This window comes from Nicotiana tabacum, chromosome 4 (genome assembly GCF_000715075.1).
Source record: "Nicotiana tabacum cultivar K326 chromosome 4, ASM71507v2, whole genome shotgun sequence".
Taxonomy (NCBI): domain Eukaryota; kingdom Viridiplantae; phylum Streptophyta; class Magnoliopsida; order Solanales; family Solanaceae; genus Nicotiana; species Nicotiana tabacum.
Window position 1 is genome coordinate 75,448,951 of NC_134083.1, and position 144,179 is coordinate 75,593,129.

At 37.9% G+C, this 144,179-nt stretch overlaps 4 protein-coding genes and 1 long non-coding RNA gene across 6 annotated transcripts; 2 read left to right on the plus strand and 3 right to left on the minus strand.

The window, feature by feature from the left end:
* Positions 1-14,036: 14,036 nt before the first annotated feature.
* On the plus strand, positions 14,037-16,416 carry LOC107770128 (putative pectinesterase/pectinesterase inhibitor 17). Its single transcript, XM_016589397.2, has 2 exons — positions 14,037-14,930; positions 15,464-16,416. The coding sequence occupies exons 1-2, from the start codon at positions 14,057-14,059 to the stop codon at positions 16,153-16,155; spliced, it is 1,566 nt and encodes a 521-aa protein (XP_016444883.1). The 5' UTR covers positions 14,037-14,056; the 3' UTR covers positions 16,156-16,416.
* Positions 16,417-58,517: 42,101 nt separating this feature from the next.
* LOC107770129 (NAC domain-containing protein 7-like) lies at positions 58,518-63,078 on the plus strand. The gene is made up of 4 exons (XM_016589398.2): positions 58,518-58,888; positions 61,031-61,216; positions 61,306-61,577; positions 62,102-63,078. The coding sequence occupies exons 2-4, from the start codon at positions 61,057-61,059 to the stop codon at positions 62,717-62,719; spliced, it is 1,050 nt and encodes a 349-aa protein (XP_016444884.1). The 5' UTR covers positions 58,518-58,888; positions 61,031-61,056; the 3' UTR covers positions 62,720-63,078.
* On the minus strand, positions 61,440-65,168 carry LOC142180328 (uncharacterized). Its single transcript, XR_012708805.1, has 3 exons — positions 64,874-65,168; positions 62,097-62,731; positions 61,440-61,572 (listed from the first exon to the last, which is right to left on the minus strand). It is a non-coding gene; the product is annotated as an uncharacterized LOC142180328 (long non-coding RNA).
* A 15,268-nt stretch (positions 65,169-80,436) lies between these two features.
* On the minus strand, positions 80,437-85,338 carry LOC107770130 (monocopper oxidase-like protein SKS1). Its single transcript, XM_016589400.2, has 9 exons — positions 85,059-85,338; positions 84,104-84,213; positions 83,037-83,307; positions 82,807-82,945; positions 81,985-82,351; positions 81,474-81,839; positions 81,303-81,381; positions 80,966-81,168; positions 80,437-80,876 (listed from the first exon to the last, which is right to left on the minus strand). Exons 1-9 carry the CDS (start codon positions 85,191-85,193, stop codon positions 80,777-80,779), a joined length of 1,770 nt encoding a protein of 589 aa, XP_016444886.1. The 5' UTR covers positions 85,194-85,338; the 3' UTR covers positions 80,437-80,776.
* A 50,239-nt stretch (positions 85,339-135,577) lies between these two features.
* Positions 135,578-139,815, minus strand: LOC107770131 (acid beta-fructofuranosidase AIV-18-like). 2 transcript variants are annotated; one of them, NM_001325054.1, is given in 7 exon segments: positions 135,597-136,084; positions 136,304-136,391; positions 136,483-136,718; positions 136,807-136,968; positions 137,153-138,012; positions 139,239-139,247; positions 139,392-139,791. In NM_001325054.1, coding segments are annotated over 7 exon segments (1,932 nt in total). In that variant the 5' UTR covers positions 139,768-139,791; the 3' UTR covers positions 135,597-135,883.
* Positions 139,816-144,179: the final 4,364 nt, after the last annotated feature.

Consider the following 144,179-nt stretch of genomic DNA (forward strand, 5'->3'; position numbering starts at 1 on the left):
TTTCATTAGGCTTTTCTAAGCGCTAAACTGACACTAAGCGCTAAACTGACACTTACTTTAAATTAGTAACTTGTTAACTTTATAATTTGTTTATTCATTGTATTTGCATCTAGAATAATGTTTAATTTTTTAAATTTTATCTAATTCAGTTTGTTGTCAGATTTTCATGTTTTTAATTATAATCATAATCAACTTTTTTTTTTATACCTGTGTACTCATTTAATTTACCAGTTCTTTTAAGTTTCTGTTGGAGAAAATACAATTACAGTTAGATAAAATAAAACGAAGAAAATAAAATCTTCAGGTTGAGGTGCGGATATCTCGCTTTGTTTAAGGAGATTCAAGCCTACTACAATAAAATCTTTACTGGTCCAACAGTAATTTTCTTGACTTGTCTCCCTCAGGATACAACAACCCGATCACGTTGTATGAGTCGAGCAAACTCTAGACAAATTATTGAGTCCAAAGGTCCACCAATATGAACACCTTCCTTCAACAAAAGTATAACTATGTTCTTCTTTTTTCACAACTTTAACCTCGTTTTTTAAGCACTTTATAATTTTTTCACACACCACCACATTATGAAAGAAAGATCTTATTTACGAGTGTTGGAATTCTTCCTTAGGATTAAATTGGAAAGTCTGATAATAAGTTTGTATATGGGCGAAACCGAACCCATGGGACGCCTTGGTTTCCGATGAAGTAAACGGAAGGAGAGACGAGACGGTAAGGAACCGGAGTCGAAGCAAAGATCCCCTCGGTCCAAAAAATTAATCAATAATCATTTGACCAAATCCGAAGCCGTAACCGAAGCCGAGCCAGGCAACGACGATGACGGCACGAGGCTTGCCTTTTTCTTAACTCTTTAATAGCTAGAAGAAGAACAATTGTATATATACCCATCAAAAGTCTTTTCCTCCTCTAATATGGGACAATGTCCCTTTGTCAATGAGGGAAAATCAAATTTTTATTTTTCCCCCAATTTCCTATTCACCCTCTTTTAAGCTCTAAGAAGCTTAAACCCAACACACATTCCAAACAAATGATCTTGGAAGCAAATAATACCTAATCCAATTTGCCTGCAGAAATATATTACTTTCAAATGAAAACCTTATAGATTAATATAAATGAGTAAAGAAGGGGACTTTTAACTTTGCAAAAGTTCATTCAAATAGACTTATTTCAATGCTATCACATACTATGCATTACTTTCAAATGAAAACCTTATAGATCAATGTAAATGAGTAAAGAAGGGCACTCTTCACTTTGCAAAAGTTCATTCAAATAGATTTATTTCAATGCTATCACATACTATCCTGCAAAATTTATTTAATAGAAGTTTCAGTTCCTACAATCTAGTCAAGTTACCCTAAAAGAACAACTAAATGGTGAATATCAAGTACCAAAAAACTTTAAAAAATGAACATGTTTAACTCTATGAAGAAAATTTCAACTATGCTGAGATATTAATAATATATTAAATATTTTGAATAAACAATTAAAAAAATAACTAGCTGAGAAATCTTACCTTATGCCATGATAGTTTGCTATATCTCCAGGATTACCTTGAGGTAGGGGTGGCGCAAGGGGAGTCCAGTAAAGCTTTTACTTTAGGCTCCTACAATTACGAGGCCCAAAACGTATTAATAGTAGAATATATAATATTGAAGTTTGTAAAAAAAAAATTAAAAAAGATTATCCATTTCTTAACAATACAAAATATTTTAGAACTTCGAATAAAATTACTTAGATTTTCATATTAATAAATAAAAAATTTTACAATAAAATCCAAGGTAATATATTGCAAATACATGATTAATATCTTATTAGCTTGAAATAACCTTTACTAATATAAATCAGACTATTCCTATATGAAGTTAAAAACTTTATGTCTTATAAGAATACTACACTATCTACAACTGAGGAAGAAAACAAATGATAGACAACACTAAATTATTTGCATATGTGTGCGTATAAAATTTCTTTTAAACCACTAATTTTGTTGAGGCTCCCTTGCCTTGAGGATTATCTTAATGAGTACCTTGTCTTTAAGTGCATAAAGTCCAAAATATGCATTGGCTATTGCACATGGGAACACGTCCTCAACATAGATCAGTGCATCAAACATATTCCTTGATTAGTTGTGATGATGAGCGGAATTCTTCATATGTCACTGGTCATTTCGACCCCGTTAAGCACTTGAACATGATAAGAGGAGAAACCAATAAAGAGGGGCTAATTTACAGGTGCAGCAAGAAGAAGAGGTTTATGTGGAAGCTAAAGAAGAGTTGGTTGAAGAAGATCATGCTATTTTTTCCTTATGTGTAGCCACGAGACTCACTCATTCTCCCTTTGTTTTAAAGATGATTTGTTATTAAAAAAAATTCCCATGACTGTCTTGGTGGATAGTGGATCCAGCCACAGTTTTCTCAATCCTCAGATTATGAAGCTGCTTAGGATACAACCTACCCCTATAACTATCCCAATGAAAATAGTAGTGGCAAATGAGGAAGTACTTTACTGTGATAGTTATTATCCTGAATTTCTATGGAGCATGCAAGAAGAAATATTTAGTTTTAACATGAGGATAGTACATGTTGGGGGTTGTGATTTAGTTTTGGGATGGATTAGATAGATCTCTTTACACTAGTTATTCTCAATACAAAGGAATGAAGGTTTATACTTCAAAATGGCAACAAGAAGGGTCTGAGTTAGCAACTATAGATGGGGAAGAAATGATCAGGTTGCTGGCTAAGAAGGCATGTAGTTGTGTTGTTGAAGTTATCCTTGTAAATACACTCAACAATTTTCAAGAGAAAGGTTCTAAACCACCTGAAATTGTAGCACTACTAGAACAATACTCTGATGTATTTGAAGAGCCTAATGAGTTGTCACCTACTAGGGAATGCGACCATGCTATTTTCTTGATTGGTATCCTCTGATTAAAAAAATACCATAGAACAGATGATGGGTGATATGCTTCAATCTCAACCATTGGTTTCTAGTTAATCCACTTTTGTATCTCTTGCTTTATTGGTGAAGAAGAAGGATTCTATATGGAAATTATGTGTAGATTATAAAAGATTGAACTTCATCACTGTCAAAAACAAATATCCAATTCCTATGGTTGAAGATCTATAGGATGAACTCAAGGAATCTATGGTGTTTTAAAAGGTGAATCTTAGGTCGGACTATCACCAAGTGAGGATGAAACCAGATGATGAACACAAGACTACCTTTAAGACTCACCACGGGCTGTGGAAGTTTAAGGTGATGCTGTCACGACCCAATTCTCACTATAGGCCGTGATGGAGCCCAACGTCGTTGCTAGGTAAGACAATTGTGAACTATCCATTTAATTATTCATTTTAATATTTTTAAAGTCATTGATTTTATTTAATAAAGAACCAAGAGTAAATGACCATAGTAATATGAAGCATAAAATAAACATAAGGGTGATGTAGTGAAATTAATAGACAAAATCAAGAATATCTACTACAAATTTCCAAAACTCGGTGTCACAAGTGCACGAGCAAACTAGTAGAGTATACAAAACCTACTATAACTACTCTCTGAAGTAAGATAGATATAAAAGTAAATACAACAACGGGAAGACTCCGGGTGCTGCAAAATGGAGCATAGAAAGCAGCTCACCACTAAGTCTCCAGGTAGCGGGGGCACACGCATGATTGGCCATCTGATGCACCTGCCTCAGATCCTGCACGATTAGTGCAGAAGTGTAGCATGAGTACATAACAATGTGCACCCAGTAAATATCTAGTCTAATCTTGAAGAAGTAGTGATGAAGGATCGACATCGACACTTACTAGAGGTCAATAAATAAAGTATGGAATGCACAAATAGGCATGAAATACAACAATAACAATGGAATAAGAAACAGTAAATAATGATTCTTAAACATAATATCAATTTGAAATCTCCAACTATCACATGCTAAGTCTTTAACACATAAGAGCCACCAAGTAATTTTCAAGTCTCAGATCAAGAAAGAAATATCAAGTATAATCGAACTCCTAGCAATATCACGAACGATTTATGTCGAGGTCGTAAGGTCCAATGCAGAATAGTGTGTACACTACCGAGGGTCGACCGGCATGAACCATATATAATATACTGTTGAGGTGTTCGGCCCGATCCACAGGAATAGAGAAACTCTACAAACTCCGATCCACAACTACTACATAGGAATAATACTCAAAGAAGGCATGATTTTAGCTAATAATCAAGTATTCCGCCAAAACTCAAAGTAATGAAGCTCGGTCTCATAAAATCCTTTATCCAATTTCAATTATAAATTCAAGTAGTTAAACTAACAAGTTGGGCGCAAATAATACAAGTAATGCATGGTAAAGTCCTAAGTCTATCCAGACACAAGTATGATTTTAGTTATGTACGGACTCTCATCACATCGTGCATGCGTAGCACCCACAATTATTAGCAAATAACTATTTAAAATACCTATGGGGATAATTCTCTCTTACAAGATTAGGCAAGAGACTTACCTCGTTATCAAGTCTTCTTCCCGGTCCAAAAATCACACTAATAGCTTCAAATCGATGTCGCACTATCCGAAACTAGCCAAAGACTGTAGAAACTAATCAATATATGCTCAAAAGCTCATAATTTAACTAATAGAGTAATACTCAAACCAATTTGGAAGGTTTCTAAAATTTACCCCCGGGCTCAAGTGCCTGAATTCCAGAAATGTTCCTAAATAAATGTTACCCACAACCTTACGAACACAAATATATAATTTTACTCAATTCCATAATTATTTTTGTGGTCTAATCCCATTTTTACCAAAACCTAAATTTTTCAACAAAATCCTAAAATTCTCACAATTTATATATTAAAATCTACCCATAATCTATGTATTAAACTCACACTGGGTAGGAATTACTTACTTTATGATGTTAGATAAAAAAAACCCTCCTCCACGAGCTCCAAAATCGGCCAAGGAAAATGAAAATGAGAGAAAATGGCCTAAGTCTTGTTTTTAAAACAAGTCTCTGCCTAGGCATTCCTTCTTTGCGATCGCAAAAAGGGCCTCGTAATCGTGTAGGCAAAATTCTGCCACGCCCATAAAATGTGCTTCACGAACGCGATAAGAGCCTCACGATCGCGAAGGATGTCCTGCCCTACCCTTCGCGAACGCGAGCTCCTCTTCGCAAACGCGAAGAGTACCAGTCTGACCCCTCCCCAGCTGGCTTTCCACTACGCGATCGTGACCCATTGTACGCGAACGCAAAAGCCAGTGTGCCCAAAACATCGCGATCGCGACCTCCCTCTCGCGTTGAATCAACTTCAAACTTGTACGCAAAATTAACTTATGAACTTCAAACTTCTTCAACTAGCTCCGAACACATCAAATCATACTTAGACAACTAGGAATGATGCCAAATTTTGCGTACAAGTCATAATTATTATAGGGGCCTATTCCTAGTCTCAAAATTCCGAACGGACCTCAATAACACTAAAGTCTACTTCAAACCAAATTTAAAGAACTTGAAAACCTTCAATGTGCCAACTTTCAACATTAAGCGCTGAAACGCTCTCGGATCAACCGAAACTCGATTCGAATACATGTCTAAGTACAAAATCATCATAGAACCTATTGGAACCATTAAATCCCGGTTTCGAGGTCGTTTACTCAAAATATTAACTCAAGTCAAACTCGGTCATCTTACGCCGCTATTAAGGAATTAAGTGTTTCGATTTCAACCCGAACCCTTTTGAACTAGTACCAACCATCCCCGCAAGTCATAAAAAAGTAAAAGTACATATAGGATCTAGAAAATTAAATGACCGATCGGGTCGTTACAGATGCCATTTGGGCTCACTAATGCCCATGTCACCTTTCAAGATCTAATGCATCAAGTTTTTGGATCATTTCTAAGAAGATTCATATTAGTCTACTTTGATGACATATTAATTTACAGTCATTCATCAGAAGACTGTGTGGAATATGTACAAGTGGTATTGAAGTTACTGAGAGAAAAGTTTTATCCTAAAATGTCTAAGTGTGATTATGCACAATCTCTGGTAGAGTACTTAGCAATTTCTGGTGATGGAGTTAATACGGATATGTAACGACCTGGCCGGTCGTTTTGAGCGTATTATCCTTGATCCCCTATTTACTGCATTCCCCGTATCTATTTCTACTTATGTGACTTGCCGGGAGGTCTTATTTTGGTTTCGTAGTGTTTTGGGACACTTAGTCTCTAAAACGGAAGTTTAAGTCTCAAGATTTTGACCGTAGTCGGAAGTGTGTGAAGCCGACTCAAGGATGGAGTTCTGTCAGTTCCATTAGCTTCATTGGGTGATTTTGTACTTGGGAGCATGTCCGGACTGTGAATTTGAGGTCTGTAGCTGATTTAGGCTTGAAATGGCAAAAGTCAAATTTTTGGAAGTTTGATCGGGGGGGCCGACTTTTTGATGTCAGGGTCGGATTCCGATTCTGGAAGTTGGAGTAGGTCCATAATGTTGAATATGACTCGTGTGCAAAATATGAGGTCAATCGGACGTAGTTTGATATGATTCAGCATCGTTTGTAGAATTCAGAGGCTTAGAAGTTTTTTAGGCTTGAATCCGGGTGTAATTAGTGTTTTGGTGTTATTTTGAGTGATTTGAAGGTTCGACTAAGTTCGTATTGGGTTATATGACTTTTTGGCATGTTTGGTTGAGGTCTGGGGGGCCTCGGATAGATTTCGGGTGGTTAACGGACTTGATTTTCGAATTGATGAAGCAGCTGAAGAGCTGCTGCTACTGGTGTAACCGCACCTGCGGAGTGGGCACCGCAGGTACGAGCACGCAGAAGCATGGCATGAATCGCAGATGCGGTCAAGGACATGAAGGACAGGGGTCACAGGTGCAAAGAAGTTCCCGCACCTGCTGTAGCGCAGATGCGGACAAGTGGGCGTAGGTGCGAGGGAAGCTGGGAGAGAGTGACTACGCAGAAGCGAGGCCAGGGCTGCAAATGCGCGTTCGCAGGTGCGGAACCTGGAGCGCAGGTGCGGGCCCGGGAGGTGCAAATGACTTTCCCCGAAGCGGCAGTTTTACTGCAGATGCGGCGTCACAAGTGCAACGATAGGCCCGCAGATGCGAAAAGTCTGGGCAGAAGGTTTAAAAGCAAGGGTTCGCAATTTTAGTCTTATTTCAATATTTTGGACTAGGACTTAGGCGATTTTGGAGAAGATTTTCGACGTGATTATTGAGGTAAGCTTCTTGTACTCGTTTTGGATCATAAAACTTGTTTCCCCACCTAATTAGTGAGATTTTGAAGTGAAATTTGGGGGTTTAGGGCTTGAGAATTGGGGATTTGGATGACCAAATAGTGTCGGATTTTGATAAATTTGGTATGGTTAGACTCGTGAGTGAATGAGATTTCGGGTTTGGTGACTTTTGTCAGATTTCGAGGTGTGAGCCCGGGGGACGGGTCGAGCCTATTTCGTATTTTGGCTTATAATTTTGTGTTTTTCTTGTGGAGTTGATTCCTTTAGCCTATATTAATTATATCGTACTGCTTGTGGCTAGATTCGGGTCGTTTGGAGACTGATTCGAGGGGCAAAGGCATTTCAGAGTAGGATTTGCTCAGTTTGAAGTAAGTAACGATTTCAAACTTAGTTCTGAGGGTTCGAAACCCACCGAACTATGTGCTATACGATTGGTATTGAGGTGACGCACATGCCAAGTGACGGGCATGCAAGCGTGCACCGTGAGAATTGTAGCCTGGTTGATTCCATGGCACTGTATATTGACTCTATTTTGTTGATATCCGTCTTTTCATCTTGTGATAAAGTAATTGAACTGTCAATCATGCTAGATATCATATTTAGGCTTTATGCCAGTACTGTTGGGAACCCTAGTGGTTATTTCTTGCTGTCATCTTACTGATTTCATTGATATTATGTACTCAGTCATGTTCATGCATTTCATATCATATCTCAGTCTCAGTTATTATTTATTGATACATCATATCATTATTTCGGGCTAGTTTTTATGATATTGTGAGCCCGTAAGTGAGACTGAAGAGATTGATGACTGAGTGAGGCTGAGAGCGTGATTATGAGTGACAGTTATGGGGTCGGGCTGCACGCCACAACGGTTATACTAATTTTATGATAGCGCTTGGGCTGTAGAAGCCCCTCCGGAGTCTGTAACATACCCCTAGTGAGTGCGGTTGATATTATTGAGGGATGGATCTTTCCTGGACATGGATCTTGTCTGAAGTACTTGATACCTGGAGATGGATCTTCTCCACAGGGCTGGATTGGCCTTCCTCGGTACTGGGTGACTTATAGTCAGCGATGTATATATTCCGGAATGGATCTTCCCTGGGCCGTATGGGCCATATACAGTATCGAGTGGTTGAGCATTCGAGAGTGTGAGCACATGAGGCTGACAGCATGGTGCATCACACACAGCATGTGCATTGGCATGTAGAGATAGCAGAGTTATATTCTTTACATTGTTCGGATCTGCTTCACTTTATTGTTTTGAGTTGCCTATTTAAGTTGAAAGCATGCCTATGTTTCTATACAGTTATTTCTATTTTATATGTACCGGTTGAGTTCGCCACTACCTTTCAGCCCAAAGTTTGGACTTGTTACTTACTGAGTTGGATGTACTCACGTTACTTCCTGCACCTCGTGTGTAGATCCAGGCGTTAATGGTCATAGCGAAAGTTACTGATTGAGACTTCAGAGTTCGGAGACTACCAAGGTAGCTGTACGGTGTTCGCAGGCCTTTACTCTCCTTCTATATCACTAGTTGTATTTTCAGTTTATTTCTCTCGACAATGTAGTGGACTGTATTCTGATTTAGACGCTCATGTACTCAGTGACACCCCGGTTTTGGGATGGATTGTATCGTATTTTGGATATTTATATTTTCAAAAAGGCTTTTCCTAGATTATTAAATTGCTTTCGTCTTTATGTTCAAAGATTTTTCTGTGTTGAGATGTTGAGTTGTGGCTTGCCTAGTTCCACGATAGGCGCCATCACGACAGTTAGATTTTTGGGTCGTGACAGGATCCTAGCAAGATTGAAGCTACGGTTAATTGGTCCCAACCCGCTAACCTGAAGGAGTTGAGAGGGTTCCTTGGACTCACTGGGTACTACAGAAGATTCATAAAAAATTATACATTACCAGCAAACCATTGACTTCTCTGTTAAAGTAATGGGACTTTCTGTGGAGTAAAGAGGCTACTTTAGCCTTACAAAATCTTAAAAAGGCCATGACAATAACCCCTTTTTGGCCCTTCCAGATATTAGTAAACCCTTAATTGTGGAGGTAGATGCATCTTCTACTGGTGTTGGGGTTGTACTGATGCAAAAGGGGAGACCTATTGCATGTTTTAGCCAGGCCTTGACCCTAAGTAGGGGTGTTAATGATTCGTTTTGACAAGTTATTTTGTAAAATTTATACCATATCAATTTTTTGGTTACTCTATTTTGTTTAACAAAAATTATACTTTTTGAAACCGTCTCAACCATCTCGATATTTTTCGGTATCGGTATGGCTCAGTTAATTTTCGGTATGTTTCTTACAATTTCCTGTAAGAATCGCTAATAGAATTTAGAATGTGATAAGATACATACTTACTTAGGATTTCGGCAAAACTCTCTAACCATTTTTATAGTTTAAAGGACAATGAACCAAGGAAATATAAAAGATAGCCAGAATACATATTTACCTCCCTATTCCACTAGAGCGTACAAGAAATTAAGCAAAGACAGACAAAATCTAGATCACACGAACTAAAATATATTAATCAAGATTAGACTCAAGAATATAGTCTATTAGAAGCTTACGTATCCAATAAGAAAAATCTAAATTAAGTACCTTATGGTTTGCTACTCAAGATCGCTAGAATACCTATAGTTGCTACTCTCAAGATACTAGCTAGAACTAATTTAGTTTCAGCAGAAATAGCATAATAGGTTTCAGAGTTGCGACTTATCGTTTAATTACTTGTTGGCTTGTAAACATTTTCATAATCATAAGGCCAAAGAAAAAAATAATATATCTTATTATTTTTAAACTTAATATATAAAATATATTTTTCTTATATAAATATTCGGTACGGTTCGATATTATTTTGAATTATTTTGGCAAAATTAAAGACCTATCCTAATTATCGGTACATTTATAGATTTATATAAAAATCCGCAGTTTAATTTTAAAAAACCTAATAATCGGTCCGGTACGGTTCGATGAGATCGGTTTTAATCGATTTTTCAAGATCCATTGACACTCCTAGCCCTAAGCACCAGGGGTTGTCCACCTAGAGGCGGATCTAGAATTTAAATTTTATGGGTTCAACTTGTAAAATTTTTAGCATTGAACCCATTATATTTTCAAATTTATGGATTAATATTTTTATATATTACAATATTATTAAATTTTTATACATAAATTTATGGTCCGCGCCAAAAATACTAGGTTCAGTTGAACCTGGTACCGATGCCTTTCATCCGCCTCTGTGTCCACCTATGAAAAAGAATTGATTACTCTTCTCAAAGTTGTGGAAAAATGGAGGCATTTCATCATCTTAAGTGATCACTTTAGTCTTAAATTTTTACAAGAGCAGAGGATCACCATTGCCTTACAATATAAAGGCATCACTAAACTGATGAGACTAAGTTCCGAGATTCATTACAAAAAGCGAATTAACAACTTTGTAGTTGATGCCTTATCCAGAAGGCAACAACATGCCACTGCTTCTTGTAAACTAACTATTCAGCTGCAATCCAAATGGATAGATGAAATCATTGCTAGCTATGATGGAGATGAAGAAGTGATGAGGGTCATTAGTGTTGTTAGTATTGATCCTGAAGCAACAATAAAGATTACAGTAATGAATGGGGTCTTGAGATACAAAGGGAATATGTGGATTGACAGTCAAGGAAATTTGAGAGCACAGTTAATTAACCAGATACATGGCTCTAATCTTGAGGAATATTCAGGTATCACTACTATTTTTCACAGAGTAAGACTGTCTTTTATTGACCTTCTATGTTTGAAGATATAAAGAAAGAGGTGCAGAATTGTGATATTTGTAAAATATGTAAGGATGAGCAGGTAGAATACCCTGACCTTTTGCAGCTTTTGTCCATTCCTTCTAGGCCATGGGAATACATATCGATGGATTTTATTGAAGGATTGCCCAAGTATAAGGGCAAGGATACTATTTTGGTAGTTGTTGACAGGTATAATAAGTATGCTCATTTTTTGATATTGGCACATCCTTGTAAAGTTGCTCAAGTAGCTGCTTTGTATCTGGATAACATATATAAGTTGCATGGTACGCCCGGTAGTATAGTTTCTGACAAGGATAAGGTGTTCCTAAGCTTATTTTGGAAGGAACTCTTCAGCTTACTTCAAACAAAGTTGTTGTTCAGTTCAACATATCACCCTCAAACGAATAGACTAACAGAAAGGGTAAACAAGTGTTTAGAAAATTACACGAGACATATGACTAGCCAAAAACCATCGGACTGGAGCAAATGGGTATCATTAGCTGAATTCTTGAATTGATATTTCAATCAAGAGTAGTTGTTGTTGATCGATGACTGTTGTTGATCAAGTCATGGCCAAGGTTCTGAAGAATAACTTAGCAAAAGCTCAATAAATGATGAAACACTATGCAGTTAAGAGGAGGACTGAAAGGGAGTTTGAAGTAGGTGATTAGGTGTTCCTGAAACTTCAACCTTACAGGTAAATTTCTATTATTGTTAGGAAGTCTTTGAAATTAGCATCCAAATTCTTTGGACATTATCAAGTGGTTAGGAAGATCAACCCAGTGGCCTATGAGTTGTTGTTACCTCCAACCTTTAGAATATACCCAGTTTTTAACATATCCCAGCTGAAAAAAAGATTGGGGCATGGTCAGGTTCCCTCCATTGATCCACGAGTATGTTCCTCATATGGCATTCCCCTACTGGAACCAGTGTCCATCTTAGCTAGAAAAATGGTCAAAAAAAGGTAATGTTGCTGCTACACAAGTCCTAGTTCAATGGGCCAATTTGCTACTAGAGGAGGCCACATGGGAGGATTACAACTTCATCAAGTCGCAGTTCCCATTGTTTTAACCTTAAGAATAAGGTTCATAAGGGGGATGGTTTATAACGAAGGTTATATGGAGGTGGTTATATTAGTTGGAATAGATGTTTAGTCTATGTTAATTTAAATCCTTTAAGATGTAAGTGATAATTTCGGCCCTAGATGTACTGGTTTTTACCTATGTTGAATCAAAATTATATCTTTTTCTCCTCCTCCTTTTCTCTTTCTCCATTCTCTATTTCTTTTATGTCTAGTTATCCACCATTAAAAAGCTCCACTGAGCTTTGATTTTGTTACAGGGTGATACGTCCACCTTGCGATTTCACCGGAGCTCCTGAAAATAAATAAAAAAACACATCAAAATTAGGCAATGACTAAAAAATTATTTTCCCAAAAAGCATTCCGACCTCATATCTCAAATATCACTTCTCTCAATCTCGTACAAACCATAGAATAGGTCTTCTTCAAGTGGAATAAGCCTTATAGTTCCATTCGTGACTATCTTTTGAGTAAGCAAACTGAAATTCCTGAAGTCTTGAACCGGATAATCTTTTTTTTGGTTCGTCTACGAATTCCCCAGAAGAATATATATTGTAAGTATAAAATGATAATATAGTTTTAAAAAATGGGGTAACTAACACACTTGCACCATTATTATGTCACAAAATTATAGGGTTTTTACCTTATACTTTAGAGTGCACCTAGACAGTAGAGGGGAAGGTGAATTGTGTCTTGCTCGATTGTCGTCTTATTGAATCACTTGGTTTTTCAATTGGTATCTTCTGAAACCAAATAAAAAGTAAAGTGCAGAAATTAAAGTACACAAGCAATTTTACGTAAAAAAAACTCCTTGCTCAGGGGAGTAAAAATTACAATTCGCCTCTGGAAATTCTCTGAAAACTTCACTAAATAACAAAAGCGATTTCAGTTTACAACTCAATAACCAAATGGACTAACTCTAGTACCTTAACTTCTACAATCAACTCAATTATAGCTAAACCTTCCAAGACGAAATTAACTCTAGTCTAGAAAACAACTCAAAATCTCTAGATTTGTTTACCTACTAAAATATTTCTCTAAAATAAAATAGATTATCATTTAAGACCAATGAATCAAGACTCAACAACTAAAGAACTAGACAGCTTCATTCTCGGGACCAAGTACTTTACTTGTGTAGTTTGAATTCTTGAAAGCACCTAAGATTGCTATTTGCCGTGAGTGATTTCCAGTAATTGTGCAAATTAGCATAAGCCTCAATACGTTTTTCAATTTTTGCTCCAAAAATTAAAGAAATTGATTATGGTACGTAAACAATCCTAGTAGGACTTGATTTACTTAAATAACTCCTACTTCACACACCTTTCCTTCTATCCAAGTGTTTCCATATATTGAATCCTTATTAAGCACGAATGCTTGTTGCCTACGAAGTAAATCCTCCAAAACATTCTACTTAATTATATTTCAATAGAAACAAATAATATTCGAACAGAAACAAAAAGGACTTATTAGAAATGCTTCATGCCATCTTCAAACCGATATCGCGTGGACTTCTTGCAACTGCCTTTAACCTTTTATTGTATTATTATCTTGTTTGAATTTGAGAAGCTTGATAACTGTAACACGTAATAATTCGTTGATATAGAATATAGACGTGCGGTACAGCTATTTGACAAGCACGCAGTTCTTTCATTTGATTGAATTAGACTGGCATGACTTCATTTTAATATAGGTTCCTAAAGTTATAAGTTATGATTAAATTATCTTCAGAAAATTTGTTTAGACAATATTCGTCAAGGGAAACTTTGCAGTCTATACTTATAATGAAAATATGGCATTTGACTTTGCTATTATTCCTGAATTCTGTCCTTCTCAATCATGCTCAAAAACCATCTCAACACAACCTGTCACCTCACTTGTGCAACTATATAACCTAGCCATTGTCAAAGTTATGGCTATCAAAAGAAATTAACCAATGGAGACAAAGCTTGGTTTCTTCGTACTATTCATTTCCTTTTCTGCATTCCTTTTTCCTGCTTTTTCCATTACCCTTTTTGACAATGACATCAATAATTGGTGCAACAAAGCCCCTTATCCCAATCAATGCAAGTATTTCATGAACCATGGTCCGTATCATTTTGCACCCAAGTACAAGACGGATTTCAAGAAAATGGCAATGCAAATAGCCATGGAAAGAGCACTCCAAGCTGAGACTTACACCAAACAACTAGGTACAAAGTGTAGGAATGAACGCGAGAAGGCAGCTTGGTCCGATTGCGTTAACCTCTACGAGAGCACAATTCTCCAACTCAATAAAACACTCGACCCAAATACCAAGTGTACCGATTTTGATACACAAACATGGTTAAGTACAGCCTTAACAAATCTTGAAACTTGTCGAACCGGGTTCGTTGAGCTAGGCGTTAATTCAGACTACATTTTACCTAGTATCATGTCAAACAATGTGTCTGAATTAATTTGTAACACTTTGGCACTCAACAATAATGGCTCCACTTTGAAGCAAACTTATAAATATGGTTTCCCAACTTGGTTTTCTCCAGGTGACAGAAAATTGTTGCAATCATCTACCGTAAGGCCAAATATAGTGGTGGTTCAAGATGGTACGGGGAATTTCCGGACAATTAAAGCAGCGTTAGATGCTGCTGCTAAAAGAAGTGGAAATGGAAGGTTTATTATACATGTGAAGCGTGGAGTTTACAGAGAGAATTTGGAGATTGGAAACAAAATGAAGAATATTATGTTGGTTGGTGATGGTTTGAGGTACACCATTATCACGGGTAGCCGCAGTGTAGTTGGAGGTTCTACCACGTTTAAATCTGCTACTGTTGGTAAGCATACCGCTATCCTATCTTTTTCTTTTTTGCTAATGAAATGTGAATTTTAAATTAAAAACAAAAAATTAAGGAGGTTCATTACATAAGGGAGTTAATCTTAATGATTCATCAATCTCATGAAAGTTTTTGCGGAATTTAAATAAAGCATGTAAAGAGAGAGAGAGCTCCAAAAACGACATGTTATCTCTTAATGTCACAACTAATCGTAAAGGATTTACTAATTTAGTTACTACTAATTTCTTTACATGTAAGAAATTGTAAACCAAATTTCGTACTATCTGTTTTGGGTTCTCCAAAAAAATTCCGACTTAATTTCCTAGAGGTATTTGATTGTTACGAAATTAGTTATTTCAGTCTCACCCTACTTATAAAAAATCTCTAATACAACGAGTTAAAATCATGAAATAATTTACTTTGATATTCATGTTCAAACTAAATATAACTACTCCTAATTTGGAGATCACTTCTTATATCATATTGTTAGTTGTTACTAATATTATATATTGCAAAAATTTACAAACTTGCAGCTGTTACTGGGGAAGGATTTATTGCTCGAGGCATCACATTCCGCAACACAGCTGGTCCACAAAATCATCAAGCAGTTGCACTGCGTTCTGGATCTGACCAATCAGTTTTCTATCGTTGTGGATTTGAAGGATATCAAGACACACTTTACGTCCATTCACAAAGACAATTCTATAAAGAATGTTATATCTACGGGACAGTTGACTTCATTTTTGGTAACGCTGCAGTAGTTTTGCAAAACTGCATGATATTTGCTAGGCAACCTATGGATAAACAAAAGATTACTATAACAGCACAAGGCCGCACTGATCCTAACCAAAATACTGGAATTTCAATACATAATTCGCGAGTTATGGCAGCTTCTGACCTTAGGCCTGTGTTAAATACATTCAAGACATATTTGGGACGACCATGGAAACAATATTCACGTACTGTTTTTATGAAAACGTACCTTGATTCGTTGGTGGATCCTGCTGGTTGGCTAGAATGGGATGGTAATTTTGCTTTAAATACTTTGTACTATGGAGAATATAGGAACAGTGGAGCTGGAGCATCGACTAGTAGGAGAGTCAGGTGGCGCGGGTATCGAGTGATCACAAATTCAAATGAAGCAGCAAAGTTCAGTGTGGAAAATTTTATTGCTGGTCGATCATGGTTGCCTGCAACCAACGTGCCATTTCGTGCAGGTCTCTAATAACATGATTCTTTTATAATTGGTGTCGATGTTGTTTTGTTTTGCAATTCTTAATCGATAAGTCATGTGTTCTTGTAAAAATTATGTATTAATTGTAATAGGTGAATAAGTATCAAAGCATTGGATACTATGATCAACTCTTATAATGATCATATTGTTTTGAGGATGATGAGGGGGTTTTTAATGTGTAATTGGGAACAATTTGCTGGAAACTTAAGCATTTATATTATTGAAAAGTAGAAATAAGATTACATAGTGGAAATTGAACGCAAGGTGTCTTCAGAGAAATGAAAAAGCCCAATTTCAAAGAGGCGCTATTTAAACCTAACGGAATTTGGTCATGCTCCTAAAGTGAAATTGTAATCTTGAAGTTTAGTTTCTAAGATCCAAACGACTTAAAAAAAAATTGACTATTTTCTTGAAAGTATTTATAAGCAGTGTAGCTTAATTTAAGAGCTCTCCTTCACGTTTTCACATAAATACGGTTGATATATGTACCTAGGAATTTTTATCATTAAAAGGAAAATAGATGCAGTCTTTTAAGTCTTCCTTTGCTTGCGTCTGCAATATGGCATTTTACGCACATGAACTGAAAAACTATATACGATTCCCCAAATTTACTGAATTGAAGGAGAAATTATAATCATTTGATAGTCCACTATTTTAACCCTGAACTGTTATTGCTTCTTATTCATATTATTACAGCCATAATTGTGAGCATAATTTTGAATGAGACTTGTAAACCAAAATGCAATCATAGTAAATCCTATAGTATAATCATATAGGTTATTAGGTGAGGGCTTCCTTTCTTCCAAAAAGTTACTAATCTCGTTAAGAATATATATATATATATATATATATATATATATATATATATATATATATATATAAAAGATCACAGTAGCGATTGATATTTAGCCATTGTCCGTCTAGCAACTTTTCTTTTAACACCTACGTGTGCGTGCCAAAAGAGATTAATTATACACTTTGTTGACAAAGCTAAAAATGCATTCAAATTCAATTCTGCCTTGATATTTGATCCAACTTCTATCAAAATTAAGTATAGGGAAAACTTCATTTATGTTTTTGTTTTTCTTTTTTATTTTTCTCCACTGGAGACTGGTATGAAAGTGAATGTTCCCCATCTAGACAGATAAGATACTAAGAATTTTAAATTAATGAGAGAGAGAGAGGGAGAGAATTACATGTGAAGAAGGCCCTTCACCTCAACTAAAGACAAAAAGTTAGCATGAATCAATAATGGCTTCTCAAAAAATGTCAAACAAAGCACTTGATTAAAGCTAAAAGAGCAGTTTTTTTCTAGAACAAAAATTGAGAAAATGCAGCAGACAGCTTTTAATCCAAATTGACATGCTTGTTGGGGGCTATGCTATCTTGCCCAGCATAATCTTCATATGCCCGATTTGCGCAATCAAGTGACTCTCACGGTAGTTTACGTACAGGGGTACACCAAACATTTGTTGACAATTAATGAGGATAAAAAACAAATTAAAGGGAAAATGCCAAAATTTAAAAGAAGAAGAAGGTAGTATTAGATAAAGCAAGTATGGATACATGGGTAGTTAGTGTCGGTGTTTTAAAAGGTGTGGCATAAGGCGAGGCGTTTTATATATGTCTCAGCGAGGCGTAAGCCCAGAGGCACGGGGCGTAAGCCCCATAGGTATTTAATTTTTAATATTTTATAAAATAATATTCCGAGGCACGGGACGTAAGCCTCATGAGTATTTTATAAAATAATATAATTACAGTAAATATTTATAAACAGGTAAAATTGTATAAAAATTGAAGAAACTATAAATATGTGGAATATATATATATATATATATGTGCTCCATCTCCACTAAAAACTAGTCAAAACAATCTATTATTCAAAACAATCTATTATACACTACTTAGAAGCACAAGTAACTTGAGTCGTAAAGAATAAAGTTTTCTACTTGGAGTAACAAAAAGGATGACTAACCTGCAATTTAAAATTTGAACTTGCTGCTATGAAGGAGAATGTCGTTCTATTTGTATTTGTAAAAAAAATTGAATATTCGTTGATTTTATGAGATATTAGCAGACCAGCGAACAAGATAAAAAATTGGGAAAGACCATGAATTAGGGCTTCAACGAATAAAAAAGGTCTTGACTTTTAAATTTAATATATTTCAGTTCCCTTTTTAATACTTTTGAGTAATTACCAAGCTAACTTTTGATAATTTGGGTATTATATGAAGGACTTATTAACCAATTTTGTTTTAATTTGAAAAAATCTCCGGGGCTTACGCCTTACTAAAAAAATATGTCCGAACGCCTGGGTCTACGCCCCGAATTGCTTAGTGTATGCCTCTTGAGACTTTCGCCCCACACCATCGCCTCAGGACGTTTTTGATGCGCTTCGTCCCAGAGCTCGTCCCGGTGCTCGCCCGAAAACGCCTTTTAAAACACTGGTTAGTGTTTAATAATCTAAGTTATATACAATAATAGTACAAAGTTTTCTACACCGCTAGTAATTACTGTAATAGTAGTTAATTATAGTTTATATCGGGTTACCAGTTAATGTTTATCATAAAATTTTATTCTACATATAAATTACCTTATAAATAAGATGATTATTTAATACATATAATACATCACACATCTTGAGTGCGACCATTTTTCGAATCTTGTGCGAACGTGAAATACCTTATATACCGGCATGCCTCTTTATGTTAGTTTCATAGAATGTATCCCTATATCTAGTGAGTATTGATTGAAAATTTGATAACACAATATCCCGTGTCCTATGAGGAAAATAAAAAGGAAACTTTTCTGTGCGTTAAAGTTTTAGAACCTCTTTCTCATCATTCTTCTCTTCCTTTTTGGTTTCTTTTTTGGTTTTGGGTACTGAAATTTGAATTTTACCTGGCATACGTATACTACTACTCCCTCCGTTTCGAATTAGGTGAATTTATTTCTTTTTTAATCCGTGTCAAAAAAGAATGATTTATTTTTCTTATTAGGAAACAACTTACCTTTATGTAATGATTTATAGCCACACAAAATATATATACCTCATTTTACACCACAAATTTAAAAGTCTTATTTCTTTTCTTAAACTTTGTGCCCAGTTGAATAAGTTCACGTAAATTAAAACGAATGGAGCAGTAAACAACGCGTTTTTATCGAGTGATGTCCTCTACCCAAAATGATGAGGCATAAGAAAAGTCTCTATCCATTAAGTCCTACTTGTATTCATACGCTTTCCTTAACATGAGTACTCTATACTCATTACAGGCAGGGGCGGAGCTACTGAGCCGGTTACGGGTTCGGTCGAACTCAATAACTTTGGTTCTAACGTTGTATTTATCTTTTAAAAATTTATTAATTATGTACAAAAATTAATTTAAAACTCAGTAAGTTAAAAGGATTAGAATCACGAACCCATAAACTTAAAATTATAACTCCACCTCTGATTATTTACAGGTACACCATACTTGTTCCACATTTCTGGAGAATTCACTACCTTAATTTTGCCAAGCATTGTATACCATATTTTTATACTTTTTTTGGCCTTATGACCAGCACCGTATCTCCCTCAGTAAGAGATAGCTTGTAATTTAATTGCATCACTTCATTCACTACGAAAAACATACCATACTATGGGAATCCATTGCAGTAATGAATTCCGCATAAATTTTACCAAATTTATAAATGTAATACATGGAAAATGGTCGCGGTCAACGCATCAAGGACATCGAATACAAGAACAAATTCAGGAGGGAATGATATTGTGTAAGAATATAAAATAAAAGAAAATTCATTGTTCTGTATTATTTCTGTCCACTGTAATTGTTGCAAATTGGCTGTAAATGTTACATGAAAAAATCAAGGGTGTGACCTATAAATTAGAACAAGTCATGAATAAAATCATATGTAGGGGAGTAGAATAGCCCTGCTATGATGGAGCCTCAAGTAGGGCCCAAAGAAGTATTATAGCTGCCGCAATAAGATTGGTTGCGGTTAATTTAAACCATCCAAACGGGGCCATGTCAGCAGTTACGTTGTTCGCATTAAACGAAACGGAAGCAATATGTTATATGCACGTCATCTGGTCCTCCCCCGTTCCGGCCTGCCCGTATAAAAGCAGGAGTATTTTTTATCACTTTTCTTTTAATTTTATTTGTTTCAATTTTTGGGCAGGAATTAGTCCTTTTTCAAAATATTTAAGGAGTATTTTCATGCGTTTATCTGTTCAAGGTCAAATACAAATATGTTCCATCTGATTAAATCTACGAAAAAAGGATATAATGTAGATGTTTACCCGTAAAACGGTACAGTTGAATTTATACGCGGTTTCTAGATAAATGAACCAATTTGATCCTGAAATAATACAATAATTGAATAAATATATAATACTTGGCCTTGAAATATTGATGAAACAGTAGAGATGACAATTTCGGGAACAGTGTTTCCTGTCACAGCGATGATTAGATCAAAAAGCAAGAAGTAAAGTTGTATAAAGCTTTGTATAGAATAAAGTGTAAGTTTTGCCAGAAAATTCGTGTCCTCTACAATGATAACTGAGCTCACTATTTATAGCTATCTCTAGGGAAGGAAGTCCTTGGATCATGTTCTCCTTAAATGTCAATTATGAGGGTCATTGATGAATACGTAACGGTGAACATAAATGTCAAATTCTCTGTAACGGTCCGTCGCTCTTAATGCTGCAGAATATTCTCTATTAAATGTTACCGGACGCAGAGTATTTATCATGCCTTTATGAACGTTATCTTTTCCGATGACAAGCGAAATGGCTGTGTTCGGTCTTCGGCCATCCCTGTCTTGGGTTCCATGTGTCCTCCCTTTAAACGACCACGTGTCATATCATATTTTACCCTATATATATAGTCCCCCTGCTTTCTGGTGACATAACTTTGTGTTATCGAAAAGTTGGTAGAAACACCTTTTTGGCGAGAATTACTATAACTCCCTCTGAAAGTCCCTAACAGTTGATTACACGCACGTCACTCTGCATTTAATGCCCCGAACACGCGTCATCCCATGATTCAGTACTGCTTTTTCCGATTATCGAGGTAATCATGGCCATGAATTTAGCCGCCAAAATTTTACTTATACGCCACATTCTTTTCCTTTTCGTTTCATAATTTCTCGAACTCCCGATTTGCATCCTTGCTTTCTATTCTTCCTCTAGTTTTCTTCAAACACAAAACCTTTTCCATCATCTTTTTCAATGACTTCTTCCTCTAAGCGTGCTAGTTCTACAAAGAACAAAAACAAAATCGAGGACTCTGTTCCTCCAACGGTGGGTTCCATCATCCCAAGAAGACTTAGTACTTCGAAGGATTTTGAAGAAAAATTTCCTATTGCTAACCCTCGTACATGGGCTGTTAGTAGGTACCATTCTTCCATTCATCCTTCCAGTATTCCTGCTGTGAAGGAGGACTCTCTCTACCATGAGTTAGATATTATTGCTCCTGATCTATCGGAGCGAGTGACCTTTCCCAAGGAATGTTTTACATACTTTTTCACGTATTCCTTTACTTTGGGTGCGTTTTCTTTGAGAGGAGAGCTTTATTCCGTAATTGCGGAGTTTTGCCTTAGTTACCAAATGTGTTTGGCACAGGTAAGTCCTTCAGTGTGGAGGACGGTCATCTGCCTTCGACGTTTGTGCCAAGAAACTGGAAAGGAGATAACCTTAGCTCATATGATGAATCTCTATTCCCCCCAAAATCTTTGCAAGCGTGGCCACCATACTTTGCTGTCTAGCATGGATGATGACAACAATCGTGGGTGGATGAAACGGTTTATTGCAGTTGCCACCAACGACATCATTCCGATAATGGCTTCATCCTTTCCGATCGCTTGGAACCGCACTCGTAAGTTCTTCGTATATTATTCCCTTTTTTCTAGATATTCTTTTATGGTCGTATCAACTCTTCACCTTTCGCATGTTTCAGCAACTCGATGGATCCCACCGGTGGTAGCGAGTTTGGACCGGTGGGTTCAAAAGATTTTGGACGTCACAACGCCCGAAACTCATTTATGGAAAGAACTAGCCCTTAAATACGGGTAGAAGGCCAAATATTATGGTAATTTTAATTTACCTTGCTTCCATTAGGAAGAACTTAGTTGAACCCTTCTCACTTGTTCATGCAATTAGGTCTACCTGCAGGCTCTATTGATGTCCCCGAGGAGGATATTTTGGCTGATTCTGATGCTGCAACGAGGCTGCTTTAGGAAGCACTTACTCGAACAGGTATCTTCGGGCCAGCTTCGGGCGCAAACTCTTCTTTACGGAGTCCCTGGATGGAGTATAAGCAACCAAAGAGAAGACGTTCCTCCGCGACCGGGGAAAAGAAAAAGAGGGCAAATACTAATGCCCCCGAGTCAACTCCAATGGCGATGACGAATGGTCCTCCTTCCGGGCCGATTATAGACATCGTGATGATTGATGATGATGAAGAAGCTATTGATGAGGGAGATTCTTTACATAGAAGGTAACGATCCTCATTATCTCAACAGGATGCTCGACCTATTGAGATAGTTACACCAACTGAAGGCGATGTCTCGGCACTTTGGGGAGAATCTCATTTGGTAGAATATGCCAACTCCTATTTTCGGATCCCAGTTGTTGTAACCGGTGCAGCGGGGAAGAGCACTGGGTCCTTGCCATCTTTGGTTGGCGAGCATCCAACAACCGGCACTGCATTTGATGCAGCTGCCTCTCATTCTTCAACTCCATCAGCTTCATCTCCACCTTCACCAATATCAGCAACTGCTACATCACTTCCTCTTCATCCATTCTTCCACCAGCAAATGCTACATCACCTCCGTCAGCTGCACCTGACCATGAAGAAGGCGTTTGTCTTCCACAGTCCTCAGTTCATGGGAATTTGGGGCAAAACTATGCTGCCCCTTCTGAAGATCCGCAAAGGAGGAGGAACGTTACTCTTTCGATCTCTACCGTATGCAACTTGCTATACTGGCCTGTGGAGCTTGCTAACTATCTGAAGCCTTTGGCTTCAGAAAAAGACTGGGAAAAGATTCAGACACTCTCGGGAGAGTGCTTGTTGAACAATGCCATGCACAACGCTGCAGCGGTACGTTCTTTTCTCCCTTCATTACTTCTTCTACTTTTGTATGGATGTATTAAAAGTTTTACATGGTTCTTGTCTTGTAGGCCAACTTTTTTGCTTCTGATGGCCTTCAAAGGTTTATTCTTTAAAAAGAAGAACTTACTTATGAACGGAATCAGTAGATTCTTTAAAAATCTACTGAGGCCGTTGTTTTGGATGCTCGTTTGCAGCAAAGCGAGCAAGAAGTGGTAACCATTTGCCAAGAAGTTGGGACGCTGAGGGTTAGATTTGATGAAGCCAAGGCCAAATGGGTTGAAGTCCAGGACGTCGTTCTTGCTGCAACCGAGCGCGAGGCTGTTGCTGCCGAAAATGTAACCAAGTTAGAAGCAGCCTTGAACTCCAAAATCGAAGAGCTTGTTGTTGTTGGGGGGGGGGAAGAAACACGCCCAACTAGAAGAGAAGTACAGGAAAACTATTGAGCATAACAGGCTCTTTAGTTCAACTGTTCACGATCTTGACGTCAGCCTCAAGTGTGCTAGATATGCCTGGGAAAGCCTTTCTGCCGAGGTTTCCCTACTCAAAGAAGAACCTAAGTGCCGAGCGGTTTCCCTCGTTGTTAAAAAAACTTATTCCATGTACAACATGAGGAGAAAAACCTTGGAAGAGGCCAAAGCTGGTATTATTGATGTTGATGCCGAAATTGCTAAGGCCCGAGAGCTTGAGTTGGCTGCAAAAAATGGACTTCCGGCGCAGTCTGATGCTCCAGGTTCTTTCGATTTCGGTTTTGAGTTTTCAAAAACTGAAGAGGGATCGGAAGGCGACGATGTCGAAGACCAAACTGGGAAAAATGTTGAGCCATCGGTGGAAACACCTACTTTTCCCGGGGATGCAGATTCTTCTCTTCCTCCTGGTTCCGGAGGCGCTGCAGTTTAGCTTTTTCTTTCTTTTCCCATTTTGTACTTTTATCGTTTTGGTCTGTTCTTATAAATAAAGACATATGTATGCTTAAGTATCGTTTGCGTCTTACTCTCGTTTGAATATCCATGCAAGTCTTTAACTTTCGCACTTGCTCAAGCATTCTGCGCATGTTGTTCTATTCGCACTTTACTATGTGTAGTCTCAGATGCCTTTTCTTTGAAGCATTTTGGTTCCAAGTATTATCCCTTTTACGTGAGAGTTTCTATGAATATTTGCGCAAGTTTCCCTTTTACGTGAGGGTTTCCGTGAATATTTGTGCAAGTTTCCCTTTTACGTGAGGGTTTCTGTGAATATTTGCGCAAAGTTTGCTTTTTGCATCTTTTTCATATGCGGCTTCGGGAGTATTTTTCCCCGATGGCATTTTAGATTCCGGGCATTGATTCTTCCGGAACCAACCCTTTAACATGAGGGTTTTTATAAGAGAGGGCCCTCTTATGTTTATAGTGCTCTTGAAGAGGACGTCTCTTGTTCATTACGGCACTAACATTTGAAGTACTTTCTTAACTTTCAAATGAAAAAGTTAGCTCATCGTTTGGACAAGAAACAAGATAAAAGAAAAAGGATTTCATTTTATTCCTTTTATTTCAAAAAATACATAAGCATCTTGCTATGTAGAAAAGAAATTACCATTACTTGTGTCTATTTGCCATTACTTGTGGTTATTTTGCCATTACTTGTGGCTATCTTGTATAACTTATTTCTATGGGGCTGGCTGCACAGTCCCCGGTCCCGATGATGCATTTTGTTTCCGAATTTTCGTTTCTCGGTTGACGTGGCAGTCATTGTTGTCGTATCTTCATATCATCCCCCCCTCCAGTGTTCGAATGCGGAGAGTGCGAATTGGAACACTGGAAGTCTTGTATTTTCAAAGGTTCTACTAATGAATTGCTAGGTAATCCTTCACTCGGAAACATACCATACTTCCCCTTAGGAATCCATGCTATCGAGCGAAAGAATACCTAACAGTCCTCTAGTGGTTTGTGCTCGTGAACGGTCGGGTAACCCTTTTTCGGTAGCAAACTTAACTTCCCGGTGGGAATTTTCTATCGAACCAAAGATTATATAATCATCCCCGAGTGGAAGCTTGTTTGTTTGCCTTGTTATCAAAGGTCTTATTGTTGTTGTCTTCATAGTATGCTTTCTGTCGTTGCCTCATTAAAAACCTTGCCAGAAAAATCCAACTAGGACAAAAACTGAACGAAGGGAAAAAGAGTGCAGCACATACTTTCCGCTAGAATAATGTTCATCAGCAATAATATCTTTTGAGTTGCGCCACGTTCTAGTTACTGGGCAACTTGTCTCCATTCTGGTTCTCTAACTCGTATGAACCTTTTCCAGTGATAGCTGAAATCTGGTAGGGACCTTCCCACGTTGGACCTAACTTCCCCACGTTGAGCTCCTGGGTATTTTGGATTACTTTCCTCATAACCAAATCTCCTACTTTGAAATAATGGAAATTGGCTCTTCTATTATAATATCGCTCCATTCTCTGCTTTTAAGCTACTATTCTTACATGCGCCAAGTCCTTGCGTTACTCTAGCAGTTCCAAGTTGATTAGCATTGCTTCATCGTTCGATTATCTATTTGTCTGAGAATATCTCATAGTGGGTTTGCCCACTCTACTGGGATTAGGGCTTCAGTACCGTAAACAAGGGAAAAAGGAGTCTCTCATGTGCTCGATTTAGCCGTTGTTTGATAGGCCCATAGAACTCCGGGCAATTCTTCGGGCCATTTGCCTTTTTGCTGCTTCCAACCTTTTTTTGAGGTTTTGAATAATCACTTTATTCGTTGACTCCGCTTGACCATTTGAGCTCGAATGATAAGGAGAAGATGTGATCCTCTTTATTTTCAAGTCTTCGAGGAACTTTGTAACTTTTTCACCAATAAACTGTGGCCAATTGTCGCATGCTATCTCTTTTGGTATTCCGAACCTGCAAATTATATTTTCCTATAGGAAATCAACCACTTCAAGTTCTTCAATCTTCTGATAAGTACCTGCTTCCACCCATTTAGAAAAATAATCAGTGAAAATTAAAAGAAACCTTATCTTTCCTGGAGTCGTGGCAGCGGTCCGATGATGTCCATCCCCCATTTCATGAATGGATATGGGGACAGAACCGAATGTAAGGTTTCTGCCGGTTGATGTACTAGTGATGCGTAGCATTGGCACTTATCATATTTTTGTACGAAATCTTTGGCATCTTGCTCCATGCGAGGCCAATAATATTCTGCCCGTACCAGTTTCAGTACCAAAGACCCTGCACTGAGTGATTGCCGCATATCCCTTCGTGGATTTCTCTCATGACATAGTCAGCTTCTGACGCTCCTAAATACCGGGCAAGCGGGCCTTAGAAAGATTTTCTATACAATTGGCCTTTTGTGAAGTTATAACGTGCACCTTTAGCGCGTAACGCCCGTGATGCTTTGGAGTCATCGGTCAACTTTCCGTGCTCAAGGTAGTTGATTATTTCATTTCTCCAGTCCAAGACCAGACTAGCCAAATTCACCTCATAGTAACCATCTGTATCCAGGACTGAGCTCCTCAGTTGTACCTTCGTTCCGTACTCTGATCCCTTTATTTCCGTCGATGATCCTAAGTTTGCTAATGCATCTGCTTCTGCGTTATCCTTCCTCGGGATATGAGTAATTGACTACTCCCGGAATCATGCCAAAAGAGCCTAGACCCTTATCACGTATTGTTGCATACATTCTTCTTTGGTATCAAAGATTCTGTAGACCTGATTTACCACCAGCTATGAGTCATATTTGATTTTGATAACCTCAGAATCATGTCCTCGGGCCAATTCGAGCCCTGCAATCAAAGCTTCATACTTTGCTTCATTGTTAGTTAAAGGGATTGTTCTGATGGCCTGCCTTAAGGTTTTCCCCGAAGGAATGATTAAGACTATTTCGAGCCCGAATCCTTTTACGTTCGAAGGTCCATCCTTAAATAAGGTCCAAACCCCTACTGCCTTCTTGGTTTCCAGAGTTAGTAGTCCTGGACTAAAATCGGCCACGAAGTCAACCAAGACTTGTGACTTAATTGAAGTCCTTGATTTATATTCTATGTCGAATTCACTCATTTGGGCGGCCCATTTGGCCAATCTACCCGAGACCTTAGGTTTGTGGAGTATGTTCGGCAAAGGGAAAATAGTCACCACAGTTATCGGGTGGCATTGGAAGTAGGGCCTCAACTTCCAAGCGGAGACTACGAGAGCTAAGGCCAGTTTTTCCAAATGTGGGTAGCGAGTTTCTACTCCCGTTAAAATTTTGCTAACGTAATAAATGGGAGATTGCGTACCTTCGTCCTCTCAGACTAAAACGAGTCTTTCGGGCACTCCTTGTTAAGCTCTTTGTAGTCTACGCACATGCGAAATTTATTTTTCTTCTTAGGAACTACTACTACATAGGCTATCCAGTCCGGATATCTTACCTCTCGGACCGAACCGATTTTAAGTAAGTAGTTTACTTCTTCTTTGACGAATGTATTCCAAGCCTCGGTAATAGGGAGTTTCTTCTACCTTACCGGAGGTATGCTGGGATCCAAACTCAGCTTGTGCATAGCTATTTGCGTTAGGATACCTATCATATTCTCGTGCGACCATGCAAAACAATCAGCGTTAAGTTTAAGGAATTCAATAAAACCAAACCTGAGTACGGGGTGTAGTCCTGTCCCCAAATGAAATTTTCTTTCTAGGAATTCTTCGAACAATGCCACTTGCTCCTATTCCTCCGCGGTGGACTCCATTGCGTCTGTCTCTTCCGGAACTTGGAAATATCTCGGCACCTGATATTGTTTTGACGACTCTGCTCCTGGGCTAACTCCTTCTAACTCGGGAAAAGGTGTCGGTTCCTGTAATTGCTATGTCGTGCGCTCCTTCCCTTTGCTGCTGGAAACTGAGATTGCATTCATCTCCTTTGTTGCCGATTGATCACCTCGTACCTGCTTGATCCCTTCGTGTGTTGGAAACTTCAGCAATTGGTGATATGTTGAAAGTACAGCTTTCATCTCATGTAACCATGGCCTTCCGAGGATAATGTTGTACCCCATGTCACCATCTACTACTTCAAAGAGAGTTGTTTTCATTACTCCTTCAGTGTTTATGAGCAGCAAAATCTCTTCCCGAGTTGTCACACTTGCAAGGTTGAAACCAGCAAGGAGCTTTATTGCCGGAATAATACTTCCGGTGAGTTTAGTTTGCTCCAATACTCTCCATTGTATGATATTAGCCAAACTTCCTAGATCCACTGGAACACGTCTGATCTTATAATCTAACACATTTAAAGAGATTACCAGTGCGTCGTTGTGTGGTAATAGCAATTTGTCTGTGTCTTCCTCCGTGAAAGTGATATCGTCTTCTTGGAGTCTTTTACTGTGAGTTATCGATACTTTCATCTTCTTTGCTGCCGAAAGGGTGACCTTGTTAATCTCATTCCCCCCAAAGATGTTTGTCTTGGGGGTTCTTCTCCTGCTTTCGGAAGTTCGGCGTTATCTCTATTACGACCATAATTATTCTTGGCTCGGTCACTCAAGAATTTTCTGTAGTGACAATTCTTCAATGACGTTACCACCTCCTGTCGGAGGTGTTGGCAGTCCCATGTCCGGTGACCGTTCATCCCATGATACTCACACCATAAGTTGAGATCTCTCTGGCTGGAATCGGATCTCATAGCTCTCGGGATTCGTGCATCTTTATTGTTTCTCATGGCTGACATCAACTCTACTATACTGACGTTGAAGTTATATTTCGATAACTTGGGGTAAGAAGGATCCCGAGACCCCGACGTCTCCTTATCCTGGAGTGATTTATTATTTTGACCATGATCGGTCCCTCTGTCAACGATGAACCTGTTTGCTACTCGAAAATTTCTACCACGGCCTTCGATCCGCTCGTAGGGCAAAAATTGGACCCTCGAAGTCCGTCTATCCGCGTCGTAGTCATCCTTTGATTTTTCTCTACTTTTCTCCCGTCCTTTGGCCGATGGTGTAGAACCGACCTAGTTATCTTCGATCCTTATCTTTGACTCGTACCGGTTGTGTACATCTGCCTAAGTTGTTACTTGAAACTCAAGCAGGCTCTCCTTCAGCTTCTGGGAAGCGTCTGCACTTCTTGGATTCAAACCCTTGGTGAGTGCTTTCACTGCCCATTCATCTGGGACGGCCGGGAGCAACATTCTTTCCTTCTGGAATCGAGTAACAAACTCTCGTAATAATTCAGATTCTCCCTGTGCGATCCCGAATATGTCTGCCTTCTGGGCTTGCACTTTTCTATCCCTGGCATAAGCCTTAATGAAAGAATTCACGAGCATCTCAAAGGAATCTATGGAATGCTTGTGTGATAATGAATACCACACCACGTTAGAGCTCCCTTCGTGAGAGTTTCTCCTAATTTCTTTAGCAACACATATTCAATTTTGTGAGGAGCTAAATTATTTCCTTTCACCGCCGTTGTATATGTAGTAATATGCTCCTGTGGGTCTGAAGTTCCATCATACTTTGGAATTTCAGGCATTTTGAACAGCTTCGGGATTAGTTCTGGTGCCGCACTCGGCTTGTACGGTAATTGAATATACTTCTTCGAGTTCAGGCCTTTCAATACTGATGGTGCACCCGAGATTTGATCCATGCAGGAATTTACTTCCCTCATGAACCGCAAAAGTTCATCCTTGAACGGATCGTTATCATTGTTGAAACCGGATCTGCTCCCCCCAGTACCGTCGAAGCCAACTTCACCCCTGGGAGTGTTGTTGTCGACTCTCTGTGTTGTTTGGTTTGCGGAACAACGGGAGTAATTAGATCTCGTCTATTTGCATTATTCAAAACACATGATAGCGCCTGCTTCAGTTCCGTCATAACCTTATCTTGCCGCGTGAGATGGCCTAGAATGATTTCATGTTGCTCTTGCAAGACCCTCACCGCATTCGCAACTCGATCCTCATTAACATCATCGGGAGTTATCTCCAGGACCTATCGAGGGTACCTCTTGTCATGCACCGGTGTCGCGTCATTCCCATCACTACGGGTGTCACTGATTTAATCTTCAAAATGAGGTTGATCCCCTCGAATTTTAGGGTTGCGTGTGTCGTTAACAGTGTTATCTTCCATTTTTTGTGATTTGTTTTTCTAAGACAAAGTAATCAAAACACGTTAGTAAAAACGGTAAGGATAAATTTAATTGCACAGCTGTCTAGGCCCCACGGTTGGCGCCAAACTATTTACCCGTAAAATAGAACAGTTAAATTTATATGCGGTTTCTAGTTAAGTGAACCAATTTAATCCTGAAATAATACAATAATTGAAGAAATATATAATACTTAGCCTTGAAATATGGATGAAACAACAGAGATGACAATTTCGGGAACAGTATTTCCGGGCACAGCGACGACAAGATCAAAAAGCAAGAAGTAAAATTGTATAAAGCTTTGTATAGAATAAAGTGTAAGTTTTGCGAGAAAATTCGCGTTCTCTACAATGATAAATGAGCTCACTATTTATAGCTATCTCTAGGGAAGAAAGTCCTAGGATAATGTTCTCCTTAAATGTCAATTATGAGGGTCATTGATGAATACGTAACGGTGAACATAAATGTCAAATGCTCTGTAATAGACCGTTGTTCTTAATGCTGCAGAATATTCCCTATTAAATGTTACCAGGTGCAGAGCATTTAACATGCCTTTATGAACGTTATCTTTTCCGGTGACAAGCGAAATGGTTGCATTTGGTCTTCAGCCATCCCTGTCTTGGGTTCCATGTGTCCTCCCTTTAAACGACCACGTATCATATCATATTTTACCCTATACAGTAGTCCCCCACAAAAGTATCTAAGTGCTATAACTCTGCAACTGGAGGGAAGTAAGCATGTGTTTATACTAAACTAATAGAATCATAACATGTGTTTGCACATAGAATTTTATCACTTATTATAATTAAGTAATATATATTTTCAATTTATTATATAACTTAATCATAATAAATTAAATTAATTTGGTATAAATACGACGGTAATTATTTACCGTTATTCTTTCTACTTCCCCTTATAAGTATCTTACTAAATTGCTAATGCACATTTTTATATTTGTTTGTCTGTGTTCAATAAAAGACGACAAATAGGGTTATGGTATGATCCTAATCTGCTTTTTTCTGTATCATTATATGAGTTGCATATCACTCTTAGGATATATAGATGTTATTTTGTGGCTTGAATTATTTTCTTGTATTTTTAGGAAACACATAATCCCTATAGGTTTAGGAAAACCCATTGTCCTAATAGATTTGGGAAAGGAAAATCTATAGTCCTTGTGAAATTGGGAAACCTTTCTCTTATAGGTTTGGGACTATTTGGGATTTATATATAAGGGTTGTAGTTAGGGATTCTAGAGATTATATTGTGCTTTTCTTCTCATTCATAGTGAAAAACTCTCTCTGCTTGTACCTCGAGGATTAGGCTTAGCCAAACCTCGTTAAATCCTTGTGTTAATTTTTCTTCTCTATTTACTTTGTGTGTGATTGTGTGCTAGTTAACCCACGATCTTCTGCAATAATTGGTATCATAGCAAGGTTTGGATTTCTTCATATAATCTCGGGTTAAGTTGTCTTCGTCATCTTCAACAAAGTACGAAGTAGAGAAATTTGACGTGGGTTCTAACTTCAGTCTATAGAAGATTAGGATGAAATCATCCCTGGTGTTACAAGGGTTATGTAAGGCAATTGATGAGGATTTTCCTGAAGAGAAGAAAGAGACAGAAAAGGTTGGACTGAAGGAGATGTCTTTGAGTGCTATCTTCATTAGCGTTAGAGATAGCGTTCTTCGGAAAATTGCTGAATAAACTTCTGCAGCAATGGCATGGAAGAAGTTGGAAGATCTATATTCTAAGAAATCGCTAAAAAATCGCCTCTACCTGAAAAAGAGGTTATACAATCGTCGTATGAACGAAGGTACACCTGTTAAAACTCACCTTGATTAGTTTAATTCAATTATAATGGACCTGAAGAATATGAATATCAAAATTGAGAGTGAGGATCAGGCCTTGATTGTGTTATGTTCTTTACCACCATCTTATGATACTTTTGCTGATATGCTGCTATATGGGAAAGACAATATTTCACTGGAAAATGTTAGTAATGCACTAAATTCTAAAGATTTGAAAAAGAGCTTTCCAGACAGCAGAATTGAGGGCGGGGGTCTTGTGAGTAGAGGAAGAACACAACAAAAGGACTTTAACAGGAAAAAGTCAATCGCCAGATCAAAGTCTAGAGCAAGGAAGCAGAACTGTTATGAGTGCGGGGAGCAAGGTCGCTACAAGAGAGTGTCCCGAGCTGAAAGAGAGAAGAGTAAAGCAGAAAGTAGATAATTCGGCAAATGTTGTTGACACTGTCAATAATTCTGATGATAGTGATTATGTAGGGGACGTTTGTGCCGTGGGTTCTTGTCATGGGCGGAATTCCTGGGTTCTTGATTCTGGTGCTACTCTCCACATGTGTCCATAGAAGAATTCGTTTGCAACTTACAAGCAGATCAGTGGGACTGTCTACATGGGAGTTGACAATCCATTACTAGTAGAGGGGATTGGTAATATCAGATTGAGAATGTTCGATGGAATTATCAGAAATAATGAGTGTGGGCATGTTCATCGAATAAAGAGAAATTTGATTTCTTTTTCGACTTTGGATGACCAGGGATATAAGTTTCACTCCGAGAATTGAATATATAAAGTGTGTAAAGGCTCAATGGTACTCATGAAGGGCAAACTGCATTCTAAATTGTATCATCTTCAGGCCAGTGTAGTTGAAGGGGAAGTTGTTGTAGCTTCTGAGAAAAGTGATCTGAATCAGCCTCAGTTGTGGCACTTACGACTTGGTCATATGAGTGATAATGGATTGTCTTTGTTGAGTAAGCAAAATTTACTGAATGGGTACAAAAATCAAGTTTTGAATTTTTGTGAGCATTGTGTGTTTGGTAAACATACAAGGGTAAAGTTCATCAAGAAGGTCGAGCACAGGACCAGAGACAAGTTAGATTATATACATTCAAACTTGTGGGGTACAAGTAGAGTTTCTTCCAAAAGTGGTGCGGGCTATTTTATGACTTTTATTAATGATTACTCAAGGATGGTGTGAGAGTTTTTTTCTGAAAACAAAAGATGAGGCATTTTCGACATTTGTTAAATGGAAAATGATGGTTGAGAGGCAGAAGGAAAGAAAAGTTAAGCGTCTTCGAACTGATAATGGGTTAGAATTTTGCAATTCTGAGTTCGATAATTTCTGCAGCAGAGAGGGCATAGTGAGACACCGCACTTGTGTAGGAACACCACAAAAAAATGGTATTGCAGAACATTTGAATAGAACTCTTTGTGATAGGACACAGAGCATGCTTTCACACTCATGTGTTAGTAAGGATTTTTGGGCTGAAGCAATCAATATAGCTTGTTATTTGGTCAACAGATCTACATCCACATCTATTGAGTTCAAAATTCTCTTTGAGGTATGGTCTGGTTCGCCTGTTGATTATTCAAATTTAAGGATATTTGGTTGTTCTGCTTGTGCTTATGTGAGGGATGGAAAACTTGAGCCGAGGGCAAAGAAGTGCATATTTTTAGGGTATGCAACTGGAGTGAAAGGTTATAAGTTGTGGTGCATAGATCAAAAGACTCATGGGCTAATTATCAGTAGGAATGTAACATTCAATGAGTCTGCTTCACTGGAAAGTCAGAGGGAGAAGGCAATAGCAGAAACTAATTGTGGTGTCAGTGACCGCATAGAGCTAGAAATTGAATCTCCAATAGCTCAGCCCAGTAGTACTAAAGTAGAGAAAGTGGAGGAGGTGCAAAATATTGATCAAGATGATAACGTTGATGCACCTGCGCAACAACAATCATATAGCATTGCAACAGGTAGAGAGAAAAGAGTGATCAACCTACCGCAAAGGTTTGCAAACGTAGTTGATGGGAATCTTCTTGGATATACGAATCCTGTGGGATTTGCTTTGGCAGTTGCAGAGACCGTTGATACTTTTGAGTGTTATACCTATCCTGAAGTTATTCTGGGTATAGAACCAAATCGACAGATTAGTGTTATGGCTGAAGAGATTGAGTCTCTTAACAAGTTTAGGCATTGCCTAGACTTGGTTGATGTGTGCAGCAATGGGTAGAGCCCTCACGAGGGCTGAGGATAGGGTAGAGAGACGTTGTTCCTGTTGATGAAGAGAATTCAAGACAAGGGGAAGATTTTTTATTTTGTGGCTTGCATTATTTCCTTGTATTTTTTGAAAACCCATAATCCCTATAGGTTTAGGAAACCCATTGTCCTAATAGATTTGGGAAAGGAAAACCTATTGTCCTTGTCAAATTGGGAAACCCTTCTCTTATAGGTTTAGGACTATTTGGGATCTATATATAGGGGTTTTAGTTGGGGATGCTAGAGATTGTATTGTGCTTTTCTTCTCATTCATATTGGAAAACTTTCTCTGCTTCTGCCCTGAGGATTAGGCTTAGTCGAACCTCGTTAAATCCTTGTGTTGATTTTTCTTCTCTATTTGCTTTATATATGATTGTATGCTATTTAACCCACGATCTTCCGCAACAGTAGAAAAACCTTTTTCCTGCACAAAATATATCAGAACTAATAAAAGACTTGTTTACCCTCAAAATCGGATAACAATTAACTTTGTAAAAGGTTTTAAGGATACGCGAATTAATTTGATTCAAAGCGATAAATTAAGTTACTATTGAACAAACAAAGATAAAGTAAATTCAAACCACACGAGTAGGATAGTTCCAACCTTAGTGAAAAAATCACCCTCGAGTCGGGCTCACCACGGCCAACACCAGTGAAAAGGAGAAAAAGCTAATGACAGAGAAAATAACAATATATTATTTTGGTATGGGTGTTACAGTGTCTTTAATGAATTATCAGGCCCCCTTTATATAGTAGTGGAATCCTACTGTAGGTACAACTCTATAAAAGGTAAAACAATCCTCTAATTAACTGATTGTTGGTTCTTCATCGATACGTGTCGAGATCCCCGCCGTGATATCCGGCCGGTCACGGATATTACGGCCTTCCGTTGGCCGTGCTCGATTGCCTGACAATGTTCTTCGAAGTTGTTCAAGTCTAAGATCGATTCCGAACCGTGACCCCGATATTCTCGAGGGCAAGCGTCATTCTCCCAAATTCTGACTCGATAAGACTTTTGCCTCAATTTCAGTCCCCTGTCATCATGTCTCGAGCTTGGCTTGTTTTATCGGAGACCGTGGTGTACCATGAGCCCAATTTTACCCGTATACAGATAGTCCCCTCGTTTCTCGGAGAGTAAACGATGAGAAATTAAATGAGCTTCTGATTCTTACTTTGAAACATCGCGACTGAAATGACAAAACATCTGAAAGTCTCGTCAGTCAAGTCATAATGGCATTAAATGCATGTCAGCTGCCGGTCGGCTATCCCTGGACGTGAAAAATCACTGAACTCCTATAAATACCCCCTCTTCTATCCATTTTTGACTTTATATCAAACCTTTCGAAGAGGGGGTATTTATAGGAATTCAGCGACATTTCACGTCCAGGGACGGCCGACCGGCAGTTGACATGAATTTAATGCCATTATGACTTGACTGACGAGACATTTCGGATGTTTTGTCGTTTCAGTCGCGATGTGTCAAAGTAAGAATCAGAATCTCATGTCGTTTTTCGTAGTTTACTCTCCGAGAAATGAGGGGACTATCTGTATACGGGTAAATAGGGCTCATGGTACACCCCGTTTTCTGATAAAACAAGCCAAGATCGAGACATAGTTAAAAGTCTCATTGAGTCAGAATCCGGGGGCATGACGCCTACCCTCGAAAATATCGAGGTCACAGTTCGGAATCGATCTTAGCCTTGAACGACTTCGAAGAAGATTGTCAGGCAATCGAGCACGACCAACGGAAGGCCGTAATATCCGTGACCGATCGGATATCACGGCAGGGATCTCGGCACGTATCGATGAATAACCGGCAATCAATTAATCATAGGATTTTTTAACTTTTATAGAGTTGTAGCTAGAGTAGGATTCCACTACTATATAAAGGGGGCCTGATAATTCATTAAAGATACTGTAACATGCATACCAAAGCAATATATTGTTATTTTCTCTGTTACTAGCTTTTTCTCTTTATCACTGGTGCTGGCCGTGGTGAGCCCAGCTCGAGGGTGATTATTTCACTAAGGCTGGAACTATCCTACTCATGTGATTTGAATTTACTTTATCTTTATTTGTTTAATAGTAACTTAATTTATCGCTTTGTATCAAATTAATCCGTGTATCCTTAAAACCACTTACAAATTTAATTGTTATCCGATTTTAAGGGTAAACAGTTTTGCTTCCACCGTGGGACTAAGGATAATAGCGGTGATTTGATGCAAATTTCCGTAACATGTTTGATTTTAGGTCTGCGTTAAAATGTCGAACTCCCAATTTGCCTCTCTAAACATGGATGCTGAGTTTGGCCACCATGGCGAGAACAACAATATAGCGCCAATCTGGACCCTCTTTACGGACGGCGCCTCGAACGCAAAGGGGTCCGGACTTGGCATGGTATTGAAGCCACCAACTGGTAATGTTGTTAGACAATCTATTGGGATTGTAAAATTGACTAACAATGAAGCATAGTATGAGGCCATGATTGCAGGTCTCGAATTGGCCAAAAGCTTGGGGCAAAGGTGATCGAAGTCAAGTGCGACTCCCTCCTTATGGTGAACCAAGTTAATGGGACATTCGAAGTCAGAAAGGAGAGAATGCAAAGATACTTGGATAAACTACAGGTAACGTTACATCGGTTCAAGGAGTGAACTCTACAACATATACCTCGGGATAAAAACAGTGAGGCTGATGCTCTCACTAACTTGGGATCGTCGGTTGACGACGATGAGTTCAACTCGGGGGTGGTCGTACAACTCATGAGATCGGTAGTGAAAGAAGGTCACGTCGAAATAAACTCAACAAGACTAACTTGGGACTGGAGAAACAAATATATAGAGTATCTGAAGACCGGTAAATTGCCCTCAGACCCTAAGGAATTGAGTACTCTATGTACGAAGATGGCCCGATTCATCTTGTCCGAAGACGGTGCCCTGTTCCGAAGAACGTTCGATGGCCCACTTGCAATATGTATAGGACCAGGAGACACTGATTATGTTCTAAGGGAAGTCCACGAAGGCACCTGCGGAAATCATTCGGGCGCCGAATCATTAGTTCGGAAAATAATTAGAGGCGGCTACTACTGGATCGACATGTAAAAGGACGCGAAGGAGTTTGTACGAAAATGCGATGGGTGTCAAAGGCATGATCCGATGATTCATCAGCCCAGTGAGCTGCTACATTCGGTCTTGTCACCCTGGTCATTCATTAAATTGGGGATGGACATCGCCGGCCCCTTCCATGGGCACCCGGTAAGGCTCAATTTATATTATTTATGACTGACTATTTTTCTAAGTGGGTGGAAGCCCAGGTGTATGAGAAAGTGAGGGATAAGGAAGTCATCGATTTCATTTGGGACCACATAATATGTCGGTTCAGAATGCCGGCCAAGATCGTGTGCGACAATGGGAAACAGTTCATCGGCAACAAAGTAAGAAAGTTTCTCGAAGATCATAAGATCAAAAGGATCTTATCAACACCCTACCACTCTAGTGGGAATGGGCAAGCAGAGTCCACCAACAAAACCATACTCCAAAACCTCAAAAGAGATTGACCGACGCCAAAGGAAAATGGAAAGAAATTTTGCCCGAAGTCCTATGGGCATACCGTACGACCTCGAAGTCTAGTACCGGGGCCACCCCGTTCTCATTGGTTTACAGTGCCAAGGCTCTAATACCGGTCGAAGTAGGGGAACCAAGTCTCAGCTTTTGATATGCGATCGAAGAATCAAATGATGAGGCCATGAATAAAAGCCTTGAACTGCTAGATGAAAGGCGTGAAGCCGCCCTCGTCCGGTTGGCCGCCCAAAAATAACGGATCGAGAGGTATTACAATCGAAGAGCCAACTTTCGACACTTCAATGTCGGGCACTTAGTGTTAAGGAAGGTCATACTAAGCACCTGAAACCCAAATGAAAGGAAGCCGGGGCCGAACTGCGAAGGTTCGTATCAAATTATCGAGATCACCGGAAAAGGTTCGTACAAACTCGGAGCAATGAACGGTGAGTGACTACCAAACAACTGGAACATAACTCACTTGAAATGATACTACTGCTGAGGTACGACCCCATTAATTTCTTTTATTTATTTACATTTTGGACTAACACTTGCAGGTGACCGTCAAAAAACAATACAATAGGCTTGAAAGCACGCGTTGTATGCTTTTTCCCTTGAACCGATTTTATCCCAAATGGGTTTTTGGTAGGGTTTTTAACGAGGCAACATTGGATCGTGCTAACTTTGAATCGAAGATCAGATATGAACTGGTATCAAGGATCACATCAATAGTATCCGAGGATTCTCTATGATCTGCCTCGAACACTGGGGGGGCATCACCCTCGGATAATGATTTTGGCAAGGAATGAAACTTTGTGCTCTAATAGCCTAGGCTCAATCGATAGAATTTACTGTGAGGGCCAAATGGTCAAATGAATTGTGCCCAACATAGACCGCCCGAGCCTTGACACAAAGCTTGTACACATGTGTAACCTTGTATATTACGCACAAAAATGAAAGGAAGTTTCTACCTTGCGGATAAATATTTTGTCCCTTAAAAATTCCTTTTTCTTTCTTACATTTGGTCCCCTAAAGACGTCGAGACCAAGGGCCACCTCACTCGGGGACTGCCACCTAAGGAAGGTTCAAACAGCCCAGGATAACGAAGCCCGGGGGCACAAAGCTTATTAGGTAGTGCCCGAACTTTAAAGTCTACGGTTATCCTAATTCGGGGACGGTTGTCTTGGGTAAGCCCGGATGACTCGAGGTAACAATCACATTAGTCAACACCCGAACAAGAAAGGCTAAGGCCGTCCTAGAACGGCTCCGAGACGTCCGAGACCCGTAACCAAAATATAAGCCCTTCAAAACTTCTAAACCGGTTCAAAAGGCTACCCTCGGCAAATTGTAATCTAAAATACTCTAAGTACTTTAGGGAAAACTTACGGTCATACCAAGACCCACACAAGTCTTGAGCAAAATAATATCGAGAACAAGGCATGTTCGAACCGCCGAACAAGACCTAATTATTACGTGCTAAGGCATTCGATATCTTTATGATCATATAGAAAAGAGCGAAAAGAAACAAGCTTAAAAAACTGTCGAAGGGAAAAGGAGCCTTTTATATATATATATATATATATATATATATATATATATATATATGTATAAGATCTTTACAAAGGCCAAACGGCCTCAATAAAAAATACAAAGGTGCAAAAACAAATAAAAATCTATAAGGCACCTAAACATCATGGTCTTCGCCGGAGCCTGCCTCATCACCGGGACCATCGGGGTCTTCTACTCCCCCGGATCCACCCGAACCCTCGGAGCCTTCTTCGTCCTCGAGATATGCCAACTTCTTAGCCTAGGCCTCGAGCCCCTTAGCACTTTCGATCTCGACTGATAAATCAAAACCCCAAGCATGAACCTCCTCGAGGGCCTCCCTTCGGGACTGCAGCTTCACATATTCGACAATTTCTTTCAGGCGGTCCTGGGCTGCCTCGGCATCGTCTTTGTACTGGGCCACCATATCATCGGCATCGGCCTTGGTTATTTCAGCCACCAACTTGGCCGTTTTAAGCTCCTTGGTGATGGTCTTTGCTGAAACTGAAGCTCCTCAATTTTCTGGGACCGTGCCTCAGCCTTCTCCCTCGTCGCTCGTAGTTGGGCTTCCTCTGAGACCAATTGCACCCAGGTAGTCTCCTTTTTCGAGGCCAAGCAGTCCATCTTGCCTTTCCACTGTTCGGCCTCGACCTTGATTACATCTATCACGACCCGGAGTTGGTCGATCCAATCAATCTTCTGTTGGACCTGCGGGTTTTGAACATTAGTCACCGTGTTTATCTCATCATCACTAACTTCAAATATTTTTACCTATTCAACCAGGTTGGCGTGTTCTTTCTGAGCCGTGTCCAACACAGCTCGAAGGCTCTTAGCCTCTCCTTCACATTGCTCGCTGAGACGTTTGTACGTATCTCTCTTCTCATCAAGCTCTATGACCTCAGCCTCAAGTTGGTTCAGTTCATCCCGATACTGGAGTAAGGTTTCATGGTGAAGCACCGAGGCCTGCAAATACGAGAAGAGATATTAGGATCGTCAAGAACTAAAGTTGTAAAATACAAAAGTTTGGTAACACCTTACCCAGTTCAGCGCCTGTCGTGCTTCATTGAACAGGCATGGGGCGTCCACCTCGTTCATTTTAGCCTGGTCTTCATCAGTTACCAGGCACCGTAGGTAGCTAGCTACCCCGACGGGCACAGAAAGAATCTGGGCATCCTCCGGGACAGTGATGACGATTGACCGCTTCCGTCTAGGATCCGTACTCGGGGCCAGGAACTGGTTGACCAACTTCGGTCTCGAGTGCGGCCCGCCAACCTCCGAGGATGAACTTTTCCTCGGCACTTCTAAATCACCCAATCCAGTTAAGTCCTCCAGGGCGAACTAGTCTACACCGTCAAAGAAGTGGCGAAGGGTATTGTCCACTCCGTGGTCCCCCTCGTCCGATCGCTCCTTTGTCATTCGGGCTTCATCAAACATTGAGTCCGTGAATGAAGGCGATCCCGTATATCACACTGGGCGTGGTGGAGCCGGCATCTCGAGAGGTCTCGGGCCCCACTGCAGCATCGGGCTCCCGAACTTGAAAGGGGTTTGCCTCTATCATTTCCTCCTCGGCTGCCGCCCGTTCTTCGGGGACTGATGGCTTTTGGGCCACTAAACGTTCGTCCTCCTCAGGCTCGTCCCTAAGCCGGAGGAGTGAGTCTGAGTCAAGCACTCGGGAGATGGAGGTTTCTTTTGACTAGTGAACCATCCTCCTTTTCGGTTTCTTTTTCTCCGAGCTCGGGGAGCTTGGAGCCCTCCTCCTTTTCCTCTCTCGGACCTGCCCCAGGGCAGGAGACTCAACAGGTAAGTTCTTGCCACTTATTGGAGGCCTAAGCTCGACATCCTTAGGCATGCCTGCAAAAAGAAATAAAGGACATAAGGACTTGTTGTTAAAAAAAAAGCCTAACACAACCTACTCGGGAAAGGTGTCTCACTTAGGAACGGGCCTCCCAACGACCCTTCGAGAGTTTGCTCCATGAGCGCTTGGAGTAGGGAATCTGTGAAATGATACCATCGACCCACTCCTTGAGTCGAGGGACAGCATTTAGGACCTGAGCGACGGCTGCACCACCACGAATACCAATAAGGAAAAGAGAAGTAAACATAAAATCAACATTCCAAAGAAAGTTCTACTTACGTGATGTATTCCACTTCTGGGGGAATGGCCAGCATTCAGCCAGAATCAAGTCCGAAGTCCTCACTCGGACAAAACAGCCTTGCCAATCTCGATCCCAGTCCTCATCAATACTTGAGAACAGGGCTTTACTGACCCGGTGCACAAGCTTTATCAGCCCCTCTCGGAATATTCAGGAACTGTACAAACGGAGTAGGTGATCCACAGTGAACCGGCAGGAGTCAATTCTGTTCACAAAAAATCAAAGGAGGTTAAGGATGAATCTGACTGAGGCATACCTCGTATCTCTTACAGAAATCTATAGTGACCGGGTTCATTGGTCCCAATGTAAAGGGATTAGTGTAAACACTCAGGTATCCCTCAACATGGGTGGTAAAGGCCTCCTTAGGGTCGGGGACCACTATGCTTTTATCGGCCTAGTTGCAATCTTTTCGGACCGTAGGGAGGACCTCTTCGATAATCGAGCAGATGTATCTCGAGACCTCCTCACACCGACCTTGTACGGAAGAAGGCTTTTCAACTTTAAAATCGTCGTTGGCCGAGCATCCCGCGGAGATAAACATTTTCAAAGGAGGTTCGGGTACTGACTCATCAACGGCCACGCCCGGAGCGGTCGCCTCGACCTCAGCGGCCGGCCACGAAGTAGAAGGAGCTTTTTTCTGGGGAATGATTTTGGAAGTATTTTCCATTCCTTTAGAATGTAAAAATGGAGGAAAATTTGGAAAAGATGAAGAAAGAAAGGAAGTTGAAGGATTAGACTTGTTGGCTTAAAAGAAGATGGGTAAAAATATTTGCAAAGGACCTTGAGTAACGAGGGTAAAAGTGCTAAAGAGTATTGAAATCCTGAGCGTACGAGGGTAGAAGGTTTGTTATAAAGTGAAACATGGATAGAAGATGGGGTATTTATAGGAGTTCAGCGACGTTTCACGTCCAGGGACGGCCGACCGGCGGTTGACATGCATTTAATGCCATTATGACTTGACTGACGAGATGCTTCAGATGTTTTGTCGTTTCAGTCGTGATGTGTCGAAGTAAGAATCGTAAGCTCATGTCGTTTCTCGTCGCTTACTCTCCGAGAAACGAGGGGACTATCTGTATACGGGTAAAATCGGGCTCATAGTACACCCCGGCCTCCGATAAAATAAATCAAGCTCGAGACATGATGACATGGGACCGAAATCGAGGCAAAAGTCTCATCGAGTCAGAATCCGGGGGCATGACGCCTGCCCTCGAGAATATCGGGGTCACGGTTCGGAATCGATCTTAGCCTTGAACGACTTCGAAGAACATTGTCAGGCAATCGAGCACGGCCACCAGAAGGACGTAATATCCGTGACCCACTGAATATCACGGCGGGGATCTCGGCACGTATCGATGAAGAACCGGCTATCAGCTAATCAGAGAATTTTTTTACCTTTTATAGAGTTGTACCTAGAGTAGGATTCCACTATTATATAAAGGGAGCCTGATAATTCATTAAAGATACTGTAACACGTATACCAAAGCAATATATTATTATTTTCTCTGTCACTAGCTTTTTCTCTTTTTCAGTGGTGCTGGTCATGGTGAGCCCGGCTCGAGGGTGATTATTTCACTAAGGCTGGAACTATCCTACTCGTGTGGTTTGAATTTACTTTATCTTTGTTTGTTCAATAGTAACTTAATTTATCGTTTTGTATCAAATTAATCCGTGTATGTATTCTTTAAACCACTTACAAATTTAATTGTTATCCGATTTTGAGGGTAAACCAAATTATACTAAAATGTTATAAATATCCTGATCCTTCTTCACCTAGTAATACGTCATATTATTCTCCTGCTGACTGTTACGATGTTTACATTTGTTAGAATACAAACTGACCAAATTATACTCAGTTAACATGCAATAAAAAAAAAGTAAAAAGAGTTTCCACTAACAGCTCATGTAATCCCTATTTCATCAAAAACTACTATAAGACGTTTGTCATCCATGTCGCATACTTTTGATCACATACATAATTTCTTTTTTCTATTTGTTTCTGGAATTGTGTTTAACCAAAAAATAGGAATTTCGGTCAAATCTCAATTTTAGAAGAACTCGGGTTACTGATAATCAAATATGAAACAAATAAGAAAAATTAGCTTAAATGATAGCTGAATAAGTAAAAGAGCTCTCTTATTGTGTACCTGTGTGCATCTTCTTGGTTCCTAACCTAAAAATAACTATCTAAAATTTAAAATTGACATATTTTTCTATATATATATCTGGATAAACTTCACAAATAGTTACTACATAACTAGACGTCTTTTACACCAAAATCGCATAATGTTATTTTGTCATATAAAGTAGAACACTAATACCAGATAACTGAATGATCACAATAGCTGTAAATATAAATTTCCCGTGGGCTTAAAAAGAATTTTTGCATTAGTGGCACACCCACTTTTTTTCACTTTTTTCGTGTATATAAATTAAATACTTTTCTCTATTTACTACGCGATAAATCAAGTCGTTCTCGCCGTGCGCAAATAGTATCATAGTAGGACCAAAAGAATTGTATGGGTTAAAATCTATCTTTAGAATATTTAAGGCTAAGATAGTACTAGGGGAAGAGTTCTCAAGTCGTCATTTGTCGAAATGGCCCAAGAAGCGGCGACGTTTGTGGTCGAAGAGTCAACAAGGGCCGAAATCGAGGTGTCAACAAGGGTCGAGGCCGAGGTCGAGTACCTTTGACAGAGTTATAACGGCTAGTTTCAAGATATGATATTAAAGAGAATATTCTAATTTATATTCTCTGCACTCGTACTATTAGGGTTTTTTAGGAGCATATTCCCTATAAATAGAAAAAGACACAATGATAGGGGACATGTGATATTCATTTGTAAAAATACATTTTGACTTAAGAAAGAGAATCGGGTCTCATTGCTAAGATACAAATATTACCTTTTCATTGAGATTCTTGTCTATACTTTTCCACCAGATCTGAGAATAACTCAAATATTCAAGAGGTTGTCCATCATTTATCATTGTTAGAAAGAACATTCACTTACTTCATCTTTTCTTGGGTGACTCATTCATTCTATTTACTTAAATGTCATTTATTGATATTCATTGATATTGAATGCTACATTATTGTCTTTGATTTCTGAAATATTTATTGCATGCTATCGCCACTGTCCGACTACATCTGCACATTGTTTGTGCTCTTTTAAGAACTTCATCTTAGGGATATTATTGTTAACTAAGAATAAACCTCATTTATATAAATTTAATTATTAGAACCAAGATCCATATTTTTGGTCAAACAATTTGGCGTCGAAAGTGGGGATTTCTTAGTTAAATTTTTGGTTTCCTCTAGATCTACAATTAATGCAACTCACTAACATAAAGAAAACCCCGAGATCCCCTTTCTTTGTGTATACAAAACCCTACATGACAGGTAACCAAGGAAAAAGGACAAAAATAACAAGTGACATCCCAACCAACCTCATGAATATCATCAATGAAAGCCGCGAAACAGTAGGTGAGAACACGATGCCCAACGCGTCCCTTAGGCGAGAGATGTCACTACCCCCGCACTACAGCATAACAAAACCCAAAGGAAAAGGGGTTTCCACATCTACAGAGGAGGGGACGCTGTGAAAAAACTCCTTGAGGCATAGCTGACCGACACGCTAGCAAGTGTCCTCAACAAACCCGCTCCAAGCATGACTGCAGAAACCGCAAGGGCATGCACGATACAACAAACAAACGAGCAGTGTAACCGATCCCTCTCTCCAATAATAGGTATAACTCACAACGTTACTGATAGTGCGGGTGATAATGCCCTCGCTGCCATTCTAAAGAGGATGGAAGAAATGGAGAATGAAAATAAAGCACTCCGGGACCAGATGAAAGAATGCCAAGAATGAGTTGACAAGATACCGGGCGCTCCTAAGCTACTGCCAAAAAGGGATGTTGGTAGGTTCGTAGAGCATCCGTACATCGATGATGCAGCACCGCATGCCATACCGAAGACCTTCAAAATGCCGCCCTACCTCAGGATATACGACGGAATGACCAATCCTGTAGATCATGTGACTCACTACGTTACTGTCGTGAAAGACAACGACCTTGCCAAGGAACAAGTGTCCTCCATTTTGCTAAAGAAGTTTGGCGAAACCCTCACGGGAGGGGCATTAACATGGTATTCACAGCTACTAGCCCGCTCCATAGAAACTTTCAAAGAAATAGCCGATAAGTTCGTAACCGCCCATGCCGGAGCCAAGAAGGCCGAGGCGAGAGTAAACGATATATTTTCTATTAAGCGGTCCTTGGGAGAGGGGCTAAGGGACTTCCTCGCGCGATTCAACTAAGTAAGGATGACTCTGCCAAACGTATCCAAAGGGATGACGGTCGTAGCTTTTCAGAACGGGCTGAGTAAAGAGGGTTCAAGAGAAACTAGAAAATTGTTGAGCCAATTGATGAAGTATCCTCCAACCACTTGGGATGAAATCCACAATGCTTATTATGCCGAGATCTGAGCAGACGAGGACGATCTCAACGGACCAACTCATCGGCTAACCTCGGTATAACCCGAATCCAGAAAAGAATGAAGAGACAGTACCAGAAGCGATAATCCGATTCTACGACCTAACAAGGAACGACACAAACCATATGTCAGGGCGGACGCCGCACCCTCCCTCCGCTATGAAGAAGGCATGTCCAGACCAATGATAGGGACTCATCGGAACGAAAGAGGTATGCCTCATTTATTATCTGCTCACAATTTTTGTGTGTCGCCTACAGAAATAGTCTACGCTCTTGAGAAACTCGGAACAAAAGTGAAGTGGCCGCCAAAGAAGAGATAAGATCCGAACACTAGAAAGTCCGAAGCCCTCTGTGAGTTCCACCAGGAACGCAGGCACAAAACAGAATATTGCATCGCCCTCAGACAGGAAGTCGTAAACATGTTACGGCAATGGCACCTCAAAGAGTTGTTAAGCGATAAAGCGAGGACCAAATTCGCCAGAGGACGTGAACATCAAGGTCCATCATCGCCAACTCGTACCATCAACATGATCATCGGCAGTAGAGACGATGCATGTATCAACGGTGTGACGTTCACCACCACTCACAAACTCAAGCGGTCTATCACCCACGAATGGTATGACAGACTCGAAGAAAGTATCATCTTCGACGAGTCGGATGCCGACAGTTTGACTTTCCCTCATAATGACGCCCTCGTTATTACTTTACGCATTTTAGATACCGATGTCAAACATATCATGGTGGACGATGGAAGTGGTGCATGCATTATCCACCCCCGAGTCCTTACCCAAATGAGGCTCGAGGATAAGATAGTGTCGCGCTGCATCATGCTAACCGACTTTAATAATGCAATTCAATGAATATCGGGGGAAATTACACTTCTCGTCTTGGCCTGTGGTGTGACTCTGGAGACGACATTCCATATCATGGACCATACCACTGCATACAATGCTATAGTGGGATGATCATGGATACACCCCATTAGAGCCATCTCATCCAGCCTTTACCAAGTAATTAAGTTCCCGACACCATGGGGGATATTCAGCATACGCGGAGAATAGCGCACGTCTCGGGAATGCTACAGCATCCTGGACAGTACGACCATCCAACAGAAAAAAGACAAAGAAAAAGAGGCATAGCAATCTACAAGGTCAAGGTCGAAGCAAGAAGAAATCGGGATTGTAATCATGGATCCCGACATAGTCGAGGATATAGGTTCGGCCATAGAAGACCTCAACCTCGTTCAGATGGACCTCAACGATCATAGCAAGAAGGCCTATATCGGTTGTAAACTCCAGGAACCAGGTAAATTCAGTCAATTCTTAATAGCTAATGAAAATTTATTTGTTTTCAGCTATGCAGATATGCCCGGCATCCCAAAGGAAATCGCCACACACGAGTTAAATGTCGACCCATTTCACCCCCAGTAAGGCAAGTCAGACGTAAATTCAACTTCGCCATCAACGATGCAGTCCGCGAGGAGGTGGAAAAATTATTAGAAAATGGCTCCATAAGGGATTCAAAGTATCCCAAGTGGATTGGCAATGTAGTGATGGTCAAAAAGAAAAATGGAAAATGGCTGATGTGCGTGGATTTCACAGACTTGAACAAAGCATGTCCAAAGGATTCGTTCCCATTACCCCACATCGACCAGCTCATCGATGCAACAGCCGGGCATGAACTATTGAGTTCTTTGGACGCTTACTCAGGCTATAATCAAATTCTCATGGAGGAAGAATACCAGGAGAAGACCACGTTCATCACCCACCAAGGAACGTATTACTATCGGGTCATGCCATTTGGACTAGAAAATGTGGGAGCTACTTATCAAAGGTTGGTAACCAAGATGTTCAAAGACCAGCTCAGTAAGACCATGGAGGTATATATAGATAATTTATTGGTCAAGTCTAAAAGGGCAGATGATCACATCGGTCATTTGAAAGAAACTTTCGACATACTCAGACGATACGTAATTAAGCTGAACCCGGAGAAATATGTGTTTGGCATAGCCTCGAGAAAATTCTTGGGTTTCCTGGTGTCGCAATGAGGGATAGAGATCAACCCGAACCAAATCAAAGCTATCGAGGGGATACCATAACTCTTAACCACCAAAAGGCAAGTCCAAAGATTGACTGGTCGTGTCGCCGCCCTATCAAGTTTCATTTCGCGGTCATCGAATAGATGCCACAAATTTTTTGGCGTACTCAAGAAGGACAATGGCCTCGAATGGACTTCTGAGTGCGTCCAGGCTCTGTAAGAACTAAAGGCATACCTATCATCACCGCCCCTGCTTTAGAAACCCGAACCCGGGGAGAAACTCTTCATCTATCTAGCCATATCCGAGGTAGCAGTAAGCGCAGTCTTGATCCACGAAAACAAAGGTGCATAATCTCCCATCTATTATATTATCAAAACACTCATCGACGCCAAGACGAGGTACCCATACCTCGAAAAATTGGCTCTGGCCTTGGTCGTAGCTTCACGGAAGCTTAGACCCTATTTCCAATGCCACCCCATCTCGGTCGTCACAACTTTTCCCCTGAGGAGCATTTGCATAAACCCGAGCTATCGGAGAGGCTGGCCAAATGGGCCATCGAGCTAAGTGAGCATGATATCACATACCATCTGCGAACGGTGATAAACTCACAAGTGCTCGCCGACTTCAGTGCAAAAATAATTCCTGAGGTCGAAAGGGAAGCCGTCCAAGCTTCCCTCCAAACACAAGACCTCTAGGTCCTATACACTGATGGCGCATCCAACGCATCAGGGTCTGGACTAGGACTCATACTCGAGGTCCCCAATAGGTGAAATAATTTGCCAGTCCATAAGGTGCCCGGATATGACTAACAATGAGGCCGAGTATGAGGCCGTAATTACAGGGTTAAGGCTAGCACTCAAATATGGGGCGAAACGATTGAAACTCCGTTGTGGCTCCCAGCTCGTAGTCAACCAAGTCATAGGGAATTTCCAAATCAAGGAACAAAGATTGAAAAAATACCAGACCGAAATCTGTAAGTTATTGCCTCAGTTCGACGAATGCCAACTCGATCAAATCCTACGAGCACAGAATGTCGAAGTAGATGGCCTCGCTAAACTAGCCGCAGCTACCAAAAGCAGCATAACCAGAGATAAAAGCATAGTCCACCTCCTCAACTAATCATTAGACCAAGTCGGGGTAAGAACCATAAACTTAACTTGGGACTGGCGCAATCGTATTATCGCATATTTGCAGGACGGCACACTCTCAGGCGACAAAAAAGAGTCCAAGAAACTAAGAATGCAAGCGGCCAGATAAAGTCTCCTTCATAGCGACCTATACAAGAGGATCTACGGCGGCCCTCTGGAAAACTGCTTGGCCCCGAACCAAACCCAGCACATCCTCAAAGAGGTCCATGAAGACCATTGTAGAGCTTACTCCAGCAATCGAGCACTGGTTAGATGCCTCATACGGGCAGGATACTACTAGCCCACCATGAAAAAAGATGCCGCAGACTTCATGAAAAAATACGAACAATTCCAAATGTATGCCCCAATGATTCACCAAGTAGGCGAACACCTCCACTCGGTCACCTCCCCTTGGCCGTTCATCAAATGGGGAATGGACATCATGGGGCCCCTTATAGCAGGGAGAGGTAATGTATTATTCCTTTTGGTTTTAACTGACTATTTCTCTAAATAGGTGGAAGCAGGAGCATTCACCCAAATACGGGAACAACAAGTAATCACCTTTATATGGAGAAACATCATATGTCGATTCGGCCTACCCAAGAAAATCAGATGTGACAACGGACCCCGGTTCGGAAGAAAGAAAACCGCCGAATTCTTCGAGAAATGGCATATCAAGAGGATACTCTCAACCCCATACCATCCAGTGGGTAATGGACAAGAAGTATCCTATAATAAGTCTATACTAAACATCATGAAGAAAAAGCTCGAAGACGTCAATGGTTTGTGGCCGGAAATGCTACTAGAAGTATTATGGGCCTATCGAACAACTCTGAAGACGAGCACAAGAGAGACGCCCTACTCTTTGGTCTATGGGACTGAGGTAGTAATACCGGTCGAGGTTGGAGAACCCAGCCTAAGGTACTCCCATAAAAGGGGCGCAAGTAACGACGAGAGCAGAAGTTAGGAACTCGACAAAATTGATGAACGAAGAGCCATGGCCTACATAAGAATGATCGCCCAAAAACAACAAGTAGAACGTTATTACAACAAGAAAGCAAAGGTCCACCCGCTTAAAGTCAGGGACTACGTACTGAAAGACAAAACTCAAGCGAGCAAAGATCCCCGAGAAGGCAAGCTGGGAACAAACTGGGATGGTCCATACAAAATCACTTGAGTTTTATCCCATTTGGGTTTTCTCAAGGAGGTTTTTAACGAGGCGACGAAGGGAACGCTTCGAGTCAAAGTACGCGAAGGTAGGGTCATGGTTACTATTTCATTGCTTGACCTCTCAATACTCTCCAAGTTAAACAATGAAGGGACTAGATAGACTAGGACTAGGACTAGAACGCCAGCCAACACCCCCAAAATCTATAAATTTTTCTAAGTATGTAACCAAAGCAACAATGTCAAAGAAATGAGAAACTTACGCTTATCAGCACACCTTTTTCGTGTCAAGGTTATGTTCGACTAAGATCGAACAAACACCTACCAGCCCTCGGCCACGATTTAATGAAAGGTTATATTCGATCTCGCTCGAACAAATACCTACCAGCCCTCGGCCGCGATTTAACGAAAGGTTATGTTCGACTAAGCTCGAACAAACACCTACCGGCCCTCAGATGCGCTTTAACGAAAAGTTATGTTCGACTAAGCTCGAACAAACACATATCGGCCCTCGGCCATGATTTAATGAAAGGTTATGTTTGACCAAGCTCGAACAAATACCTACCTGCCCTCGACCGCGATTTAACAAAAGGTTATGTTCGACCAAGCTCGAACAAACACCTACCGGCCCTCGACCGTGATTTAATGAAAGGTTATGTTCGACCAAGCTCGAAAAAACAACTATCGTCCCTCGACCGCGATCTAATGAAAGGCTATGTTCTATTACACTAGAACAAATACCTACCGGCCCTCGACCACAATTTAATGAAAGGTTATGTTCGACTAAGCTCGAACAAACACCTACCGGCCCTCGGCTGTGATTGCACAAATGGTTATGTTCGACCAAGCTCAAACAAACACCTACCACCCTCGGTCGCGATCTAACGAAAGGTTATGTTCGACCAAGCTCGAACAAACACCTACCGCCCTCGGCCGCGATCTAACGAAAGATTATGTTCGACCAAGCTCGAACAAAAACCTACCGCCCCTCAGCCACGATTTAACGAAAGCTTATATTCGACCAAGCTCGAACAAACACATGCCTGCCCTCGGCCGCGATCTTATGAAAGTTATGTTCGATTATGATCAAACAAACACATACCGACCCTCGGCCACGATTTAATGAAAGATCATGTTCGACCTCGCTCGAACAAACACCTATCGGTCCTCGGCCACATCCCAACAAAGAAACAAAAATATACACAAGTATAAAAAATAAACCACATGAAGAGAAGATGATGCAAGGAACAACTTTGATATTTCATATACTTAAAACTGTTTACAATAGGCTCATGAAGACGCCGGCAAAAAATACACAAAAAATAAAAAGAAAAAACTATTGGTCACCACTATTAAGGCCTTCAACATCATCGCCAACTTGGCCCTCAACAGGGTCACCACCCTGACTATCAATACCCTCATCATCGCTATCTTCACCCTCAGGATATGCGGCATCATACCAGGCATTCTCCTAGAGCCAGTCTATACCCACGTCCCCCTCGTCCTTACCGGCCTCTAGCGTAGTGGGATCATACCCACAAGCGACTCAAGCTTTACGATCCTTAACACGAACATCTTTGAGGGCAACCTCATAAACAGATCCCGCCACATGAAAATCTCGAAAGACATCTAACTGGGCCTCGGCATGAATCCACTCCTCATATAACTCCCGAGGAACATTAGGAAAATCTGAAGTACATGAAGAGGACGGTTGTGCCAGTAACTAGGCCTTCTCGGCCTCCAAAACAGCAACTCGATCGTAGAGGACAGAAGTCTCCTTCTCCAACTTTCCAATACTCTCATCGAGCTGCTCTTCTTTAAGCCTTGCCATTGTTAAGTCATTTTCTCGCTCGGAACGGAGAGTCCGGATCACCACCTCAAGAGACTCTACCTTTATCAAAGCCTCCGACCGAGAGGACTCCGCCTTCTCTAGCTCCTCCGTCTTCTCGGTGACTTCACCACTAAGAGCCTCCGCGCTGAATTGATACTCCTCATACTGGGCTCGCAGCAAAATCACTTGAGCTTGGAGATCAATGCATTCGACTTCGACCCCCTGCTAAGCTCAAGCTCTTCTTCTTTGTTCCTCAATGTCCCCTCCAGAATTCTGCACTTCCTCACTCCCTGCACCAGCTCCTCATCTCTTGCCTTTAAGTCATCCCTCAGTCAGCGCACATCATTTCCTTCACGAAGCCAGCACCTAAGCTCCCGGTACTTCTCAAGGAATCTGAAGTACTTGTCCTTCAACTTCGCATAGATATCTTTATGTCTCTGCTCCCTACGAGCACTTTCAATCATATATATTCTCCCTTGTCGGGATATCTTGTCAAGGATTACCGTCTACAAAATGAATGAAGTTAGGGCCTACGAAAGAACAAAACATAAGGAAAATAACGGATAATAAATGTACTTACCTAAAGGGCGAGGTTGGAAATGTTATTCAACAGGTCATTGTCATTCATAGTCTTGAGAGTCGTACCCTCAACTTCAGAACTAAGAGGGACAAGGGAGAGTATAATCTTCTTAGTATCCACGAGAAAATTACGATCCATCGGGATCGTAATAGTCCTTAAACCCCTCTCCAACCTTACTTCAAGCTTAATAAGCCCCTCGTCGATCATCCTCAGCTCGTCCACATCTATGTTGGAATGGAATCCAACATCCTCCTCAGCAACAACCTTCCCTCTATCATTAGTCGAAGAAGGTACGTCCACCGCAACTCCAAAAGACGAGGCCTCTTCCTGTCTTAGAAGAACAGGGTTGCCACTGCCCATCACGCCTTCGACCGCATCCCCCACAAGCCGTATATCTGTATCCTGTAAACAAATGGCCTCGGGACTAGCCTCTAGGATCTTCCCGATATGCATTGTGGTCGTCTCCCGAAGGACAAAACCACATTCTCCTAAATCGGTGGCCGCCAACCTCCCTCCTCCGATGTCCATGGCCCTCCTCTTACGAGGCACCAAATCTTTATCACCGGGAAAAGGTTCGTCATCCTCTTCTATGAGGGCATGTAAGGGAGAAGCCGAGGTCTCCGCGGCCAAAGTCTCTACAGCCTAAGGAGGGACAGATTTGGACGCAACAATAGGAGGGACCGAGGCAAAAGCAAGATTAGTCGCAGTCGAAGAAGGGGCGGGAGTCGAAGACGTAGTAGCTTTCCTCTTCCAGAATGAGGGTGTGGGAGCTCTCGACCTCCTCGAAGATCTCCTGGCCGAAGATATGAAAACACAAGGAAAGGGAAAGATCTGCAAAGGTAAATAAAAAAAAAAGCTATGAAACCAATGGTAAAAGAAACTTACCAGTCGAAGGGAGAACATGCCCAAACTTCTTGAAAAAGCTTGGCCATTCACGAATCCCTACGATATGAGGGAGGAGTTGATCGACCCAGTCAGAAATGTGAGCGACCAAAGGATGAGGCGAGGTTTTGGCTGCATAAGAAGAATACAAAAGGTCAAAACCCACGACCAAGCACAGGAGAAAATTCAAATACCTACAAGCAGGGAAATTAGGTACTTACGAGTATAATTTCAAGCCTGAGGAAAACCATCGACATTGACCACCATATCCTTGGTTCTGACAAAAATGAAGTTAAACCAGAATTGACGGTTGGTTTTGTCGTCCATATTCACCACCAAGAACCTTCCCCCTCGGTGGCGAAGATTCAACATCGATACCCTATAAAAGCTAGGGGCGAATAGAAGTATTAAGTGTCGAAGTGTCAACACGACCCCGGCTAGCTCGACAAATTTGGTAAGCATCTTTATAAGCTTATAATCGTACAGCGCGAGGTGAGCTGAGCAAACATCGAAATAACGACAGAACTCCTCGGTCAACGGTAGGAGAGTAAGGGAATAGCCAACTTGGAAAAGTGTAGGCGTAGAAGGCGTAATAGCCAGGACGGTGGACCTGCACTGTATCCCACCCAATCGGGATTAACTCAATGTGATTGGGAAGGCCAAACTTAGACTTAAGCTCTTTTAACTCCTTCACTGTCATCACTGACCGAAAGGCTCCAGGTTCAGTATCAGGTGATTTGGTGAAATCGGATCTGGAATCAGTATTCCATAGAATTATCTCTCCCACAGACGGGAAGGTTCCATCCTCAACGGTGGCAGGAACACTTTCCTAATAGGGGAAACACCACTGCCAAAGGGGCCACATGACTTCCCTCACCAGACTCAGAAGATACGTTAGACATAGTATAATATAGGAAATAGAGGTATCAAACGAGAAAGAGTTAAGAACAATACAAATCACTGGAACAAAGAAGGGAAGTTCGAAGCAAGAGGAGAGTAAGAGAAAAATATGGGGTTTCGAAACAACAGAAAACTTAAACCTCAAAATCACATCCAAATACCTCTATTTAAAAAGGTCTAGGCACCAGAACTGAAAATGGTTCATTATAACTGGCGTCAAAATCGAAGCGACATGTTTAATCAGAGGTCACACGCTAAATGAAGTAACACATCAGGAATATGCGTCATAATGACGCATGACGTCATGACGTCATCCTAACTCGTGGACAACATAATTCCAGCAAATCGCCCGGGAAAATCGAAGCATTTGAAATATATGGCCCACATAGGGCCACGCTGCCAGTTTGCCACAACCACCACGACCTGCATAGCACACTCGATTATTTTGACCACAAAGAACAATATCTGCTCATCCAATCCGCCTCAAGCCGGCCTCAATAAGTTGAGGGACTAACTGTATGGGTCAAAATCTATCTTTAGAATATTTAATCCAAGATAGTAGTAGGGGAAGTGTTTCCAAGTCGTCGTTTGTCGAAATGGCCCAAGATGCGGCGAAGTCTGTGGTCGAAGAGTCAACAAGGGCTGAAGTCAAGGTGTCAACAAGGGTCGAGGCCGAGTACCTTTGACAGTTATAATGGCTAGTTTCAAGATAGGATATTAAAGAGAATATTCTAGTGGATATTCTCTGCACTTGTACTATTAGAGTTTCTTAGGAGTATGTTCCCTATAAATAGAAAAAGACACAGTGATAGGGGACATGTGATATTCATTTGTAAAAATAAATTTTGACTTGAGAAAGAGAATCGGGTCTCACTGCTATGATACAAACATTACCTTTTCACTGAGATTCTTGTCTATACTTTTCCACCAAATTCGAGATTAACTCAAATATTCAAGGGGTTGTCCATCATTCATCGTTGTCAGAAAGAACATTCACTTATTTCATCCTTTCTTGGGTGACTCATTCATTCTATTTACTGAAATGTCATTTATTGATATTCATTGATATTGAATGATACATTATTGTCTTTGATTTCTGGAATATTTATTGCATGCTATCGTCATTGTCCGACTATATCTGCACAGTGTTTATGCTCTTTTAAGAACTTTATCTTAGAAATATTATTGTTAGCTAAAATTAACTCTCATTTATATAAATTTAATTATTAGAACTAAAATCCATATTTTTGGTCAAACAAGAATAACAATGGAGAAGAAATAGGAACGTAAACAAAATTGGAACGTGTGATATATTTTGGTGGAATAACGGGACGGGGACCCGCAAAGGCAGAAGGTGAGCCAGAGGAGTAGTGAGCTTAATGATGCTGGCTAGCCCACGCTAGACCCTGTAGAGCCGCAACGTGAACGGGCTCCAAACACCCCCATCATTTCTCCTTCCCTGGGTCCCGCTTTCCACCCAATTGTCAATTACCCCTTTTCTTCTCGGCTAAACTTACTACCACCTCAAGCCGGCGCATTATTTGCTTGGCTTCAACTGGCCAATATCTTTTTCTTTTTGAATTATTTCTTGGATGTGTTTTCGTTGTTTTCCCGTAAAAGGAAGAAGAAGATTTTTGCTACTTATGAGTATGCATCGTATTTTTACTGATAGTATTAAATTTTACTCGATTATACTTCAATCAATACTTAGATATTGTTGTTAACTTAGAGAAATTAAAAGTATCCCTAGAACATTATTCTCAATGTATCATCCATATCATGTAAAACTTAGCCACAAATTATTTTCTATGTAAAACATTTTGAACTATACCAAATACCTCCAGACTTGTTCTTTATGATTTCAGATTTTTAAACGCAAGAACTTCACCTGATCAAGAAGGAATTCTCTGACTTGATTAATGTCTTTGTGATTTTTTTTGGTCAATACCATAGTCATGAGGGCAATAAGTTTAGGTACATATATAGGCAACGGAACAGCCAAATTACAAACTGTTGGAACGGGCTTCAAGCTCCGTTTCATGACTCTCCATCAGCTGAAACAGTGTAGGTTTACATATATAAGTATATAATTAGTAGCCATATAGAGAGAGTTGTATAATGATGACAGTCGGTGGTGGTGTAGGAAGCGTATTAGTCACGGGCAACAACAATCTGCGACACTTCAATCATGTCTCGTACATTTATATATTTCATACGCTAATTCAACTTGGAACCAAATATCTACTCCGGCCTGCTTATTTCTTCATTCCCTCTTCTTCTGCTTTTAACTGCATACCAACAGAATATTGGAATTAATAAAAAGATTCGTAAACAATCTAGAGAGACTTGCAATTTTGTTTTTATTGGTACACTTTAATAATTTTAGCTTAAGCTGGTTTCTTTAGCAGGTGGAATTCATTAGTAAATTAGTTGAGGTGCTTAACTTCAAACTTGGAGTCTATAATTAACAGAACTCCCATCGTTATGATTCTCTATCGGTTATTAAGTCGAATCATTGCCGCTTTGTTCATACAACTTAAATCAATCCTCACCTTATCAAGTAAAGGTCCAAACTTTTAGCATTCAGTTACAAAACCCCATCCACGAGAGAACCTAAAAGGTGAAGAAAAGAGAAATGAAAGAGAAAAGTAAAGCAAATTCGGACATAGTGAAAATGCACGTTCTTTTGTTACTGCTGTGAAATGATGCCTCGTAGTCATGAAATGTCTTTAGTGAGAACAAGAGGTCCAACAAATTGGAATTTGGGTGAAATGGTAAGTATTTCTTATTTTTTAACTAGAGGTCTCGGTTGGAATCATAGGTATGGAATCAAATATATTAGGGATCATTTTTTCCCCTAAATGTGAGACTTTCCCTACGTGAATTAATTAGAGTTAGTTAGATCCCAATGCAAGTACCCGATGTTGGTTGGAAAATGAATGTTAGCTCGTTGGTTCAGCTGGTCCCAAGTAGCAGTATTTTCAGTAAGGAACAAGAAAGGGTAGGGACTAGGGAGAATGACCATGGCTTGACTTGTTTGAGCCGCCTTTTCTTTACCTCTTTTAGACATGAGAAGAATATTGTCCAATCCTAAAATTCTTTTCCCTGAAGATCTTGTTCCATTACGTCACCACTGTAAAAGAACAAAACCAAGATAAAACTTTATTACTCGCATATATTGAATTAATCAATTTCAATAAGATTCCTTTTTGTAGGGTCTTACGGGAGATCATCTGTGCAAATTCAATTAAGCTGATTGGCCTGGTGCCATTACTCTCTTTGACATCCCCGGTTTACCCTCCTTTCTTTATCATAGAACTGTTTTCATTATCTCCTCTCTTTTTTAGACATTCAAACAGAAACAAAATATTCTCTTCCATGTTATTCTCTCTATGACTATAACTAAAAACAACCAAGAAAAGAAAAGGAAAAATATAAGAAAGTCATTATCAATGGTGGGTGAGTGGAGATAGCAGTTGCCCACACGCTGTGTGCCAATTTTTGGCCACCTTTTTTGGCGCCCAAAAGCTTTCCCAACAATTCTGCTAAGTGAGAGAAAAAGAAAATGACTATTAAAGGTTACGGTGGAGTGATAAATATTTTTTTGTCCTTAATCAGAGCTTCAGGTTTGATTTTTCGAGTTATGGATATGATATTATTTTTTGTAGGGAGCGTTTACCCCTAAAAAGAAATTTCTATGCTCGAAATAGGATTAGTCCAGCCTCAAAACAGATATCGAACACCAAGTTGGAAGAAAAAAAGAAAAAATAGAGAAACAGAAAAATGACAACATATATGATCAATTAAATTTTGAGCTCTTGTCACTAGTTACTACTCTATTACATTATCCTTCATCATTAGGGCTTTTTTTTCTCTCTTTTTTTCTTTTTGTTGGGTGGGGGGTGGCTTTATATAACCCTATTAGTTCATCGTTTTTCCATTCCCTTCAGCCCTTTTCCATTTTGTTCATTTGTCATCTTCTTAGCTTTCCTCTCCTCGGGATCTGGTCCGAGAGACCACTACGAGTTCTACAATTCCCGAGGATCGAACTTTGAACTCTTCCTTTTTCCTAGTTTAGTCTTTTTGTCCTGTCTTGTCTCTTGTCTTTTACCAGTTCTTGGACCCTTCTCTTGACTTGGAGAGCTTACTTTCTGACCGCAGAAAAGAATAAAACCCTATTCTTCTCTGCTCAAAATTGACTTTGCTCAGATCTGTGCACTTGGAAACTAAGGTTTGATCTATCTGTGAGATCTTCCACTTTCTCTCTTTATGCTTGATTTGAACAAAATCTATATGCTTATGAGTCATAAGTAATTAAATGTGTTTGTTGGTTTTTCTTCAAGTAATAACCAGTAATTGATCTTGTAATAAGAATAGCACTCATTCTTGGTGATTTCTTTCATTTTCATGCGTCTCCGCTGATATTACGTGCTAAATGATGACAGACATTATTATTGTCACTCCAACACTATCATATGCTTCGCAATAATCTATTTAGAGACGGGTAAACAATAATAACTATATTAAACCTTGATTTCTCTTTGGTTAATTAGGAGTGACAAGAGGCGTTGGTACGCAGGAAAAAGAGATTTAGTTGAAGACCCTCCTTCTGTAATCCCCCCTTCCGAAAAAGTTTGATCCTAAAATTATCCTTTAAAATCATTAATCCAATTTATGTACCGTGCTACAAAGATTTATCTTTCTTACTATTCTTTTTCTAACCTATACGTAAAATAAAGTCAAAGGATAGTAATTGCGACCTGAAATTCCCTAAATGCAGATACTGTTTCATTTCATGGATTAAATTATAACCATCCTTAAGAGGCATAGACTAGATGTCAACAATCAAAGCATTAGTCCATGAAAATAATTAATCTATTTCAAGCATGCGCTCCTTGTGTCAAATTTGCAGGAATTAGAATTTCTTTGCCAATAACTATCTAATTTTCTGTCTTATTTTTCACTTTTATCAATGTTGTTCTCCATTATCAGCTTGTTTCTTGTCTTTGTTGGACGTTGGAATGTGCTGTCCAAGCACTATGCAGTCCGATGTGATTAGGTAAAACGGTCCTTGATCTGAGTAATATTTGCTAGAAATTAATTGAATCTGTTAAGCTAATCGATTTTTCATTTCAACTTGCTGATGATATATGCAAGTAGATCCTGAGAATAACAACATTGCACTTTGATCAAAGTTTGTTCAAAATTGTCCGAGAAATCAAAAGGATAAAGTGATCTATGAGGGAAATATTGAAGGAAAAAAATATCCATATCCACCCAAAGGTTTTAATAAAGAGAGTAAATGTCTACTTCCCTAATATTTTAGGAAACTATTAATTAGGCACCTCATTTAACAAAATTAAACACATCCAGTCCTAAAAGATGCGTTGATGAAAATGTGTTATGTACCCTAGACCACTTCTTTTGTAAACACTTCATTGAAAAACAGCCCTAGGTGCTTCAGCCTTATGCAGGAACACTTAAATCATGAGTTAAACCATCTTTGGCATTTATAGAGTTCAGAAAGTTTTTTGAGCCTATAATTTCTTTAGGCTTACAGTTCTTGTGTTCTTACGACATGTATCATGTTGTGTGGTTCAAAAGATGAATAATACAATGTTATTGATTTTGCCTCTTCTAGGTGAAGTATTTGTCTTTCTCATTATGTATATGTAGTTTTTATGAAATTTTTGTAGGGTGGAAGCTAAGAGTTGATGGGGAGAATATCAATTTGATTGCTGAATCGAACCAAGAACATCCTTTTTCTTCAACACTTAATTTCTCTTCTCCTACCTCTTTTTAGCAAGCTAAACATGATATTAATCATAAAGAAACGAATTAAGGTTACGCTTTAGAGTTAATAAATGAAGTAAGTTATACTATTTTGTACGGCAAAACTAGGGAACGGTAAAAAAAAAAATTGTTGGTGAAATATCATTAGCAGGTCTTTATTAATTGGCCTATTACACGATTTTGGTAAATAAATAAAAAAAGAGCACAAATTGCAGCCCTCCCACCCCACACCCATCAGCATATGTCAGTGGTTCTACTAGAACAAGAACTCTTTTGCGATCCAAAAGATATACAAAGCATGTGGAAACGGCAATTAAACTTAATTTTAAGTGATTATTTGCTTGCCCAAATTGAATAAACAAATAGTGGACTTCCAAATCTTGTAGCTCTTCTGTACTTGTCCAAGCATTAATTGGTAGTGATGCATTTGTTCGTGCTATGTTAAGTATCTCATAATTTGGGAATAAATATGAAAATCGAAAAAGTAGATAGAAACTTTCAGTCTGCATTTTGATGTCCTTACCAAGCTTTCAATGTAAGTAGTGAAAGTTGATATTCATTTATTCTTGTGAATATACAGGTCATAAAATATTTGATTGCAAGATCATGAATTCGTTTTCACATGTTCCTCCTGGATTTCGATTCCACCCAACTGATGAAGAACTTGTAGATTATTACCTCAGGAAGAAAATTACTTCCAGAAGGATTGACCTAGATGTTATCAAAGACGTGGACCTCTACAAGATTGAACCATGGGATCTTCAAGGTACGTACTACTATTAATATTAAGATAACTCATATATATACTCAAAATATAAATGATGTAACGGGGAGATATTCTTTGAATATATATAGAAGTATGCAGAATAGGGACAGAAGAACAGAATGAATGGTACTTCTTCAGCCACAAAGATAAAAAATATCCAACAGGTACAAGAACAAATAGAGCAACAGCAGCAGGATTCTGGAAAGCAACTGGAAGAGACAAAGCTATTTATTCCAAGCATGACTTGATTGGCATGAGGAAGACATTGGTGTTTTACAAAGGGAGGGCTCCAAATGGTCAAAAATCTGACTGGATTATGCATGAATACCGACTTGAGACTGATCCAAATGCTGCCCCTCAGGCAAGTTAATTATTCTATTTTGTATATAATTGCAAACCTTAATTATGCCTTTACGTATCTTTCATGCAAACTCCTCCTAAGCAAATCAAACCCATAACTCAGCCAAATTAAATGATTTTTTGGCCTTGCGCATTACTCTTTCCATTCCACTTTATGTGATGTAGTTCGAAATATGACTTTTGGTGTAAATTCTGGCATAGATTTTTCAAATTTTTTAAAATAAAATTTACATATTTAGGAACTACGTAAAAATTATAAGTCCCAATATAGTCGGCAATACAATATATTTGCAAAGTGTTTGCAAAAAATATGATCAAAGAAAATCTTCTTTGACTTTCTAAATAGTACTAACTTTATTTCAAAAAAGTTAAAGAATCCAGAATTCACATAGTCAATGTGACCCTCGTACTCGAAAAGGTTTAAACAAATTGAAAAAGGATAGAGTACTAGTTAGTGTAAATGTATAAAAATTAAACGCTTTCTTGAATTGAACCACTCATTGATTGTTCTTAAAACAACCACAGGAAGAAGGATGGGTGGTATGCCGAGTGTTCAAGAAGAGAATAGCAACCATAAGGAAAGAAAGTGAACATGAGTCACCAATATGGTACGATCATGATCAAGTCTCATTCATGGATTCACCAAAGCAACGTCAGCACTCTCAGTCTAGCCTCACTTACCACTATCCTAATTACCCTTGCAAGAAAGAGCTAGATAATTTGCATTACCAAATCCCACCTCCTCCTCATCATCACCAGCAGCAATTTCTTCAACTTCCTCTTTTAGAAAGTCCTAAATTTCCTCCACCACCTCCATGCAGTTCAATGCCAGTGTTTGCCGTTAACGTTAATAATCATGTGCATCAGTATGGAAACAACAACAACAATATTAGTACCAATACTAATCAACTAGTTGGAGATGATCAATTGATGGATTGGCGAGTGCTTGACAAATTTGTAGCTTCTCAACTTAGCCAAGAGGAAGTTTCCAAGGAAAATGATTACTCAAATGCAGCAAATACCTTAAATGTTCCTACCGATGACTCAAATTTGAATATGGTCAGAAATTTGAACAAGCAAGAAGCAGCTACGGAAAATACTTCAACGGCATCCTCCTCTTCTCAGATTGATATGTGGAAGTGAATCGAAATCCTCCTAATGAAGACAAAGTAAATACTGATCATAGGAAGTACAGTTCTTTGTTGACTAAATATCAAGTATTATTTGTACATAATAATACTACTAAGAAAATTATATAAATGGCCCTTCTACTAATATTAAGTTAAGGGAACATGAATTAACTGCTTGGTGATGAAAGAATAGGTGAATTATATATGCAAGCCATCTTTATTAGCTGCTTGAGATGTAATTAAAGCATTTGCATTTTATCAGGCATGGCTATCGATGTTATGGTATGATAGTTATTGCTTTGGTTATGTAAACCAGTGATATTTCGAATGTGTTTAAATGTTATATTATGCAGTGATATTAGATTAATAATATCTATTTGTGTTTTATTTTTTGAATTTATTTTATATTGGTATTTATCCTTTTTTTTTTTAAATAAAGTTACGCCATAGGTGGCGTATTCCTTTCATTCATCCAAAACAGCTATCCTACTTTACCTCCTTATGTGAACTAACCTTCTCTATAAAAAGGTTACAAAAACTTACAAAACCTGCTAAGGATTAACAACAGGTAACTCAACAAAATGAGGACATCCTATTATAAAAAACAGTTTTTCCTATGCTTATGTCTTAGAGAGGCCATTTGCATCAAATCCAACCTGTATGGTCCCTTAGTTACTTGAGGTAGAGTATTGACCGATGTAAATACATGATCTGGATTTTGCAATACTCCATTTTGCTAGAGCGTCGGCTACTTGATTGACCTCTCTAAATCCATGTTGAATTCTAACATTAGCCATGTTGATGTAGTTCTTTATTCATCCAGTTAAAGGAACTCCAAAAGGTCCTGAATGGGAGATTAATTTCCAATTTCAGTTCTTGGCTTTCTTTAGGAAAAATTTTGTGTCCACAAATAAAGGGTAAAAATTAAACTGGACCGTTGAGTTCCATGCCTAAAGTCAGAAAAGGCTTAATTAGTGCATGAGTACGAACTTGGCAATATGGTGTCAAAAGGACAACCCATAAGTACTTTCAAAGAACAAAGACGACATTGATGAAAATGCATGAGAGCTCAAAATACTCCTACAGGATTCCTCTAGGCTCTAACCTGTCTCGTTAGAAGATAAAAAAGAGGCATGTTTTAGAGCTGATTAAATACCAATTTGGGGAATCTTAGCTCTGCTACCCAAATTTCACCTTGTTTGTAAGGGTTCGTTTTCCCACCGTGTAATTCCTTCGCCAGTTTCCCCTTCTCCTACCCCTATATAACTAAAAAATAAAAATAAAACCAATTTCAAAAGTTCTAAGAAAAAGTAGACCTATTTCCTTGTTAAAGTTTAACTATATATGGGTAAAGCATTTGCAAATATAAACATGCATTGCTTATAGCAATGGCGGAGTGTCAAATGACTCCTTTTCGGAAAAAATACACTGTGTAGGTAGGTAAAAAAATAAATTATATGTATATATATACTATGTATTGACTCTACTTAATTTTCTGGTATATTTACTTTTATATATTTTGACACCCCTAAACGAAAATTCTGGCTCCGCCACTGGCTTATAGGTTAAGTCTGCCTTTGGTTTTAAAAAAAAATGGGAAAAGAACAATGATTTATTTTTCCGGCTTAATTTGCGGTTCACCAGCTCAAGAATATAATACGTAACTTTGAAGGTGAGACTTATCCAGTAGTATTTGTGTGGTTATAAAAGTTTCTTATTAAGGATAGAATTGTAAGTTTAAGCAAAATTGTTTCCAAATTTAAAAAGGATCATTCTTTTTGGAACGGACCAAAAAATAAATAATTTCACGTAAACTAGAACGGAGGTAGTAAATTGCACGCATAGAATTTATACAAACAAAAAAAAACCAACAACACCAACAGTAAAAGCTTTCGTCTCAAACAAAAGGTGTTTCCTTTTCTTCTTCTCAAAAAAAATGAACACATTCTTAGACCTCTTATGAGATGGTCTTTTCCAACATGTTGACATACTGAAACGGTGAAACCGTGAAACTGGCTCTCAGTGTCAGTTCCTTTTCTAAAGTATATTATGCTAAATTACCAACAATCAGTTTGCATGCAAGTCTCCTCAGAGTTGAAATTTGAAAACAAAAACATTATCTTTTAAAAAAAAAAGGCTTAAGTAAGATAGTCGAGATGATACTCACAAAAACCTTTTCTCAACATGCATTAGCTAGAAATCCTCCGAAGTTGCTGAAGAACTGATAAATCAAGAGAAAAATGAAAGGGAAGTCAGAGTTGATTGTAGAAAATCCTCTGGACTAAATACCATGAAAATTAAGGTGGAGAGTCCGACTAATTGGGACATGGCTTTTTCTGCTAGCGATAATTTCAAGCAAAGGTAGATAATTGTGTTTCCCTACTCATTGACCTCAATCCTTGGAACTTGAGAGAGAGAGAGAGAAATAATACAGTAATATTTCAATCAATAGAATGGTATCCTAGGATAAAAAGAAGAACTATATTAAGTCAATGAGTCTGAAAAAGTGCGGATTTTAGGAGTCAAAAACATATATAGGCGTGTAAATACGCATGACATGAAGATGATGAGCACCTGGGGATCATAATTAAGGTTTTTGGAAGTTATGTTTGTGTGTAAATTAAGTTAACATCATTAACAAACTCCCATGTGACTGCTATTATGCTCTTCGATAAATGGCTTTGTCTTGCATTCATAATTTCGTTTACTCTTCTCTTGAGAAAAAAAATAAACACTAATTGAGAGTAAATATTTCTGCGTCCAATAATTTTCTGTCATTAATCCATTTTTTGATCGTCAACTGATCAATTTTTAGTAAATTCAGCACATCTTACTTAGCCTACAAATAGGAATAGAAACAACTGTCGGAAATCAAATACTTGTGTAAATTTATTTCAATCGTTTTGCAATAAATCACTTGTAGAATAGTTGCACCTCTTCCAATTTATTGACATATTTTCTTATTTTAGTCTATCCCAAAAAAACAAAATACTTTTCTTTTAAAACTATTTAATTTAAGCATTCCAATTATCCGTAGTGAAAAGACTTTTTGGGTCCACCTTCATTAGTACTCATTTAAATGAAGAGACATGTGCTGCTCCCATCATCATTCATTTAGAAAGATAATTTTGATACTATGTATTTCTCGGTTCGTGAACCTTTTCACTTTTCAACATTAAAACTATGTAAATTTGACTATTATTTTAAAACATATTTTTCACGAATTACAACTTATAGCATTTTTGGTATCGTTTTTGAATATTTAAATTTTAACTTTAAAATATTAAGTTAATATGATTCAATCTAGCTTCAAATATTACTCAAATTGACCCACGAAAAGCAAAAAGCTAAGGTTACATAAACTGAAACGGAAGTATATATTTACATTCAAAAGTTTTTAAATTTTTTTAAACTACGTGTACAATTAAATTTGGATAAAATACCGTCTCATTATAGTTTTCTTTTTTATTTTGATATATGAATAAAGCACAATTGGTTTAACACTTTACCTAGTATTTTCTCGGATCCACAATAAGTGATTTTTTTTTGCCTTTTTTTTTGTAGCCTAAAATATCTGATTTTTCTAAATTTCAATAATGAATTAATTACTTTTTTCCTACATTGCCCTTGAAATAAATAGTGTTGGAGTATGTATTAAGAGTGTTTATGTGAAGAGATAGTAAAGGTTAATATGATCAAATTTATTGCTAATTAATATTAAAAGATAAATTTCTTAATTTGTGTGAAAACAGTCAAAAAATTACTTATTGTGAATAGAAAAAAATAATACATATTCCACATTCCTGTCCAAAACTTGCGGGACAGAGTAAGAGTCAAAAAAAACTTATTGCCACGAAAGGAGACAGCACTTTGGTATTAGACGAAGTGACGCCCCACTACGGAGACAGTAATTTGCTAGTTATTTGACGTCTTTGCATCCACTAAGGGAAATTGCGGACAAAAGATGATTTTTTTAAAAAACGTTCTCCTATTGAATTACGACATAAGAAAGGAAAGGAAACAATATATGAGAATTGAACCAAAATATTGTTTGACCAAAAAATGTAGAATTTAGATTAAACTAATTAATTTTGTACGACGAAGGGTTAAATCTAGTTAATGATAATAACTTTTGATCTATAATCGATTAACACAAAAAACGTAAGAACAGTGTTGAGAGAAGATTAAATGTGATGTACATTCAATGTTTCAAGATCATTAATGATTGGGGAATATCAAGCAATAAATAATGATAAATGGCATTAAAGTAAATAAGGAGAATGATTCACCCAATATTGAATGAGGTGGATAATTCTTCTTTTTGACAATGATGAATGATAGACAAATACTAGAATGTTGGGACCCTTCTCAGATCTAATGAAAAAAATATGGAATAGTAGACAATCGAATCTCTTTAAAAAAGTAGTAATTGTCTTTTATCTAGAGAGAGAGTTTGTTTTTCCAAGAATGTTCTTATCAGAGAATATTATCTCCCTCTCTCCCCTTATCTCTTTCTCTATTTATATGGGACATTCCCCAGTCAACCCTAAAAGTACAGACACCAAGAATATTCAATAGAATATTTTTCTGAAAATTCTATTACAAAAACTAGTCGTTAGCACTGCCCTTTGATACTCGACCTCGATTGTTATTGACTACTCGGCTACGAGCCCCGTTATCTACTAATCGACCTCGACCATATCATTTTTCACGATAACGCTTCATGCTAAATCCCACTGAGGCAGATTCTGACCAATACAGTTAGTCCATTCGCTTATTGATGTCGACCCTGGGCGACCTTGATTAGCGGACTCTGTCAGTTAGGGTTGAGAAGCTTTATGCGAGCAGGTCGAGTAGTAGCGCTTCGGATGGGAAGGAAACGTGGCCTTCCGTGAGCCACAACCTAGGGTCACGTCGTTTCAGAGTAATGTCATGTCATCATGCGTCATTATTACGCATTTTTCCAATACCCTGTATCGTTTCTCGCGCCTCTGTCGTTTCGATTTTTGGGCTGGGCAACTGTGGTTTGCTTCCTCGATATTTATGCCCTAACTCTTATAAATGGGGATACTCAATCCTTCGATTCACTCTTTGCATTCTAAAAATCGGATTTTCATATCTTCTTCTTCCTCAATCAGAATCTCTGCTTTCTTAACCTTACTTCGTACTCCTGCCTTCACTGATTTCGGTGGTTCCTGCTACTCGACTCTTCTTCATTTACATCCCCTATATTTATAAACCAAAATGGTTAATGTGTCTTCCAGTTTTGGGGGGTACCTGACCTTGTTCCTTTGGTAGTGTGCATGCCTCCCCATGACGGTGAGATTGCCATTACTGCAGAAGATGAAAGCTTTCCTACGGTGGAGGAAAAAATTCCCCGTAGCGAGAAGGCTAAAACTAACTTCTCAAAGCTGCCCAATGATGACCCTGAGGCCGTAGAGTCTGAGATGGACGCGACTGCCCTTTCTAATTTCAGGGCGAATTTCATAATTCCAGTCCACCTTGATCTGGTCCCTGCTGGACGCGATGTGGTGCAGATTCATCGCCCTGGATATTGCGCGTTCTGGCCGCGGGGTCTCTCTTCGCCACCTTATTCACCTCTTCGCGTCGAGTTTCCATAGAGAGACGATGTTGCACCTTCGTCACCGTGGAGGCAAAAGTTTGGTAGTAAAGATGGACAATAAAGCAAATCATCGATTCTGGTTTAATTACTTCTACGTCAAGACTCAGGACGTGGTGGCGAACGCAAATGGATTTACGCCCGTAATTATTTTCACTAAGTGCTTATTTTGCTCATTCTGGTCGTAGTCTAACCATTCTGTCTTTTTCTCCTTCAACTGAGACCGAGCCCCCTCCTTTGGTCGCGGATATTCACGAATGGGTTAGCCAGATCTTGCCCCACATAGTGGGGATTCGTGGGTGGCCGGCCTTTTTCCAGAAGTTTGGGCCCAAGCTTTCAGCGACCGGTGAGTTTGTCCGTCCATATAGTGACTTTTTACATATGTCATCCTCACCTTGTGGTCGCGTATTCGTCATGACTTTGAGAGTCTGCCGTTCTAATCACTTTTGCAGGGCGAGGATCTTCGAATAGGCGGAAAGGTCATGCTCTGGCATTTCGTAAGAGGAAGATCATTTCTGTTCCTACTGCTGCGGTGAGACCTACTCGGTCGTCGACTACTGCGGCGTATCTTTCCACTTCCCCTCTGCGTCATCTAGTTGACGAGGACGATGAGGAAGGATCGTCACTGACTGATGATAATTTGCTTCCCCGCAAGAGGCGATCCGTCAGTATCGGCGAGGGAAATGTCCGCGTGGGAAGTTCGATGATGGATGGCTTTGTCATCAGAGAAACAGCGACCATAGATCTTGAAGTTGATACCGAGCTGCTGTCCATTATCCTGCCGCCGTCAGGGGCCAAGGGATGTACGTTGCTCCTTGAGGTCAGAACGGGTTTTGAAGGGTTGTCGGTGCGAGTCCCTGATGCCTTACAAGGGGGTGAGACATCGACCTCGTTACCGACCGAAGACCCTTCCTCTCGGGTTGATACCAAAGGCAAAAGTGTTGCCGAAGACGATCATGAGATGGGCTCCGATATGGACGCCGAGGAGGTTAGGATGATTGAGGAAGGGCTCACCCGGCTTGAGGTGAGGTTGGAAGGGAGCACACGGACTATTGCGATCCCTTTGGACCGGGATCTATTAGTTGTCACAGAGGATGTGGTCCCTTCTCTTGGTCCACTCTGTTCCGATGTGGAGGGTAAGACCCTCGAGAAACTGAAGGATTCCACTTTGTCAAAGAGCATAGCCGGTCTTGCTCTTAGGGTATGTTTGGTATTCCGTTTCCTTATTTAGTTATTTTTTTATGTTGATTCTAACTTTGTTCTTACCCGCTCTGGCTTTCTTTTCAGACCGTGATCTTGAAGATTGAAAGTTCCCGCCGAGAGGAGAGGCGTAAGGCTATTTTCCAAAAGAAGGAGCGGAAATATCGCGAATATCATAATAAGCACCGTGAGCTTTGCCGGTGACTTGGTGGTAGTAGCAACTTCCGGGACCTCCGAAACGAGCTAAAGGAGAAGGATGACAAATTGGTGAAGGTCATCAAAAAATGTAGTAAGCTCGAGGGGGCGCTAAAGGACAAAGAGGAGGAGCTCGAGGTGAGTAGGGGGGTTGAGGCCCAATGCGCCGACCTTCAGGCCCAAGTGGTCTCGATGCGTGCCGAGCTAGAGGAGTGTCAACTTCGAGCGGCCGTTTTGAGTGGCGAGGTCGCCGAGAAGGTAGCGGATTTGGAGAAAGTGGAGTCGACCCAGTTATCAGCTACGTGTAAAGCTGCAGATTTAAAGGACACGATCCGTGTTATCCGTTCTGAACGGGATTGCACTATGGGGACGGCTAGGCTCAGAGAGGAGCGGCTTGATGAGTGGATTTGGGGAGGTAGAAAAAGAGGTTGCGGACCTTAGTGATCGAGTTGTTGCCCTCGAGGCCGAAAAGGCACAGTTATTGGCGCAGCCGTCCTCATCCCGTACTGCTTTTCCAGATGTTCCTCAAGATCTGTATGAGGAATGGATTCATACCGAGGCCCAAATGGATATATTCAGGGATCTGATGGGGACGGGGGCTATTTCGGAAGCCGATTTAGAGAATGCACGTGCTAAGGCATGTGAAGCTCGGTTTTCTTGTGGCTATGACCCTGCTACACCACAAGCTGGTGATGCTGAGGAAGACTTCTGGTAATAGCTCAGGCCATAATCTCTTGGCGTCCTCAAGATTTTTCTTCATGATGTTAAGTATTGATTTATTAGAGGATTCTGCTTGCCCGTTGCCCGCGGGGTGGTACGGTATGGAGAGTATTCTTTTGATATGCCACTTCTCAAAATATTCGGCAACCTTTTTTTCGTAAATTGGGGTCCGTTGTCGCAACTGATCTCTTTGGGGAGGCCGACGCGGCACACAATGTTTTCCATATGAAGGTTATCACTTCCTGTTCGCGTATTTGGGTGAATGTTCATGCTTCTACCCATTTAGAAAAATAGTCAGTTAAAACCAAAAGAAATCGTACGTTACCTTGCCCCGCAGGGAGGGGGCCGACGATGTCCATTCCTCATTTGATGAAAGGCCAATGGGAGGTGACCGAGTGGAGATGCTCGCCCGCTTGATGGATCATTGGGGCATATTTTTTAGCACTGTTCGCATTTTTTCACGAAGTCTACGGCCTCTTTTTTCATGGTGGGCCAGTAGTAACCTGCCCGTATGAGACATCTGAATAGAGCTCGATTGCCTAAGTGAGCTCCGCAGTGGCCTTCATGGACTTCTTCTAGGACGTGCCGCGTCTGATTCGGGCCTAAGCATTTCTCTAGGGGCCACCATACATCCATTTGTATAGGTCGTTGTGAATAATGTTGTACCTGGCTGCTTGTATCCGGAGCTTCTTGGTTTTTTTTTTATCATCTGGGAGTACATCGTCCTGTAAGTATGTAACAATACGGTTGCGCCAGTCCTAGGTTAGATTTATAGTCCTTACCTCGATTTGATCTATCGATGGGTGGAGGAGGGTGACCACGTTTCCTTATCCGGTTATGCTTTTAGTTGCTGCCACTAATTTGGCGAGGCCGTCTGCTTCGATGTTTTGTGCTCGAGGGATTTGGTCGAGCCAGCACTCGTCGAACTCGAGCAGTAGTTTGCAAATCTCGGCCTGGTATTTTTGTAACCTTTGCTCTTTGATCTGGAAAGTCCCTCTGACTTGGTTGACGACGAGTTGAGAGTCGCAGCATAGGATGACCCGCCTCGCCCCATACTTGAGTGCTAGCCTTAACCCTGCAATCACGGCCTCATACTCGGCCTCGTTGTTAGTCATGTTCGGGCACCTTATGGACTGGCGAACCACTTCGCCTGTCTAGACTTCGAGCACAAGTCCTAGTCCAACCCCTGACGCATTGGAAGCACCGTCGGTATACAAAATCCATAGATCTTGTGTTCGCAAAGAAGCGTGGGCGGCTTTTTTTTCGACTTTGGGCATTATTTTTGCGCTAAAGTCAACGACAAAGTCGTCAAGGACTTGTGATTTTATCGCCATCCACGGTTGATATGTGATATCATGCTCGCTTAATTTTATGGCTCACTTGGCTAACCTGCCCAATAGCTCAGGCTTATGCAAAATACTTCGCAAGGGGAAAGTTGTGACTACCAAGATGAGGTGGCACTGAAAGTAGGGTCTAAGCTCACGTGAAACTAAGACCAAGGCCAGGGCCAATTTTTCGAGATGGGGATACCTCATCTCGGCGTTGATTAAGGTTCTGCTAATGTAATAGATGGGGGATTGCGTACCTTTATCTTCTCGGACCAGGACTGCACTCACCGCTACTTCAGATACGGCGAGGTAGACGAGAAGGCGTTCCCCCAGTTCCGCTTTGGAAAGCAACGGCGGTGACGACATATAAGCCTTTAATTCCTTCAGGGCTTGAACACACTCAAATGTCCATTGGAGCTCGTTGTCTTTCTTGAGTATGCCGAAAAACTTATGGCATCTATCAGATGATCGTGAGATGAATCTCGACATGGCGGCAATGTGGTCGGTCAACTTCTGAACCTGTTTTTTGCTGGTTCAGTGCTCTGGTATTCCTTCTATGGCTTTGATTTGGTCGGGGTTGACCTCAATACCCCTTTGCGATACTAGGAAGCCCAAGAATTTTCCTGAGGTCACGTCGAATGCACACTTTTCAGTATTCAGCTTCATTCTGTACCGCCTGAGTATATCGAAGGCTTCTTTCAGGTGGTTGATGTGATCTTCTTTCCTTTTGGACTTGACCAACATGTCGTCTATGTAGACTTCCATGGTCTTTCCGAGTTGGTCTTTAAACATTTTGGTCACCAACCTTTGGTATGTCGCCCCCACATTTTTCAGTCTGAAGGGCATCACCCTGTAGCAGTACGTTCCTTGGTGGGTAATGAAGGTGGTCTCTCATGGTCCTCCTTTTCTATGAGGATCTGATTGTAGACCGAGTAGGCATCCAATAAGCTCAACAGTTCATGCCTGGTCGTTGCGTCAATGAGCTGGTCACTATGAGGTAGCGGAAATGAATCTTTGGGGCATGCTTTGTTTAAATTCGTAAAGTCTACACACATCTGCCACTTTACGTTCTTCTTTTTTACCATGACCACATTGGCGACCCATTGGGGGTATTTTGATTCCCTGATGGAGCCGTTTTCTAACAATTTTTTGATCTCTTCGCGGACTGTATCATTTATTATGGAATTGAACTTTCACCTAACATGCCTTACCAGGGGTAGAACGGGTCGACGTTCAACTTGTGTGTGGTGACCTCCTTCGGGATACCTGGCATGTGTACATAGAAAAAAGCAAACAAGTCCGCATTAGCAGTTAAGAATTGACGAAATTTACCAGGTACTTGAAGCTTGCGGCCGGCGTAGGCTTTCTTGCTGTGGTCGTTTTCATCAAGTTGGACGGGGTCGAGGTCTTCTACGGTTGATCCCTTGGCATCTATTGTTTTGAGATCTCTGATAACATCCGTTTTTTCATCACAGCTCGACCTCGACCCTGTAAATTATTATGCATCCTCTGCTTTGCCCTTCATTTGTTGGATATATGTACAATCTAAGGTGATGCAATAGCATTCTCGAGATGTGCGTTGTTCTTCTCGTATGCTGAATACTCCCCATGGGGTTGGAAATTTGATAATTTAGTACAAGCTGGAGGGGATAGCCCTCATGGCGTGTATCCAAGGTCGACCTATTACGGCGTTGTACGCCGTATCCTGGTCCATGATGTGGAATGTGGTTTCCAGAGTGACACCGCCAGCCAGGATAGGGAGTGTGATTTTCTCGGATGTTCGTTCAACTGCATTGTTAAAACCTGTTAGCGTGATGTAGCGCGACACTATCTTATCCTCGAGTTTCATTTGTGCAAGTACTCGAGGATGGACAATGCATGCGCCGCTCCCATCGTCCACCATAATGTGTCTTACATTTGTATCTAATATTCGTAAAGTGATTACAAGGGCATCATAGTGAGGGAAAACCAAAACATGGGTATCTGACTTATCGAAGATGATACTTTGTTCGAGTTCGTCGTACCGTTCATGGGTGATTGACCGTTTGAGCTTGTGGGTTGTGGTGAACTTTACGTTGTTGATCAAAACGTCATCCCGCCCCCGATGATCATGTGAATGGTGCGAGTCAGTGAGAGTGGTTTCGGCGGTCCCTGGTGTTGTTCATGTCCTCGGGAAAAGTTGGTCCTCCTTCGGTCACTCAACAATTCTTTGAGGTGTCCTTGATGAAGCACGTCCACGACCTCCTGTCTTAGGGCGATGCAGTCCCCAGTTTTGTGACCTCGCTCTTGGTGGAACTCACAGAGGGCGTTTGATTTTCTAGTGCTTGTATCTGACCTCATCTTTTGTGGCCACTTTACTTTTGGTCCGAGCTTCTTCAATGCGTAAACTATTTCTGAGGGTGACACACAAAAATTGTGAGTGGATAGTAAAGGGGACATACCTCTCTCGTTTCGGTGAGTCCCTGTCCTTGGCCTAGATGGGCCTTCTTCGTGGAGGGAGGGGGTATGATGGCGCTTCTGACATATGGCTGATGCCTTTCTCGATTGGATCGTGGAGCTGCAAGATCTCTCCTGGCATTATTTCTTCGATCTTTCCTGGTTTCGGCTTATACCGAGGTCAATCGATGGGTTGGCCCATTCAGGTCGTCTTCGTCGGCATGGACCTCGGCACAGTAGGCGTTGTTTATTACATCCCAAGTGGTTGGAGGATATTTCATAAGCCGACTTAATAGTTTTCTGGTCACCCTTGAGCCATTCCTGTTTAGCCCGTTCTGGAAAGCTACTACAGCTATTCCTTTCGATACATTCGGTAAGGTCATCCTTACTCTGTTAAATCGAGCGAGAAAATCCCTCAATCCCTCTTCGAGTGATTATTTGATGGCAAATATATCATTCACTCTTGCCTCCGACTTTTTAGCCCCAGCATAGGCCGTTACAAACTTGTCGGCCATCTCTTCGAATGTTTTAATGGAGCACGCGGGCAGCTGTGAATACTAAGTTAATGCTCCTCCGGTAAGGGTCTCGCCGTACTTTTTCAACAAGATGGAGGAGACTTGTTCTTTGGCAAAATCATTGCCCTTTACCGCGGTGACATAGTGAGTTACATGATCTTCGGGGTCGGCCGTACCGTCATAAATTTTAAGATAAGGCGGCATCTTAAAGGTCTTGGGTATGGCATGTGGGGCGGCTTCATCACTGTAGGGTTGCTCAACGAACCGACCAGCGTCTCTTTTTGGCAAGAGTTTTGGGGCACCCAGTATTTTGTTGACTCTTTCTTGGTGTTCTCTCATTTGATCCCGAAGCATTTTGTTTTCATTTTCCATTTCTTCCATTTTCCTTAAAATGGTCGTGAGGGTATCGTTACCTGCATTATTAATATTGTGAGTTATACCTGTTACTGGAGGGGGAGAGTCGTGCTGCTTGGTCATTTCTGGTGCAATGCAAGTCCTTTCATTTTCTCTAACTGGCTCCTGGGTGGGCTTGTCGAGGATGCTGGTCAGCGTATTTGTCAGCCAAGCCTCGAGTAGCTTCTTCACCGCTAGTGGCGCCTCTTCCGTTGTAGACGTGGAAGCTCCTTTACCACTGGATTTTGTGATACTGACGTGAGGGAGGGGCGACCCACTTCGCCGGGGATAGGTATTAGGCGTTATGTCTTTTCCTTCGGTTTCGGAGACCTCATTGATGGTGTTTAAGAGGTTGGTAGTGAGATCGACCACTGCCTTCATTCTTTCTTCTCCATTACCTGCCATGTCAAGTAGGAGCTCTTTTTTTATGAACTGTGCCAGTTATAGATCTAGAAGAAACTAAAAACTTAACTAGGTATTCCCACAGACGGCGCCAAATTATTTGACCAAAAAATATAGATTTTTGATTAAACTAATTAATTTTGTATGACGAAGGGCTAAACCTAGTTAATGATAATAACTTCTGGTCTATAATCGATTAACACAAATAACACAAGAGCAGTGTTGAGAGAAGATTAAATGTGATGTATATTCAATGTTTAAAGATCATTAATGATGGGGGAATATTAAGCAATAAATAACGATAAATGGCATTAAAGTAAATAAGGAGAATGATTCACCCAATATTGAATGAGGTGGATGATTCTTCTTTCTGACAATGATGAATGATAGACAAATGCTAGAATGTTGGGATCCTTCTCGGATCTAATGGAAAAAGTGTGGAATAGTAGACAATCGAATCTCTTTAAAAAGGTAGTGATTGTCTTTTATTTAGAAAGAGAGTCTTCTTTTCCAAGAATATTCTTATGAGAGAATATTATCTCCCTATCTATCCCTATCTCTTTTTCTATTTATATGGGACATTCCCTAGTCAACCCTAAAAGTACAGACACCAAGAATATTCAATAGAATATTCTTCTGAATATTCTATTGCAAAAACTAGCAGTTAAACACTGCCCTTAATACTCGACCTCGGCCGTTATTGACTACTCGGCTACGAGCCCCGTTATCTACTAATCGATCTTGACCATATCGCTTTCCACGATACCGCTTCATACTAAATCTCACTGAGACAGATTTTGACCCATACAAATATATCGTTATTAGACTATCAGTCTTAATGAGCGTAGAAATATTTGCTAACATGTTAAATTATTCGGTTACTCCCTCCATTCCACTTTGTTTAGAGTGTTTCGAAGTACGAAGGTCAAAGCAGAGATGGATCCAAAATTTAAGTTTTATGGGTTCAATCTTTAAGGTTTTTAGCATTGAAGTCATTGTATGTTTAAAATTATGGGTTCATAAATACTAATTTTATAATTTTAATGAATTTTTACACATAATTTATGCTTTGCGTCTGAAGTACTGAGTTCAGATGAATCCTATATCACCAGTCACATCCGCCTCTGGGTCAAAGTAGTTGATTGTTTGTGTGAATTCCAGCTACAAGTGCTGATAAAAGGAATTAACCTGCTCGTTTGCCATATGCACTCTAAGGTTCTATATCCCTTTCTTTATGTATGTATTTTTGGATCTTAATATTATAAGGGTCTATCTAGTGATCTGCTTTTCTTATTGTGTAATGTAATTAATTGGTATTTACAGCCGGTTATATTTGAAAGTTAATTAGCAAATGAGGGAGAGTATCTGTTGAGGGCATGATGCAATGTTGGGTAAAAGACAAGCTGCTGCTTATAAGAAAGGCGAGGTAATATGATAGAGAGAAGTTGTAATGGTGGATAAAGTATGAAAGCACTTTCCAAATTTTTGAGTGAGTTTAGTACCAAAGGGAAAGTATGGATTGGAAGAATTCCACCAAAGGATTTTCAATGATGAATGAGGTATTACATCAGGCCCTGAGCTTCGGTAATGGATATAAGTGGATATCTAGTATACAATATACACAGGTTCGAACACTCAAACTCAGTACCTTCAGCTCCGAACTTGTATATGTTATAAAAGAATTCAGCATATACGTACGAATAATTGATTTTAGACCCAGTAAATTAAATAAGAGGTAGTAGAACTAAACCCAAACTCATTAAGTTCAAATCCTTGATTTGAGTCTACTCAGTAGAATAGTCGAGACTTATAGCCTCCTAACAATATTGTTATTGTAAAAAATATAATGAGGGATCATTGTTTTTCTAAGGCGATACAGAAAAGCAGCAACTCTGATGATTAGCTTTGTTGTAAGTGTTTTTACCGATCAATACTATATAGGAAACTTATTTACCCTCCCTAATCAAGTTTTTTTAACTTAATTACATGGTCATATACAATTTACCAATTATATACAAATTAGTTTTAAATGAGTATCCCTTTATATTAGGAATTGAAGAAGGAATATACATACTCTCTCTCTCTCTCCGTCTCTCTATTTGTCCTTCTCTGTTCTTTCCCCACTTTGATGTTCTCTGATTTTTATCCTTTCTTTTTGTATATAGTTTTAATGGAATTCATCAATGGATGTCAATCGTTTTACTATAAAGTTTTAACTTAGAATTTTTCCTTGCACAATTGGTGTTCAAATTAAAATTGTCAATCAATAAATTTTGAAGGTGTTTGACTCTCACCATTGACAACCATTAAAAAACTTCTAAAATTTGTTGTAAACAGTTGAAGAAGAAGAACATGACATATAATATACTTACGAAATTGTATTATAGTTATATATAAATTGTATTTAAGTTGTATTTAAGTTATATTTTGTTGTAGTTATATATATGTTTTATTTGAATGTTGTATGAAAGTTGAAAAATATGTATCAAAATTGTATTAAGAGGAAGAAGAACACACCAAATACAAAATATATATACAAAAAAATATACAAAAGACATATTGTATAAAATTTGTATGAAAATTGTATTTAAGTTGTATGATGTTATAGTTGTATTTACCTGGGTAAAAATAATGTACGAAAGTTATAGATAAGTTACAAATTAGTTGTATACTATATAATTAGTAGTATAAAATTTATTTTTAGTTTATATGTTATTGTGAATGTACCAAATATATATATATTTATTTTTAGTTTATATGTTATTGTGGATGTATCAAATTGGTAATAATGACTTTGTCATCTCCCTTTCAGATGTGCTGCAACAGGGTTGGGTATTGGATCCAGCTTCTCAAATGCTTACTGTGAAGAAACAGGCAGTTGTGACAGAACAGAAGCTAGACCCCAGTAAATTACAGCGCTTGACAGAATATGTTTTCCATCTTGAGCACTAATCAGTTTGTTGGTTCCTAGATTTCTAAATCTAGTAGGATCTCCTATAGCAAAGGTATACATCATATTTATTATAAACTAAAATTATTTTAAAATATTATTTTCTATAGCTACCTTTTATATTTTATAGCAAAATAGAGATTTATGGTATATACTACCATTGAGGCATGAAATACGCTATTTATGTTTTTCCTACCTCTTTCTTTCAATTAACACAGGATTCTCTCTCATATTTTTTTCTTCTTTCTCCCTCTCTTCCTTCTCTCTCTCATCGAGCAACTCAAGATACACGCCCTAGTATTGATGGACGACGAGATATTAGAATAGAGTAGAAGGCAGCCATGAAACAGAAAAGAGTGAATTTTCGAACGGAAAGGAACAATGTAATGAACTCTTATCAAAAATTTGTTGTACGGATCCGACGAACTTTCTTCTCTTTTTGGCCGGAAAATACCATCTCCGACGAACTTTCTTCCTTCTTTGCTATTTTAGTCACATACAATAATACAAATACATTATATTTTGTACAAATTCACTCGAAGATCTGTACAAATTCACGCCATCTGTATTTATGTATTTTGAAAATCTGTATTTTTTTAATACAACTGAATACACATGTATTCATGCCTACTGTACATACAATATGATATAAACATTGAAATACATTAAATACAAACATTAAAATAGTACAAAATATAAACAGTGAATACATTTAATTTTAAAATACAATAAAATACAGTAAAATACACTGAATACAAATAGAAATACAGTGAATACAACCAATAAAATATACATAATACATCAATAATAACATGTATTAGGAATAACTAAAATAATGTTAATACAAATACATTTGAATATACTGAATATAAAATAGCGAATACAGTAAATACAAACATTGAATCTAATGAATGCAACAATAATTTTTTTTATTGAAACACACTAAATACAAAAGTTAAATACAACAGATATATACAACTAAAAAATTATTCTAATTAATTGGGTAGATAATGAGGCATGTTAGAATTGATTTTGTTGAGTTATATTAGGAGTGTATCACGCTAATTGATATTATTTCCGTTATTAGACAGTTGGACATACCTACTTTTAAGGTGATTGTCGTTACTGTATTCATGAATACATGGCGCGAATACATGTGAATACATGTGCGTACAGCTAGACTGCACTGATTTTAGGCACTTTTTGCTGCTGTATTTATGAATATACAACGAATACACTATCGTAACAACTGATTAGTAGCTATAGGAAGTAATTATGTATATGATAGCTATAGGAAGTTAATAGTCACTAAACAATGGTGAATTCAAAATTCTATTAGGATCAGTTTTCTTCCCTTAGTCCAATGGTTGGAGAAATTAGAAGGTGGCCAAATTTATAGCATCAAATCTAAACGTGAGTTCAATGATTTGGTGTCTCTTGTATATTACTACTATGGCATAATGGATTATCCTCGAAGGATGTAGATCGTTAATGAATTTGGTCAGCGAAGGACGTTTGTTGTTAGATAAATATGTGTTTAATTTAATTTTTTTTTAAAAAAAAAAAGGAAAGGAAAAAGGTGTAAGTGAATCCCTTAATTTAAGACAAAAATGGTCTAACTCAGTCCCTAATTTAAGGCACTAATAATGGATTGTATACAAATTGTAAGCAAACCTTATTTAAGGCGGATAATATACAAAATTGGGACAATTTTAGTAAATAAATTTCAAATATTGTATAGGAAGGAAAAAATCCCTTGTAAATACCAGAGGCCTATACTTAATGATATGGGCTCTAACACTATGAGACTGACCCAAAAATATTTGAATGCTTGATCTCAAACTTGACCAATTTTCAAGCTAAATAGGCCATCAGATATAGGCCTAAAACCAAATAATTATAATTTGAGGCACAACAAAGCTTCTAGAAGTAACAAAATAATTACAAGAGTTTTATCTCAAAAGATCAAAGTAAAAGGAACTAATGATACCAAATTAAATTAGAGAACAAACCAGAATAATCACAAAGGGTTGCTCATCATAATATCTAATAACTATGCAGTAATTGAGACAAAGAATGATGGATCCCCCGCGAAATACTGTCTGTTAGTTGGCTTCACATTTTTCCAAAGCTTTAAAAAAAAATGAAAAAAAAAAAGGAGGGACACTGTGCAAACTAATGATTAATTAACTTTCTCAAGGAAAAGAAAAAAAATTAAGAAGCATAAATCCTATCAGCACATTCCTCCCCACAAGAAAGTGAATTCCCAATTCCAGCTATTCCAATGTTTTTCACAAGCTGAAATTGAACTCTAGCATAGGAGACTGATAACAGCAGAGAATACCAACATAAACGTAAGATACAGCTCCGAGCTTCTAAATATGGTTGTCGCTGAAGATGTTTTCTGTGCCCTGAAATACATGCATGATCAATTTAGAGGTGCGTTAGGAGTAACCAAAAATATGTGTAACAGAAGAGATAATAACCGATAATATCATACTTCTGCTTAGAAGCAAGGGCACCACAGTAGAGAGCATTGCTAGGAACTGGCAATTCTGTTTTATTGCTATGATCTTCGGGATTAATGATTCTCATATAAGTTTCCTGCCCTAAATACCACCTGTCCAGGTTTTCTACTCTGAGGTTCCATACACCAACGTTGTCAAGAGATGCCATGATTGCTGTCCATCCTCCAGGAAAAACCTAAAAGGAACGCGAACAGGTAAATAGCAGAGAGGAGCTACATAGATACAAAATGAGCAAAGGAAAAACAGTAATTGAAAGCCTTCAACCTAGTAGAGGCTTATATGCGCAAAGACAACTACAGAAGAACAAACCTGAGTTGTAGACCGGAAAATTGCATCCCACCGATTATAAGAGCCCCTGTTATTCTCTGTCCATTCTCCAAAACCCATCCTGCAGCAGACAGGAAAATAACTACCATTAACATTCACTTGACGGAAAGGTACAAATAATAGAATGATACATTTTTAAAGCAAAAGCTATACCCAACAACAAAAAATGAGTAACCATCCATGTGAAAGCTCTGCGCCACAGTGTCATTGTTCTGCAATATGACTTCTATAAATCCTTTGTATGTTGCATTGATAACGGATGTATCCACCTTGGGTGGTCTGTTCATTGGCTTGGTTGGGAAATCAAGCTTGTAGTCACCCTTCACATGGTATACATCGGCAAGCCTTATTGGAGTTTCAGGATTTTTAAATGAAATCCCGTTATATGTAGCTCGAAGTTTTCCATCAATTACCACTGGTGGCACACTCTTTAACAAATAAAGATCTGTGACATTAATTTGACCATAATGGAAAGATCCCTGAGGATTCGGCCGAGCTCCACTTGCAGAAACATTTTGCCTACAGACATTGCATCACATTATTGAACAGAAAGAAACAATTGCAAATTCCAAGCCAAATTAGTCATCTTAAGTAGTATACCAATTTGTATTACTTGAACAATATAGTGAAATCAATAAGTAGGGAAAGGAAACAGTCAATGAACCTGATCGACATGGCCTGATTCAGTGCATAAGATGTGTCAAAAGCATCATTTGGAGGGTCCGGAAGGGGGCCAGCTGCCTTTCCTTTGGAGTTGGAATAGTGCAAAACAGCAACGCCAGTTACTTTCTGCCAGAGTGATTGATTTACAAACCTGGCACTCGCCACAATGTAGTAATCACTACTTGCATTCTGATCCATGGTAACCAGAAATGTGTAAGATTGCCCAACATGAATATCTACACTAGTATAATTCTGCTGTGAAGTGTAATATCCCTCTGTCTCCACCAAGAGTAAATTATGATTTTGAATCCTAAAATTCAAACAAGTAGAGACTCCAACATTGTGCACCCGAACCCGATAGGTTTTGCCTGCAGAATGACATATTATCACATGCAAAGGGTTAAGATTTATGTCAAACAACAAACAGAAACATTCAAATTACTTGCTTTCAAATAAGATGATAATGTTAAATAACAAGGTCTAGTTCTTAATCTAACAGCTTTCACAAATCTGCTACTTTGCAATGTTTATATGACATCAACCACACTTCAACTTTCTACAAGCTTGATACAGGCTAGAAAGAAAAACAAAAGTTGAATATACAAAAGAATCCAATAAAATTGGCATCACTTTCCTAATGTGACTTTTTTTCATTTACTAAAAAACACAAAGGATAAAGACAACTAAAGGTGATCAGAAAACAATTCCAAGAGGACAGATCAAATTCATGAGGCTTATTTTCCTATCAAAGAGCCAGTATAAGGGCGACCAATCAACTACATCAAGTTTTGAGACTTATTTAGCATGTTCTGAAGAGCTTGACCTGGATTAACATTTATCGTTTCATAATCAATCGCATCAGGCACAAACGTCGTGTTGTATCTAAATGGGCCTTTTCCATTAATAAGTACTCCATCTGGCATCCCCAATTGCTTTCCAGCATCAAGGTCCTTCCTCAAAGCCTATAATTTGAAAGTAAATCAGAGCTGGTACAAGTAAATTCACAAGTCTAACTGCTTGAAAAAGAAAACTAAAAATGGAAGAGACACTAACTTTATGGTCGCGAGTGTACCAATCTCCAATAATTATGACTATATCCCCATCAGGAGGACTAAAAGGAATAGAGATAATGTTACGGTTCGTGATAATAAAAGAACCGAAACCACCAGAAGCCCTCTGTAGGTTGAGGGAAGGAGAATAGAAGAAGCTACCAATCTGATCCTTTACTTGAAACTGGTAAGTGAAGTTCCATTTAGCAGGGATAGGGCAATTTGTACCAAGAACACCATCTTGCCAGGAACTGCGTCGCATCTGAATTCCAGGCCTGCAAAAATTCAAAAGAAAAAACTAAAATCCTAAAGTATGTAACATTTATAGCCTGTTTGGCCAAACTGGAAAAATCAGCTTATTTTGAAAAATATTTTTTTCAAAAGTGATCTTCAAAAAAGTAGTGTTTTTCAAAAAAAATAGTTTTGGAGAAAAGCAGTTTGCGTTTGGCTAATCAATTTGAAAAGCACTTTTGAACAATAATTTGTGTTTGGTCAACCTTTCAAAAAGTGCTTTTAAGAGTCAAATTACAAATAAGGACATGAAGAAATTTGCTTAATAGTTAACATTATATAAGTAGATAAATAATTACAAATATTTATTATTAAAGATACCAATTAAGTTTTTTATTTTATTTAAGTAAAATATAAAAATAAAATTTAAAAGTACTTTATTCTTTCAAGATAATTTAAATATATCAAAAAATCATTCAATAAATATGAAAGTTCATCCCAAAAATCATTTTATATTACTTATTAGTTTAAACTAAGTAAGGTTATTTTGGTATATATAATATTTTGCAAAGGTTATTTGTGGTAGGAAGAAAAGTCAAAACTGACTCTGCTTCTAGGGAGAAACTACTTTTTTTCCTTCTTCGAAACTGCTTCTGCTTCTAGCCAAAAGCACTTTTTTACCAAAAAAGAACTTGGCCAAACGCCTCAAATTGACGAAAAAGCACCACTTTTGGCTTGGGGAGAAGCTTGGCCAAACAGGCTATTAATATCACATAAGTCAACACTCAATCTTCCTATTAAACATAGAAAATGTGCTTAAAATTATAACATGAAACTTACCAAGTGACAAGAAGATTTTCGTCCAATTTGTTCTTCACGTTCACCACGACATTATAATTGGTCGTAACGTTAAGGACAGGACCTGGAAATTTCCCATTCACAGCTATAACCTGCAATTATATGTCAAACCATGGTCTATCAACCAACAGTCAGAGCCTGTTTTCTATTTATTTATCTCCCTCATTCTGGGAAAATTGAAACACAGGACAGCAAATATTTGTGCATAGCACCTAAATAAGTTTTTTTTAGCACAATACAGTAAATACACAACTATTTTACTGGCCTACTGGGTATCTCAACTATTGCACTGGGTACCTACAACCTCCCAACCAGTACAAGTACCGGGGAAGAAATCACCTAGTAAATTTTAGATCAATTCATAATCATATAACTGAATATATAAACTATACAAGCAAATTGTGTACAAAAATCGTCATTCTATGTACCAAAATTTAGCAAAACTTTTAAAGTAACTCTAGCATTTTGGTCTGAAGCAAAAACTAAAAATCACCACTATGGACCAAAATTGACCAACACAAGGGACCCAAATAGTGATCCTAATAAGTGGTCCCTTGCAACTTTTACACACCAAATGATAGTAGCACTAGATAAAGAACAAAATCTTTAAAAAGTATTACATCAGGAGAAATTGAAATTGACATGTATCTCTAATGAGATCCTAATCTTTTTCATCTACCAAAGTATCAAGATACCATCAAAATTATGAACAGTTATAAAAGGTAAAAGCGAAAAGAAAAACAAAAGAGAACTCCATGGGAACATACCACATAAGTTAAAACCCGATAACCTAAGAAAATATTTTTAAAAAAGGGTTCTTTTTTTCTCAAATCTTCCTTGACTAGCAAGAGTATAAAGATTCTTTTTTCTAATAAAGCAAAAAAAAAAAATCGGTTGGTTCATGCAAATCAGAGAGGGAGGAGGAAAGTGGGGGAACCTGTTGGGGAACGCCAAGAGGAGAAACAGTGATGTAGGAGTACTCCAACTCAAAATTGACATAAGGGTCAGCGGCGAAGCAAAGAGTGAAGAGCAGAACAATGCAACACAAACGGCTGCCCACAAACGAACCCATTGATTTTCCAATGGAAAAAAGACAACGAAAGGGTTTTTCTTTTGTATAGACTAGAGAGAGAGATTAGATTACTTTTTGTGTATGAAAACACCTTAAAAAGGAGCCTCTTGTTTACATGAGAGTGGTGTGTACTGCTAAGCAGGGGGATGAAGTTTGAACAGTCACAGAGGAGAGCAGAGCCTCTTTTAAAACCTCTTCTTTTTTCGGTGGGGGTATGTTTTGTAGGGTTTTTATTTTTTATTTTTCTTTCAAATGTTTGTGTAGTATCGAAATGCGTAAATTAAGTAGTACTAGTACATAATAGTTGGCTTAAAAAAACAATGGAAAGGAATAAGGGAATGGATTGGGGGTGAGTCAGCAAAAAACGGTTCTGTATTTCGCCCTAAATCCTTTATAAAATGCCTATAATGTGTGGCGCAATGTGCGTTCATAAGTTACCCACTAACTGGTCAAGCCGGTTGTAAACCAACTCTCTTTTTATTTCAATTTCTATCTATTTTCTTTCATGGTTAAATACATTTTCAAGATAATTTCGACCTTACAAAGTTACAACTTTGAGTTATGTGGTCCTTTGGGAGATTAAGAGCCCATTTGGATATAAGTTGATTATAGATAACTTATAAACTTAAAGTGCTGAAACTGATTTTTTAAATAAGCATTTATGTGTATGAATAGATGTGCTAAACTAATAATAAGTAATTGATGTGTTTGGTAAAAAAGTACTGATAAGCTGTTATTTTGTTAAAATAACAAAAATATCCTTAAAAACTTTATAAAAGATTATAAATTAAAAAGTTTCTTTGTAAAGAAAAGGATCAACAAGGAATATGGAATGAAGGAAAGTTAGAAATTTTATTTTGGGAAAAAATATTTTGTGAATTAAAATATATTATTAAGGATAAACTAATAAAAGCTTTGGTCAAACTAAAACTGCTTATGAGCTAAAAAGTCATAAGCTCGGGATGACCAACTTATGACTTATACCTGATTTTAGCTTATTATAAGCATTTTGGATATTTACCAAACGCGTAGAAACGCCCTCTAAGTTCAACTGTATATCTTCTTCCGTTACAAATTATTCGAGAAAAAGAAAAGTTAAAATTAAGAGGGTGTTTGTAAGCTTATAAGCTGGTCAAATTGGCTTATAAGTATATTTTAGTTTATCTACGCGTTTGGTAAACACCCAAAGTACTTATAAGCTAAAAGCAGACATAAGTCATTAGTTGGTCACCCCCAACTTATGACTTTTCAACTTATAAGCACTTTTAGTTTGACCAAGACTTTTATTAGTTTATCCTTAATGGTAATATTTTTTTAATTCACAAAAAAAAAAAAAAAATCAAAATAAATTTCCTAACTTTTTCTTCATTTATTCATTGTTCATCGTTTTCATTACAAATATACTTTTTAATTCATAATTTTTTGTAAAGTTTTTAAGAATATTTTAGTCATTTTAATAAAAGAACAGCTTATCAGCACGTTTCTACCAAACACATCAACTACTTATTATTAGTTTCAGCATGTCTATCCAAATACGTAAATACTTATTTAAAAAAATCAGTTTCAACACTTTAAGCTTATCATCTATTTACAGTCAGCTAATCCAAACGCGCTCTAATTGTTATGTATTGGTCAAAATTCGATTTTGACACATGGATAGATCACGTGTATTCTTTGTGATAGGTTTTATCCTAGGATCACGATAGCAGCGGAATTCGATGTTCACAAGAAATACTTGTGACTCGGTGATCCCCTCCCCGGAGAAATAAGTGTTGTGTCTCGGTAAAGCGTCCTAACGATTTCGGAGACTTACTAATGAAGTCACGACCCGAAACTTGACCCAGACTTTAATTGCCCCCGTAACTCAAGGGATTAACTCAGCCCACTACGCTAGATTTATCGTCCACAACTGGCTAGTATCTCATCGATGGATAATCGCTTTGAGTGACATGCGAAAATGGGGATGATCATGTGAATGTTAAACATAAGCTAAAAATACCCCCAGTCAATTTACTTGTAAATTCATTCACAAATCGACCGATCCTACTCTTTACTTATAGTTATTGTATAATTGCAAGGCAATATTTCTTGATCTAGCAAAGCATTTTAGTTCACATCGATAATTAATAAGATCCTTCTTATCTTTTATTTGCTTAATTTCATTAATTCACTCACAACACTAGTAGCTTGATTCTACGTTTCATTCCATTGAACTTTGATTCGAACCAAATGATCTCGTTAAAAATAAATTTAATTATTTATTTTTGAAAATATTTTTTGGTTAAATAATTATATCTATTTTTATTTAAAACTGAGTGATCCAAATTGCATTCTTTAACCATAATGATTTGTTTGGTATCTCTTATTACCTACACAAATTTTCTATCACTTTTTCTTGGACATATTTTGCTTTGTATAGTTCGGGAAAAAAATAGTTAAGAAAACAAATGGCGTTTAATATTTTTTTTCTTAATTAGGTAGCAATTGTAATAATTTTGTAGAAAAGATAACCTCAAATGCAATTTACCTTCAAGATCCCGTATTTAAATCCAGTACTTTCCGGGGGCGGAGCTAGAGTATTGGGAGCAGGTTCGGCCGAACTCAATAGCTTTGATTCAAATTTTATATTAAGCTTAAATTTTTTATTAATTATGTATAAATTATTAATTTAAAATACGATAACTTAAAACTATTAGAATTTCGAACCCATAAGCTTGAAGTTCTGGCTCAACCTCTGGTCATCTCTAAGTACTTAATGAAATAGAGAAAGGCAAAATACATAGTTTACCCATTGACCTTGTACCCAAATCCCTCTTACACACGTGTTCACCACGGGAATAATATTACACATTCAATCTTTCAAAAGTATGTCAATAATACACTGTCAATAATACACTACTTTTGACCGGTCCAAGAAATAGTCTATGCTGTGTATAACAGGCGCGTCTATAAATTAAAAGGACCATTTTAATCACCCAAACCCTTTTAAAGATTCGACCCGCTCAAATAAAAAAAACCCCAACAATCAGTGCACCACCTTCCCCACCATTGCACCACCTTTTCCACCATTGCAAACCCTTCTTCTTTGTAAAAAAAAATACTCTCCCATTGTTTTCACAAAAATTCTAGTTGTAACACCCAAATAGATACGCACAAATAACATATCCAAAAAAACTTCACCGGTCAAAATTTTGCCTGAAACTCCATCTCCGACCATCCCTTATTTTTGGTATTATCTATTCTTTTTCACAAAACTCAATAATGATGAGCCAGAAGAAAATAACGAAAAGGAAAATTTTCAGATCTTTATTTGGCACAATTGAAAGAACCATAAAGACCACTTTGTCACCAAAATTACAAAACAAGAAATTGAAAACTTAACTTCTTATGCAAGTATTCCCTTCTCAGTGACATAACTACCAACAAGAAATTTTCGGAGAAATTTCGGATCTTGAGCAACCAAAAGAAAATGAAATGGGAGAAGGTTGAATCGGGGAAGAAGACGAAATAGGGGAAGGGAGACGAAACCTAGGGGGTGGGGAGGGAAGACGAAGGGGGAAGGGCATCTAGAGAATATAATGCAAATTAGGAAGTTTGGAACTATGAAGAAGACACGAGGTGGGGGGTTGGGGTGGGGAAGAAGACAAGAGTACCTAGGTGTTTTTTTTTAAAAAAAATTGTTAATTGGTGTAAAAAGAAAAAAAAACTTTAAAATTAGACACGTGGAATCTTTATAAAACTTCTTAACATGAAAATTTTAGCATCTATGCGTCTGTTTTATGTGAAGAATATGTAGGTGCCACATAGCTAAAGTGGTGTGTTGTTGACATACTTTTAAAAGATTTGAGTGTTTAATATTATCCCGTAATGAACAGATGTGTAAGAGAGATTTTGGTACAAGTTCAATGGATAAACTATGTATTTTATCATAAAAAAATTGATATTCCATCCACATAAGTTTTTGTTATACCTATGTGGTAATGACGTGGAGCCTACATAGCAAATTTCATGGCAAAAGCAATCGGCTATTGCCGGTGAGACAAATTAGTAGAAAGGGGAAACAAATGGATCAGCAATGAGTAGAAAAATCCCTCTTTCCAACGTTCATATTATTTCCAACCCGGTTAAAGGGCCCCACTCATTATGTGGTCCCACACCACACGCAAAAACCGAAACACACGCTCGTTTTTGCACTTTTCTTGTGAACTTAAATTTCCTTCCAAATGGTGACAAAAATCAAATTTTGCATTGTTTTGTTGCTTACCCGCGTTTCAGTTTTTCTTTATTTTCTACAATGCAGTGCGGGTTTGAATCTTGAATATGAATTTTTTTTAATAGGATAAACTTTCTCTTTTAATGGATTTTATTTTATGCAAAATAAATTTAAATTATTCAAATACTCAATGAAAATGCTGAAATATATGTTTTTTTTTCTAAATAAACCTTACACTCTTCGTTTCCTTATTTATTTTGAAATAAAATGACTAATATGCTTCCAAATCCAAACTGAGAATGAGGTTAATCTTTTTTGTAAAATATGTGATTTATGAAATACCATTCTGAAGGAGAGGGACCACCACAACCAGACCCCTCTCAGGTTGAGGCATGTTTTCTTGTCGACTTATCCATTGTCCCTAATGTCATTTTTTAGTTCTTTTTTTTATTATGTTTTATTCTTTCTCAATTAGTCGTCTTCGCACCCCACACACATAAAAAAAAAAAGAAAAAAAGAGAGAGAGATCTTGCAAAAGTCCATGAGTTATTATTATTATTATTATTATTATTATTATTATTATTATTATTATTATTATTATTATTATTATTATTATTATTATTATTATTTTGAGTAAAAGAATAACGAAATTTGAAGGTGAGAAATGGCGTGATGGGTGGGCATATGACAGGAATGAGTGAGACAGAGGAAGAGAATAACTTAATAAGGTTGGTTATTCATTAATTTGGGCATTCTCTAAAAGTGATCAGAGGGGCCTAGCTGTCATTAAACGAATTTAATCCAAATCCTACTATATAGTATATGAAAATGAAGAATACTCAATGCCTTACCAGCTTTTGCTAAAACTAGGTCGACATGTTCACTTATTACTCTGTGAAGTTGATTTGAATCAGGTTCTAAATTTGCTAACAGATTTAATTTTATTTATTAAAGAGCATAAGTGAAACTTTCACTAGCATAAAACAAAAACAAAAATCACAATAATAAAAATTATCCAGGAATATAGTGAGATGATTAAGTTCCCTCCATCTTTAACCAGATATTTCCGGTTTGAATTAGAAAGTGAGAAATTTTTTAATAGGGGGCACTTTCTCCTTTAATGAGTCTAATGCGACGCAAATTCGAATTAGTCGAGCCTAATACATACACATGCATGTGAAAATTAAAAAAAAAGACTTCCACTAGCTGCTAATGACATTGATTTGAACACGAAGTACAATTACAGTATTTGCAAATATTTGAATTCAATAAGAGAGAAACAGCGTGTTTTTCTATTAAAAAAATTGAAATGTTATACACATTGAAATTTGAAAATACGTGATTTAAAACTATGTTTTTGCCTCATTTCAAATTAATGTGCACAAGAACACTGTTTTAACTCTAATCCTATGGAAACATGTACAATTAAACTCTAATTCCATATAGTCATCATCACAGCTCACAAGAAATATTGGTAATTAATTATGGTAATCATATAAATATGGCTTGGATTTTTTCTTTTCTCCGTAATGGGATCTCATATCTCTAACCTAAAAAAGATGCTTGCGTATCAATCTTGGATTGTTCACTAAATAGTAAATATCTTCATAGACTGAAGCACGAAGAAAAACATTCACATGTAAAATAACATAATTGGTTTAATTTCTTATTTAGGTAAATATCAAACCAAATCAAAGTGTGGATACCCCAACTAAGTACTGCAGTGCAAATGGGTAGGAAACTACATGTAATTTAATTCCGTTGAAGCAAAATTGCATTCACAAAATAGAAAGAATTTATATTGACTTATTTAGAGCCTGTTTGGCCATATAAATTTTTTTAATTTTTTCCGGAATCAGTATTTGGCCATGAAAATTTCAAATTTCACTTGAAAATTGATTTTGGAATTTTTTGAAAATTTAAAAAATTCCAAACAACTATTTTTCAAAAATTTCAATTAAAATACTCACAAAATTCAAAAACAACTCCGGATTGTATCCATGTCCAAACACAACTCTAATTTTTAAAGACTATTTTCACTTGATTTTTTTTTTTGCTTTTTTTCGAAATTTCACAATTCTTATATCCAAACGCCCACTTAGATTGGACCAGAAGGCCAAACAATAAAAGCAACCTTCTACTATCATAGTTGGAAATTTTTGTTTTAATTACCATAAGATTAAGATGGTGTTTTGATAAGCTTATAAGCTAGTCAAATTGGTTTGCAAACACCTTTTGACTTATCTACACATTTGATAAATATTCAAAATGCTTATAAGCCAAGTGCTTATAAGCTAAAATTAACTATAAGTCATAAGTTGGTCACCCCAAATTTATGACTTTTTAGCTTTTAAACACTTTTAGTTTGACCAATACTTTTTGTATACGGTAAAATTGAATAGAGACATTTGGACGAATGAAGAGATGACACGTGGAACTGAAGATAAATGGGACATGAGTCAGCAAATAACTGGCACCAGATACAAGTATGTGACCGGTGCTGGATGAATCCCGAAGAGAGAATAGTCGACAATAATGATTCGAAGATTTGATTTCGGATTACATTAAATGGACGGTCGTTATAAAGAATATCTACATTTACAACCAACCGTTATACACCCATCAAAGACGATTTTATTCTCATTCAACATGAGCTTGATTTGAGCATCTTGTCTCCCTGAATAGAGCTATAAATAGAATGATTAACATCCATTATACAGAGGAAAAACTCTACGGACAAAAGCCATAATCTATTGTCATATTACGCTCAATTCTAATACTCGAACATTGCATTCACTCTTGTCATTAGAAAGGCTTAGTTCTTAGTCAGACTAGTTATCTTCTTTAATTTCATTTGACAGCCTTACTTTTGTTCTCATTTACTTACTATTTTTGGTTCAATCGATTCGCTTGTCTATAAGTCATGCTATAAATTCAACTATACCGTTTTACAGGTAAACACATTTACTAGTTTATCTTTAATAAAATTTTCTAATTCACACAATACTTTTCCCAAAGTAAATTTTATAGTCTTTCTCTTCATTCCACATTCATTGTTAATTCTTTTCTTTACAAAACATATTTTTTATCTTATAATCTTTTGAAAAAAATTCAAGGGTATTTTAGTCATTTTAACAAAAGAATAGCTTATTAATACTTTTTTATCAAACAAATCAACTGCTTATTATCAATATCAGCACTTATATCCAAATACGTAAATGCTTATTTTAAAAATTAGTTTCAACAAAAGTTCTTTAGCACTTCAAGCTTATCAGCTATTTATAATCAGTTAATTCAAGCAGGATTTAAATGTAGGGTTTAAGGGCCCGTTTGGCCATAAAGAAAGATTCCTTTTTTTTGATTTTTTTTTTTTCACTTTTTTCGAAATCACTCTTTGGTCATGCAATTTTCGATTTTTCAGTTGAAGATGAATTTCGAATTTTTCGAAAATTTGAAAAACTCCAAAAAGCTATTTTACAATTTTTTTACTTCTGATCACTCACAAAAATTCAAAAACATCCAAAATTATATTCATTTCGAAACTCAACTCTAATTTTCAAATATTATTTTTTTACTTAATATTTATTTTACTTTTTTTCCAGAAATTCTACTACCCTTATGTCCAAACGTCCACTAAATCAGTTTTGATTCGAAGAAATTAACCTTTTGTGGTATACCAAATCCCCAACCCCCACCCCACCCCCAAAACCAAACCAGCAACGCATAAATTCAGACGATGATGATGCCTTTGAATTCGTCCACTAAATCCTCACTCCATAGGATTCTACCAATGAGTGTTGACTTTGAGAATATAAAAATAGTTCATCTTCCAATAAATATTGAGGAGTACTAATATTTTAAACCCCCAACCGCCCATTTATAAACCCCCAAGCCCCCAAGAAAAAAGGAAAAAGAAAAAGGGGTTCACACAATTTCACTGGTTGAGACTTTGGAGCCGGCGCATAATTTCTTGTTCTGTTTATTTATTTTTCTCCACTTCACTATATCTCTTCTTTTCTACTAGTTTTTATTTTAAACTTTTTACTATTATTATTATAACCCTCCATGTTTTAGTGGAAGGGATTGGTCGCACTTATGGTTAGGTAATCATTAGTTGAAGGTTGAAACAAGAAATTATGAGGGGTCATCATAGTTACAATTAACGTGATTTGAGCCGGATTTCGTTATCTTGATTGAGACTATCAATGGGTTATATAATAAAGTATTTCGAACATTTTCAGTGGTCCACTTGAATATAATTATCTTTTATGTGGATCTCTATTCGTCCTCTTAATCTTGTTTTTGGGGGATTGGGCCATTAGGTCCGTGTCATGGAAGTATTCAACTTAATACTCGTCTTAAACTTAACCAAAGTATTAAGTTGTCGTTATCTTAGTTGGACTTGAAATAAGTTTCACTTTTAGTAGTGGTTTTTGCTAGATATGGAATCCGCTTAGTTGGACTTGCGGTAGAGTGAACATGGTTATTCTATCGAGTGTGTTTTGATAATATGAAAAATTACTTCTAATAGTGCACCGCAAAAATTCTATCGAGTGTGTTTTGATAATAAGAAAAATTACTTCCCAAGGATATAATCAATTCCTAGAGGTTTTTTTTCGGGGGAAACAAAGTATGCATTAATCAAACCCAATAGTCAACGATACAAAACCAGATGAAGCCTCATTGACAATCCAAACGAAAAAGTTGTCAAACCAAGAGACTTCACTAAGTAGTGAGAAGGAAAATTTAGCTACCTTATAACTACAAGTATTAAGACATCTACTTAGATACTTAAAAGATACATCAGTCAAATGTTGTTTAAATGCCCAAATTTCTTCGCAAACCGTATTAACTTCCCATGAAGGACTTATGCTTCCATTAAGCATTTGAACAATTGTTAAGGAATCAGACAAGATATGTATATTTTTCCAATCATACTTCACCGCCAGATGTCATCTATAGAGTGAATTCTTTTTGTAATAATATTTCTAACACGCAATGTATTTAAGACACACTTTTTAAAGAAATGTTTGAGCTTGTTTTTAATATTTAAAGACCATAAATGGTTCCAAAACAATTTCGAAAACACACGAGAACTACTTTTCGCCCTATTACCCAAACTTCTATCATTTGTAAGGAGAAATTTCGCAAAATAATAACCAGACTTCACTTCGTATTTACCTGAATTAGTAAAATGCCAAATCAGTCGATCATTGCCCCCCATAGAAGAAATTGGAATGGTTAAAATAGATTCTACATCATCTTGGCTAAATAAAGTATGTGTTAGTACTGTCACCAATCATTTCTGATACTTTCAGATTTGTAGCAATACCACTCATCATACTTAGGGGCAAAAGAGCTATCTCTTGGCAACCATGGATCTCTCCATACTCTCACAGATTTACCATTTGAAATATTCCATCTAACACCTTTACCTAAGAGATCGCACCCCCACAAAATACTTTTCCATACCCAAGATATAAATCTATTAGTAAGTGTCTGTAAGAAAGATTCATTAGGAAAATATTTACCTTTTAAGGACTTGAGAAACTAATAAATCCGGTTCAGTTAGAATTCGCCATGCTAGTTTGGCTAAAAGAGCCATATTAAAAGCCTTTAAATCCCGAAAGCCTATCCCCCATTTAAATTTTGGTTCACATAGTTTTTTTCACTTTTTAAAATGCATTTTTCTCTTATCATCATTCGTAACCCACCACAAATTTGAAAATAAACTAGTGATTTCCTTACATAGCCTATCAAGTATCTGAAAACAAGACATAGCATATGAGGGAATAGCAGCTAAAACAGACTTTAATAAAACCTCCTTCCCTGCTTGACTTAAAAACTTTCCTTTACAACCCTTTATTTTTGATAAAATTCTATCCTTTATGAATGCCAACATTTTTTTTAGATCTTCCCACAACAACAGGCAATCCTAAATACACCACCCTTTCACACATTCGGATATTATTCAACGAAGAACATATTGTACCCTTTTCCACTCCATGGTATTCTTACTAAAAAAGGATGCAAATTTCTAAAAATTAATTATCTATCCTGAGCACCTTGCATATATGTCCATAATTTTATTAATCGTAGAAACACTATCCTTATCAGCTCTACAAAAGTTAAATGAGTCGTTTGCAAAAAATAAATGGGAAACAGAAGTACTACTCCTCCCTAATGTGAACCCTTTTAACTTTCCTTGTTGTTCAGCCGAGTGTAATAGAGCAGATAATCCTTCAGCACATATTATGAATAAGTAAAGTGATAGAGAATCACCCTCTCTTAATCCTCTAGATGGCTTTACACATCCCTTAACCTCTCGATTGAAGTTAAATAAAAAAGTAGTCGTAACACAAGTCATAATCCAATTTATAAAAATCTGGTGAACCCATTTCTAACATCGTTTGCTGGATATAAGGCCATTCCAGACGATCATATGATTTAGACATATCTAACTTTAAAGCCATTAACTTATCTTTTTCTTTCCTTTTGTTTTTTCAGCAATCCCATAAATTCATGTGCTAACACTACATTATCTACAATTTGTCTTTTTCCAACAAAGGCAGCTTGATTCATAGAGATAACTAAAGGCATCAAAGGTTTTATGCGTTTTACAAGAATTTTTGTAATAATCTTATCAAAGTTTGATTCCAAACGGGTAAAAGTTGACATGTCTCAAAAAAACACCTTATTGCCAAACAGAAATCATGAGAAATTAACGACCAAAACTGCCGGAAAAATAGTGGAGTCATTCCATCAATACCAGGGGACTTATTAGGATGCATAGAGAAAAGAGCTTCTTTTATTTCCTCATTAATAACTTCACTAATGAGGCCCAGATTCATATTTTCATCAAATAGACGTTGGAATAGATGGAAGAACATGATATAAGGAGGAAGGATTAGAAGTAGTAAACAGTTCTCTATAGAATCCTCAATTTCTTTTACCATACCGCTTTTATCACAAATCCACTCTCCTGATCCATTCTCTATTCCTTTAATCAGATTCCTCTTTTAACTCTGAATAATAGACATATAAAAAAAGGATGTGTTTTTATCTCCTTCGTTTAACCATTAAACTCTAAACTTTTGCTTCCAATAAAGTTCTTACTCCTTATAAGTTTTGTCTAACTCAATTTTCAGCTTTGATATGACAGATAGACCAGGTCCTTTTGGATTAATATTTTCGAAACTAATTTGATTTATTCAGTTGCTTAATTTTGATCATAGAGTTTGATCCACCCTTATTTTTCCATAAAAGTAAAAAATTTCGACATTTTCTTATCTTTGAACACACCTTAGATTGACAATTCCCAGAAGAATCACTTACCTAAGATTATTTAATTAATTCATGGGCTTCAGAGTTACCTACCCATTCTGGGGAGTGGAGATACATTTTCTCCTTCAAACATGGAATTGTCAAGGATCCCCCAACCCTCGACAATTCCACGCCAGCAGCTTCATTTCATCAAGGGAGACAATTCTCTTTCTTTTGATGTTTTGCAGTAGTTATTAGTGTAACTATCTCCTTATCTTTTCTTTTTACCCCCATTAAACCGAACTCTTCCATAATTGGAATATCAATTACCATATCATGCCCTTCTAAATTTACTGCTTCATTCCTAGAACCAATATCATTCTCATTTATTCAGCACGAGTAGCTTTCTTGGTGCTGCAACATCATCTTCTCAACGCCATCCTGCACTTGGTCTTCTTTCCCCAATTCTTGTATAAAAGTGTCAGCAACTAACACTTTACCTGGCATAATCGCAGCATCATGAAAGTTCCCTGCAATATCTCCCCGTCCTTTCAAAAGTGATTGCGAATATGAACATACTGGAAATTTAGTTTCTTGCAAAGTGTTCGTGTGGAGCTGGCCAACATCTTTAATTTGTGAATCAGCAAGTGACAACCTGTTTAATTCTCCTTTGTTATTCAAACTGTCATCATTATTTGCTTTCAAATCCATAACTTCCTTGCACTTGGACATTCTCTTTCTCTATACTATGTTGCGTATCCATCGAGTTCCTGTCGTCTTCCATATTTTGCAAATTTTCCCTTATGATTTCTCATCATTGTATGCCCCTCGCTATCATTATTAAAACTTTGACGCTTTTGACTTTCCAAAAAAGATGCATTGTTCTCTGCTCGTAGCCATGTCCCGAACTGGTCGCTTCTGAGATTTCGTGATCGTAAATCTTGTTCCCTTTGTATATAGGTTTTATCATTATGTCCTAGCACACCCAATAGTAACAAACATAAGGTAGATTTTCATATCTTAATTCAACCCATTAAGTTTCAGAGCCTAACTTGATCCATTTCCCTCTAAGCAGTGGCTTGTAATATTCATCTTGACTTTAAGCCTCATGTACTGACCCTCTTTACTTCCATTTTCAGGAATTAAAATATCAATGATACCTCCCAACGGGTGCCCTATTTTTCGACCAACATCCTTTGACATCTAGTGTAAAGGAATGTTCCAAACTTGAACCAACATATTACATACGTTAAAAATTAGAGAATCACTCTCCAATCCTGGTTCCCAAGGATGGATATTTAGGAGGTATCTATCATACAACCACGCAGTACCAAGTCTAACTTTATCCAAACTTTCCTTATCTTTGAAAATGAACTGGAAAAAAATTCCATTTGATAACTTTATTTCCTTTTTAATTCGTTTCAAATAAAATAATACTTTCTAGTTAAACTTCTCAGTTTACCCTTAATGAAATTATTTCTAGCTCATACATATATTTATAACTTATTTTATACCATACGTTTCAAAAGTTTTCTGAATTTTCTTAAACTCCATGATCATTCAAATTTTGCCATATAAAATGAAAATGGAGTAGTAGTTAATTGTTTTGAAGAATTAACCTAATTGTCGCCCACCCAAACATTTAAAATTTTAACTTCAGATGAATATATTAAAATTCATGTATTATATGTGCATAACCGTATATAATCTATTAGGGGTATACATATGACGGGTTGGTTCAGATTTTTTAATTATCAAACCAAACCAACGGTGTCGGATTTTTAAATCTATAAACCAAACCAAACTAATAAAGTCGGGATTTTCAATCTCGATTTCTCTCGGGTATTTCGGTTTTTTCGGATTTTTGAATTTTTTCTGGTAAAGTCTTCATAGCACAAAATATGTAACTTGTGCTTCAAATATTTCTTTAGTCATAGTAGATACAATCATATAATGTATTTTCCAAAACAGTAACACAATAATATGAGATGAGTTATAACATTGTACTAAAATATTCAATAATAAAGATTAAAAAAATCGCATAAAGAAAATATTACTAATTAATAAACCATAATAAAAATTAACATAATCTAAAAATACTATATAGGTCATGCTAAAATAAGTATAGCTAATAAGTACTATTAATTACACAACTAATCACTAAAGAGAAAGATAAACTAGGTTATGCATTTTTATTATAAACCAATGCAAAACTAAAAAAATAGATATCCAACCCTATTATCATTCGTAATATTGAATTGAATTTTCTTTATTAGCATTAAAATTATTTTGAACTTTATTTGACTTACTACCTATGGGCTATAAAATTTATTGGACCATTCAAGAATGTTAAGTACAAACTTTAAATAATACGTTTAAAAATAAACTCGTGAACATGCTTAAGAAGTATTTAAAAATTATATTACAATAAATGTTTATATGTATAAAATATTTTTTAAAATTGTATAAACGTAATATCGGGTTGGTTTGGTTTCGATTTGACTTTTTTTAGTTAAAACCAAACCAAACCAATTATGGTCGGATTTGTTTTTCAAACACCAAACCAAATCAAACCAAATCATAGACGGATTTTTTTTTCCCGGTTTGACTCGGACTATCGGTTTGGTACGGTTTATCGATTTTCTTTATACACCGCTATAATCTATATAGAGTTGTTAGACTAAGTAAGCAGTGAATCCAATCGACTACTTGTGAAAAGATACGCTATATATCTACTCGCTCTTCTCCCTGTATAAATAATGCTGGATGGACCTTTTTTAACCACTATTTATATTTTGACCTCGTTAGGAAAATATTTAAAAAATAGCCTCGCATCAGAATTTTAAAACACACAAATCAAAATTTTGAAGCAGCCGAAATCCTGACAATCAGCAGAATTTTCAGTCACAATGCAAAAAAAAATTTGACAAGAGGGGTTGCTCTGATGGTAAGCAACCTCCACTTCCAACCAAGAGGTTGTGAGTTCGAGTCACCCCAAGAGCAAGATGGGGAGTTCTTGGAGGGAAGGATGCCGAGGGTCTAGTGGGATTATACCGGGTTGTTGTTGTTGTTGATTTTGTGGTCAATTACACAAAAATATGACAATCATCAAAATTTCCATAACTTACAAAAATATGAAAACTGTCAAAATTTCACTGAATCGCCATAATACTTACCCAAGAATTTGTGAACGTTGTACTTAAATTTTTGACTGAAGACTATTTTTCCAAAACGTTTTTTCCCGGGATCAAAATTAAACGGTAATAGGTGGATGAGCCATTCTCCGTTTCTCCGTTTGTGTGTCGTATATGAGATTATGAGTAGCAATAGGTGAGTATAAGTAAAGAATAAAATCCTTAAAATCTTTCCAATATATTCTCTTTCCTTATTGACAAACTCGATCGTTCCTTACTCTTCATAAACAAAGTTATATTTTCTAATTTAACTAGGAAACTATTTTTATCTTTATTATCAAAGAGTGGAAATATATTCTATTCATCAACTAAACATTGCAAATTTTTAAAAACATATTCACAACCTTATTAATCATTAGTGTCCATTTTCTGAGATTGGTATATTGAAAAGCAGAAGGTATATGTGACATCCAAGTTATATAAAAGGAGATCAAAACCTGGAGCAATTAAACAGAACAAATAGCTAAACCACTGTTATATTATTATATCAATCCATATATCGTACTTTGTTTTTCTAAAGTATGACTCACAATTACATTTAAGAAACTAGTCTAGATACCGACTTTTTAGGTTTGGTTTGGTTATGTTTGTTCATATAAACCCGAAAAATCGAACCAAACCGAAAACCAAACCAAATCGACAAAAAAAACTGACTTTTTAGGTTTGGTTTGGTTTTGGTTTTGAATTTTAAAAACCGATCAAATTTGGTTTGGTTTTGGTTTTAATAAAAAAATAACCGAAAAAATCGAACCAAACGACTATAGAAGTAACTATTTAAATTTATTATTACACCTATATATATGTATATTTTTATATAAAGTTTCTAAAATTTTATGGTACATATTAGTCGTTTATATTTTTAGTCTAGTTTTTTGCTATTATAACAATCTAATTCTTTGCCTTTACTTTCTAGTTTGATTGGTAGTTTTCTTTTGCTAAGTACAAGAATTTATTTCATGTTAAAAATAATCGATTTTTAATTGAGTACTTAAATTATTCATCACTAGTTGATTCAATTATCATCAATAGATCTCGGTAAATGATAAATTTCTCAAAGAGCAATTGGTTTGATAGTGTTACGTTGAAAATATAGTCTTCGAAATATGTTTTTGGTAGTGTATGTCTCATATTTAAGAAAACACTCGATGAAAAAATCAACAAAAACCTACAAAAACCGAATCGATAAAAAACCGACTTAATTGGTTTGGTTTGGTTTCAATATTTGAAGAACCGATTTGGTTTGATTTCTTTTTAAGAAAAAACTGATCCAAATTGAATCATGAACACCGCTAGTTACAAGTATACAAAAAGTTCTTTTTCTTTTTCACCGTTTATGGTCAACCATGTGAGCAGTGCTTTTTGCTCGTCATAGAAAGCTTCTATGTTTCATTTTCACTCTCTTGCTTTAGTCAAGCGATGCTTGATATTTATATTGAACTTGTATACGGGTAAAACCGGGCTCATGGTATAGCCCGGTCTCCGAAACAATAAGCCAATCTAGAGACATGATGATAGGGGATCGAAATCGAGGCAAAAGTCTCAGCGAGTCAGAATCCGGGGGCATGACGCCCGCCCTCGAGAATATCGAGGTCATGGTTCGGAACCGGTCTTAGCCTTGAACGACTTTGAAAAATATTGTCAGGCAATCGAGTACGGCCAACGGAAGGTCATAATATACATGACCGGTCGGATATCACGGTGGGGATCTCGGTACGTATCAGTGAAGAACCAGCAATCAGTTGATCGGAAGATTTTTTACCTTTTATAGAGTTGTACCTAGAGTAGGATTCCCCTACTATATAAAGGGGGTCTGATAATTCATTAAACACACGATAACACTCATTCTAAAGCAATATATTAATATTTTCTCTATTATTAGCTCTTTCTCTTGTTCATCAGTACTGGCCATAGCGAGCCCGAATCGAGGGCGAATATTTCACTAAGACTGAAATTATCTTCCTTGTATGGTTTGAATCCATCTTATCTTTGTTTGTTCAATTTGACTTAATTTATCACTTTGTATCAAATCAATCAGTGTATCCTTAAAACCACTTACAAATTTAATTGTTATCCGATTTTGAGGGTAAACAGTTTGGCGCCCACCGTGGGGCTAAGAATAATAGTGGAAATTTGATACAAATTTCCATAACATACTCTACTTCACACTTGTTCTTTGAAGTGTCTTTGATTTCATGTCTGCGTTGAGAATGTCAAACTCCCAATCTGCCCCTCTAAACACGGAAGCTGAGTTTGGCCACCATGACGAGAATAACAATATAACGCCCGGTAACGGGGTGCCCTTTGCTGATCCCAACGGAATCCCGGTCGCGGACCCGATCGACACCAACTCACATGTTGCCATCAACACGATTTTGCCCACCGATCCTGAGAACACCGTCCGCGGGGGAGTCCGATCGGTATCCCCAAAAGCTCGTGACGGTGAGGGAGATGGGATCAATTTACGGGTGATCTTCCAAATGCTGCAAGCTTAGCAGGCAACGATAGCCCAGCTGCAAAACCAAAGCCGTGCTCCCATTGGAGTCGGGCCCGGATCATCCCGGGAGAACATTCGCAGAAATGAACTAGTCACAGATAGGCTAAATTAAGCTGAACCCGGGACCAACCCCGAGATAATAAAGATGATCGAGGAATTGAAAAGGCGTGTGGAATAGGAGAAAAGAAAATCAAATCCAATGACAAAAAGGTGAAAACCTATAATTCTAGGGTTGATCAAATCCGAGGAGCACCGTCGATATTAAAGGGCCTGGATTCCAAGAAGTTAGTTAAAAAACCTTTCCCTCCGAAGCCAATCCCTAAGAAGTTCCGCATGCCTGAAATTCCTAAGTATAACGGGACAACTGACCCAAATGAACATGTGACCTCATACACGTGTGCCATCAAGGGGAACAACCTCGAAGATGACGAGATCGAATCTGCCTTGCTGAAAAAGTTATGGGAGACCTTGTCAAAAAGAGCTATGATATGGTATCACAATTTACCCCCAACTCTATTAACTCATTTTCCATGCTTGTAGATGCTTTTGTGAAAGTGCACGCCAGAGCTATCAAGGTCGAGATCAGAAAATTTGACCTTTTTAAGGTAAAGCAAAGAGATAACGAGATAAAATCGATAGTATCAAGTATCTCTGTGAAAAATAACACTCTCTCCAACGGCTAACCCAATGACTATATTGTCCAATGCATTTCTTCACGCTCCACCAGATGGAGCCGTCGGGAGGCCTACTTCCGGCGCGTAAGGAGAAGCAAAACATCCCTCTTGTGGGAGCGACACTAACCTCTGAAGCAATTGAAAAGAAAATCTCTTATGCGACATCGGTCATGGCTCCGTTATCCTCTAATTTGAACCAAATACGCCATGAAAGGGAGAAGGTAATTGCAAAGCATACAACTCACAATGAAATGCTGGTTGTGATATTCAAGGCTAAAGGTTATTATGGCATAATGGCAGAAAAATATAAGTATACTAATGTTGGTCGATTTCTGAAACCCCGCCCCCAAATTGATAGAATTAGGTCAAGGTTTAAGGAGTTGATAACGCTGAAAGGCTCTGCCAGAATTAGTGTCTATGACAATTATAATGTCTTCATCGATATATTTAATGAGGAAGATTGGCAAACGGTATGGTTTAAAAGGGTAATTGAAATACATGGTCGGCAAATGTGATTACAAAAATGGTCCCCTGATTTTAAGCCTGAGGAAGGCCTTCCTGTTGCCCCAGCATGGGTTCTACTGCCGGGATTGCCATTTCACATGCACACATGGCATTATATTAAACAAATTCTTAGCTCTGTTGGAACCCCTTTGGTTCTAGATACGGCAACTTATGGAAGAACTAGACCAAGTATGGCCAAGATTAGGGTGGAGGTTAATCTTCTTAAACCTCTGCCGAAAAGTGTATTCATAGGCCAAGAATATGAGGACTCACCACTAGATGGTTACACTCAAAAATTGGAATATGAGGGCATACCTAAGTATTGTAAGCATTGTAGGAAACTGGGGCACAACGTGATTGAATGCATGGCCTTAGAGAAGAAGATTGCAACTAATGTCGAGGAGGTACAAGACAAAAACAAGGAGCAGTCAACTAAGAACAAAGTAGCAGGTAAAGAAGAAGATCACAACAGTAATATAGAGAAAGATGTGACAGAAAATAGAAAGAATCAGGAATTATTAGAGGGAGAACAACTTTTGAACATAAAAACTCAAAGTCTCAATGCTGAAAAGATGAAACAGAGGACTGACAGGCCTTTGTTACAACAGAAATAAGAAGGAAGAAGAAAAAAAGTAAGAAAGCAAAGAAAATTCCAAAAAGAAAAGCAATGTCAAATTCAAACCTGTTATCCGAGATAAGATCACTAAGAAGCACTATCAAGTTAAGCTCTCATCGGTTTCATAACAATTAGCAGCCTCGATGATTGAAAGTAATCACCAGGAGGATACTCTTAATCAAGATCGAGCAGCAGAAGGTGAGCCTACAGTTACTACTAATCAACATCAGGAAACAGGAGAAATTAGAGTAGATGGTACAGGGAAGGAGAAAAAGAGCAATGATAAAGAAAGTAGTGACCAACAAAAATCGAAAGGAGACAATTGTGAAAATATTGCAATCACAGAGGCTATAACTGAGGATGTCCAGTCCATTAGCTTACCCTCGGAGATCAAAAACCAAAAAGTCATAATTGTTTGCGTTGATCTTAACTGGGAACACATGACAAGTCAAAGCCAGATGCCAGAATGTTGCAACCAAGGACATATCAACCATGTTGAAGAAGAAGCTACTATGGAATCCAAAACTATGACTGATGGAGATGAGGTTACTTCTCAGAACTAAAATGAAGATGAAGCTTCTTACACTAGAGGAAGAAGTAGAAACAGAAAGAATAACCGGAAAAATGATAAACAAAAAGATCTTATAGAGACTGCAGAAAATTTCATAGGAAAGGGTGACTCTCGTGAATCTCCAATGGCCAGAGGAAGAAGCAGAAACAAAAATGCTGGAAGACAAAACAAAGACAACACTTCTACTTCCTGTAAAGGAAGAGGAAACAAACAACACACCTCCCCCTCAACCAATGATTAGTACAATCTTTTGGAATATAAGATGGGTGAGGTCAAAGAAGGCTATTCACAGACTTAAACTTCTTATCAACATCAACAAAGTGATTTTTGTGGCTATTTTCGAACCCTTTGTGGATATGAGTAAGATAGATAGGTACAAAAAGTTCTTAGGATTTCAACACTATCAGGCTAATGTCAGTGGTAAGATCTGGTGCTTCTGGAACTACCTGGATCACACTAAGATATTGACAAACAATGAACAACAAATTACTCTCAAAATGAAAGATAATGTTGCAAATTCAGGAAGACAGTAGTATATGCCAAATGTACTACTAGTGAAAGAAGGGATTTGTGGGATAACATTCATAGCATGAACAACACTATTGATGGCCCATGGTGTATTGGTGGTGACTTCAACATTATCATGGATCCGGCTGAAAAACTAGGGGGTAATCCCTACAGGGCATACAAAAGTTTGAATTTTATTAGCACAATGGAATCCTATGGCTTAATGGACATTGGCTTCACTAGCCCAAGATACACTTGGTATAACAATAGAAGGCCTAGCAAATGAATTTGGAAGAGACTGGACAGAATAATGATCAATGATCAATGGGCTCAACTCTCCCAAAATAATATGGTGAAATATTTGGTAAGAAATGGTTCTGATCATAGACCCCTACTACTTAAGTGTCATAATGATCAACTACATCACATCAAATACTTCAGATTCCTCAATTTCTGGACCACTCAACAAGGTTTTCTGGATATGGTTTAGGAGATATGGAACACTAATATTGAAGGTAATTCTATGTGGAGGCTTCAAAGTAAGCTGAAATTTCTTAGTAAGCACCTCAGTCAATGGTCGAAGGATAACATTGGGAAAATTCACGAACAAGTAAGCTTTTGGGAAGCTAAAGTGCAAATCCTGGAAGAGATTGATATGCCAAACAACAATGAGCAAGGAAGTGAAGATCTAAACAGAGGTTATGCTGAATATACTAGGTGGTTGGGTATGCAAGAATTCTTGATGAAATAGAAAGCTAGAATTAATTGGTTCAAGGATGGTGAGTGCAACACTAGCTATTTTCACAGTATCCTGAGAGACAGGAGAAGAAGACTTCAACTACATAGAATTAAGAATCACCGAGATAGATGGATACAAGGTGATAAAAAATTGCTAAGGCTGTTGTCAAGCACTTTAAAAGTTTCTTCAATCTAGACCAACAGCCTACTGTGAGCAATGATATCCTTAATTGCATCCCTAACCTTATTACAGAAGATGATAATAATATGCTTATTATGATTCCTTTGGAAGAGGAAATCAAAGAGTTTGTCTTCAGTATGAGCATTGATAGCTCTGTTGGACCTGATGGCTTTAATGGGAAATTTTTTCAAGCTACGTGGGATATTATCAAGCACGACATAATTGAATGTGTCACAAATTTCTTTAAAGGGAAGAACCTTACTAAAATTTATTCCCACACCTGTATAGCTCTCATTCCCAAGGTGGATTCTCCTTCTAAATTTGAAGAGCTTAGACCTATTAGTCTAACGAATTACACTAGTAATATCATCTCAAAACTCTTAACCATAAGGTTGAACTCTCTTCTTTCTAAGCTAATCTCTTAAAATCAAAGTAGTTTTGTCTCTGGAAGACTAATTACGGAAAATGTGATGCTCACTTAGGAGATCATTCATGATATCTTCAAACCTAACAGGGGAGGGAATATTGTTATGAAACTTGACATGGCTAAAGCCTATGATAGGCTTTCCTGGAGCTTCCTTATTAATGTCCTAAACAAATTTGGCTTCTGCAAAGAATAGTCTTATATGATTTAGAGAATGGTCTCGAATGTCTGGTACTCGATTATTATTAATGGAACAAGACATGGCTTCTTTACTTCTTCACAGGGTCTCAAGCAAGGGGATCCTTTATCCCCCTCTCTCTTTATTCTTGCTGCAGAAGTACTGACTAGATCTCTTAACAGTCTCATTCATAAGGAGAACTTCACTAGCTTCTCTATGAACAAGAGAGGTCCTCAAATTAATCACCTAGCTTATGCTGACGACTTTGTTATATTCTATGGTGGTAACTCCAAAACTATCAAGATGGTGATGAAAGAAATCAGAAAGTATGAAAAGGCATCGGGTCAGTTTGTCAACAAGGATAAAAGCTTCTTTCTCACTGGCCCTAAAGCTAGTGCTCATAGAATCAACAGATTGAGAGATTGCACAGGATTTATGGACAAGAGCTTCCCTTTTACTTATCTTGGTTGTCCAATTTATATTGGTAGAAAAAAGATATGCTTCTTTGATAACATGGTTACCAGAGTTGTTAAGAGATTAAATGGATGGCAAGGTAAAACGTTAACCTATGGTGGCAGAGTGGTTCTCATCAAGAGTGTTTTACAGTCTATGCCTACTTACACTCTTACTGCTTTAAATCCTCCCAAAGGCACTTTAAACCTTATTGAGAAATACATGGCTAGGTTCCTTTGGGGAACCACTGGGGAAAAAAAGAATTATCATTGGAGCTCCTGGAAAAACTTTTGCTTTCCTAAAGATGAAGGTGGCATTGGTATTAATAGTCTTGAAGATATCTCTAATACTTTAACTATCAAGAGATGGTGAAGGTTTAGAACAAAACCTTCATTATGAGCTGATTTCCTTAGAACTAAATATTATCCAAGAAGTCATCTTGTTAAAAAGAAATGGATCTCGGGTAACTCACAGGCTTGGAAGTACTTACTATTGGCTAGAGACAAAGCTGAAGGTAACATCACTTGGCTTATTAACTCTGGTGATTGCAATTTTTGGTGGGACAACTGGACAATGACATGCCCTCTGGCTTATAGCAATGCTAATATTGTTACCACCATTGGTAATAGTACCAATGTTTGCGAGTTTATAAGCAATGGTGGCTGGGACATGAATAAGCTGCGCAACATTCTTACAAACCAAATGGTGGAAGTTATTAGCAACATCAACATTGGCCAACCAACTGATGCAGATGATGATGTATGGAACATAACTGAAGATGGCCAATATTCTAATAAGTCTTCCTGGCATACCATTCGAAATCAGAGACCTACTAACATGTTTTTTAGTAAGCTTTGGCATAACTCTATCCCCTTTAAATTCTCATTTCTTACTTGGAGATTGTGTTTAGGTAAACTCCCCTTTGATGAAGTTTTGGCTAGATTTGGCAACCAAATAACCTCCAGGTGTAGTTGCTGTCAGATGCCTAACAATGATTCTATTCAACACACCTTTGTGGAGGGAGAAGCAACTAGGCATATATGAAAATACATAGGTGCTCCTTTAGGAATCACTCACCACCAGTGGCCGATCAACAGAGTTATTAAGGAATGGTGGGATATTAATAAAAATAAATGCTATACACAAGTTTCTATTACAGATTGCTCCAGTGGTCAATTGCTGGGAACTTTGGAAAAGCTGGACGGCATGTAAATATGGGGAGCAAAAAAAAGTTCTACAAAAGTAGGATGGAATTTCAAACCATTTGGAACATTCAAGTAGCCCTTCAAATTAACTATCCCAGCTATAATTTAACAGGTACATGGCCTAGCATTTGTAATATGATTGAAAGACTTTAACATACACTGAATATCAAGCAAGTCATCTGGAATAAGCCTATAGAGGGGATGTTCAAACTCAATACAGATGGAAGTTTTATCAGAGAAAATAGAAATGCTGGCATTGGAGGTGTGGTCAGAGACAGTGATGGAGAATTCCTGATGGCATTTTCTTTCCCTGTTTAATGTAGCAGTAACAATCAAGCTGAAGCAATGGCAGCTAACTTTGGCATTAAATGGTGCACTCAACATGGGTTAAGCGGGATTCATATTGAACTGGATTTTATGGTTAATGCCAATATGCTTTTCAATAGGGGAACCAACAATCTTAAATTAAAGAATATCATCATAGATAATTCTCATGCTCTCATAGACGCTACTGTACAGATTTCTTATTGCTTCAAAGAAGCAAATCAAGTGGCAGATTTCCTCGCTAAGTTAGCATCTTCTAGTGGAACTGGAACCTTATATCACTCTCCCCAACAGAGGCCAAGAGAGGCTAAGGGACTATTTCAACTAGATAGATGGAAACTTCTTTCAATGAGAAGAAGATATGATAAGTGTAATTTTTTTGTAAGCTGATTGTATAGTTCGGATTAGTGAAAGGAACTAGGCTTTCCTTTCTTTCATCAGTTGTAGAGGTAAGGTCCATGTCCCCCTCTATCTTGTACTCTTTTGTTTATATATAGACATGGTAGGGGTCTTGCCTAACCCCTCCATAGCAAAGGCTCCAGCCTGAAGGTGATGGATTCAAATAAAAACTAAATAAAAAAAGAGATAACGAGATGCTTTGGGAGTTCGTGTCAAGATTTCAAATGGAACAGATGGACCTGCCACCGGTGGCAGACGATTGGGCCATTCAGGCTTTCACCCAAGGACTCAATACTCGAAGCTCGTTGGCTTCGCAGCAGTTGAAGCAAAATCTGGTAGAATATCCAACTGTAACATGGGTCGATGTGCATAACTGATATCAATCAAAAATTAGAGTCCAAGATGATCAGCTTGTGGCCTCTTCCGGGTATGTTTATCCTGTCCGAGCTAGTGACAGACCCAAAAGAGACATTGATCGTGAACCAAGGTTAACTAGGGATCGATATTTGCCGTATAACGGTGATCGTAGTGGTAACGGGTCCGGACGAAACCCTGTGAGAAATGAAAGGAGAAGCGATCAGAGTCAAACTAACTAGGGACTCATAAGCAAAAATGATTTTGACAGGCCCATCGGGCCTAAGGAAGCGCCAAGGTTGTCGGAATACAACTTTAACGTCGATACGGCTACTATCGTATCAGCCATCAGACGCATCAGAGACACCAAGTAGCCTCGACCTCTACAGTCTGATCCAAAAGGGATCCCAACTTAATATACAAGTATCATGGCATACACGGCCACAGAACAGAGGATTGTCGACACTTAAAGGAAGAGGTGGGCCGATTATTCAACAACGGACATCTCCAGAAGTTCTTGAGTGATCGAGCCAAAAATCATTACAAGAATAGAGATTCTAATAAACAAACCAAGCAGGAGGAACCTCAGCACGTCATTAACATGGTCATCAGTGGGGTCGATGTCTCCCAGGGGCCAATGTTGAAGCATACCAAAGTATTCATCACGAGAGAAAAACGGACGTGAGATTACGTACCAGAAGGGACCTTGTCTTTCAACGACGAGGACGCTGAAGGCATCGTGCAACCCCACAACGATGCACTGGTAATATATGTACGCATGAATAAATGTTGAGTTAAGCGTGTGTTGATTGTCTCAGTTAGCTCGGCCAATATCATTAGATCGAGGGTCGTGGAACAACTGGGTTTGCAAGACCAAATCGTCATGCAGTCAGGGTTCTAAATGGATTCAACATGGAAAGCGAGACCACTAAAGAGGAGATAACATTACCGGTGAACATCATCGGGACCATTCAGGAAACAAAGTTCTGCGTGATCGAAGGGGACATGAGGTACAATGCTTTGTTCAGGAGACCGTGGATTCAAAACATGAGGGCAGTGCCCTCGACGCTGCACCACGTATTGAAGTTCCCGATGCCGGGAGGGATAAGAACAATTTACAAAGAACAACCGACTGCAAAGGAGATGTTCACGATCAACGAGGTTGTACGGATATCCACACATTTTACACCAAAGGATCTGGGTTTGGTCACCAAGGTAGAAACCAAATAGTAACTACTGACACCTTCCCCGCCCCAACCGGAAAAGCAGGAGACGAGTGAGGACGATGACTTCAGAGTTCTCAGGAAAAAACTCATTCAATTTCTTATAGCTAACATAGATTGTTTTACTTGGTCCCACCTTGATATGATAGGGATCGCGCCGGAAATAACCACTCACAAACTGAGCCTGGACCCGATGTTTCACTTGGTCAAGCAGAAAAGGAGGCCCTAGTCCGCAATCAATCACGTGTTCATCAAGGAGGAGGTATCTAAACTCCTTAAAATAGTATCCATCCGGGAGGTTAAATACCCGGACTGGTTAGCAAATGTAGTAGTAGTCCCTAAAAAGGGAAACAAATTAAGATTGTGTGTAGACTATAAAGACTTGAATAAGGCGTGTCCCAAGGACTCTTTCCCTTTGCCTAACATCGATCGCATGATCGATGCAATGGCCGGACACGAGATCCTCAGTTTTCTTGACACTTATTCCAGGTACAACCAAATTCGGATGAACCCGGACGTTCAAGAAAAAATTTCCTTCATCACTAAGTACGGCACCTACTGCTTTAACATGATGCCATTCAGACAAAAAAATGTTGGTGCCGCTTACCAACGCCTAGTGAATCGGATGTTTGAAGAATAAATAGGAAAATCAATGGAGGTTTACATTGACGATATGTTGGTCAAGTCCCTGCGAGGAGAGGACCATTTAAAATATTTGCAGGAAACTTTAAGCATATTGAAGAAATATAATATAAAGCTAAACCCGGAGAAATGTGCATTCGGAGTCGGGTCCGAAAAATTTCTCGGATTCATGGTGTCCAATCGGGGAATCGAGATTAATCCCGATAAGATCAAGGCCATCGAAGATATCACTGTTGTGGACAACGTCAAGGCCATTTAAAGGTTAACCGGACGCATAGCCGCCTTGGGGCGATTTATCTCGAGGTCCTCCGACATGAGCCACTGGTTCTTCTCACTGTTGAAGAAAAAGAATAACTTCTCATGGACCCCGGAGTGCCAACAAGCCTTGGAGGAACTCAAGCGGTATCTCTCTAGCCCACCTTTGCTTCATACTCCGAAGACAGACGAACAACTATACATGTACCTAGTGGTATCTAAGGTAGCGGTAAGTGGGGTCCTGGTCCGGGAAGAGGAAGGTATCTATTATGTTAGCAGGACTCTAGGCGAGGAAGAAACTAGATACCCTCACCTAGAAAAATTGGTGCTCGCTTTGCTAAGCGCCTCTAGGAAGCTGAAAACGTATTTTCAATGTCACCCCATATATGTTGTGACTAATTACCCATTGAGGAATGTAATGCATAAACCTGAGCTCTCGGGACGATTGGCCAAATGGGTAGTAGAAATCAGCGGGTACGATATTGAATAACGACCCCGTACCACCATCAAATCTCTAATTTTGGCAGACTTTGTGGCTGACTTTACGTTGGCCCTAATACCCGAGGTTGAAAGTGAGTTGTTTTTGAACTCGGGGACTTTTTCGGGAATCTGGACTCTTTTTACGTACAGTGCCTCGAATGCAAAAGGGTCCGGACTTGGGATCGTATTGAAGCCACCAACAGGTAATGTAGTTAGACAATCTATTCGGGCTGTAAAATTGATTAACAACGAGGCCGAATATGAAGCAATGATTGCAGGTCTCGAACTGGTAAAAAGCTTGGGGGCAGAAGTGATCGAAGTTAAGTATGACTCCCTCCTTGTGGGAACCAAGTTAACGGGACATTCGAAGTCAGAGAAGAACGAATGCAAAGATATCTAGATAAGTAACATATAACATTACATCGTTCAAGGAGTGGACTCTACAACATGCACCTCAGTATCAAAACAGTAAGGCCGATGCCCTTGCTAACTTAGGGTCATCGGTCGATGATAATGAGTTTAACTTGGGGGCGGTCGTACAACTCATGAGATCGGTACTGGAAGAAGCTTACGCCGAGATAAACTTAACAAGCCTAACTTGGGACTGGAGAAACAAATATATAGAGTATATGAAGACCGAAAAACTGCCCTCGGATCCTAAAGAATCAAGGGCTCTTCGTATGAAGGCGGCCCATTTCAGCTTGTCCGAAGACGGTACCTTATTCAAGAGAATGTTCGATGGCCCACTCGCAATATATCTAGGACTGGGAGATACCGAGTATGTCGTGAGGTACATCCACGAGGGCACCTGCGGGAACCATTCGAGCGCCGAGTCATTGGTTAGGAAGATAATCAGAGTCAGTTATTACTGGATCGATATGGAAAAAGATGCAAAGGAGTTCATACGAAAATGCGACGAGTGTTAGAGGCTTGCTCTAATGATCCACTAGCCCAGAGAGCCGCTGCATTCGGTCTTGTCACCCTGGCCATTCATGAAATGGGGGATGGACATCGTTGGTCCCCTACCTTAGGCGCCCTATAAGGCTCAATTTATCTTCTTTATGACTGATTATGTTTCTAAGTGGGTGGAAGCCTAGGAATTTGAGAAAATGAGGGAGAAGGAAGTTATTGATTTCATCTGGGACCACATAATATGCCGGTTTGGAATATCGGCCGAGATCATGTGTGACAACGGGAAGCAGTTCATCGGCAGCAAAGTGAGCAAGATTTTCGAGGACCATAAGATCAAAAGAATTTTATCGACACCCTATCACCCTAGTGGAAACAGGCAAGTAGAGTCCACGAACAAAACCATACTCCAAAACCTCAAAAAGAGGTTGACAGACGCCAAAAGAAAGTGGAAAGAAATCTTGCCCGAAGTCCTATGGTCTTATCATACGACCTCAAAATCCAGTACCGGGGCCACCCCGTTCTCATTGGTCTACAGTGTCGAAGCTCTAACATCGGTCGAAGTAAGAGAACTGAGTCTTAGGTTCAGATATGCCACCAAAGAGTCAAACGACGAAGCCAAGAGTACGAGCCTGGAACTTTTAGACGAAAGGTGCGAGGTCGCCCTCGTCCGGTTGGCCGCACAAAAACAACGGATCGAAAGGTATTACAATCGGAGAACCAACCTTCAACACTTCAATGTCGGGGAATTGGTGTTAAGGAAGGTCATACTAAGCACCCGGAACCCGAATGAAAGGAAGTTGGGGCCACACTGGGAAGGTCCGTATCAAATTATCGAGATCACCGTAAAAGGATCGTACAAACTTGGAGCAGTGAATGGTGAGCGACTATCGAACAACTGGAACGTAACTCACTTGAAACGATACTACTGCAAAGGTACGGCCCCATTCATTTCTTTTCTTTACATATTGGACTAACACTTGCAGGTAATGGTTAAGTAATGATATAACTTTTAGGTCTGAAAGCACGCGTTGCACTCTTTTTCCCTTGAACCGATTTTGTCCCAAATGAGTTTTCCAGCAAGGTTTTTAACGAGGCAACAGTGGATCGTGCTAACTTAGAATTAAAGAACAGCTATGAACCGGTGTCAAAAATCACGTCAACAGTATCTAAGGCTTCTCTAAAGTTCGGCTTCAAATTCTAGAGGGCATCACCCTCGGACAACAATTTTAGCAAGGAAAGAAACTTTATGCTCAAGCAGTCTGGGCTCGGTGGATAGGATTTACTGTAAGGTCCAAACGGTCAAATGAACCGTGCCCACATAGACCATCCAATCCATAACAAAAAACTTGAACACATTTGAAACTTTGTATATTGCGCACAGAAATGAAAGAAAGTTTCTACACAGAAAAATAGTTTGTCTCTAAAAAATTATTACTTTCTGTTCCCTTAAGACATCGAGCCCAAGGGCCACCTCTATCCGGGTCCAAGGGATCACTCTCACTCGGGGACTATCGTCCAAAGACAAACCCGGACAGCTCAGGCTATGAAGCCCGGGGGCATGAAGCCTATTAGGTTGTGCCCGAACTTCAAAGGTTATGGCCATCTCTATTCGGGGACTATTGTCCCGGACAATCCCGGATGGCTCGGGGTAATAAGCCCATTAGGAAACACCCGAACGTAAAAGGCTACGACCGTCCTAGAATGGCTCGGAGACATCCAAGATCCGTAATCAAAATACAAGGCCTTCAAAATTTCTAAACCGGTTCGAAGGCTACCCTCGACAAAATTATAAAAAATCCTAAGTAAACATTTCGGGGAAAGCTTCCGGTCATACCAAGCCCCCACGAGTCTTAAGCAAAATAATATCGAAAACGAACAATATTCGAAACTCCGAATAAGACCTAATTATTACGTACTAAGGTATCCAAAATCTTTTGTAATCATAAAGAAAAAAGCAAAAGGAAACAAGCTTGAAAATTTGCCTAAGGGAAAAAACCTTATATATATATATATATATATATAGCGTAAATTTTTACAAAGGCCAAACGGCCTCAACAAAATGCAAAAGTACAAAAGCCAATAATTATAAGGCACCTAAGAAGCCTGATCCTCACCAGAGCGCGCCTCATCACCGGGACCATCGGGGTCTTCTCCGCCCCTGGATTCGCCGGAACCCTCGAAGTCTTCTTCGTCCTCGGGATATGCCAAATTCTTGGCCTCGGCCTCGAGTCCCTTAACACTTTCGATCTTGGCCGATAAATCAAAATCCCAAGCGTGAACCTCCTCGAGGGCCTCCCTCCGGGACTGCCACATCACATATTCAACAATGTGTTTTAGGCAGTCCTAGGCTGCCTCAGCATCGACTTTGTATTGGGCCTCCATCTCATCAGCATCGGCTTTGACTATTTAAGCCACTGACTTGGCTGCTTTAAGCTCCTTGGTGAGGGTCTTCCAATTAGCCACAGCCGAGCTCAGTTGGGACTAAATCTCTTCAATTTTTTGGGACCGGGCCTCAGATTTCTCCCTCATCGCTCGAATTTGCGCCTCCGCCGAGGCCAATTGCGCCCGGGCAGTCTCCTTTTTTGAGGCCAGGAAATCCATCTTGCCCTTCCACTCTTCGGCCTCGACCTTGATTACATCTATCTCGGCCTGGAGTTGGTCGATCTGATCAATCTTCTGTTGGACCTGCGGGTTCTGACCAATTGTCACAGTTTCTAGCTCATCATCACTAACTTCAAAGATTTTTACCTGTTCTACCAGGCCGGCGTGTTCTTTCTGAGCTGCGTCCAACTCGGCTCGAAGGCTCTTAGCCTCTCCTTCACGTTGCTCGCTGAGATGTTTGTACATGTCTCTCTTCTCAGCAAGCTCTTTGACTTCGGCCTCGAGCTGGTTCAGCTCTTCCCGATACTTCCGGAAGGTTTCATGGTGAAGCATCGAGGCCTGCAAATAGGAGAAGAAATATTAGAATCACCAAGAACTAAAATGCTGAAAAATGAAAAAGTTTGGCAGCACCGTACCCGGTTCAGCGCCTGTTGTGCCTCATTGAACAGGTATGACGCATCTACCTTGTTTATTTTTGCCTGGTCTTCATTGGTTACCATGCACCTGAGGTAACTAGCTACCCCAACAGGGGCGGATAGAACCCGGGCATCCTCCGGAACGATGGTGATAATTGATCGCTTCCGACCAGGATCTGCTCTCGGGGCAGGGAACTAGTTGACCAGTCTCGGGGTCGAGTTAGGCCCACCTGCCTCCGAGGATGAACTTTTCTTCAGTACCTCGAAGTCACCTAGCCCGGTGGCATCCTTCTTGGCGGTGGAATCCACACCGTCAGAAAAGCAGCGGAGGGGATCGTTCTCTCTGTGGGCCCCTCGTTGGGTCGTTCTTCCATCGTTTGGGCCTCATTGTACATAGACTCGGTAAACGAGGGTGACTTGGTAATGTCTATCACCCCAAGTGCCTCCTTCGGGGCACTGCCCGCGTCCCGGGAAGCCTCCGCGATGGCCTCCTCATCGGCCACCCTAGCCTGAGGAAGATCGGCCTCGCGGGTCTCTAGTTCAATGGCCACCTGTTCTTCGAGGGGCAACGGCTCGCAGGCCACAAAAACAAAAGGCTCTTCCCCTTAGGATTCATCCCTAATCCGATAGAGCAAGTCCGAAGGTGGTGCTCGGGAGATGGTGTTTTCCTTTGGCTTGCGAACCAGCCTTCTCCTTGGTTTCATTTTCTCTAAGCTCGGGGGACTCGGAGCCCTCCTCCTTTTCCTCTCTTCGGCTTGCCCCGGAGCAGGAGACTCAACATGCAAGTCCTCGACCCCGACTGGAGGCCTAAGCTCAACGTTCTAAGGCAAACCTGCAAAAGAAAGTAAAGGAAATAAGGGCGATGTTAGAAGAAATAGTTCAAAATAACTTGTTCGGGAAAAGAACCTTACCATGAGAATGAGCCTCCTAACGGCCTTTTGAAAGTTTGCGCCATGAGCGCTCGGAGTAGGGCATCTATGACACAATTCCCTCGACCCACTCCTTGAATCGGGGGATAGCATTCGGAACCCGAGCAAGGGCTACAGCATAACAAGCACCGATAAGAAAAGGGAAAATAAGGCATAAAATCGATACTTAATGGGAATGCTTACGTGATGCGTTCCACCTTTCGGGGAACGGCCTCCACTCAGCAGGTACCGGTTCGACGGTCCTCACTCGAATAAAATATCCTTGCCAACCCTGATCCCGGTCCTCATCGATGCTCGAGAACGAAGCTTTGCTGATCCGGTGTACTAGCTTTATCAGTCCTCCCCGGGAAGATTCGGGGACTGTACAAGCAGAGTAGATGATCGATTGTAAATGAGCACCCATCGATTTTGTTCATAAAGAATCGGAGGAGGATCACGATCCTCCACAGTGATGGATGGAACTGGCCAAGGCATACGTTATACCTCCTGCAGAAGTCTAAGATGACTGGGTCTACCGGGCCCAATGTAAAGGGATAAGTGTAAACACTTAGGTATCCCTCGACATGGGTGGTAATAGCCTCTTCGGGGTCGGGGACCACTATGTCTTTTTCGGCCTAGTTGTAGTCTTTTCGGACCGTGGGGAGGACCTCTTCGTTAATTGAGCAGATATATCTCGAGGCCTCTTTACGCCGACCTTGTATAGAAGAAGGCTTCTCAACCTTGAAATCGTCGGTGACCGAACAACCACCAGGAATGAACATCTTCAAGGGGGCTCTTCCGCCGGTTCATCAACAACCATATCACGGATGGTCTCCTCGACCTCAGTGGTCGGTCTCGAAGAAGGAGCATCCTTCTGAGGAACAGATTTTGAGGTTTTTGCCATTGTTATGGAAGAAAAAGCTTGGAAAAGATGGAAAAGAACTGAAAGTTGAAAGATCAGACTTGTTGGCTTGAGTAGGAGATGAGTAAATGTTTTTGCAAAGTACTGAAGAACCTTAAGTAACGGAGGTAAAAACACTAGAAAATATTGAAATCCTGAAGGTACGAAGGTAGAATATTTGGTGTAAAGTGAAAAATGGACAGAGAAGCAGGTATTTATAGGAGTTCAGCGATGTTTCGCATCCAGGAACGGCCGACCGGCGGCTGACATGCATTTAGTGCCATTATGACATGACTGATGAGACGTTTCGAGTGTTTTGTCATTTCTGCCGTGATGTGTCGAAGTAAGAATCAGGAGCTCACGTCGTTTCTCGTCATTTACTCTCCGAGAAACGATGGGACTATCTGTATACGGGTAAAACCGGACTCATGGTACACCCCGGTCTCCGACAAAATAAGCCAAGCTCGAGACATGATGATAGGGGACCGAAATCGAGGTAAAAGTCTCAGCGAGTCAGAATACGGGGGCATGACGCCCGCCCCTCGAGAATATCGGGGTCATGGTTCGGAACCGGACTTACCGTTGAACGACTTCGAAGAATATTGTGAGGTAATCGAGCACGGCCAACGGAAGACTGTAATATCCGTGACTGGTCGGATATCACGGCGGAGATCTCGGCACGTATCAGTGAAGAACCGACAATCAGTTGATCGGAGGAGTTTTTACCTTTATAGAGTTGTACATAGAGTAGGATTCCCCTACTATATAAAGAGGGTCTGATAATTCATTAAACACACGGTAACACGCATTCTAAGCAATATATTAATACTTTTTATGTTATTAGCTCTTTCTTTTGTTCATCTGTGTTGGCCGTAGCGAGCCCTGATCGAGGGCGAATATTTCATTAAGGCTGAAATTATCCTCCTTGTGTGGTTTGAATCCATCTTATCTTTATTTGTTCAATTTGACTTAATTTATCGTTTTGTATCAAATCAATCCGTGTATCCTTAAAATTACTTACAAATTTAATTGTTATCCGATTTTAAGGGTAAACAAAACTATTTTCTCTTGTCCTTTTTATTGTCATATTTTATTTTTGCACATTCTTAATAAAATATTAATTAAAAGTATAATTTATTCTTGTTTATTCGTTAATCTCAATTTATTATTACTATCCTTGCCTTTACTATATTTTGACAACTGTGCCAGGGCAATTGAATCAAAACGTGAATTAAAAGTTACAGGAACCATAGATCTACTTTTGATCTCAAATAAGCCCAAGAAAAAGTTAAGATTGCATCAGAAGTTATGAGTTCGATTTCTTAATTATTTGATACATGTATTAAGTAATACTAGTACTAAGCATAATACTAGCAAAACAAATATGTTCTGGCGTAAAAGAAAAATAACCGTCGTTTAATTAAACATTCAGTTTTAATTAAACAATTTGGATTGGTTGGAAACCTAGGATATTTAATGCATGCATATTTATTGATACGCAATACAAGGAGAGGCCTTGTTTGACCATGTCATTTGCTCAGGTTTCATTCCATACAAATACTGAGATTTTGAGCTGCCATCTGACTGTACATAACCCAGCCACTTCGCATGGAATATATCAGTCTACCTTTTAAACGACACACAGCGGAAGCAAAATTTCACCGATGAGATTGAAAAAATATAAAAATAAATATGTAAATAAATTAGGCGGATTTAATACCTAATATATACATAAAAAAATATTAATCATATACATATAATGTAATTTTCTTCTTGGCAAAAAAATTAACCATATACACTATATATAAATATTTTCGACGAAGGGTTCGACTGAATTACTTTCTGTCCGCCTAGCTCCGCTCTGAACACATGATATATAGAAATTTAGCAAAGGCCTAAAACATAAATTTGGCAACAGAATGGCCTTAGAAACACCCTCAAATTTTGAGGCAAAAAGTTGTTGACTCAAATGCCCTGAAGGCATAAAGGACCTTATAAGTACTCCAAGAGACAAAAAGTCTTATGATTCAACTTGGGGCATTAACGGGTATCCTAAGAGCATCTCCAACCCTAGTACAATTTTTTACATCAAAATAGTGCAAATTGACTCTAACCCACTACATTATTTTTTACATCAAAAAAGAGTATTTTTTTTATATTTTTCTCTCTATTCTATATTATATTATTTTCTTTTATTTAAATTTATTTTTTTATTTCATAAAACAAATCCTTTCTTTTTTCCTTTTTACATATTCATCCCATATAATTCATATTTCTTTCTTATATAAGCATTTAATATAAAATTATTTTATACCATAAATCTTTAAATAATATAAATTATAAGATTATATTATACATATTAATGGATAACTTAAATAAAAATAAAATCATTGATAAGATATAATTAATGCTAAAATTTAGTTTAATTTTTACATAAATATTCAACTTACATGATTAGTATGTTGCTCCCATAAATGGTCTATTAATGCATTACGAAGTGCAAAAAATATGGAGATTAAAGATAGAGCTTTGAAACTAAAAGAATTTAAAGAAAAAATAAAATTTTATTGTCGAATTTAGATTCTATTGATGATCCAAATATTTGTGAATTTATTCAACAAGAACAAAAATGAATAATGGATAAAAGAAGTCAATAATTTCAACAGCCACAACCACAACAATCATTTGTCCCATACACTTAAATATTTTAATGATATTGGTGGATCTAGAAGCGACCTACCAGAGTACTAGATTATTGTTGTAATTTTCTCATCCCATTATATTATTTAATGTATTTTCAATTTTAATATGTCAGTCGCTACTGTATTAAATATTTATTTTTAAGTTATTTAATGAACATTGTGTTATTTATTAATAACATATTATATTTCAGATTTGCACTTTTTATTTTTTTATGGTTATAAATTTTATACAATTATAACTTATAATTTTATATAAAAATAAAATATACAAAAATTAATTTATAAAAAATTATACACCAAAATTAAAATATATAATTAATATTACATAAATAGTTTTACACCAATTTTGGTGTAACACTATTCACAGTTTCACACACCAAAATAGTGTAAGAAATGATGTTAGATTGGAGTACCAAAACACCAAATCTTAAACTAAAATAGCGTTTGGCGTCAAAAATAGCGTTGGGTTGGAGATAGTCTAAGGCAAATATGACTCATAACAGTTACTTGAATTTAATTTCTCTTGAATTGGTAAATATATAAGCAAAAAGAAAAACAGCAAAACTTCTTTTTTTAATCGAGCAGAAATAGATCTACTTCCTTTATACTATATTAGACTCGTTTGTCTATAAAATTTCTTTCGACAATGTATTTGTCTATAAAATTTTGTAAGTTTTTTGAAATTTTTTGAAAATGAGTTTTCAAAAACCTTTCAAAAAAATAAATTCTCCACTCATAAAACTGTAATATTTTTTCAAGTGAAATGCATGTCCAAATATAATTTCAAATTCCAAATATCATTTTTCAACTTAATTCCAAACTAGTATTGGTACCCATGCGATGCGCGGACACAAATATCAAATTATAATTTGAGTTATTGGAATTATCTTAAAATTTAAAACTTTAAACCTTCGAGATAATATATATATATATATATATATATATATATATATATATATATATATATATATATATATATATTTGTAACAATCCAACCCCTTGATTTAGTACTTACATTACATTCTTTGAGCATTTGTTTTAACGAAATTCTTACTATCACTTATGTTTCACCTCAAAATCAAATAAGTCTTATCCTTCTATATTTTCACCCAAAACAAATCTCTTTAATCTTTGCTTATAGTTATGTCATTATTTATTGCTTAATAACGTTATATTCATGTGATCTTTTATTAGATTACCAATTTACTTAATATCTTGCTTATTACCCTCATAATCATATATAAATATATTTTTTTATTCCTGAAATTTAATATATTTTGTACTTATATCCTCTTACTCATAACTCTTTCGTCATTTAAATATATCAATAATATATTTTAGTATTATTTAATTACTTAATATACTTATCCTTAAATTAATTCAAAGTATAAATATTCTCACACTATCTCTATTTTCTTCTTTATACATCCTCTTCCCTACTATGAATTTTTAATTAGTTTTTTACATTAATATTTTACTTCACATTTTATTTTAAGTTATAACTTTGAATTAGTTTAAAATATTAATAAATATTTTTTTTATTATTAAATTTTAAATCTATTGAATTTTCTTATAATTATTTTTTGTATCACGTGCAATTAAATTCTCTTTCTCTTTTAGTTTTAGGATACAAATTTGACTTTAATTTTCGTTAGTAAAATTACCTACATGAGATATTTATAATGTGTTTTTTAATTTTAATTTGTTATCCAATTTTTATTTTAATGTTTAGTAAAACTTTAATTTTGTGGTCCTATCCATAGTTTGAGCATTTTTACCATAATTTTAATCTTATCTCAAGTTCAAATTGCCTTTCCCTTCTATTTTTAAAATTTTAATTATTGATATTAATTTAACTAATATATAGTATTTCATGTTTTCATTAACTTGCCTCTTTATTTAATATCATTATCGATTTATATCCTTTAATATAATATAGATCGATCTGTGATTTTTTAATCTTGAAATAAATATTTATTTTATTTTATTTTAAATTAATACTCGAAATTATTAAATTATTTAAATTTATTAATAATATTATTACGTATTATATATTTACTTTATTTTATTTTCTAACCTAATTCTTGGTATAAATATCCTCGCATCTAATTTATTATTATTTTAATATTTTAATTTTTTATCTATTAAACTTTTGTTATGTGGCTGTAACAACCCGAACGGTCGTTTTGAGGTCTAGCATGTCGTTCAGCGGTTTGAGGCCTTGAGTAATTTCACTTCAGGTATTGTGACTCGTACGTGTGGTCGGAATTCAATATTGGGAAGTTCAGAGTTGATTTGGGAAGAGAATTTTAATTTCAGAAACTTTAAGTTGGATGAATTGACTATGACTTGACTTTTGAGTAAACGACCTCGAAATTGGGATCTGAAGGTTCCAATAGGTTCGTGTGAAGACTTCGGACTTGAGCGTATGTCCGGGTTAAGTATCGGGTGATCCGGAAGCATTTCGGCGCTTATTATGGAAGGTTGGTATTTTAAAGGATTTGAAGTGGATTTTGATATTATCGATGTCCGTTTGGGATTCCGAGCCTTGGAATAGGTTCGTATCGTGATTTGTGACTTGTGCGTAAAGTTTGACGTCATTCCGAAATGTTTTGATATGAATCGGATGCGTTCGTCGAAGTTTAAAGGTTTAAAAGTTTAAAGAAGGGATTTGATCGTCGATTCGTAGTTTTGATGTTGTTTGGCGTGATTTGAAGCTTCGACTAAGTCTATGTCATATTTTGGGATGCGTTGGTGTGTTTGGATTGGGTCCCGGAGGCCTCGGGTTTGATTCGGAATGAATTAGAGTGAGAATTTGGCCTTATAAAATTTCTAGTGGCAGCATATCTGGTGTAACCGCACCTACGAGGTTTTGGCCGCAGGTGCGGAGCCATAGAACGACCAAGAGGGTCGCAGAAGCGGTTCTGGGCGAGCTGGGTAGTAGCGCAGGTGCGAGACCATTTCCACATATATGGTGGCACATATGCGGCGTCCTTGAGCGCAGAAACGGAATGGCTGGGGAGGCTGGGACCGCAGATGCGGTCGAGTTCCGCAAATGCGGTCGAGTTCCCCAGAAGCAGAACCGCACTTGCGCATGAGGAGCACCAGAAGCGAAGGCGCAGAAGCGTTGGAGGGGCCGCAGATGCGGAGGTTGAGGGGCCTGAAGGGAGCCACAGAAGCGGACTCTGTGCCGCAGAAGCGGCTCATGTTCTGTAGATGCGAAAATATCATTGGGCAGTGATGTTTTTTATAAAAACGTAATTTGGCCCATTCTCTTTCATTTTTACTTGGTTGGGACGATTTTGGAGAGTTTCAAGGGGAGATTTTCATCAAGCAACACAAGGTAAATGACTTCCATCTATTACAAGTTAAATTCATGGTTTGTACATGTATTTAAACATGGATATTAGTAGAAATTTAGAATTTTTGGTAGAAAACCTAGAATTTGTTTTTTTTGGAATTTGACCACGAAATTGGACATGAAATTTGGGATAAGTTATATATTTTAGTTCGTGGTGTTATGGGTAAAGTTTATCTACGAAAATTTTGGAAATCCGGGCACGTGGCCCCGAGGGATGTCTTTGTTGGCTTTGAGCGGAGTTGGGAATCATTTTAAATTGATTAATTATGGCTATTAGAGTATATTTTAATTGGTTTGCATATTGTTTGAATAGTTTTGGATCGACGGGCTTTGGTTTGAGGTGTTAGAGAGGCTTTGGACCAGGTTTTGGAACTTCAGAGCAAGGTAAGTCTCGTGTCTAACCTTGTGAAGGGGAAACTACCCCTATGTGATATTTCTTATTATGTGCAATTTGTTGTGGGTACTACGTACGCACGAGGTGACGAGAGTCCGTACGTAGCTAAAGCATGTTTATGTTCGGGTAGACTTAGGACTGTATCATGTAATGATTGAATTATTTGAACTCATTCTGCTGGCTTAATTAATTGAAGTGATAATTGAAATTGATTTAGAAATAAATATATATACACTAGGCCAAGCCTTAACACTTTGAGTTGTGGACGAGTTATTTGAGAAATGGTAAAGATTATATTCATTTCGTGCTCATATACTGTATTGTAAACACGTGTCTCGTAATTTAGTAACTTTCTTCCTTTCTTGTGGAGCGGGCCGACCGCCTCGGCAGTATATAGATGCATCTATGGTTCGTGACGCACGCCCCTCGGCAGTGTACATATTATTCTGGATCGGGTCGAATGACCTCGGCGGAAATCGTGCGTTAAAACGCTATTAGCCCGAATATTCAAGAGATAAACCTTCCAATAATGCCCGACATTTTATATGGTATTCCTTATTTATTTGATAATAGCACTTGACATTTTCTGAGTTGTTAAGGTAGAATACAAGATTTAAAAATTCATGCTTTAAAAGAAGTAATTGGAAGATTATGTAACTTACAAATTCACCCCATCATTTTCGTATGCTTCATATCTACTCACGTTTTATTATATTATTTTATTGGACCTTTAGTAGGTGTTGATGTCGACCCCTCATCACTACTTCTGCGGGGTTAGGCTAAATTCTTACTGGGTACGCGTTGATTTACGTACTCATGCTGCACTTCTGCACTAAATGTGCACGATCTGACAGATTCATTTGATGATCACCTTGGCGCATATGCGCAATGTTAAAGAGACTTTATGCGACCTGCATTCCAGGCTAGGCATCGTAGTCCACCGAGTCTCCATTGTACTGTTTATTTTATTCAATCTTATTGCATTCAGAACAGATGTTGTATTATTATTGTACTCCTTAGAAAATGCTCATGCACTTGTGACACCGAATTTTGGGGGTTCCTACTGGTTGTTCGTTATTGTAGTTCACGGAGTTATTATCATCTTACCTTGTAAATTCCATTTAATACTATTTAAGTCATGGAGATTATGATTTCGAAAGTAACAAAATGAGTAAATAAATTGATAAATCAACGTTGGCTTGCCTGACGACGATGTTAGGCACCATCATGACCTATAGTGGATTTTGGGATCGTGACGGTGGCCTTATCCACATCATGACCTTTCTAATCATACTTTAAAAAAAAACTTTCTCATATCAAAATTAAATAAGTTTTATCCTTCTTTTTTCTTTATGATAAAAAAAATGATTTTTTCTCTATTTATTCCTTATTTTGTTATTATATATTCAATACTTAATATTATTAACATTGTCACGTGGTTTTTTTATCACATTATTCTAATATAATACAAATAATAAATTAAAAATTATTTTAATAGTAACTTTGACTCTATTGCTTGTATTCCTAAATATGATTTTCTTATCATATTTCAAAAAAAAATGTCATGTCAAAGTCAAATATATCTTATTCTTCTATTTTCTCAACTGGGCCATATTTTCAAAAACCATCTCATACTTTCAAATTTAACCTAACAATTCTCAATTCACATATTAATCATAAAAAATCAAATTGATGCAACAATGTTTTCACTATCATTTTATGAAAAAATTATTTATGTATAAAATATTCGTTTTTCCAATTTGTCAACATTAATATAACCTCATTATTCTTGTTATTACATTTATATATTTTAATTATTATTTAATTATTTTTCTTTGCTTATAAATGATTTTGTGTATTTTATGTAAAAAAATTGCAACTTGAGGTTTTTTCAATTTTCAAAGTCACCAAATCTTTAATATCTTAAGTAAATGTATTCACTTTATTTATATTTTAACTTGCCCGAATGTACAAATAGTCACCGGTTATCTCAATTTGCGTCTTTGTATATTTTTGTATTATTTTACTATTGTGAATTTTTATTTATTTTTTTACTTTCATGTTTTAGCTAATATAAAAGGAAAATCGATGATTGGATCTATATATGATATATGATATAGATATAAATATATAGATTAGATTTGTCTTTTGATTTTGTCTTAAATGTGCCAAGTGATATTTTCTCAATATGGCATATGCCACTTGGCTTAAGTTCATGTTTCACTACCCTCCTTTTAATATAATATAACTTTAAATACTATTTTTTTTTCAAAAATTATAATTTTTATGTCCAAACTCCTACATTGTATTACTTCCTTTATACTACATTGTACACAGTACAAAATAGCCTTATGGTTTCGAGGCATAAAATGATCCTATTTAAATGAGATGCAACTCTATCAGCTTACTGAACATTGAGAAGACACAACTACTAATGCTCCAGTTTGGACATTTTTTTTTTTTTTAATTTTTTTCCAAAAAAATTGAAAATATTATTTGATCATGAAATTTGATCAGTTTCAAGTTTCAAAAATGACCAAAAATCTTTCTTCCACTAACAAAACTTCAATTTTTAAAGTAAAATGCATGTCCAAACACAACTTAAAAAAATCTCTTTTTAAGTTTCAACCAAACCTATGTCTAAATGCTAACTAAAACTCAATCGAAAAACTAATAGGAGTAATAAGAAACTGAAAATTGAAAAGAAGAGAAGTCAATGAAACTAGTTTAGGTGCTCAGATTTTTCTCAGAATAAAGGCATAAGAAGCTATGTGAAGATTACGTAAAGCAAGCAGGTTCTGGCCGTTCTGCCAATTTATTCAATCAATAAGGATCCGTTTATAATATCCAGAAATCTGTTTTGTTTTTGTTATTTATTTAAATGGAAAAAGAAAAGAATCGCAAAAAGGAAAAAGCAAAGAAGAGTCTTGAATATAACAGAATTCATACAAAGTCGAGATTTCTGGATATTATAAATTAAGATGCAAGCCACCATTGAATTTCTTTATTCTGATTAAACCCCATACGAGATTGTACCTTTTTCCTTTTTGTCTCTAATAGAATAGAATAAATGAAAGGAAACCTGAACTTTGATCATCAGTTTAAATTTTTTGAATGTTTGACTACTTTGGATTTGGTGGGAGTAACATTTATCAAATATAAAATGGTAAAAAACTTATAGTTGTTATAAATAAAGAATGTACGGAAAAGGTCCAAATATGCCCTTATACTATACGAAATTGAGCACACTTGTCCTTCGTTAATACTTTAGCTCAAATATGCCCTTACCGTCACATAGTTGGTCCATATATGCCCTTAGAGTTACACAGTTGACTCATATATGCCCTTTTCGAAACGGAATTCACTCAAACTAATTAGCTCTTTTGTTAATTGTATTTAAGTGTATTACAAATACTATTTCCTTTTTATTAGTACTTTTTTTTCTTTACCTTTCTCTTTTCTTTCTTCTTTTTTCTTTTCTTCTCTTTCGTTTCTTTTTTCTTTCTCCCTTATCCGATTTCCTCTATTACTGAGGTCTTCTCCATTTTCATCACCAATTTCACTTGACAAAACTAATGATCTAAGAAAATTCTCCCATAAGAATATTTTTATAGATCATATGTTTGTCAATTTTTTAAGTTTTACTGAACATATATTTAGTTCTAAAAATTTTAACAAAGTAAGATTGAAATAATATTTTTGTAACAAAAAACCCAAAAAATCTAACAAAACCGAACAATCCAAACAGATATAATTGGTTTGGTTTGGTTTTGATAAAAACCAAACCAACATGTTCCATGTACACCCTTAATTTACATAGTTAATAAAAAAATAGAAAATGTCCAGCCGAAAAAGATGAAAAAAGACTAACAACTCAAATTTATAATACTACAACTTGAACTGTAGGCTTTTAATCATTAAATTATCTTTCTGAAAATAATTTAAATATTTTGGTCTTTTGATTATTGTTAAAGGTTGGGATGTTTTTATTATTTTAAAGTTTAAACCATAATTTTTGAAATAATTTAATTTCGTTTATTTAGAGGGCCAGTGAAATTGAAACTTGATTACCTTATGAGAGAATTTTCTAAGTAATTGGAATTCATGAGTTTTATCAAGTGAAATTGGTGACGAAAATGGAGAAGACATCAGTAATGGAGGAAACAGATAAGAGGAAAAGAAAAAAGAAAAAAAGAAGAAAAGAAAAAAGAAGAAAGAAAAGAGAAAGGTAAAGAAAAAAAAGTATTAATAAAAATAAAATAGTGTTTGTAATACACTTTAATATAATTAACGAAAAAGCTAATTAGTTTGGGTGAATTCCGTTTCGAAAAGGGCATATATGGGCCAACTGTGTAACTCTAAGGGCATATATGGACCAACTATGTGACGGTAAGGGCATATTTGAGCTAAAGTATTAACGAAGGGCAAATGTGCTCAATTTTGTATAGTATAAGGGCATATTTGGACTTTTGCCCAAGAATGTAAAGTAAATAAATCGAAGATAAGTATAGAGAGAAACTGATATATTATTCAACTTTCAAACTTATGTTCATAATGAACTGAAAACTCTTCTATTTATAGAAGAAAGGAAGCAGCTGCGAGGCTTTTCAGGAAGCAGCTGCAAGGCTTTGCTTAGCTGCTTGTAAGTTGTTTGCATGAGCTGCTTGCAACCTGCCTGTTTAATAACAAGCTGCTGCAAATTATTTCATTGCGTTGCTTGCAACCTTCCTGCATCAGCTGCTTGTAGATAAACTTCAACAGAGTATTAAATGGATAATCTTCTTCAGGAAGATTATCTATAGCGGAGTAATAAATGGACATCCACAATATAATATTTTCATAACACTCCCCCTTGGATGTTCATTAAAAGATAATGTGCCTCGTTAAAACCTTACTAGGAAAAACCCAATGGAAAAAATCCTAGTGATGGAAAAAGAGTACACATATTTAGTAATACGCATTTTTAGATGCCTCATTAAAAATCTTAAGAGAAAAACCCTATGAGAAAAAACTTAGTAAAGAAAAAAGAGTACATCACGTATTTCACTCCTCCTGATGAAAATCTTGTTTCAAATATTTGAGTCTCCGCATTCCAATCTTGTATACCATCTTCTCAAAAGTTGAATTTGGCAAAGATTTAGTGAACAGATCTGCTGGATTATCACTTGAACGGATTTGTTGCACATCGATGTCACCATTTTTCTGAAGATCATATGTGTAGAATAATTTTGGTGAAATGTGCTGCGTTCTATCTCCTTTTTATAAATCTTCCCTTTAATTGGGCTATGCATGCAGCGTTGTCTTCGTATAAAATTGTGGATTTTTTTTATCACATTCCAAACCATATTTTTCTTGAATAAAATGAATCACTGATCTCAACCATACGCATTCCCTACTTGCTTTATGAATAACTATTATCTCAGCATGATTTGAAGAAGTAGCAACAATTGATTGCTTTGTGGAGCGCCATGATATGACAGTACCTCCACATATAAATACGTACCCGGTTTGAGATCGAGCTTTATGGGGATTAGATAAATAACTTGCATCTGCATAACCAACAAGATTTGCACTACCTTTTTTAGCATAAAACAAACCCATGTCAAGAGTTCCCTTTAAATATCGTAAAATATGCTTAATCCCATTCCAATATCTCCGTGTAGGAGAAGAGCTATATCTTGCTAGTAAATTAACAGAAAATGCTATGTGAGGCCTTGTAGCATTAGCAAGATACATAAGTGCATCAATTGTACTGAGATAGGGTGTTTCAGGACCAAGAAGTTCATCATCCTCTTTTGGAGGTCGGAACTGGTCCCTATTCACTTCAAGTGATCGAACAACCATTGGTGTACTCAATGGGTGCGCTTTGTCCATGTAAAAGAGTTTTAAGACCCTTTCTGTATAGGCAGATTGATGCATAAATATCCCGTCTGCTAAATGTTCAATTTGCAGTCCAAGACAAAGCTTTGTCTTTCCAAGATCTTTCATCTCAAATTCTTTCTTAAGATATTCAATTGCCTTTTGGAGCTCTTCTAGAGTTCCAACAAGATTTATATCATCAACATAAACAACATGTATAACAAATTCTAATGATATTTTCATTATAAAAACACATGGACAAATAATATCACTTATGTAACCTTCTTTTAGCAAATATGCTCTGAGACGATTATACCATATGCGCCCCGATTCCTTTAAAACGCACAAAGACCTTTGTAATCTGATCGAGTATATTTCTCGAGACTTTGAACTATATGCTTCAGGCATTTTAAATCCTTCAGGGATCTTCATATAGATTTAATCAAATGAGTCATATAGGTTATGATTTGTATCTAAATGGCATGACATCTTCAAGTGTCTAGACTGTTGGTCCGATCCTCACAATCTTTTACAATATTGTGCACTATATTGTATCAAATACATTGTCGACGATCATTTCATATCAGTTCGCAAGTGAGATAACTTGTTAAGATCTCATCACTTTCTTTATTTTCAGGTACCTGAACTTCTTCAGGAGTTTCATGAAATATTATGTCGTGGGCTCTTCTAGAGCTTATTTCCTCCTCATTATGATCATTTTGATCATTTGCTCCTATCCTTTTCAAGGATTGTTACCTTTGGAACCGATTTGTCTACCACGCTTCATGCGTACAGTAAACTCCATCCTTCAGGGATTTTAATTTTAATAGGAGCATTTGTAGCTGAAATATGATATTTAATTTTGGATCAGCAAATGCTTCTGGTATTTGACTTGAATTATCTTCTAAGTAAGGATCATACTAATGATAATTCGATTCATATAACATATTTTTTAACTGCTTATTCCATCCCCCTAATGTTAGAAAAACTAACATATATCCCAAAATTTCTTTGAAAAACCTATCTTTGTACTTTGTGGTAGAGAAATTAATCATATACCACGGATCAAAAGTTATTAGATAGTAAAAATATTTAGTTTCTGATCCTAAACCAATTGTGAGGGGATGACATATCATATATTGTTGGTCTGATGCATACAAGTGTTGCTATATGCAATTTAAAAAATATTTTGACTAACACATGAAGCTTTATTCTCACAAACAATAGTTTAGCCATTAATAGGAGGTATTCAATGCTAAACCATCATTATCAAGATGAACTATCTTGATTTCATAATCTGAAAATTATGCTCTTAATTAGGAAAAGCAATTTCAAATGCCAAACTACAGGTTGACAATAAACATACATGTAACCATCTCATATATGCATCTATAAGTGGTTCACATGATAGGTGAATGAGCCTATATTCACCTTTTATATATTTCAGAATCAGGGGTTTTAGTCCCAACTTTAGCTGGTATAATCAATTTATTATGAGAATAAGCAAAATAGGAGAATTCTTGAAGAATCTTCTAGTTCTTCAGTATATGCTTATCTGAATTATCAAATAGCTCATTTAAAAATGAAAAATGAAAACTTCATGTTTATCATGGTATGTGTTATCTCTTAGCAAACTTCTGGTTTACTATGGCATAAACTTTTGCATTAGTAAACTTCTGTTTTACTGTGATACATGATGTAGTACAAAATTAAAGAATAAGGCGGGTAATTTCTCACATACATATTATTTTACCCCCTATGAGTATGGAAACATAAAGATTTTCAATCTTCCAATCAGTGTAGTCTCAATATTATAACCATTTGTATTAGTAAACTTCAGATTTACTACAACATATGTTTTGACCATAATCATATAATATGAATGACATATTTGTATATAAGCTCTTCGAGAGCCTTCGTTTATTATCCACAATCTAATATTTATCGGACACTACTGGTGTCATGTGTCTTCTAGAACAAACAGTTAGCTCTTCAGGAGTTGTTGATACATTTTGTACTATCAAATATTGTTCAGACACTTCTGGTATCATAAGAGAAAATTATAATCAAATAAACAATATAAAACAATTGTTTAAGTACAAGAAAACACCTCTTCATAATATTTTCCTACTTCAGGAGGAAATTTCAATTGTGTTACTTCTTCAGGAACAAATTTAAAATACAAAATATTGAGTACATATTCCCTCTTCTGGAGGTGAATTGTTATATATTTACATCAAAAGCGCATTCATATTTACGAGCTTTATTAGTATTGTCACATTCACTTCAGGGAATGGATTAATATTTAGCAAAAGTTTTCATCCTTCTGGGAACGGAACATAATTATTTGAACGTGCAGTAATCACACCAAATTGTGTGATGGCTTAGAACCTCTTTTAAGATAATGCTACTTCTGGAGCAAATCGAGGCATGCAAGTAATATAGAGAAATTTTCTCTAACTTATCTTCAATTGTAATAATAGAAAACTTAAATTATCACTTCTGGTGGTCATAGGCATATACCACTTCTGGTGGTTAATAAAATTTAGTTACAATAAGATATAAGAAACATAACCACTTTTGGTGGTTGTATATTTCTTGCAAACTCTGCTGGAGTTTAAGTGGATCTAACAATGTTATCCACTTTATAATCCTTTATTAAGATAATTAGGATGAAAACAAATACCAAAATAGGTACTATATGCGTAACATATAACCAAGCAAGCGATGATAATGATATTAAAATATAAGCAAAAGGCTCAAATTACTTTACACAATTTTGGCCACTCCAGACGCAAGTGATATCCACATCACTGCCGCCAAGAAGAAAAGCTCATCACCTCAAGGACACTCTGCCTTATGATGCTTGGAATGAACAAGATCTAACCACAGATGTAAGAGCGTCGCCTTACATCGGAGATGAACACTGAAATAGAAATTAAATTCAAAGTAAGTGCTCAAAATGGCAGAGTCTCGTGCTGATAATGTGTTATAAATAAAGACTGTAAAGTAAATAAATCGAAGACAAGTATAGAGAGAAACTGATATATTATTCAACTTTCAAACTTATGTTCATAATGAATTGAAAACTCCTTTATTTATAGAAGAAAGGAAGCAGTTGCGAGGCTTTTCAGGAAGCAGCTGCAAGGCTTTGCTTAGCTGCTTGTAAGCTGTCTGCATGAGCTGCTTGCAACCTGCTTGTTTAATAAGAAGCTGTTGCAAATCATTTCATTGAGTTGCTTGCAACCTGCCTGCATCAGCTGTTTGTAGATAAACTTCAACAGAGTACTAAATAGATAATTTTCTTCAGGAAAATTATCTATAGCGAAGTAATGAATTGACATCCACAATATAATATTTTCATAACAATAGTACTACCAACTCATTTCTTTTCAGAAAATGAAAGTATTTGACCCAAACTCAAGGACCTCGAAAAGTGACTTGAGCGTTCCCTTGTGAACTAGTCCACAAGTGACAAGACAGGCGCAAATCGATACAATTAGCTGAATAAACCGGGCCAGAGGATTGTCCAATGACCCAATAATCGAAGAGCCTATATGTACAACGTCATTTAGGGGTCATTTGGTACACAATAAAATTATTCCGGAAGTATAATTCCAGGATTATAATCACAAGACTAATTTATAGTAGTGTTTTAAAAGGCGTGGGCGTAAGGCGAGGCGTTTTACATATGCCTCAGCGGGGCGTAAGCCCCATAGGTATTTAGTTTTTAATATTTTATAAAATAATATAATGACAGTAAATATTTATAAACATGTAAAATTGCATAAATATTGAAGAAAACTATATATATGTCTGCTCCATCCCCACAAAAAACTAATCAAAACAATCTATTATACGTTACTTACAAGCACAAGTAATTTGAGTCAAAGAATAAAGTTTTCTATATGGAGGAACAAAAAGGATGATTAACCTGCAATTTGAACTTTGAATTTGCTACTATGAAGAAAAATGTAGTTCTCTTTGTATTTGTAAAAAAAATTAAATATTCGTTGCTTTTGGGAGATATTAGCAGACTAGCGGACAAGATAAAAAATTGAAAAAACCATGAATTAGGGCTTAAATCAATAAAAAGGGTCTTTACTTTTAAATTTAATACTTTTGAGTTCCTTTTTAAACCTTTAGAGTAATTACCAAACTGACTTTTGAGAATTTGGATATTATATGAATGACTAATTCAACAAATTTTATTTTAATTTGAAAAAGTCTCTGGGGCTTACTCCTTACTAAAAAAACGTGCCCCGAATGCCCGGGCGTACGCCCCAAATTGCGGGACATACGCTTCTTGAGACTTTCGCCCCACACCATCGCCCCGGGGCGTTTTTGTTACGCCTCGCCCCGGGGCTCGCCCCAGAAACGCCTTTTAAATACCATTTGGGAGGTGGGATAAAATAATCCCAAGTTTGATGGGATAAGATGAGACATCTTGAATTAAGTCTGGGATTAAATTTATACCGTATTTGGTTGACGGTATAAATTTATCCTTTTATCCCACCTTATTCCTGGTACCAAACGACCCCTTAAGGCGCAGTCAACTTTTTAAAATCTATAGCTAGATAAGGGGTTTTAGAATTAAAATCACCATTATTGCAAGGTTGAAGAAGTGGTTCATGAATTTTCTATATGAAAATTTAAGTTTTAAATTTAAGCTCGTTTGGAGTAAATTTGGGCATTGAATTGTGTGTTGGATTGTTGAAATTTAAACAATAAGTTGTTGTTTAATTCCTAGGGCAAACATTTGTTCATACATGCGTGAAGCTCAGTGATATATGCTTGAACTTCATGCATGAGTGCCTGAAATTCAGTTGCATATGCCTTAACTTCATGCATAAATGCCTGACTGGAACTTTATGCACAAGTGTCTGAACTTGTCCTTTACAAGCCAAACTTCTGGCAAACATGCCTAAAGTTCTTTCATCTGTGTTCTCATTCTTTTTCTATTTTTCCACACTAATTCCTTTGAAAGAAGGAGAAGGTATGCAAGTTTCTGGAGAAGGAGAAATTCTAAAAGTTGCTCTATATTTGCTAAAAAGAATTTATTGTTATACTTGCAAAACTTTATAAAACCTGGCTAAAGTTAATGGCTGTCATGCGGCAGCTGGTCACATTCTTGGACTTTAACCGACCAATGAAAACCCATTGACTGAGGTCTCATGGCTGCAGGTTTGAAGTTCCACCAAGTTTATGTCCAATCTTATCTTAGTTGTTAGTAGGTTTTGAGATGTAATATTCTAGTGTTTCCACCATTAGTAGATGATAAGAAAGAGCTGCTTTTGCGTAGAGAATAGAGTAATCAAATGCAATGAGTTCATCACGGAATTTGTTGGGGGGAAATAAAGAAAGATCCCGAACTGAGCAATCAGTTGCATCAGATTTCGCAGAGGGTTAATCAAATCCATCAAAAACCAATGCCAAAATGAAGAAATGGTTTTATCTGTAAAACATATTGTTACAATAGAGTACAATGGCCACACTGCTAGCTGCACAAGAACTAAACCTAAGCTTTGAAACAGCACCAATCCAGCAGAAAAATAACTGAAATAAGTATATAACACTACATATTCTAGCCTATTCTCTCTCTCTCTCTCTCTCTCTCTCTCTCTCTCTCTCTCTCTCTCTCTCTCTCTCTCTCTCTCTTTATTGCCTCTCTTCCATTCCTTGATCGGATGGCGAATAACCTCCACATGGAAAAAGAATGAAGAAAATATATATGGTTCGACGAATTACAACTGGTCCAAGGGGAAGGATCGAATATCAGCTGATTCGAGTGACCAAATCTTCAGGGAGGCAGTCACACTTGCCCTCGTGGCATTGTTGAAAACGAACAGTCGTGCTGCTCCATTGATTGCCTTTGTTGGGTAAATTCGCGATGTTATGACTGTTCTTCCTCCTTGAGCAAAGCTCTCCACAATTGAGTGGTCCACCTGAGTTCAGTTTTAAGAAATTTTACTCAAAAACACAGATCATCCCAACTGTCAAATACATTCATAACACAAATTATTCTGAACCACATTATCTTGAATAGTTACCAAATTGACTACTTTGGAGCATTTCCATAAATTTAATAAGATGACTGGAAGAACTAATAAGCTTGATATTATTCTTGATTTGACGAAGGTCAGAATAACGGGATTATCACTTACCAATAATCTCATTGAGTGTTGTTCATCATCTAACACTGGTACTGAACTACCATACACTTGTTTAGCAACTCCAGGAGCCTCTGAGGATCTGCATCAGATCACGCCGCTATGTTATTCATCTATACTTTGACAAGGACTATTAAGATAGAGTATACAAGATAAACATAGTAGAAGCAAACCTAGTTTCATCAGCACAGAAGTAGGTTTCAGCTCGGCCATCAGGTCCTTTGGCAATGTAGAAGTAAACTGGAGTTAGCTCAGAAAGCGTTTGATCAGCAATTACAACGACACCAAATGGTCCCAAAATGCCTCTTTTAGCAGCACCTCCACTAGTACTGCAGTTGAAACCAACATCTGCTTCAATTGTTCCCTCGAGTGCTGCTTTGTCCACTTCAAATGAGGCTTCTACATCCAACTGCACCATTGCACATACAAGTTTTAGGACTGCACATTAAGCACATATAAGTGAAACGTTTTCAATTTCCAAGGATGAGAAAGCAAACCTGTGCGGCTGAGTCAACATGGACTAGCTCAATTGAGCCTGGTTGAAGATTGACCCGTTTCACTAGAGGATCACCAATTCTTAAGCTCTCAATTTCTTTAACTGGCCACTGAAGAACATGTGTCCTAGTCTCCTTATCATAAAGCACAGTCCTTGGAATACTCTGTTATTAAAACAGGAAAACTATTAGGGATATATCATCTCTTTGCATCTAAAAACCTCCATTTTCACGTTGCAATTCAGAACTTACTTTACCAGAGTTACGCCAAGGCACCCTAATGTAATACAAAAATAAATGTGTAATGCTCTTCGGAAGCTGAGGTAGTGTACTTGAAAAGTGTCCATACCTGTACAGATGCCCATCCCTTCAGCAGATCAGCAGCTTCACTGTCAGTTTCCCCAATCCATCCCCACAATATTCTTCTTTGTTCCTTCGGGTCATAAAATGTCTTTGACGCATAGTATTTCCCGTAGTCCAGTCTCAACCCGATACCCACATCCAATTGCGGGTTATCAGGAGTCCATTTGTTCTTTACCGGGTCATATGTCCCAATAGCATAGTAATCATGCTTATCGTCATCTAAACTTGCTTTTAACACATGCTTTATACCTGGCCCGTTATATGATGTGTCCAACCCGTTTGCCTCATCGGTTGATACCGGGTAAAAGTCCACACACTCCCACATACCCGTACCCGGAACCGCATGCAAAACTCCATCCAATAGCTTAAAGTTTGTGAAGTTGGAAGTACCATAAACAATTGCAATACCCGTTTTACCAATCTTGGACCCGATGGTAAGCAGCCACTGCCCGTTTTGTGGTCCGGTCCAAGCAGTCGTTGGGTCTCTAAAGTCCTTGACACCAATGCCGGGTGGTGGAACCATGACCGGGTTGCCCCGGTACTTGACCCAGTCGATGAGGAGGGGATCCGATAAGTTGGCGGGGTACGCAAGATTTTGCACCTGCACGTAATCATTGGTATCACCGGTGTATAACATCATGATCTGACCGTCGGGTAGGAAGGTCGCGGACCCGGTCCAGACACCGTTGATATCGTACCATTGATCAGGAACCAAGGCGAAGGGCAAGTAAAGCCAATGGATCAAGTCCGTGGATATTGCATGGCCCCATGTGATATTTCCCCAAATAGCTGAATCAGGATTGTATTGATAAAAAAGATGGTACCATCCTTTGTGGTATAATGGACCTGTTAAGTGTTAAAACAATTATTCATTTCACATGTTCATGTTTCTCGCCATGTTCAGTTATCAATGAACTTTCTACGCAATTTGAATTGTAAAATAACCTTTGCATATTCCGTACCAAAATTGTTTTTCTTTTTATGCGGGAAAAAAAATAGTATTCTTTGACTTCCAACTCCGCCACGAGTTTTTGTTTTTGACTTTTCGCTAATATATTTTTAACAAGTAAGCAAATTTGACTAGTGACAACCCTTCCTCCCCCTAAAAAAAAATACATGAACATTTCTGTTCTATTAATTTTTAATAGTGAATGCTAATTAAGTTGTCCGAATGATATTGCCCTAAACTTTCACGGAGCTTTTCCAAGAATGGACAATCGAGTAGTGTTAAGATTTTGGATTCTATATTTAGAAAAAGGAAAAGTAAAACAAAGAAGAGGAAACCCCTCCAAGTTAGGGAAAGGAGAAAAGGGACATCGATGGATACTAATCAAAACAATCAATAGTCTTCTCAAATAATTTCAACAATGAGAAGGTACGTTCTTAATTCTTATCCTTAATATTTTTTTCCTATATTCCTCTCTTCTATTCTCACAAGGCTGAATTGATAATAGGCATGAGCGGCTAGATCGACCCAAAAATAAAAACCCACTCCATTTCATTTAAAAATATAAGAAAAGAGAAAAAGACAAGTGGCTAGTTGGAAAGACAGACAAATCGTTGGCGGCCCCCAACTCTTACAATAATTTATAAGGTGTGACCCATATATTGTGATTGGTCCAGAGACTTCGTACATAAATCACCTAATCATGTGTCCTTGTATGAGAGATGTTGCACAAAAGCATTATTACCACACATATATCGTGTTAATCCAAATTAAATTGGCCGCATTTGCTATATTAGTCAAGTAATCCAACTTCTTTCATTATTAGCCTAAATGATGTGCCAACTCATCTATGTATGACGGGGACTTATAAAGGTTTAGTTCAAAGAAAACCAAAATTAATTTTCTGATCAAAGGCTACAAAGAAAACATTACAAAACATGAGAGAATTAACTAATTAGCTGTGTCATATTTCTTGTGATTAAACAATAGCGTGTAGATTGTTATGGAAACTATGAAAAATTACTATTTTATTGGTTATGTGAATCTTTAACTAATAGCCGGATGCTCTAATCATGGTTCGAGAATAAATAACAAAAAAGTAATTATGGTAATAAGTTAAACTCACCATTAGGATCTGCAGCATATCATCCAATCAGAATCCAAAACATACCCAACAAAATAGCCATAAGAATCAATAAGAAAAAACCAGTGTAAGTATCTAAAATTCATATTTTATTAAAAGAATTAATAAGAGAAAAAGAAGCCAAAAAAAGGTTACCGTTCATCCAATTCTTTTGAGGTTGAAAATGGTAAGCAGTTCTTTGCCAAGTAAGCATAGCATTAGTCCACGGGTAGTACGAAAGGCTTCCACCGGACACATCCCTGAAAGTCTTCTCGGAAACTCCCTGAGATACACCTCTTGACAACGCCGGCGTCAAGGTCTCCGACGAGTGGGAGTTTTTTTGTGATAAGTCTGAAGATTGGTTGACGATCACAAAGACTAAAGAAAGCAAAAAGAAGGAGGAGAGAAGAATGCCGGAGACGACTTTGAGGGATTTCCGGTGACCGGACCCGGCGGATTCGGGTTGGTCCGGCAGGACAGTGTAATGGGTCGTGGAGTTTTCCGGGTCATAATGGGAATGGTGGGTGGCCATAATGGAAGATAGAGAAGAAGGAATGGGGAAGCTACTAGTCTACTGCTCAATATATAGAGAGAGAGGAGAAGAGGAGGAGAAAAGAGGTGAGGTGGTGAGGTGGGCCCCACTAAATTGCGTAGGAAAAGGGTTGTAAGTATGGTACACTTGGGAGGGGTTTAGAGGCTGATTTGGCTTCATTCAATGCTTAGTTGCAAACAATATTCGTTAAAATTACTTGCAAATCTATGAAAATATAACATATTCTTCACATCCAACAACAATAACATAATCAATATAATCATATGTCATGACCCAAAATCTCACCACAGACGTCGTGATGACACTTAGTCTCTAAGACTAAGTAAACCGATTTTCATTACTTTTCGAAGCCATATTTTTATATATATATATAAACCAACAACAAAAATAATTACAAACAACCTCCCAACACTCATAGTACTGAGTCACGAACTCTAACTAAATACATGAAATGATCTCAAGGATCGAATACTCAATACTGTTTGATTAATAATTAACAGTACAATAAAATGAAAAGACTTCAAGGGACTGCGACGACCAAGCAGCTCTACCTTGAATCCTTGCAATCACACTTTAACTTTGTCCGAGTCCAATAGCTCCAATACCTGGCTCTGTACAAAAATGTGCAGACGTGTAGTATGAGTACACCACGGTCGGTACCTAGTAAGTATCAAGACTAACCTCAATGGAGTAGAGACGAGGTACAGCTAAGACACTCACCAGTCTAATTACATGTGCAATATAGTATACAAAATAATAGAAAATAAATAATAATAATGGCAACATAAATCAACCAGTGATATACCCGACATGGCAACAAGAACACTATTAATATTACTCAACAAATAATAAATACAAGTACACCCAATTAAACCAAGTTCTTAAAATAAATATCTTTCACATATAATTCTTATAAATAACTCTCTTTTAAATATAATTGCCTCAGATAAATATCCTTCCAAATAAATATTTTGAATATAATTCTTTCAATTAAAAGTCACCATGTGACCCCTCATTTCATAATCATAAAAATACGGGTCTCATCCCTTTTCATATTTTCATGGCATTTCATGCCCATAATTAAATCATCATATCTCCCCGGCACCTGGTGCCCATTTTTCATATCATATCTGCACGGACAGTTCACATGCCAATAATAAGACCATCATATTTTTTCCGGCACTTTGTGCCCACATTTCATATCTCAACCGCACAGACAATTCACGTGCCAATATCATCATTATTTACTCACGGCACCTCGTGCCCACATTTCTTTTCATAATCCGCCTGGCAATAGCCACAGACTCCAAATTTCAACATAAATCAGATTATTATCAATTTACCAACAATAAGACAAATTGCACAAGGTATAAAAATAAACACAAGGAAAGTCACAACATCACATAAAATCTCCAATGCAACCACTCCAAATCATCACATATCATCCCTGCCAATAGTCACATTTATCTCTCCTATAGCCACCCTTATCACTCCTATAATAGCCTCCCTTATCCCTCCCCACTGACAATATCAATAGCCATCCTTATCGCTCATATTGCCACCCTTATTTCTCCTATAGCCACCCTTATCGCTCCGCCCAGACAATATTCCAACACACATAACAACAATGAAATGCCACCCTTATACCCACATAATATTAACAGTGAAATGCCATCCTTATGTCCTCATAATAATAACTCAAATAATACAATAATTTACACAGAATATTACCACGGCAACATACAAAATTAATTCATATCACGATTTACCCAATGGCCACAACTAATTCCAAAGATATAATAAAATCAATTAATTTCACAACAATTAGCCCAAAGCTCCACACAATGTGTATAAAATCTCAAAATCAATCAACCGAGATAGAAAATAATCAGCATGGGGCAACGCCTTCATTAATCCAAATTTAGATAATTATATTAATATTTCTTCTTAAGCTTACTTAATTAATTATTTGCATAGAAAAAATTTATAATGGAATTAAATTCCAAGAAATATCAAACCATCGAACTCACGAAATTCACATAAATATACAAGTAATAATTACATCGAATTGTCGTATAAAAAAAAGTTCAATAAATGTGATTCAAGGCATGGCAATTAGATGATTAAATATATGCCCACAATTATTCAATTTACTACACAATATGCCTAATACTTTAACTCAATATATTTTGCATATATAAGCCCGGGTACGTACTCGTCACCTGGCGTACACGGCTTTTCACATTTCACAAATGGCACATAAGACTCGATGCCAAAGGGGTAATTCCCCCACTCGAGGTTAGCCAAGACACTTACCTTTTTGAAGTTATGCCGATTTTCCAAAATCTCCTTCTTGCTTGAATTGATCTCCGGGCAGCTCAAATCTATCCAAATTAATTATACAACTTCATTAAAATTCATCGAAAATAATTCCGGATAATAATACGTCGACTTAAAATTTTATTCCAAAAAGTCAACAAAAGTCAACGCGGATCCCGCCTCTCGGAAACCCGACATAAATTTCATGAATTCCGAACACCCATTCCGATACGAGTTCAACCATACCAATTTTATTGAATTCCAATAACAAACCGACCTCCAAATCTTAAATTAAACCAAGAGGGTATTCATAATTTTCCAACTTAATTCACCGATTAGATGTTAAAAATAACCATGGATTCGGGTAATTTAACTAATATTGAGTTAAGAACACTTACCCCATTTTTTTTCTTGAAAAACTCCCGAAAATTGCCTCTTCCCGAGCTCCAATCCGTCAAAAATAGAAAATGGGATGAAGTCCCATTTTCAGAACTTAAAATCACTACCCAGGCTTTTCTTCTTCGTGAACGCGGCCACTGCCTCGCGTTCGCGAAGCACAATTTTCGTTTTGCCAAATTCCTCCTTCGCAAATGCGACCGTCCTCTCGCGTTCGCGTAGACCAACTTGACTGCCCCTCCACTTTAGTCTTCGTGAACACGACACATGACTCACGAACACGATGCTTTACTCACACAGACCTTCGCGAATGCGACCACGACCTCGGGAACGCGTAGAACAAGGACCTGGGGTCCTCAACTGCCTCACTCCTCTTCGCGAACGCATAGCTTTAACACCAGATCCTCTTCGTGAATGCAAGACCTCCCTCGCGAACGTGAAGGGAAAATCTTGCCTGTATCAAATTCCCCTCCGCGAACGCGAGGGCCCACTTGCGAACGCGAAGAAGAAAACCAGAAGAAGCACACTAGCAGTCTTCAGCCAACATGCCAAGTCCAAAATGATCCGTTAACCTTCCGAAATCAACCTGAGGCCCTCGGGACCTCAACCAAACATACCAATGCATCCCATAACATCATATGAACTTAGTCGAACCTTCAAAACACCTTCAACAACACCAAAAACACGAATTACACACGGATTCAAGCCTAATGAACTTAGAAATTTCCGAATTTCACAAAGCCAAAACCTACTAAACTACGTCCGAATGACCTTAAATTTTGCACATAAGTCAGAAATGACACAATGAAGTTATTCCAATTTCTAGAATCGGATTACGACCCCGATATCAAAAAGTCAATCCCCGGTCAAATTTTTCAAAAATTCATCTTTCGCCATTTCAAGCCTAATTCCACTACAGACCTTCAAATAATTTTTCAAACACGCTCCTAAGTCCATAATCACCATATAGAGCTATTGACATCATAAAAATTCCATTCCGAAGTTATTTTCTCAAAAGTTAACTCTCCGGTCAAGTCTTTCCATTTAAGCTTTTAAATAAGGATTGTTTCTTTTAATTTAATTATGAATCTTCAGTAATTCAAACTCGACCGCACCCGCGGTTCATAATACATATTGCGAAACTGCTCTAGACCTTAAGTTACTGAACGAGGCATTAATTCTTAAAACGACAAGTCGGGTCGTTACATCGTATAACTGAGATTTGAGAAGGATAATGTATACGCAATTCATACCCCTACCTTGTTATTTTATTATTATGACCTTAGATTATTTACAAGGTCCAGTTAAATTTTTGTTTGTAGCTTTATAAGAATCTGTTAGTAACCTAATTGTTGAGAAGAAATGAATGACTTGGGTATGAGGGCAGTTCAGTCTATTTATGTATAGTCGATTAATTAGTTAGTAAGCGATTAATGGGAAAAGTGCAATGCGATTGTGTTGTCGTGGCTGATGAATTCAATTGCTCCGACCTTAATTAGTGGCATTGCATATGCTGCCAGTGCTCAGACAGTGTTGATGGATCTGCAAGAACGATTTGATAAGGTGAATGATACGCGTTGCTACAATCTGCACAAAGAAATTGCTACTTTGAGCCAAGGTACTGCATCTATTTCTGTTTATTACTCCAAGCTCAAAGATCTCTGGGATAAATCTGA

What these genes read in the sequence shown, in the direction of transcription:
- LOC107770128 (XM_016589397.2), top strand. Translation starts at nt 14,057, where the DNA reads ATGGAGACAAAGCTTGGTTTCTTCGTACTATTCATTTCCTTTTCTGCA. An exon ending in GTTTAAATCTGCTACTGTTG is followed by an intron (nt 14,931 to 15,463) that starts GTAAGCATACCG and finishes ACAAACTTGCAG; the next exon opens with CTGTTACTGGGGAAGGATTT.
- LOC107770129 (XM_016589398.2), top strand. Translation starts at nt 61,057, where the DNA reads ATGAATTCGTTTTCACATGTTCCTCCTGGATTTCGATTCCACCCAACT. An exon ending in TGAACCATGGGATCTTCAAG is followed by an intron (nt 61,217 to 61,305) that starts GTACGTACTACT and finishes GAATATATATAG; the next exon opens with AAGTATGCAGAATAGGGACA. An exon ending in ATCCAAATGCTGCCCCTCAG is followed by an intron (nt 61,578 to 62,101) that starts GCAAGTTAATTA and finishes AAACAACCACAG; the next exon opens with GAAGAAGGATGGGTGGTATG.
- LOC107770130 (XM_016589400.2), bottom strand. Translation starts at nt 85,193, where the DNA reads ATGGGTTCGTTTGTGGGCAGCCGTTTGTGTTGCATTGTTCTGCTCTTC. An exon ending in AACGATAAATGTTAATCCAG is followed by an intron (nt 82,352 to 82,806) that starts GTCAAGCTCTTC and finishes GTCATTCTGCAG; the next exon opens with GCAAAACCTATCGGGTTCGG. An exon ending in TACTCATTTTTTGTTGTTGG is followed by an intron (nt 81,382 to 81,473) that starts GTATAGCTTTTG and finishes TGTCTGCTGCAG; the next exon opens with GATGGGTTTTGGAGAATGGA.
- LOC107770131 (XM_075250630.1), bottom strand. Translation starts at nt 139,767, where the DNA reads ATGGCCACCCACCATTCCCATTATGACCCGGAAAACTCCACGACCCAT. An exon ending in AGGGATGGGCATCTGTACAG is followed by an intron (nt 136,969 to 137,152) that starts GTATGGACACTT and finishes TTTTAATAACAG; the next exon opens with AGTATTCCAAGGACTGTGCT. An exon ending in TTCTGTGCTGATGAAACTAG is followed by an intron (nt 136,392 to 136,482) that starts GTTTGCTTCTAC and finishes GATCTGATGCAG; the next exon opens with ATCCTCAGAGGCTCCTGGAG.